The sequence below is a fragment of the Achroia grisella genome, unplaced genomic scaffold (genome assembly GCF_030625045.1).
Source record: "Achroia grisella isolate CSIRO2021 unplaced genomic scaffold, CSIRO_AGI_Agris_v1 utg1248, whole genome shotgun sequence".
NCBI lineage: Eukaryota > Metazoa > Arthropoda > Insecta > Lepidoptera > Pyralidae > Achroia > Achroia grisella.
In genome coordinates, this window is record NW_026712607.1 from 452,992 (window position 1) to 597,170 (window position 144,179).

At 34.3% G+C, this 144,179-nt stretch overlaps 9 protein-coding genes across 12 annotated transcripts; 4 read left to right on the top strand and 5 right to left on the bottom strand.

Moving 5' to 3' along the window:
• Positions 1-8,098: 8,098 nt before the first annotated feature.
• LOC131854928 (inner centromere protein-like) lies at positions 8,099-12,096 on the bottom strand. The gene is made up of 4 exons (XM_059206111.1): positions 11,506-12,096; positions 10,309-10,495; positions 9,476-9,695; positions 8,099-8,546 (listed from the first exon to the last, which is right to left on the bottom strand). Exons 1-4 carry the CDS (start codon positions 12,094-12,096, stop codon positions 8,465-8,467), a joined length of 1,080 nt encoding a protein of 359 aa, XP_059062094.1. The 3' UTR covers positions 8,099-8,464.
• Positions 12,097-12,150: 54 nt separating this feature from the next.
• LOC131854931 (tubulin-specific chaperone A) lies at positions 12,151-13,371 on the bottom strand. The gene is made up of 2 exons (XM_059206115.1): positions 13,076-13,371; positions 12,151-12,283 (listed from the first exon to the last, which is right to left on the bottom strand). The coding sequence occupies exons 1-2, from the start codon at positions 13,282-13,284 to the stop codon at positions 12,151-12,153; spliced, it is 342 nt and encodes a 113-aa protein (XP_059062098.1). The 5' UTR covers positions 13,285-13,371.
• Positions 13,372-19,993: 6,622 nt separating this feature from the next.
• LOC131854927 (myogenesis-regulating glycosidase-like) lies at positions 19,994-28,150 on the top strand (the record flags this gene model as incomplete). Its single annotated transcript, XM_059206110.1, has 7 exons — positions 19,994-20,075; positions 20,975-21,635; positions 22,516-22,708; positions 24,372-24,481; positions 25,355-25,628; positions 26,539-26,695; positions 27,885-28,150. Coding segments are annotated over exons 2-7 (1,635 nt in total), but the record flags the coding sequence as incomplete, so codon positions are not given.
• A 4,918-nt stretch (positions 28,151-33,068) lies between these two features.
• LOC131854925 (myogenesis-regulating glycosidase-like) lies at positions 33,069-47,302 on the top strand. Its single transcript, XM_059206107.1, has 9 exons — positions 33,069-33,091; positions 37,206-37,325; positions 38,211-38,420; positions 39,919-40,579; positions 41,114-41,306; positions 41,635-41,744; positions 42,161-42,416; positions 43,202-43,358; positions 46,998-47,302. The coding sequence occupies exons 1-9, from the start codon at positions 33,073-33,075 to the stop codon at positions 47,189-47,191; spliced, it is 1,920 nt and encodes a 639-aa protein (XP_059062090.1). The 5' UTR covers positions 33,069-33,072; the 3' UTR covers positions 47,192-47,302.
• A 923-nt stretch (positions 47,303-48,225) lies between these two features.
• LOC131854906 (nucleolar protein 6) lies at positions 48,226-62,888 on the bottom strand. Its single transcript, XM_059206090.1, has 13 exons — positions 62,848-62,888; positions 61,655-62,726; positions 60,309-60,579; positions 59,500-59,715; positions 59,042-59,146; positions 57,466-57,608; positions 55,073-55,234; positions 54,321-54,621; positions 51,966-52,216; positions 51,208-51,422; positions 50,332-50,517; positions 49,394-49,495; positions 48,226-48,433 (listed from the first exon to the last, which is right to left on the bottom strand). The coding sequence occupies exons 1-13, from the start codon at positions 62,857-62,859 to the stop codon at positions 48,299-48,301; spliced, it is 3,171 nt and encodes a 1,056-aa protein (XP_059062073.1). The 5' UTR covers positions 62,860-62,888; the 3' UTR covers positions 48,226-48,298.
• Positions 62,889-63,566: 678 nt separating this feature from the next.
• LOC131854929 (probable isocitrate dehydrogenase [NAD] subunit alpha, mitochondrial) lies at positions 63,567-96,806 on the bottom strand. 3 transcript variants are annotated; one of them, XM_059206112.1, is made up of 7 exons: positions 96,692-96,801; positions 96,193-96,360; positions 94,993-95,171; positions 77,714-77,929; positions 76,263-76,398; positions 74,626-74,739; positions 63,567-64,342 (listed from the first exon to the last, which is right to left on the bottom strand). In XM_059206112.1, exons 1-7 carry the CDS (start codon positions 96,716-96,718, stop codon positions 64,115-64,117), a joined length of 1,068 nt encoding a protein of 355 aa, XP_059062095.1. In that variant the 5' UTR covers positions 96,719-96,801; the 3' UTR covers positions 63,567-64,114. The 3 variants fall into 3 exon arrangements, with proteins under 3 accessions (XP_059062095.1, XP_059062097.1, XP_059062096.1); XM_059206114.1 differs by lacking the exon at positions 96,692-96,801 and adding an exon at positions 96,436-96,628; XM_059206113.1 differs by lacking the exon at positions 63,567-64,342 and adding an exon at positions 67,912-68,586 and having other exon boundaries at positions 96,692-96,806.
• Positions 96,807-97,341: 535 nt separating this feature from the next.
• On the top strand, positions 97,342-100,442 carry LOC131854899 (vacuolar protein sorting-associated protein 33B). Its single transcript, XM_059206082.1, has 2 exons — positions 97,342-97,676; positions 98,544-100,442. Exons 1-2 carry the CDS (start codon positions 97,519-97,521, stop codon positions 100,327-100,329), a joined length of 1,944 nt encoding a protein of 647 aa, XP_059062065.1. The 5' UTR covers positions 97,342-97,518; the 3' UTR covers positions 100,330-100,442.
• A 2,311-nt stretch (positions 100,443-102,753) lies between these two features.
• On the bottom strand, positions 102,754-118,454 carry LOC131854894 (phosphatidylinositol 3-kinase catalytic subunit type 3). 2 transcript variants are annotated; one of them, XM_059206075.1, is made up of 17 exons: positions 118,210-118,454; positions 117,372-117,560; positions 116,578-116,734; positions 114,074-114,211; positions 113,276-113,398; positions 112,590-112,685; positions 111,353-111,525; positions 111,057-111,124; positions 110,855-110,960; positions 110,067-110,173; positions 108,417-108,524; positions 107,359-107,503; positions 106,785-106,999; positions 104,912-105,544; positions 104,407-104,620; positions 103,931-104,038; positions 102,754-103,163 (listed from the first exon to the last, which is right to left on the bottom strand). In XM_059206075.1, the coding sequence occupies exons 1-17, from the start codon at positions 118,278-118,280 to the stop codon at positions 103,040-103,042; spliced, it is 2,775 nt and encodes a 924-aa protein (XP_059062058.1). In that variant the 5' UTR covers positions 118,281-118,454; the 3' UTR covers positions 102,754-103,039. The 2 variants fall into 2 exon arrangements, with proteins under 2 accessions (XP_059062058.1, XP_059062059.1); XM_059206076.1 differs by lacking the exons at positions 116,578-116,734; positions 117,372-117,560; positions 118,210-118,454 and adding an exon at positions 114,525-114,818.
• Positions 118,455-118,971: 517 nt separating this feature from the next.
• LOC131854895 (uncharacterized) lies at positions 118,972-138,773 on the top strand. Its single transcript, XM_059206077.1, has 3 exons — positions 118,972-119,112; positions 122,432-122,561; positions 138,635-138,773. Exons 1-3 carry the CDS (start codon positions 119,033-119,035, stop codon positions 138,734-138,736), a joined length of 312 nt encoding a protein of 103 aa, XP_059062060.1. The 5' UTR covers positions 118,972-119,032; the 3' UTR covers positions 138,737-138,773.
• Positions 138,774-144,179: the final 5,406 nt, after the last annotated feature.

The following is a 144,179-nucleotide window of genomic DNA, read 5'->3' on the forward strand; positions in this document are numbered from 1 at the left end:
TAAGATTTTATATGAACAATTTGAAAGTTGCTGATGCAAACGTAGGAATAGCATTTTGAAATGATCCATACATAATAATCTCAGGACAATTCACACAGCGCAATCTAGACCCAAGTTAAGCTAGCTAAAGCTTGTGTTATGGGTACTAGACAACTGATACAAATGTGTATACTTTTCGTAACATACATATTATACATAGAAACACACAAACCGATACAAAAAATCATTCTCATGAATACAAATGTTTGTGCCGTGCGAGGAATCGAACCCGCGACCATTGGAAGTAAAGCGGTGTGCTAAACAACTAGACCACCGAGGGCGTCGAATACTAAATACACCGTTTAAGTAACTAAATAATTTTTCTTCTAGAAAAATCGATTTATTTATGACAAGCCCTGAATAAAATTATATGTAATGAAGATTTTAGTCAACAGTGAATCCTTGAAAAGAATATCATAACGAGTGTAATAGCTTTGCGACGGGCGGGCGTGTAAATAATAGCCAGTAATTACACGGCACAAAAGCTAAGTAGATCCGGATTATATTACATCTATCATAGCCCTAAGAGGCCACGCCTTCAAGGCCAGCCCTCGAATTAAGTACAGTTTATCAACAGGTCATTATAAATACGTTTTAAATCAGAATTATTACTAACAGCATTGCTTATTGCAACTTAAGCCCCCGATAGAAGCGCCTTTGTCCCAATAAATACTAATTTACATAGTAATACGTGAGTTTATTTATTAAATAGTTTTATATAGTAGAATCATTAATCTTCATTTACACTATCATATCTGGAAGGTTTGAGCTGAATCGCAAAGTATGAACTATGGGTATGTTGCTATTACTTGCCATTAAGGGCCATCCACAAATCTCGTTACGCAATTTCATCCTTTTTAACCTCTCCCCCGTAGTTGTCACGTTTGCAAGACTACCCACCCCCTATTGTGACGTCACATTTTAAAATTATACACTAGCAAACTGAAAATTAACCTTATGTGTATACAGATAGAATTGGAAATACCTTTGAAGTTTTTTTGGTCTTCAAATTTCGTGTTTGAATACTTTGATATATTGGATTTTGATTTAAACCTTATATTTATACACATTAAGTTGGAAATACTTTTTAAATTTCTCGTTCTTAATTTAAATTTTGTTTTAATAAATGTGACGTCACGAAATTTAGGGCCCGTTTACACTCAACTTGTACGTAATTGTCGACGGGTACGTTCCTATGCCACGTGTGAACGCATCCTTACGGAGCGTGTGTGTATATGTTATATGAAATTGTAAATATTTATTGAAATATATATATGAACACTATTTATTAGCCGATTGGTTAGGCCGCAAAGATTGATGATAATTCTATTATGATTAATTAAAAGAAAACTTTCTCTCCCCCCTCACCCCCTCACACCGCGTAGAGCTTTACCTGACATGGTAGAGACTAGTCACCCTCTTTAAAAGTTTAGTCGTTCTTTGATTATTCGACCAGTCATTCGGAAAGCAGTCTCATCACAAGAAGAACCACCAAAAAAACTAGTGTGTTGTTCTTTTTTTTATATAGCAAGTGCACATTATTGATTGCTTTATTGTATAAAGTCTCCCATGCTAACAGTCCCCTTTAGGGGAATAGTAATTGTTAGTAATGTACCATGTCAGGTTGACTTCCACGCGGTTTGTCCTGGAAACCATCATGAAAAATTCCTGGAGAATTTGTCAGGATGGGCTAACTGACCTGATCTCATGTTCATCTTATCATCCTCCACTGGTGCCCCGCCAGCGTAAACCGTTAGCGCAGGCGGGTGCACCATTACATTATCATTAATTAAAAAACAATATATAATAATATATATATTGTTTTTGTGCAAAGAATTCATGATGTCGACCCAATATACCTAACCGATCGGGCCATAAATCGTGTTCAGCATAGAATTTTTTTTTTTACATTATCTTGTACATTTTTCTTTAAGAATCCAATTCACGTTGAGTATGCGTTAGCTAAAACATTGTCCATAGACAAACTATTGACTAAGTAAGCTATTGAGTTACTTTTCGATATAGAAAGATATTTTAAAATATTTCTAGCGTTTTTAATTTTAGTGTACGGGAGAGAATATTTTCTTGCAAAATATACCTCAATAGTGTATTTAATCAATAAGTTTTAATAGCATAGTTAACCCGTTATAAAAGACAAATTAATAATTTATTTACTTGTATTATTACACTTTATGTTGATCTCAGGGGTAGTATGGTATGAGTTAAATGTCCTAAAGCTGTTTTATTCTGTAAAATACACAAAACTTTATGCCGACCAAATTGCATGTGACTTAACTAACTGCAAGGAATATACTACCTTTTTTTTTGTTTCGTCGTCATGGGAGACCCGCACGACTCCTACCGGCTAAAACCCCTTGGTATCCTCCGAGCGCTTTGTTGCCGGGGTTACGGGATCAAAGTGATATTCAACCGTGAACCCCAGCAGCGCGGGCTCTTCAGCCCAATCCTGAGTCAGCCCCTACTCCTGGCCTCATCCCTTAGGTGACAGCTGACGCCCCCGCGTCAGCTGCCGCGAAACCAAGGAATATACTACCTATCCTATTGGTACAGTTGACATATTCAAAAAATAACGAGCGGGCGAGCGGCAGCTAGTGCCCCGGATTGGTCCGCTGTTCCTACCCTGGTGGCATTGTTTGTAGTTCTTGACACATCTTATTTTTTTAATTTTGTAGTTATGGGATGGCGAAAATGCCTCACGAGTATGGGGCTAAAAGAAAGGCCCGAGTGATAACGGGTTAATTATAATATATATACGCTAATGTTGTCCCAACGTGTATATATTTACCAATATTGTAGTCTTCACAAAATTATATTTAATTAAAAAAAAATTTATGTATTTTTTGTTTATATTTTTTTTAATTCATATTTAACAAGTTGTTATATTTACATGAAGGAAGGTTTAGTCTTGAATAGATAGTTATTTCATTATCAAATATATTGCATCATATGAATACAGAACAAATGTAATAATTGGTCATATTACATTATTGCTGAAATATGCAAGTTATTATAAGTTAAAAAGACTTATACTTGTGAAACCATTTAGCCCTGTCAGACTATCCACGCAGTCTACAATTATTACTGAAATCAATTTTACTATAGGCACTTTTGAATAGTCACATTTAATTCACTCATTCATTGATCCAATTTATTTGATAATGTAACAGCTTCCTTAGTCTGGTTTTTCACTCAACAGCACAACTCAAGTATTTTAGAAACAAATCTTTAAAATTTATATCAGTTATTTGATCCAGTTTATTTGATAATGTAATATCTCCCTTAGTTTTTCAAATAACACAACTTAAGTATTGTATAAACAAGTAAATAAGTCAAGTAAATTCTTGGTATATTTTATTGTTAATGTACTTAGCAGTGTATAGCCTGATTTGTAATGTTTTATTACATAATTTTCACAATTATCTTATTTAGTGGTGGATGCAATTGTAAAATGTATGATTTATGTAAGTTTTTCCATTTGTGAAACAGCAAAGCGTCGCTCAATAACTTATAACTAACGTCCCTGAAGCTTAAATATAACAATTATATAGCCATGATACTAACTCTTGGAACTTCTAGTCGAGACGGTAGAAACTTAGTGTCCAGCCGTGTAAAGACCGCAACCGTTCAACTCTTATTTTTTACTTACATAATATACAGAGTTAGTCACGTACTAGCTACGCGCCCCGGCTTCGCCCGGGTGTACATGTATTATACGTATAAACTTTCCTCTTGAAACCACTTTATCTCTTGCGAAAAATTGCAATAAAATCTGCTGCCTAGTTTAAAAGAGTTAAGCGAATAGACTACGGAAGCATGGGTGTATCTAACCATGGGCTCAGGGTGGGGCAACAGTCAAAAATATTATGCAACTAGCAAACTATACGCACCGTCTTATCCCAATTATTTTCAATTGTCTATTTTGTTTCTAGAGGAAAGTGTTTCATAAGTGACTACTCATAAAACACTTTGCTCTGATATGGGGCCGTTCAAGTATTACGTAAGTACTATGGGGGGGGGGGGGGGGGGGGGGGGGAAGGAGTTTTTAATTTTCTTATTTTGGATGACATGGGGGGTAGGTGAGTCTAGATGACGACTACGTCATCGGTAGTTATTTACTATTTTACACGAATAGTAACCCTCATATTTTCTTTGCAAAAAAACAATACATTAATTGAAAAATGTATATAGCATGACCCTATACATTTTAGTACCATGTAATAGATAAGGTGTATACTCCGGCTGGACACAGAAGGAAAGAGCCTGAAAATAGGTTTGTTCCTATACGAAACTGTTACAAAACTCGACTCTGTTCAAAATACTAAAATCTTAGGAAAGAACCTTTTGTATGATATTTAAATGAAACGCGATAGGTTTTATTAGTGAATTTCCCGTTTTAATAGTGTTTAGGATATTTTCAAATGATAGTAAAAGGTCGACGTGCTTGAGAACTGTTAGTATGACCATTTCTACTAAACTTTCTGTAAAATAAAACCTTAAGAAATATATTACGAGCATATTCTACAATTTCACATATAAATAAAGAGAGTATATTTTAAAAGATGCTGGTTACTGGGTGTCCTCTAAATATAAAATTAGCGACTTTAGGGCTGGTTTTAAAAATATCTTCTTTTTTTTTAATATATTTATCCATGGACCCCTCTATTAACAGAATCAAATTCACATCCATGGCTTAATGGATTCCATTCCATTTATCCATTTTTTTGTTTGCAATCCGAAAATCATAGAGACTTTACTAATATTGAAACCTACAAATGTATTTATTTAATAAATCACCGACATTTGGTGAAAGCCATTTAAACTAAAAGAAGAAGAAGAATAACAAGTAACTTGTTACTTTGTTTTACTACTTTACTCAAATGATGATATAAATTAATAAATAGAAATGAACAAACTAATATAATTAGTAAGTACTGATGATTAGTAGAAAAGTATTCGAATTTTAGACATTTCTTTAATAGAAACACATAATCTGCTCACAGTTCTCAGCTGCCGTCTAAATTGTCGATTGCTTAGCCAACATGCTATTGAAGTCTGCGTGTAATGCCGTAATACCTCAAACAACGCGAGTGAACAGTATAGCTACACTCGTCTTGTCTCGCTTTATCGGCTGCGTGTAGTGGCACGTCTCTGACTGTATCACATTAGAAGGACGTGATTCATAAAAACAGCGTATTACCGTCCAACTCTCCACTTGTACAGCAATTTGTAAATTTTTAACATGTTGGAGATTGTGTTGTATTTACATCTGTATAGCAATGAAATTAACTGTTTGTCCGCGTATATTATGTATATACTTTATTGCATTTGTAACAATATCAAATAAGATGTTATAAAAAAATGTGAGCACGGGTGGACTTATCTCTGAAGATCTCTTCCAGCCAACCTAACGCTGTGATAGAGGTGGTAGTTAGAGGGCAATGATAGTGCTCGAGTTTAAAAAATAAAGCATATGTAATACCCGTTGTGTTTATATATACAAGCAAAGATTCCATAAGGTCGGTTTGTTTGCAACTCCAATATCAGTGCCGTAACCACACAGAGTATAACAATATATTAGTTTTATAATATTAATTCATATGTATGTTAGTCTATAAGATATTTATAATATGGGTTATAGTTGCCTGAAATATGTATATAAATAAAATAAAGTGTACAACTACCGGTGAAGCTGTAAAATCCTACATTAGAAGAGTTCCTAAAAAACAACTGTTATGGAACAATAGTAAAGCAGGAATGTGCTCTTACTGATGTGTATAGTCTGTATTGATTTTAATTATCTATTTTTTTAGAAGCTGGAGTGTTGGACGATAGTATTGTGCGTATATAAGTAAGAGTTTATGTTCATTTGGGACGTGCAAACGTGTAACGTTTCGTGACAAAATTATCAATGTTTACAATGATGAAGTACAGATGATGAGTAGTGATGAATATAGAATGCTCTCACCGAAATTGATCTCCCTAAATCGCTTACAACTATTTCTATATCGCCACTGATTTTGTAGTTGTGTGTAGACGATTTTATTTCTCGCATTTGTGACATGTTTGCACTCTATGGAGAATGTAGGGCCTCTACTATGGAGTGTTGGACCTCAAGATCCCTGCACTCTTTGGAAAGTGTAGGGACCTTAAGGTCCCGTTCGACTTTAGAAGCAAACTACCTTTGGTGGGTTTGGAGTTGATATTCAATTTATTCCTACGATGTTTTTTTCACACATGTACATATAAGTACAGTAGCTGACGCGAGTGTTGTACCAGAAAATGTATTAGAAATAACATCTGTGTAATTCTAGTAATTTTAATAAACAATTAGGTATCGGTTTTGATAATTTTATCACGAAACTCGTAAGTTTAAAAAAAACAATATTATAATTATAATAGAGTAATTGGAGTATCCTTATAATTAATTGTATAAAGGCTAATTAGGATATCAAGTGAGAAGTGTTGGTGTGTTTTTACATAATTCATATAATTTCTACCGAATATCTAAAAAAAATGGAGATTGTGACAAATAAAAGACTTGAATATGCCGATATAGTTATTGTCTTTTATTCCACTATCCCTAGTCCTGTCCTGGAGTCCTAGCTGTGTTTATGCTATATATATACATACAGGGCCGGCGCTAGGGTCCTCAGCGCCCGCATGCAATTTTTAGCGCGGTTTATGTATTATCGTATAAAATATAGAATCTATAGAATACTTAATAAATTATAAATAATGTAACTTAACTATGAATACGGAGTCATAGTTAAGTTACATTATTTATAATTTATTAAGTATTCTATAGATTATATATTTTAATAAAATTATAGTATACATCTGAATCTCGTGATGGCGCCCCCTTTGACGAGGCGCCTGCATGCGTTGCATGCCACGGGCACTATTAAGACTGGTCCCAAGATGGGAGTATACAGGTATTGTTTTTGGATGATATTGGAATGGTAAAGTTATATCAGTCAGCACATCCTGACTAAGTACTTAAATTACCATTTAGTTATTTATGGATGACTAGCTGTTCCGCGACTTCGTCCGCATGGATTTTAACTTTATTTTTCTAAAGTGAAAGATGTTTAAAAATAAAAGTAGCTTAAGTTACTCCTTATTACATCAGCTACCTGCCAAAAAGTCCCGTCAAAATCGGTCCAGCCTTTTCAGAGATTAGCCGGAACAAACAGACAAAAATTGTTATTTTAGTGTATGTACCGTATTTATATTTACCATATATGAATAGAAAACGGTTATTTCAATATTACAAACAGACACTCCAATTTTATTTTTAGATATATAGATAATGGAATGGCACAGTTACTCAGCTAACTCACTGGCTTGCATTGTAAGATGTGTTGCAGTGTAGGATGGGGCAGAGAAATTACAGGATCAGAGGTGTGTCTTCTTAGTCTTCTTCATGGGTGTCATGAAACGCAAGTCTTCGTTACGAACCCCCTCTAATTATTGTCAACTTTGTGATGAAAGCAGGACTTGATGTAACATTTCTTTGAGAATATTTGATTTTTTTCTCGTTTATCGATTAATATTGGGTCTGTTATTGATGTTATAGTATTATTTGATGATTTTTTGAGGCATATTTGTCAAAATCGTAGATCACTAGGCTATGATGACTTGTGTACCTCATAGACGGCCCGCCTGATGGTAAGCGATACGTTTACCCTATATACAACAGCACCACAGCTACGACATGTGGTATATGCGTTAAAATTTGACAAAATAAAAACAATGAAATAGAAAAAGCATCATAAATGCATTTATTTTGTATAAATCACATCATAGTGCAACTAAGGTCCGTACAAATTTATAGCGATACAAAAAGGTCAATATTTAATAGTCTGCTGATACATAAACATATTTTTAAGACAAACATAAAACCATATGCAGATTGCACTGTAAGTACTTTTTATAACACAAACGAGCTTGCGGCTCACCTGATGGTAAATGATTACCGGCGACCATGAACATCCGCAACACCAGGGGAATTACGTTGCCTCCCTTTTAAGAAGGAATTAGCTCTTTTCTTACCTATAGAATATTAAAACCGAAATTTCAATATCGAATCGGTTGGATATACCATTACTGGAAGGTAAGAGCAATGACACCATAGACATCAATCATTCAACATCTATGGTTTACAATGTAAGGGAGATGGAAAACATCATTGTAACAATATAAACTTCTCTAAATTTAAGATATGGTTATTTTGCATATATATATGCTCCTACAATTGTGTAAGCGAGATGAAAGACAATGCAAAAACCAGAAAATTATTTCAATAACATTATGTTGCAATCTTCATATAGTTTTTAGATTATTAGCATAGATAATTCAATCTGTAACCCATTTGTTAGTATAAAAATTTTGCGTCCCACATTCTCTATGGGTTTTTTATTTGTGGTATTATCCACCCAACAGGAAGAGGAGATCCTTCGTCGCTTGCAAACTGGTCCCATTGAGATCTGAAATTTTTTTTTTTTTTAGTTAGTTATTCCTATTTCTATTTCTATTTTTCACGATGGTTTCCAGGGAGAACCACCTGGTGGATGCCAGCAGTAATGTCATTCAGAATCACAGGTTGATGCCTTGGGGTCATTTACAACCCCTAAAGATGAACTGTTTGGGGTGGCAATGTACCATGTCAGTTAGCCCATATCATGATAAATTCTTGGTGAATTTTTCACGATGGGTTGACCTGACCTCATGGTATCTTATGGAGCCAGGAAACCGTTGGGGTCATATTATCATCCATAAAAAAAAAAAAAACTGTTTGGGGTGACCACCGCACTAAATGCTTCTCCTGAAGCAACAACCCCCGGGTGTCTGGAGCTAATGACTTCTTACATTAGAGCTCTAAATATTGGTCGTAAAAATGAGCCATATTTGTTTCTTTTTTTATAGTCAGGATAGTTTTTATTTATAAGCTAAAATTACTGTTACAATTGCATGTGTACACATGTCTGACGGTTTCAGTGGTCTAGTGGTTTAGCTCACCGCTTTACTTCCGATGTTCGCGGGTTCGATTCCACGGACGAAGCAAACAATTGTATTCATGAGTATGATTGTATCCGTCTAGGTATTTTCTATGTATATTATGTATGTATTTAAAAAAAACTAATATTTGCATCATATCTCTAGTACCCATAACACAAGCTCTGCTTACGTGGGACTAGATGGCACTGTGTTAATTGTCCAGGGTTATATATTAACATAAATTTAAAAGTGTCTTTCTATTCACAATTAAACTGCTGAGAAGATCTCAATAACAACTAACGTGAAGATTATTTCTAAAACAAAAGCAGACAATGTTGCCGTTAATAGTAGATAGTTTAATTAATTGATACTACAACAAATGTACAAAGTTTCCGTCTGTTAAAATACACACACTTACCTAACACCAACAAATTTGGTGAGGTCGCCACAGAAATCAACCTGAGGCAGTGACCCACCAAACAGACACTCCCGCCACATGCTCAAGTTCTCCACAATGTGCTCTGCCCTCACATTGCTGAGTTCATTCTGTTGACTGTCCTGCTGCAACTTATCACGTAACTCCATCTCTTCTTTATCATACGCGGCCAGTTTTTCTACCCATAAGGACTTTAATTTTTCTGCAATTTTTTTTAACATCATGTTAATTCAATCAAGTTTAGTGGATACCTTTATGTAGTCAGTTTAATTTATACTAATATTATAAAGAGGTTAAGTTTGTTCGGGATAATCTCTGGTACAGATCCAATTTTTAAATTCGTAGAAAGGTATATTGTACCCAAGTGTTATGGCTACGTAACATTACGGCCAATAGAAGTGGAGCAGTAATGAAAAATGTGGCAAAAATGCTTCCGTTGCATGCGCTGCGTAAACGGTTAGTTACGCAAAAAATATGTAAAACGTAATCATTCTCCATTAAAAGTTCATAAAAAAAGTATACCGTCGAAATATTCTAATCAGTGTCCGTAACCCAAACAGATCAGTCCCTACAAGCAGCCTCATCATCCATGATGATGAGGTCACTAACCTTTGCACTCAGTCATATTAGTCACTAACCTTTGCACTCAGTCATATTAGTCACTAACCTTCGCACTCAGTCATTAGAGGGAGTTCATTGACCCGGGCCACCACGGCGCTACAATTTTGAACTTTATAGCGCGCATGACTGCTTCAACTTCCTCTATCATACTCGACCATATTTTAAGGAACCCAATGTTCCGTTAAGAAACTTACCAATACTATTAATAAATTCTTCAGCTTCCTTTTCAGACACGTGAGCACCCCGTCCTTTAGCTGTATTCTGTCGAGCTTTACGAAGCTTCACCAGAGCATCCAGTTTTGCGAGACATTTCTTAGCATCACTCTTTTTCCTGATAACTTCCTTCAGTACCATATCTGCTTGCAATTTGGCTTCCACTTCCTAAATATAAAAAAAAAATCATAGCTCACAAAATTACGAAAGAAGTTAGTTAAGAAAAGTTACAATAAGTATATAACTGACCAATTCACACAGTGCCATGCCAAAAAAAATAATTATAAAATCATAACAATATAGAAATAGAAATGTTAATCTTACTAATATTATAATTGCGGAAATTTGTGAGTGTGGATGGATGTTTGTTACTCTGTCAGGCAAAAACTACTTAATGGATTCTAATTAAACTTTACAATAATATAGCTTATACATCACAATAACATATAGACTATAATTTCACGCGGGTACAGCTAGTTCTTTATATTTATGACAATATTAAAATTTCTCATCAATATAATCGGTGATGAAATATTAGACTTCAGTAATTAACAGACTTTAATGCATTCTTAAATTTACTTGTGGACCTGCACAAGATTTTTAGTAAATTAGACTAGCTTTTGCCCACAACTTCGCTCGTGTTAATTTATCCCCCTGGGGGTGGAATTTATCAAAATCCTTTCTTAGGGATGCCTACGTCATACGTGTCACTTTCATCGTCATATGTATGCAAAATCACAGCCCGATCGGTTTAAAATTGACAAAGATTCATATAAACTTTTGTCCCCTATTTTATCAGTTTGGGGGTAGAATTAATCAAAATCCTTTCTTAGTGGATGCCTACGTCATAACATCTACCTGCATGCCAAATTTCAGCCCGATCCGTCCAGTGGTTTGGGCTGAGCGTTGATAGATCACTATGTCAGTCACCTTTGAGATATGATGCTCTATATCTCAAAGATACTCCATATCGAAGGGCTGATCGCAGAAAGAGAAAAAAAAAAAAAAAACCTTTGAGATATATTTATTTAGATAGTAAACGATGGAGCTTGATATATAACCTTGAAACCATTATATATATGCTTTTTCCAAGCAAAGTGGTTTAATGGCCAGTAGCTAACTTGAACTGACAAGTATTCAAGGAAATTTTTCAATAAGTCATCAACAAAGAAACATACCTGTTTAACTTTAAGAATATCATCCTTAATTTTCTGAAGATTCTCATCAATCTTTCGCGACTTCTCTTCCAATCTTCGGATGGTGTCTCCTTTCTCTTTCTTCCTTTCTAAGCGTAACCTCTTCAATCTCAACCTTTTCGCTATCCTCTTTGTTATAACCTTTTTCAATGTATCCATGTGCAAATTGTTAATATTAGAGAGTGAATTATTAATACTCGCTTTACATTGCTCAATTTCTTCAACCCTGGACTGCCATTCATCATCAGACAGTGTTTTTAGATTGTCAGCCAAATATTTCTCTTTGCTTTTAATAATATCCACAGATAAAACTATATTGTTTATGTCATCTCTGACTTTGGATATAGATGTTGATTTTTGTTTTGATTCGGAATTGTTAGTTGTAGTTTTTAGTTCGAATTTTGTTATGAATTCCTGATCTGTTTCAGGTGTATCAGCATTTGGATGTGCAATAGGCGGAATATAATACAACGGAGGAGGTGGTGGTCCTGGTATATAGTTAGGTGGTGGATAATTATGTCGGAATGTAAAACTGTTCCCTCGAAAATTATAATAATTTTGGTTATACGACATGATTTCTAAATGTTATATAAAATATAAAACTAGCAAATAATATTAATACAGTAATTATGATATCGTTTCAGGCAGTTGCTTTTCAGCTTCTTTTAATACGTTTTGAGCTGCTACGTAATCCTCGTGCTCCTTGAGATCCTCTTCAGTTTCTAATGTGTTTTTGAGGTCTGCAAATGCTTTTATCAATCTAAAACAGAATAAATAATAACTTTCTACTAACCATTGAGAATTTTTTTGTGCATTATAGAGTAATTTTAGTGATACCATAATTTTAAAAAGTAGTGTTTACAATTACTTTAGTTTCATACTAATTCTGAAGAAATGTACTTCCACAAAATAATATGGAACTCAATAAATATTTTAACTTTTTTAATTCAAAAGTGCTTCATTTCCAATTTGTTATGTACTAAATTTGTCACCATTATACTGAAAATGTTATAAGAAATTATATATGTGTATTCACTAAGAAAATTATTTAATCATTTAGATGCACCAAGAGCACATACAATATGATAGTCACAAAATCAACTTAATTAACATTAAATTCAATTATGTTAATTTTATTATTAAATTAATTAACATATAGATACTGTAGCAATAATATACAGAAAACAAAAGGCGAAATAATAATGTAAATAAAAAAAACATTCAATGATAAAAAATAAGAAGCATAAACCTAACAAAGCTTTTGCAAGGAACAAAGAGTACCTATGACTCATGATTTCATAATATTTAGAAAATGTATTTCAAATTTAGAAATATTTTAGAAACTGGCCAGTAATAAAAATATATTCCCCCATTAATTAATAATTATTATTTATGTACTTTCAGTATATTTAATACATTTCTCATTTTAGTAGAGAAGCCTTAATAACCTAAAACCATCTGGTATTTTAAGTATTTTTATCTCTATTCTGGTTTCCTTTAAAATCATAATTTAACATAGATATGATGTTAAATATAGTAAAGAATTGCTTACCGCCGCTGACAGTCAGGAACCATCATCAGGGACTCCTGCAAGACTTCCTCCTGCTTTCGTATATTATGTTCGTCCTGCCCTTCGTCTTTTATCTTCTGTATTCTATTCTTCTGCAATTCAGCCTCCTTCTCGTACACTACTTTTTCCTTGGCTATGCGTTTTACAACGCCAGTCTTTATTTTAATTTGTCGAAGTCTAGGATCTGCCATAGCGATGGAAAGTTCAAAAAAATTTAGTTCAATCACCTTATATTTTTTACGTTACATTGACACAAACAATTTGACATGAGGATATTGACAATGAACTTTTAGTTTTGATTGACTATTTTTTAAAACTATTTTTACGGCTTTGGATACTCAAACTCGAAATTATGTATTCACGTAGGAATTTTGGGCCTCTTGTAAATCTCGTATTGTCATCCTTGTTACATGCTTAGACTCCTTAAAGTCTAATAGCAAAACAAAATTGATCTGAAGAACATGGAATAGGCATTTGAATTCTTAATTATCCATTTTTTTACACTATGTAGTTACAAATGATGTTTTTAACTTTCGACTATGGTTAAATTATGCGACTCTCAAGGGCGGAATCCATAATTTACTTGCTGAAGGTTTTCCATTTAGAGAAAACATGTGATTTTTGTTCATTGCCTATATTGATATTCTTATAGAGAGAGAGAGAGAGAGCAAAGCAGATTTTTTTTATTTGTACTTTTTTTATTACTACTGATAATCAGCACTGTAGTATAATTATACTACAGTATAAATGCTGAGTGGGTGTCACATTCAGCGTTACTAGTATGTTTTAGCTTTTAAGTCGTATAGTAAATAAGAATACTGTAATGTTGAATAAATGTCTTTATTATTATTACGTTTGAAAAATTATTTTCCTGAAATTATTCTTATGATCTGAAAGGTATATTTAGTACCGAGTGACATAGGCTGCATACCTATTTTGTAATTGAGGTAAGTAACTTTTTTCATCAACGGACCAATTAACTTTTTAAAATATTTTGGCGGGCCGCACATAAAGTAAAACTTATTATTAATTTACCAAAGTTTATTTATGTTAAACATTAGAATATAAAATTGTAGAATAAAAATTTTAACAATTAAAGATAGCGTATTCTATTTTTAATTTAAAATAAAATACCGCGCCGCGGGAATAAGAAATTTCAAAATAAAAGACGCGGCGCGGTTTTATTGCATGTGTGAGTAACTCCAGCGTAAGTAACTCATCAGAAAAAAATGTTTCATGTTTAGTATGTACTTATTACCATTTTATTATAATTAATTTTATACTAATATATGGATGGGAGACAATCAAAAAATCAATTCAATTTTAGAAATGCTTGGCGGGCCGCACAAATATGTTTTACGGGCCGCGTGTTTCTAATCCCTATGTTTTATATTCAAAACCCAAATTTATTATTATTAATAGAGCATTTTAAAAATAATAAATTTAAAAATCATGTTATTCATAAAATTACTACACATAAAGTTAACAATAAAGAATACATTGTACCTAAGGTCTGTAATTATTACGGATCAAGAACTAGAAAATATCTAGTTCCAAAATATTATAATATGTTACCAAAAAAATATAAGATCATTAGATAATGTATCCAAAAAATTATTCAAAAAGAAATTATTAAACTTTTTTGTAAACAAATATTGTATGGCATAAGATACCTGGTTCTACAGGAATGTGTTTATGTGAATGTATGTGTGTGTAATCTATATAGATTAGAAATAAGTATTAAGTTAAGGGGGTCTTCCTATGTGATGGGTTGAAAAAATCGATTTTTTTTTTTTTTATAAATTATGTCTAGAATATATAAAGCGATGTGTGAAAATTCGATAAAAAAAGATACAGCAGGTAAAAGAAAGGCGGTTCGGAGCGGTGAGTCGGCAGTTAGAGACCGGGCCTATTGTGTACCGTCGGCTTTAAAATGGCCTTTTTTTATTAATATATTTGTTTATACAAGTTTAGAAACGTTTCTACAGACTTAAACAGAAATTTCTATTGTTATAATATTTTACCGACTTTTTTTTAGTCTTGTTTGAACTTCGAAGAGAGCAAAACAAATAATTTTTTTTCATAATGAGTGGACGGAAAGGCAGACGCTGGAAATGTTCATCCTGGTCGTGTAAAAAAAGAAACAGTTGGTGTAAATGGCGTAAGGCTGAAGCTAATAATGAACTGGACCAATTTCATCACGATAAACCACCTCTAATTCCGCAAGTCCAAGAAGCTATCAAACCGGTTTTCGAAGATTTATCGAAAGACGAATTATTAATTCGTCTAAACAACGAATTAATAATAAGCAGAGACACAAAACAATAACGAATCTTTGAATTCTTTGATTTGGACTTTCGCTCCTAAACATCTTCATTCTGGTCCCAAAGTTGTTGAAATTGCTAGCTACTTAGCAGTTATTATCTTTAATGAAGGTTTTCAAGGTAAAAAGTCATGTCGATTATGGGATGCCCTGTTGGTCGTGAAGCCCAAGCGTATGTTGAGAAAGATGAAAAGCGAATCTTACGCTCTGAGCGGCGCGTAAGTGATGTCGTTAAACAAGCCACGATTGACTCAAAAGCTGAACAATCTGCTTTAAAGAGTTTCACGAGGAAGAGGAAGGAATACTCTATGGACCAGGCATCGCCGATTGAGAGTAAGTTGATATTTTAATAGTTTTTAACGGACTTGAAACTTTAAACGCGTTTTTCTCAAAACTGTGTTTTTCAAACTTTCCTCCATTGTATCTCAGAAACGGCTGGACCGAATTACTTGAAATTTACAGGGCACACTCAATATATGTAAACGCATGGAATGAACTATTATCAATCGAAAATTTTCAAAACTTCGATTTTTTTATAGCAAAAAACAAAAAAAAAACGCCTAATTTGCAAATTTTATTTAAAATTTATATCAAAAATCAATTTTTTTTTATATTCATTTGATTATAGGTCATTCCGTGCTTTTAAGCCTACAAATTAAAACGCCGTTTTTTTTTTTTTAAGATAAGCCGATCAGCCGGAATCGTGGAGGAAGTGGGAGCTCTTTTTTTCGAGGCGGGGGTGTTCAGAGCGCTGTAACTCTAGTTTGACTGAATATTTTTAGCTGAAATTTTATATTTATACTGTCCATATATGTGTTAATAAATGATAAAAAACTTGAAGCTCTATATATTTACTGGTCGTAGAAAAAAAATCCTAAAATATCCCTAAAAAACAGGCCGTCATTAGGAAGACCCCTTAAGCGCTTTTGCTGCAGACAAACTGCTGAGCAGTTTTGCGGCTTATTGTTTTTATATTATATTGTATATATTTGTGTGTAATTAATAAAAAAAAAAATCAGCAACCAGGCTTCCGGAGCTGATCAGCAATAAGTATTTAGCCAAATTTACCCAAAATCTTTTTTTTTAATTCTTTCACTTATGAAAAGTATGTTATCAGAAAGTATGTAGCATAGAGTATATATTAAAAAACAAAAAAAAAACAAGGTTGCCGAAGATCAGGCAGACGCTGTAGTTCATGGTTGAAAAACCTCAGGTAGTGGTTTAGAATGACCACCAAGTCTCTTTTCAGGACCGCCGTGGACAAAATAAAGTTCGCCGTAACCTGCAGAGAAGAATTAAAAAATTAATAGGGATGCACCCATACGATATCGAGTCGGTTCGTTAGTTTCGAACAATGATAAAATAGTTTAAATTTATACAGCTATCATTCGCAATTCAAAACCAATCAATAATCTTGATAACGTATCTGTAGAACTACCGAGATAAAGTCACGAGATTCTCCAGTCGTCCCTTGATGCTGTAAAGTGCACGATGGCACCCATTGGACCTTTTTTAGGTAAGATTTTTTTTGCTCACGACGTGGGTATATCACCCACATAGGATTTTGTTTGATAGAAATGTAATTTTAAACCATTTAGAAATTAATTTATGACTTTTTAGATGTATAATTTAAAAAACTTATTGTTTTATTATTTATTGGTTGTTAATGTTTGATACAAAATAGAACTCTTTTCAATAATTTCTCAAACTTTATTTAATATTCATTAAAATTTATAACTTTTTATATTATTACTATTTATAATTATTTTAATATATAATGTCTATTTCTCGAAAGTCTATTTAAATTTCGTCAACATAAATTATTACATAATAGTTACTGCGGCCAGTGTGTCCGAACCCGAACTAGTACTTATTAGGTACTACGAGTAGGTACCTAATAAGTCAGACTTTAGTAAAGACTGGATGATTATAATTATTTAAATATATTTTGTTATATACAATATGTATGTATCTATATATACACCTGCAATTTGAAGTTTGTAATGGCGCTAACTTAATATCTTATTCCATTTTAAATTTCATTATATACCCACGCTTGTATTTTAATATTTGTGATGTTATATTATAACTCGGCGTTACCCGCAATTTCGTCCGGAATTTAACTTATTATTCTTATTAAAATATATAACATTACTAAAATAGCCTAAGTTATTCCTTATTATAGTAGCTATCTGTTAGTGAAAGTCCCACCAAAATCGATCCAGTCGTTTCGGAGATTAGCAGGAACGAACAGACGGCAGTTTGTGCTTTCATATCAATTACAAACATTATTAATATTAAAAAAATATTATATACGCAAATGTGATGAAGGGAAGACCTGTTTTTTTTACGGTTTTACAGCAGTAGAAAATAAAAACAGCTGCGGGCGTCGCAGCTTTTTCACATACATCCGTAGCTGTGGTAGCTGTTTTTATTTAACCGAATAGCATTTTACAAAGCAATTTGCTTGGCAGCAGAATATGAGTATGTCGGCGCTACCCACGTTGTCTTGTATAATATCTGCATTAGGGAGGGAAGCGGTTGTTTCATTTTTATGAATGATAATGGAATGTTGCACCCGCCTGCGCTAACAGTTTACGCTGGCGGGGCACCAGTGGAGGATGACAAGATGTGCATGAGGTCAGGTCAGTTAACCCGTCGTAACAAATTCACCAGGAATTTATCACGATGGTTTCCAGGGGGAACCGCGTGGATCTCAACCTGACATGGTACATTGCTAGCAATGGAATTTTTAGTCCACATTACTAACAACCCCATTCCGGGGGATGAGGTCGTTAGTAATGTGGACCATGTCAGGTTGAGATCCACGCGGTTCCGCTGGAAACCATCCTGCTAAATTCCTAGTGAATTTACCACGGGCTAACTGACCTGACCTCATGCTCACCTTATCATTCTCCACTGGTGCCCCGCCAGCGTAAACCGTTAGCGCAGGCGGGTGCACCATTCCATTATCATGCACTAAAAAAGTCTACAGAAGTCAAAAATGTCTACATAAGTCAATTATTACTATTATCATTTTTTATATACACTTTACAGCATTTCTGGCGCTAACGGGGCGGGTGTTTACGGCGGAATTACCGACCCGGGTCACTCATGTGCTGCGAGTCGATGATATCGAGCTGACCTTAGTACCGCAGTTGACAGGGGGCTTCCACATTAACCTCGTTGAAGGTACGTCTAGAAATTAACCTGATCACCCAAATTTCCCGCCTCCAATCGATCCGTGGTAATCTATCTAATCTATGATCCTAATCAAACGGGGAAGGTAATTACGACGGCCGGAATCGAAGTTCGAACACCTCTGGTAGGTGGTCGAACTTCAATTTTGGCAGTTGTAGATAGATAGAAGATGAATCTTAAAACAGGGGTTGGTCGGGGTAAGGGATTTTTAGTAATGTGGACTCATAGCCCCAGTGTATGGTACACTGGGGCTATGAGTCAGGTTGACCTTCATGTGGTTCCCTCTGGAAACCATCGTTATAAATTCATGGTGAATTTACCACGACGGACTAACTGACCTAACCTCATGCTCATCTTATCATCCTCCACTGGTGCCCCGCCAGCATAAACCGTTAGTGCACCACTCCATTGTCATCTATAATAACAAAAAAAGAAGTTGGCCTTCAACCGCTCTATAATGTTTTGTAATAAAAAACATTTCATCGTTAATCCCAGATCATCTCAACAAGATATGAGTAACCGCGTATCTATTGTCACCTATATAGTTAACTGCATTACTGTCTTTTTATCAGATATACGTATTTCATCATGTGAAGTTATAGTAGATAATAATTTGTTCAGTTATTTACTTCAACAAATTATTTAACGATTGTTACAATAATAAAACTACTAACTGTGCCGACCTTTTCATCCGCATGAAATGTAGATATAGTCTATTTATTATGACGACCTCAGTTTAGTGGTTAAGCACACCGCCTTACTTCCGATGGTCGCGGGTTCGATTCCTCGCACGGTACAAACATTTGTATTCCTGAGTATGATTGTTTGTATCGGTCTGGGTATTTTCTATGTATCATATGTGTGTATTTACGGAAACAATGTATCTATGTATTTGTATCAGTTATCTAGTACCCATAACACAAGCTTTAGCTAGCTTAACTTGGATCTAGATGGCGTAAATTGTCCTGAGATTAATAATAATATTATTATTATTATTCTGATGCACGGATTTTAATGAAACATACAGTAATATACTGTAAAGTATATGTGTGATGAGACAGCTTTCCGAATGAGCGGTAGATTATAAAAAGTATAACTATATTCAAAAGTGTTTAAATTATGTTTGTTTTAATAAAGGATTTTCTATTCTATTATCTATATGTATATTTAATGGCTGTTCCTGCTTAATTGATTTTGCTTGTCTTTTTTGGTCTAATAAGTTTGTATTTCTTTCTCATAATTCTTCAGGAAAAGATGAAACCACGATAGGACATATTGGAAGGTCGCTCGTCTCCAGCACTTTTACGACAGAGGAAGTGGATGGAGGAGTGGAAGTCCAGGTCGGAGGAGCAAACCTGACTATAAATACAGTTTCTGATTCATCTGCCAATGCTAAGGGAATCAAGATTAAATGGGATGCCCCCACATTTTTAAGACTTGAAGACTGCTTTGATTTTGGTGAGTGGAATATGTTATATACAAATATCAACGAAAAAGTGTTTCATTCTGTCTGATCGTTTATTACAAGATTACACGGCTGATCGACTCTTTAACACTAAATGCAAATTCAAATTCAAAATATCTTTATTCATGTAGGTCTATTACAGACTCTTATCATATGTCAAATCAACCGTCAATTCGGAATGATATCGAGATGAGAAGAACTGACAAGAAACTCAGCTCGTATTTTTTTTGCAGTACTTTACCAACGATTGAACAGAGACAAAATATTAATAAAGCAATAACTCTACGAAGATTTTCCTTATGTAAGAAAAGGATTATCATAATTTCTTAGACTTTTCCAAACTCTGTTAGAGTGATGATCATGGCTACGCTAATAGTAGACGTTAGCAGGGCACATAGTAAGAATGCATAAGGTTAAGTATAGTCAAGCTACTTAGTGCTCTCCAGGGGGATATCCTTGGAGGACGTCGTTGTCAGGTTCGATTCACAATACAAACATTTGTAATCATGAATCGTGGTTTAGCCGTTGTATATAACTCATAATAGAGGCGCTGCTTACTTTGGGCCTTCATGGCATTATGCGGATTATCCAGGGCTAATATTATTAACAAATTAACTGTTCGAGCGCTATCGAAGATGAGCTATTGACAGCCGCTAGGCCGGGACACCTTTCACTTTGCCTTGCGCCTACGACGTCACCGCACGCGTACCTTATTAATTAGACAATGTTCCTTGTAATATTATAACTCCTCGTATTAAATATAATAACTTACAGTCCACTACTTATTTTATTTACGAGTCAGCAACAGTAACAATCGCCTCACCAAACTGCAATGAATGAATAAATTACAGCGTTTGGTTTAGAATAATATCGAGTGTAACATTATTTACAGGTAACAACCACTGGTACGGTGGTCCCATGCAACTCGACCAACTGTATCCAATTGAAATATCCCAACAAATATATTCACCTTATGTTTCCAAAGAGTCTGACAATTCTGCTATTGTCGAGAGATATTGGCTAAATTCAGCAGGACAGTACATCTATGTCCATCCGCAGGTGCCATTGTTTGTAGACTATTCGAACATACAAGGTCACCATATCTGCTTCGGCGCTCAAATAGCGGAGCCTTATTCTTCTAGAAGAACTCACATAGAACTTTCCTATGATATATGGCTTCTGAAAGATGTTAAAGAAGCGCATAAACACGCTGTCGCCAATTATCTTGGCAAACCATCAAATACACCAGACTACAGGATGGTCCAAAATCCAATCTGGTCCACTTGGGCGCAATTTGGCGTGGACATAAATGAAACTAATATCCTGGAGTTTGCTGATGAGATTAGAGCGCATGGTTTCAATGATTCGCAATTAGAAATCGATGACCAATGGGAGAGTTGCTATGGTTCTTTGACAGTTGATGAAAATAAGTTCCCCAATTTCACGAATTTCATCGAAGAACTTAAGAGTCTTGAATACCGCGTTACAATTTGGGTGCATCCGTTCATCAACAGGGATTGTGAGCCGTGGTTTACGGAAGCTTTAAGTAATGGGTATGTATTTGAATTTATATATTTAATTACCTATTTCGTGTGTTCTTTTTCTTATCGTCTCTCTTATTATATAATGTTATACGTTTTTGCCTCTTAATGTTATTTCTTGACGGCCTCGGTGGTCGCGGGTTTGATATTCGCACGGTACAAACATTCGTATCGATTATTGATATAAAAGTATGATTGTTTGTATTCTGGGTGTTTTCTATGTATAATATGTATCTATTTATAAATAAAACTTATCTAAGTATTCTATCAGTATTCTAATAGCTATAACATAAGCTCTGCAATTTTATTTATATGTATAGATGGCGTTGTGTGAATTGTCCATCTAGGGTTATTATTATTATTGTTGTATTTAAAACCAAATAGACACGGTCGTTTTTTATAAATATGTCTATAAGAGGTTTCCTCTCTAATAATTTAATTTTTTTTTGGTACAATACACTGAGTGAGCTTGCGTACAAGTTTTTAATATTATTTGTCTTTTATTATATAACTGTAACTAGCTACTCGCTTATAATATACCAGAGCATATATCTGTGTCCCGGGTGTACATGTATTATACATGTAAACATTCCTCTAGAATCACTCCATGTATTAAGAAAATCGTCAATGCTAAATAAATAACTAGATTAAATAATCTTCAAAATCCGTTGCGTAGTTTTAATGATTTATAGGAAACATAGGGACGACAAACAGACAGCGATAGCGACTTTGTTTTATACTATGTAATGATGATAATAAAATTAACATTTATCTGTTATAAATATTATAATCTATTCTTGTAAAAGGTCTAACTAACTAATTTGTTCAACCACATATACTTTATGTACTGTGTTAACAATTAATGTATTTATATCTTATAATATATTTTTAGCTACCTCGTTTTGGATGAATCCGGAAGCTCAAATACTACATGGTGGAATAGCAATACCGCAGACTCTGGATACGTGGACTTCACCAACCCTAATGCCGCGGAGTGGTGGTACCGGAGGGTGCTGGAACTAAGAGACAGATATGGCATAGATAGCTTCAAATGTGACGCTGGGGAAAGCAGTTACGCTCCACAGGTAAATTTCTATAACGTAGTCAACCTCGGTTAGGGTTGCCAACTTTTTTTTGACAATAAAAACGTATAAACTGGTTTGGATACGAAAAAAATAAAGTATTAGTAAAAAAATAGATAGCTTCAAATGTGACGCTGGGGAAAGCAGTTACGCTCCACAGATAAATTTCTATAACGTAATCAACCTCGGTTAGGGTTGCCAACTTTTTTTTGACAATAAAAACGTATAAACTGGTTTGGATATGAAAAACATAAAGTATTAGTAAAAAAATAAGTATTTTTCAAATTTCATGTTATTATTGCTTTAAAAATATATTTTTGTGTGCTTTTAACACTAGAGCTGTAAACAAATGTCACAACTCACAATTGACATCTAACATTTCGTTCAGTAATTTTAAATCGATGAGTATTTTGTTTTACGCGTCACAGTAAAGGTTGAAAACAAATTATTTTTGCATACTTTATTTGTATGTTAAAGTTTAATTACCAAAAATAAAGTAGGATATGTTATTATAAAGTATGGTTGGCAATCCTAGCCTTGGTAGTCTAGCGGTTTAGCGCACCGCTTTACTTCCGATGGTCGCTTTTCTCGCACTGTAAAATATTTGTATTTATAAGTATGATTGTATTAGTTTATATTATTATTACCAATTTATACTCAGCCCGAATGGGCAGAGAAGTGACCAGCGCGAGAGTGTAAACCCGAGTGGACACACGTCCCATGCCATTGGCGCTGCCACTCGCGCTGCCCGGCGCTCCCTCGATTATAGATTTCGTGCTCGAGTCAAAAGACAGCGCGAGTGGCAGCATATGTTTACATTCAGCCGTCTCGCTCAGTTGTCGCTCGGCAATATTTCTGGCAGCGCGAGTGGCAGGGGAAGCGGCTGAATGTAAACGTAGCATAAATGTTTTTTATGTGTATTATGTATATATTTACAAAACAAAATGTGTAAATATTTATATCAGTTGTCTAGTATCGATAACACAAGCTTTGCTTGCGACTAGATTAATATGCCATGCGTATTATTTTTTAATTTTACCATCTAATCTGCAACCTACAACTGAAACATACCTTACAAATCAAGCTGATTGGCATCTAAAGTGAGTGAGAAAGCATAGCATAAATTCACCATAAATCAGTTCCTTTCCCAGTTCCTCTCAATTGAATCTGTATACCAAACTATATAACGTAGAGAAAAATAATACAAAGAACCAAAAATATAAATAAAATTGGAGTGTCTGTTTGTAATATTGAAATAATCGTTTTTTACTACATGCACATAAATATAAATACGGTACATCCACCAAAATAACATCTTTTACAATTTTTGTTTGTTTGTCTGTCTGTCTGTCTGTTTGTTCCGGCAAATCTCTGAAATGTCTGGACCGATTTTGACGAGACTTTTTTAGCAGGTAGCTGATGTAATAAGGAGTAACTTAGGCTACATTTATTTTAGAAAAATAAAGTTAATTTCCACGCGGACGAAGTCGCGGGTACAGCTAGTAATACATAATATTTGACGTTAAACGACTAAAATGTCCTACAGGAAACAATGTTTTTTTATTTAATTTTATTTAATTTGAATCTAGTGTTTGTGCTATAGGTCCAGTTTGTGGTATAGCACTTAAACACAATCTCATCTCTGCATATTCTTATTCATTTTCAGATATCTGTACAAAACGGCGAGATTGATTTACAACCCCATCATATTGTGGATGCGTATGTAAGAACGTGCGCTAGATTTGGAAACATGGTCGAAGTACGGACGGGCTTTAGGTAAGTTGAATATATAATTTGTTTGGCTAAAAGGAAATCTTTGAAATTTAAAAGTAAACCTACTAGAATAAGAATAGAAGAATAAGAAGAATTTTACCTATGTATATTTTGTACAAAATATACATAGGTAAAATTCAAAGGAGAGTTATGTTATCTTGTTTAATGCCGTTACCATTAGTATATGTGATACCACAAATAGTCAGTGCGGTAATCTGACCAATGCTACTGGACTATCATCATGTGTGAGACCACAAACGTTTAGTCCGGAAACCTGATCAATGCTACATTTTGCATATACCATTAGCATATGTGATACCACAAATAGTCAGTGCGGTAATCTGACCAATGCTACTGGACTATCATCATGTGTGAGACCACAACAATTCAGTGCAGAAACCTGAGCAATGCTACTGGAAGCGTTACGATCTTCTCTATTGGTGATCAAATTCTGACCGTTATTGAGACTACATCCATATTGCGACACGTGCTTCGCCTCTGAACGAGAAATCATCAGGGATTGATTGTTCGACGACCAAACTGCAACCTGCAAGCGAACGGCCAACTCTAGGCTTCTAAGCTAAATTCACTAGACATCCAGTAACGGTAGTCAGGTTTCCGCACTGAATGTTTGTGGTCTCACACATGTTAATAACAGAGGAATTAAACAAAATAATATAAACCCATCAAGTAGTGAAATAGACACTTAATTCGATAAAATATATGAAACGAGATGTCCTAGTCAAGTAAAAGAAAGTCGTAAGTAAAAACCAGTAGAAAAAGAATCTAAGTATCATAAGGAAACTTGCGTCGATCAGAAGCAATTTCGCAAGTTTAAGTTGAGAGGTGGCAGTGAATGATGTGGTATTTGTTCAGGACTCAGGATCTCCCAATCTTCGTGCGCATGGTAGACCGCGACTCGGTCTGGGGTCTGAACAATGGTCTAGCGTCCGTCATCACGACAACTATCCAGATGAACCTGAACGGGTATACCCTAGTCTTACCCGACATGATCGGTGGGAATGGATACAACTTGAATCACGAGCAGGCGGCCCTGCCAACGAAGGAGTTGTTCATAAGATGGGTGCAGGCGACCACATTCTTACCGGTACTGCAGTACTCGTTTGCGCCTTGGAATTTCGACAACGAGGTAATTTGATTTTTATGTAATTCATTTTAGAGTAATTTTGGTTTGTAACTTGGATACCAGATCAGTTCTTTTGACTCTGGTCAGAGACATGCACCCTAGACTTTTGACAGCCTGGTAATTTGATTTTTATGCAATACATTTTAGAGTCATTTTTGTTTGTAACTTGGATACCAAATAGGTTTTTTTTGACTCCGTTCAGAAACATGCTATAAGAATTGTCGTTTGCACCCTGGAATTTTCACAATGAGGTAATTTGACTTTTATGTAATTCATTTTAGAGTGATTTCTTGTTTGGCATATGGATACCAGCCCGGTCCTTTTGACTCAGTTCAGAGACATGCTATGAACTACATGGTCGATGATCTTGATCTTTGAGCTGGTATTGATCCACTTTGCTTGATTCGGAACTTCACAACATAAATTTTATTCATTTTTATATTATAAATTACATTAGTTTCTTGCACATTTTCTGTTAAGTGCCTTATAAATGTGCCAGTGAATTCAAATAAAAACTTTTCTAAAGTATTTAAACATTAGTTTATTCGTATAACTAACGACCCGTCCCGGCTTCGCACGGTTGTATTACAGATCTTTGAATATTTGTGCTTGTTCTATACTATAATACGCATAAATTATATATATATATAATAAACCTTCCTCTTTAATCAATCTATTACTGAAAACTGCATTAAAATCCATTATGTAATTTAAAAGATATTATCTATTTATTCATCCAAAACAATACAAATTAACAATAGGATAACATAATAGTATCTAAAATTACAGTAAATTTTCGTCAACAATATAATAGTAACTTAAGTAGTAAATTTCTACATGCGAACAGATAGCGGTTGCGACATTGTTCTATATTATGAAGATAATTATTTCTATATCTATTATTTCATTTCAGACGATAGAAATAAGCAAGAAATACACAGATCTTCATGCGGAATATGCCGATGTAATATATGAGGCTATAGAGGCTTCGGTTGCGAATGGCACACCAGTGAACGGCCCAGTATGGTGGCTTGATCCCACTGATGAGGAAGCCCTACTTATATGGGATCGTAAGTATACCCATTGAAGAATGTTTAAAACGTTCTGAATTGCTACCTTTATATGTACGCTCTTTCACGCGTGAATCGGCTTTCCTGCCTTTATACGTACGCTCTTTCACGCGTGAATCGGCCTTCCTGCCTTTATACGTACGCTCTTTCACGCGTGAATCGGCTTTCCTGCCTTTATACTTACGCTCTTTCACGCGCTAATCGGCCTTCCTGCTTTTATAAGTACGCTCTTTCACGCGCGAAACGGCCTTCCTACCTTTATACGTACGCTCTTTCACGTGCGAATCCGCCTTCCTGCCTTTATACGTACGCTCTTTTAAGCGCGAAACGGCCTTCCTGCCTTTATACGTTTGCTTTTTCACGCGTTAATCGACCTTCCTGCTTTTATACGTACGCTCTTTCATGCCCGAATCGGCCTTCCTGCCTTTATACGTGCACTCTTTCACGCGTGAATCGGCTTTCCTGCCTTTATACGTACGCTCTTTCACGCGCTAATCGGCCTTCCTGCCTTTATACGTGCACTCTTTCATTCGCGAATCAGCGTTCACGCAAGAAAAACTGTGCATGTAAAATTAGTAAAAGTATTATATTTTGATGCTGTCTAATATCAGGTATGATTAATTAACACTTTATTTATGTAAGTATTAATTAAATTGTACAGGGTGAATAGTAGATGGAACAGTAGACTAATGTCAAAGAGGTGTGGATATTATTGCCATAATCTAATATAGAATTAGTATTGCCAGTGGACATACAACATTATAATAGAACGAGAAAAACCATGCGCGTCGCCAGTGAGCACGTTCCCGCGTTTTTCAATCGTGCGTGCTTTAGCACCTTATTAAAATAATCATCATTGCAAAATGGCGGACCTTTGACTATGGAGTAAAATTATAATTAAAGAGTTATTAATAAAAATGTATTATTAGAAAATAATATGTGTGGTATCAAAAATAAAATTTTAAAACTAAATGTAACGATATTTTCAAGACAATTAATGACTTACGTAATACGCGCGAAAGAGTGAACCTAAAAAATAGATACAAACAATCAATAAATTACTAAGGATTGCGCGCACTAGCCTTCTCGCGATAGTGCGAGGAATCGAACCCGTGACCATTGAAAGTAAAGCTGTGTGCTACACCGCTAGACCACCAATAATTTCTATAAAAATATGCATCTTTTACAGAGTACCTTCTTGGAGAAACGATCCTAGTCGCTCCAATTCTAGAGGAAGGCAAAACAACCCGTGACATCTACCTGCCCCAAGGTATCTGGTTAGAAGGTGGCGACTCATCCAAGGTCCACGCGGGGCCAGCCTGGATTCATAACTACCCAGCTGCTATAGACGTGCTTCCATACTTCGTTCGCGATTTCTCTTCTGAACCAGATTCAGCAACGATGCCAACTGCGGCCACTGTCCTGTTATTTACAATAATCGTAAATTTTATAAATAATATCAATTTATAAATAATAATAAATAACCTGGGACAATTAACACAGCGCTGTCTAGTCCCACGGTAAGCATTACTTGTGTTATGGGTACTAGATAACTGATATAAATACTTAGATATTTTTTGTAAATCCATACATAATAAACCTACATAATAAACCGCTCTCCATCGACGGGAATTCATCCCCACACGCTGGAACGTGTGGGGATGAATTCCCTGTCGATGGAGAGCGGTTCTATGTTAAAAACTAGATATTAAATTTTGAAATGTGAGCTCACCAAATTTGTGACCCACCCCTTATGACCACTATCCCCTCAACTTGTGACGTATTTATATAGCCTTTAAAATTATTTAACAATTACTATGTAGAGATAACTAGAGATCGAATTTAAATTGTACATATTACGTGTATATATGTATATATATAGGTAATAATTTATTAATAAAGTTACAATTTATATATAATAAATTTATGTTCCGGATTTTTTTTAATCAATAACCCTATTAAACATTAGACACAAGTGAGTTTATAAACTATAATTTTCTTTCTTTTGTATACAATATATTATTTATTTTGAATCACCTAATAATAATCTACATAATTAATTATTTTTTTTAATAATTAAATTAAATTTAAATTTTAAAATTATAATTTTATTAGTAGTAATGAGTGTACCGGTGAAAAAAATGTTCTGTTTATTAAACAATCTTAGTATTGTTAATTTGATAGTGTACTACATGGCTTATTAGTAACGCGTACATTCGACGCGGAGTAGTAATGTGGACTGACCTTCCACTGAACTTAAATCTATGTTAACTGGAGAGGTATTAATGGAAGATTCTCGAGTGTTGACAGAAATATTACAAGCACAAGCTAATGGTAAATAATAAATATACCACAAATCTACTAATTGAACATTTTAATTACATTGATGTTATTATAATGTGAGAACAACAGGATGCTGTAAGTTAGTACTCAGGAGATGAAAGATAAGATCTAGCTGGGATGCATAGCGTTCGTCAAATAAAAAAATTATAAATACACCACAAATACCATATACGACAGTATCTCTTGTGTACTTATCTCTGAAGACTATATACGACCTAGTCTTCAGGATTAAGTACAATGGAGGGAGTACAGGGAGGAGCAAGTTCAGTATGAAACCGGAACATAGCTTGCAATACCAGCTGAGGTGAGTATGACATAGAGAAGACGTAGCCACGAAGTCGACGTTGCACAAAGTTATTTTTATTTATTTCAGGCAACTTAATATTATTGCTAAGTTAGTGTATGACGTAGAGCACGAAGTCGACGTTGGACAAAGTTATTTTTACTTATTTCAGGTAACTTAATATTATTGCTAAGTTAGTGTATGACGTAGAGCACGAAGTCGACGTTGCATAAAGTTATTTTTACTTATTTCAGGCAACTTAATATTGTTGCTAAGTTAGTGTATGACGTAGAGCACGAAGTCACCGTTGCATAAAGTTATTTTTACTTATTTCAGGCAACTTAATATTGTTGCTAAGTTAGTGTATTACGTAGAGCACGAAGTCGACGTTGCATAAAGTTATTTTTACTTATTTCAGGCAACTTAATATTATTGCTAAGTTAGTGTATTACGTAGAGCACGAAGTCGACGTTGCATAAAGTTATTTTTATTTATTTCAGGCAACTTAATGTTATTGCTAAGTTAGTGTATGACGTAGAGCACGAAGTCGACGTTGGACAAAGTTATTTTTATTTATTTCAGGTAACTTAATATTATTGCTAAGTTAGTGTATGACGTAGAGCACGAAGTCGACGTTGCATAAAGTTATTTTTATTTATTTTAGGCGACCTAATATTATTATTTTTAGAAATGGTTCAATGTCATAAAGTGTTTACTGTTGCACTTCATTAGTGGCTAAAAACAAATTGACCCACTGATTGAAAATTTAAATTACGTTGATCTTATCATAATGTGAGAACAACAGGATGCTGTAAGTTATTACTCGGGAGATGAAATACTATATCTTATCAAGATGAGATGCATGTCGCTCGTCAAATTAAATTATACACCGACAGAATGCGAACCAACTTACATTTATAACTTGAAATAGTAAACATTATAATTGTAGTATTATCAAATAGGATAATAATAAAAAAAATAAACACAAATTAATAAATAAACAGACTTCAAAAAATACTAATGAAATTCAAAAGAACGCTACTTCTGGCCTAATCGTTTACAGCTCCGATTTACACTATAAAAGGTCGTGGGTTGAAATCTCCTCACCAGTGGAGAATGATAAGATGAGTAAGCTAGTGTAATTCATTAGCGTAGATGGGTGTACCATAACATTATCATAGATAAGAAACAATATATCTAAAGATATATAAAAGATAGATACATAAAGATATATAGATTAATAATGCAATGGAAAATAACCAAAAACATCATAAACCCCGCGGCAGATGTCCGCGATTCATTTAAATTGTAAATTGCATCAGTACAACATAAAGTCAAACAAACAATGCGTCTGCATAATTAAACAGCGCCATCAACGCCGACCAACTACTTGTCTATGATTAGGATCAGTTTTCCTTTAATTGTAATTGCCACGTGCATTGATAACGCTGGTTATGAAGATGTCAAGATGTTGGTTGTTTAATTAAGCGATGAAAATTAAGTCATTGGAGTTCTGTGAAAAAAGTAATTTTTTTTTAAGTAACTGGAAGTGTGGAGATTGTCGTAGAAATTTTATGTTTTTTTTTAATAGATGATAATGGTATGGTTGGGATTCCGTGTAAATAATTTTTTTACATAGCTGGAAGGGCTGGGGAAAACGTTGAAAATTCAAGTTTTTTTTATAGTTGATAATGATACATTTTTCCCGCTTGCGCTAACGATTTACGCTGGCGGGGCACCAGTAGAAGATGATAGGTGAGCCATGAAGTCAGGAGAGTTAGGCCGTCGTGGTTCACCAGGAATTTATCACGATGGTTTCCAGGAAGGTCGTGGAGGTCAAACTGACATGGTACATTCCTCCCGACCCTACTCCCCGGAAGTTAATATTACCTTCTCACTATTTTCCAGTTCTCTAATTAATATTTTCCTTTTTTATAATTCTTTACAACCATAGACTAATGTCACTTTTTAGAACAACTGACTATTGTTTCCAGATTTATAAAGATATATTTTTATCAGTATTTGTGGAGAAACTCTGGACAGTTTCGTGGACTTTTGGACTTCCGGGAACTCGGGTGTAACGGCCACTTGCTGACTTACTTCAACACTCGTGTTGGCTCTCTTCCTGCCCAACCAAATTTGATAGGAACCTGCTAGCGCAGCTATAGATATGCGTTCTAATATAGAACTTAATGGAGTTCTAGAAACGCCGAGAACTTTTAAAAGATTGTACAGACATTTCGCTGGTATTCCTCTCGCTCCCACTTCAACCGCATACAAACTAACCACATATTTGATTAATTTAAATTACGGAGACGGCCTTGGTGGTCTAGCGGTTTAGCGCACCGCTTTACTTCCGGTAGTTGCAGGTTCGATTCTTTAAACGGTAAAAACATTTGTATTATGTGTTGTTTGTATCGATCTGGGTGTTTTCTATGTAAGTATATTGTGTGTGTATTTAAAAAAATATCTAAATATGTATATCATCTGTCTAGTACCCATAACACGTTGTGTTTGCCTTGGGACTAGATGACGAGTGCAGCTAGTGTGAACTGTCCAGGGTTATTGTTATTATTACGTATTTACGAATTCTTTATATCGATTATGCATAAAAAAATATCGATATGACGATCGATTCTACTCAAAGATCGATTACGCAACAATACTTACAATATAAACGAATATGATATGTCTCGTAAAGAAACATGTACTCTGAACATGAGAAAACTGTTAAAATTGTCATATGTTCCTCAGGTGAGTCTGAAATTTTTACAGTTTCTCAGCCAAACTGCTTGCTTTGTAAAGATTAATTATGGTTGTAAAAAGATAACAAAAAGAAAATAGACGTACATTTGTAGATACATAATATTATATTGTTTATTGTAATGTTTTGACTTGTCTGCACTAACGATATATACTAGTGCGATACCATAGTCCTGGAAATAGAGGCTTTTTAAGTCAATTTCTTTCCGGTCGATCAAAGACTAAAGCCTTCGATATAATAGAATATATATAGAATAATAATATACGGCATAATAGAATATAAATAATCTTTATTCAAATAAACTTTATATAAGCACTTTTGAATAGTCACATTTTTTTTATTCTATTACTCATTCAGAACGCAGACTCATCACAAGAAGAATGAACAAGAAACTTGTGTGTTGTTATTTTAAATAAATGTTGTTTTAAGTAGATTTACATTAACAAAGTTTTTGGATTGAACAAAACAATCAATTTTAAGTTAGATATTTTCTACATAAACCTTATTATCATTTATAAATTCTTCAATTTTATATATTTTAAATATTTTATAAGAGATTTGAGTCTTTTTTCTGGCAAATTGAGTACAGACTCTGGCAGTTTGTTAATATTTCTTAACCAGCTTAGAAGTTTTGGATTTAACGAAAATCAGTTTGCATTAATTCTAGCTTGTTGCTTGATGCTCCATCAATGGAGGATATGGAGTCAAGCAGTCAAGTAAACGCCAAAAAAAATGACTGACTATTTCAAAATATACAGTTTTAAATTAGACTCTAAAACTCAATAAAAATAAATAAAACAATGATGATTATGATTGAATGATGAAGCCAATGATTTAAAAAAATAAAAAATATTATACAGCCATATCGAGTGTACAGTCACCTTAAAGTAAGATTGTAACAGAGTATACTATTATGTTGTTTGTAAATACATATATTAGCGACGATGCAGCAGAATTGGAGCAGTGTAACGGTGGATGGGAGACAGGATGGCTGTTCTACTCTTCCGTAAGTAGACGAATAGACTAATACTAGCTACTAGCTAGCGGCTTCGCATGAGTATACATTTGCTATATATATAAAATTTATATATATTATTTTTATTTATAATTATATAAACGTTCCTTTAGAATCACTCTATTTATTAAAAAAATCGCTACAAAATCTGTTGCGTAGTTTTAAAGATTTAAGCATACATAGAGACGGACAGACAGCGACAGCGACTTTGCTTTATACTGTATAGTGATGATGATGATAAGATAATATATAATATAATATAACGTAATATAATTTAGACAATTCTGAAATATTTTAATGTCTGTATATACACACACACAGAAACAAAGAATGCAAGAACGTTTGGTAGGGAGAGATTAGTTATATTTTATGAAATAAATGTTATTCTTATTCTTCTTAATATAACTATAATGTTCGAATGTCTGTATATAGAAAAAAAAATGCAAGGACTTGGTCAGGGAGAGATTAGAAGTAAAATTCAGTACAGGCTAATTTTAATGAGATTTTGTACACCAGACCTTACATCCCCGGTCTACATTTTAGATTCTCTTAATCAGGGAAAGATAAAGAGATAAAGATATATTGGTGTATACTGTTTATATATGTAATATGTTATGTTATTCATTATTATTATTAATCTTTTTTTTCACTTCTATTCTAGTGCCACCTCCCACCTTTTGTTTTTCTCCTCTACCCAAAGGTTACCTGGAAGAGATTGCATAAGCAATAAGGCCGCCTTTTGTACCCTTTAATTTTAATTACTCTATTAATGTAATTTTCCTGGTGCAATAAAGAGTATATAAATAAATAAATAAAGACTTCCCGTAGGATACTTAAAAATCTATAGTAACTCATTTTGAGCTAAGGCAAAGAGTGAGAACAACACGTCATTTGTTATTTTTAGTCCAGTATTCCCAGAAATCATAACTAGATAGGTACACACTTCGATACATACTAAACTTGTAAACCTGTGAAAATTTCAACCCGACATTCTGACTTTCACAAGTCGAGTAAAAAGAAAAGAGATATTATTAGAAAGAAAGAAAGAAAATTGTTTATTTGGTATACTGAAAATAATTTTTAAAATTTAATTTACATTTTATATTAATAATTAGAGTACCAACTAGGTCTCCGCTCAGCATATGTCGTGACGGGGTGCCACCACACTGGTTTTCAGCGGACTCCTTCATATACAATAAACATAATAAAATAATAATAATAATACACATACATACATAAATCCAGGCGGACAACACAAAGCAAACATTTACGACATACTACCATATATAAATAAACTACACACTGAAAACATAAAATAAACATAAATTCTGGTGACACTAGTATTACCCTGCATTACCCCGCTTTTGGAGTGCAGACACATCACGGCACAGTTTTCTGACTGAAGAGGAGTATTTTTTTAAATTTATTTTTAAAAATCTGCACAGTTAATTAGTTAAGGTATCTAATATCTATATATCTATATGTATCTATAGTAATCATCATATTAGTATATCTACATTCAGTATTATCGCAGATAATATTAGTAAGTGATATTATTCGATTATTTATAGACTGTGTTTTCAGTTGCTACCCTCTGCACCGTTTAATTAAAAAACCCATACCGTAGTAGGTGTTACTTCATTTTAGCTTAAATTTCATTATTTTTACTCATAATTTTCGTCTAGAATGTAGCTGTTAAATCAAAGGTTTCGTAAATCCAAATGACAGTTTCAAATACTAGCATGTTTAAAGAAACAAACTCGCTTTATAATATTTTAGTAGTAACTTGCGATATACTATGTACAATGATCATGTTTTAATCTGGGATATGATCTGTCGGTGTACGAAATTTCATTTGAAACCGTCCAGTAGTTTGCGTGAAAGAGTAATATTATACATCAACTTAACAAACTTTCACGTTTATATTAGATAGATAGATACATAGATAATTGATTTATTGCCAACATAACACAAATAGTACAATTTACAATAAGACAAAAAACAAGAAATAAATAATAACATGGAAGTTGGCAATAGGAGCTGCCTCAGCTATTGCTGATATAAGCACAACCTTAGTGAGGTGCACCTATACAGCGCTGGTTTTCAGGCAGCCCCCATTACTCATAAAAAAAACCTAAGATGCGGGTTTTTTACTACATACAGATACATATAATTTAAACACAAAAAAAATATATTAAATAAGATCTAGGATACACATATTAGTGACTAGCAGTTCGCCTTGGCTTCACACTTCACTCTTGAATCAGTCTATCTATTGCTAAAAACGGCATTAAAATCCGTTGCGTAATTTAAAAGATATAAGCGAACAGACAATGGAAGGGACTTCTTTTTATATTATTTAAAGAAATGAATATAGTGATGATAGTCATATAAGATTTTTTATATTACAATGGTGGCTAACAAGCATACGGCCCATCTGATGGTAAACGCCTGAAACACCAGGGGTGTCACGTGCGTGTTGCCGACCCTTAAGAAACCGTAATATAAGCCGTAGTTTCAAGTTTGACTTGAAATTCAAATTCAAAATATCTTTATTCATGTAGGTCTATTACACTCTTATAATATGTGAAATATACCGTTAGTTCGGAATGTTTTCGAGATGAAAAAAATTAACAAGAAACTCGTATTCTTCATTACATAGTATAAAACAAAGTCGCTGTCGCTGTCTCTCCGTCACTATGTATGCTTGAATATTTAAAACTACGCAACGGATTTTGAATCGTTTTTTTTTATACATAGAGTGATTCAAGAGGAAAGTTTATATATATAATACATGTACACCCGTGCGAAGGAGGAGCGAGTAGCAAAATAATTAGTTTCAAATATATATATTTATATATATATTTTTGGTTGAAAACCAGCTATATGTTCACCTAGGACATACATTTGGACATTTCAGTGCGATTGTTGGATGTAAAAAATGTTTATTTTATGTTTATTTTTTAATTATGGTAAATTAAGTTTAATTATATGTACATTTTATTTGCTCTTTTTTTTCCGTTTGTTGTTTATATTGTATTTTTTACATTACTGAATAAAATACAAACACATATTTACAAAAACTTCCAAAGATTATGTAAAATACAAACAAAGTTACTCGTTACACATCCATAATTATCATGTGAGAAGACAATGACGGATTTTCATTATTAAGTGTTTGATATCTTGAACTTGCCGATTAGAATACAATTACGCGTGGGACAATGGGACAAAAACGGTAATAATATCGTTGGAACTGCATTTAATAATTACAAAGTGGTAGTACATTTTACTAGTGGTAATACATTAGAGGAAGTATGAAAGTGGCACCGGTGTCAGAGAGGTTGAAGAGTAATCGTCTATCATGGTATGGACATGTAATGCGTAGGAACGAGGATAATATTTTAAGAAAGATGTTACAAATGAATGTGGATGGTTATAAGGGCAGAGGAAGGCCAAAAAAGAGATGGATGGACTGTGTGAAAGATGATATGGTAAGAAAGGAAGTAAATAACGCGATGACTGCGAACAGGGATGAATGGAAGCGAAAAACATATTACGCCGACCCCAAATAAATGGCATAAGGAAGAAGCAGATGATGATGCAGATGATGAAAGTGGTAGTACATTTTACGAGTAACTAATGAATCGATTCTGATAATTCTAGATTAGTGTTTACCCGCGGTTATATCCGCATATTCAGCATGATGCCTACAGCTGCCTTTTATTGCATTCTTTCCTACACGCTGGAACCTAAGTAGTCTCGTACAGTGCGGTTTCCGAGGACCTTCCTACTGCGTACACTTAGATTGTGGAATGAACTACCTGCCAACGTTTTCTCTAGAGATTACAGCATTGGCTTTTTCTAGAAGGGTATATTAAGGTTTCAAGCGTCCAAAGTCTACGGTAACCGTTTACCATCAGATGGGTCGTATGTTTGTTTGCCACCATCGTTATATAAAAAAACAATCGGAATTAACCTATACTATCGACTTTGAATAAAGTGGGCAGTATAGGTGATAATACCCAATTTCTCCAATTTTTTTTTACGTTTATATTAAATTCTAATATACGATACTAACACTTTTTCATCATAATTATTTTAGTTCTAGCAGCGCTCTCAGTATGTGTCGAAGCGACTGATATAAACATAATCAATACGCCAGAACTGAAGGCAAAACTGGAAGACAATCTGAACGGAGGTCTCAACATCGTCTTACAACGCAGTAAGTACAACCAATATCAGTAACCAATATAATTTCCAGCCTCCGCCGCCTTATGGAGAGTACCATGTTTACAGGTTCGATTCCATGCACGATACCTATATTTATTGTTGTATGTATAGTCTTTGGCAGTTTCCTGATCATATGAATGCGGATTGTTATAAGTGCAGAGGAAGTCTGAAAAGAAATGGACGGACTTTGTAAAATATGATATGATAAGAAAGGGAGTAAATAACGAGATGTAAGCGAACAGGGATAAATGGAAGAGAAAAACATATTACGTTGACCACAAATAAATGGGATAAGGAAGAAGCAAATGATGATGATAATGATTTAGATGTATTATAATGTAATATTATTAACCTAAAACTAAAATCCGTACAAAATATAATGTAATAACTAAAATATGTTATTAAAAGAAGTCCCTTTAGGCAAGGTTCCGAACATACTGGCAGCGTTCCCCCATTGAATAGCTATGCTAATTCTTTGTCCGAGGTAGCTGCCAGCTCTACGGTCTTCTGTGATTTCGACTACCCTTTTTGCTATTTCCATTTACATATATAGTTGTATACTAGCTGTACGCGCGACTTCTTTTGCGTGGAATTTTGCAACATTATTATATTTTTCTAAAATATAAGTAGCCTAAGTTACTCTTTATTACATCAGCTACCTGTCAATAAAAGTCCCGTCGGAATCGGTCCAACCATTTCAGAGATTAGCTGGAACAAACAGACAGACAGACAGACTGACAAAAATTGTAAAAAAATATATTTTGGTGTATGTACCGTATTCATTCATGTAGTAAAAAACGGTTATTTCAATATTACAAGCAGACACTCCAATTTTATATATACGTATAGTTGTATAGAAAAGTATAAATGTTCACAGATAACTTACAAGAAGTGATAACAGTGATTGGACGCCGCACTGGTCCAGCGAGGGATGTGGTGCAAAATGGTGACGTTGTGATCCAATTCTCAAATGATACAACCCTGAGGATGAGTGTGGAGAAAATCGAGGGGAATAGAAAGGGATATGTGCTCTCGTTAGCATGGGAGGCGCCGAAGAACACACGGCTAGAAGACTGCATCAACCTTGGTAAGATTACTAGATCATCCGTCATACTCGTGAACGAGTGCTGCTTGTAGAGACTGGTCTGCTCTTATCACTACGACTGATTTAATCTTACTGTGTCTTCATATTTGAACCTAAATAAATTAGTGCTGGTTGGTAGTTTGTATTCACACGTTTCGACTTGTAAAATGTGAACTTACAAGGATTGTTTAAAAGAGCAACACATAAGTTTCTTGCTTATTCTTCTTGTGATGAGCGCAGTGATGGCTGGCTCATCCGTCGTACTCGTGAACGAGTGCTGCTTGTAGGGACTGGTCTGCTCTTATCACTACGACTGATTTAATCTTATTGTGTTTTATATTCGAGCCTAAATAAATTAGTGCTGGTTGGTAGTTTGTATTCACACGTTTCGACTTGTAAAAAGTGAGAAAAGTTTAAAAGAGCAACACACAAGTTTCATGCTTATTCTTCTTGTGATGAGACAGCTTTCCGAATAAGCGGTAGATTTAAAAAAAATTGTGGACTATTCAAAAGTGTTTAAATTAAGTTTATTTGAATAAATGATTTTCTATTCTATTCTATTCTAGAAACCAATATTATAATGAGAAACAACCTGATTTTTTTATTTATGTATTATTTACCGTCACGGGTTCTTCGGAATGCATTACAAACCTTAGAATTTCCCAGCTTTTCTGTACTATACTATACTATATTCTGTGTATGAATGGATGGATATACATATAAATCTTCCTCTTCAATCACTCTATCTATTGCTGAAAACTGCATTAAAATCTGTTCCGTCTTTTGAAAGATCTAAACTCACAGTAAGCGAGAGCGACTTTGTTTTATACTATGTGAAGATTGCACAATAAAACTTGTACTAAAATCGAGCTCACACGGTATTCTGCACTCGCTAACCTTTATGTATAAACAGAAAGCGTTGTGGCGAAGTCATTGGGTAAAAATGTCACAAAGTTACAATTTTATTTATAAATTTTAATTTATTTTATTCATTAATTCTGGTTGATATGAATAGATAAAATAATATATTATATTTGAATACAAATAAAATAAATATTAATATTATGTTTATAGTGGTTTACATGTCTTATTTAGTCGTGCTCACTGTGGCCTTACCTTCATGATGGTCTCTCTTCGTTGTCCCTAAGAAGGACCTACCTTGGTTTACTACTATCCAACTTCGATTCCAAAGGTCGTAAGTTCAAATCTGACTTACGGTTCGTTGATAGATACATCGATAACAAACCCAATTTTGTTTGTTATTGCTGTTTCCATTGCCGGAGTAAACAATATAAGTGACAGTGGTATGCTTGATTGTCAAGTTAGATGCCATAATTACTCCATGAATTGTGGGTATATCAAGTTTTGTCTTCAGAGAAACGTCGAAGCATTCACAATAATGATAAAGTTATCAAGACCTCTGACTACCCTATGTGGTATAACAGCCGTGAAGATATTCTATGTATTATTACTATTAGAACATTATAAATCTTATTTTCAGGCTCGAAACACTGGTACGGTGGTCCGCAACAGAAGCGTCAGTACTGGCCTATTGAGAGATTAATTCTCCCAAACTATTCTTACATAACAAAAGAAGCAGATAATTGCGGAGTGGCCGAACCTTACTGGCTCGGCTCTGATGGTATTTTCTACCATTTCGACAGGAAGGTACCACTGTTCGTCGACCAAAATGACTTGGAGAAGAATGCCGCCTGCTTTTTCGCACAAATAAAACCCCCTTATTCGACTAAGAGAGAGCGAAATGAACTGACATATGCTATAGGTATATTTGAAAATGTTAGAAAAGCTCATGAGTATGCTGTTGAGAAATACCTGAAGAAACCATCAGGGGTGCCTGATGAGAGGATGATCAAGTACCCCATTTGGTCTACTTGGGCGAGGTACAAGAGGAATATTAACCACGATGTTGTGTTGAAGTTTGCTGATGAAATCAAGAGCAATGGCTTCCCCAATAGTCAACTCGAGATAGATGACCTTTGGGAGATCTGTTACGGCTCTCAGACGGTAGATCTGCAACGGTTCCCCAATATGAAGAATACGGTGGATTTACTGAAAGAGAAAGGATTTAGAGTGACTATATGGACGCATCCATTTGTAAATAAACACTGTGATCCTTGGTATACAGAAGCTAAGGAGAAAGGGTAAGTCTTATGAAACGAATAGCCGTGACTTCGTTCACTCTTTTAGAGAAAAAGTGTAAATCAAAATGTCTTTATTCATGTAGGCCTATTATAGACTCTTATGATATGTGAATTCTACTGTCAGTTTGGAATGCTTTCGAGCCAAGAAAAACTGGCAAGAACTCTGCTCTAATACGCTATTATTTTTTAATGATCTTAAATATAATCTTTTTTAATTATTTTTGATAATACATCATTACAGAATAACAGATTCATTTTTAAATTAAAATATACTTTACTAGTAGTTAGTTAGTTAGTTAATACATCGTGTGGTACAATAATATATTTTTATTGTGATCCATTTAGCTACTCAATCCTTTATCTACCTTTATTTTTTTAATTACGAGCTCGGTGGTCTAGCATTTTCTTAGCGTGGCACTAGATGGCGCTGCCTGAATTGTCCAGGGTTATTATTATTATATCTGTGTTGGTTGTTAGGTGGTATCTGTAGGATTGTGTATACATTGATAATTATTAATGTAATTATATCCATAGGTACCTAATAATGTCTGAATACGGATCAGTTGAGACAAGCTGGTGGAATGACAACGATACTACCACGGCATATATAGATTTCACAAAGCCAGACGCTCGCAAGTGGTACACTGATAGACTGGACCTGCTGAGGAGTTCGTACGGTATCGACAGCTTCAAATTTGACGCCGGTGAATCCAGTTGGACTCCACAGGTGAGATATTTAGTTTGCGAGCCAGAGGCCTTTTTTGTCAATTATTTCCTCTCGGTCAAAAATTTCTAAGCTGACTCAGGAGAAAATGAAGTTTTTATACATGGTTTTTAGGGTCTTTGGCTCAACGCACCCTCAAATCCACAGCTGACTTGCTTCATAACACTACTAACTTAACTATCTTAGGCGTTTTTTATAATGGATGGATAGTGCACCCGCCTGCGCTAACAGTTTGTAGACACAACTTATATTTCTAAAATAGATAAATAAATATATAACTACTAGATCAGTTTAGCAATATTGAACTCTAATTTCAACGTCTACATTTCAGATTCCAGTACTACAAGGCGATAAGAGAGATCAGCCAGGCATCATAACGGCCGAGTACATTAGGGCTGTCTCGAAGTACGGGCCTATGGTAGAAGTCAGATCAGGTCATGGGTAAGTACGACATCCATCACGTCACGTCTTTCAATGTATTATTTGAAGCTCTGATGGTCGTGGGTTCGATCCTCGCACGGTACAAACATTTGTATTCATGAGTATGATTGTTTATATAGGTCTGTTTGTTTTCTTTGTATATTAAGTATTTATAAAAAAACTAAGTATTTTATCAGTTGTCACAAGCTTTGCTTAGCTTGAAACTAGATGGCGCTGTGTGAATTGTTCAAGAATATTCCTAAAAATATGAAAAATATTATTCTACTGAAAAACCATATGTATAAGGATAGTGACTTTATTTACATTAACAGATACCTATTCTATATTGCCGTCTCTCTCTCTCTCTCTCTCTCTCTCTCTCTCTCTGTAAAATCCTCTAATACCATGTTTAGTAAATATACCAATATTACTTCCAGAACCCAAGACCTCCCGATCTTCGTCCGGATGACTGACAAAGATACCTACTGGACCTTCGAGAACGGTCTACCAACGCTGATCACGACGTTACTGCAGATGAACATAAACGGCTATCCCTTCGTGTTACCAGACATGATAGGGGGGAACGGGTACGATGAACCTCCCACTAAGGAGTTGTTCATCCGTTGGCTCCAAGCAAACACGTTCATGTTGAGTATGCAGTTCTCATACGTGCCGTGGGATTTTGACAACGAAGTAAGTTCTAAAAATATACTTCATATTTCCACAAAAAAACATAATTTCAAATTAATCATTATAACTATTCAAATTTGGAACATAGTTTAAAATTATTCTTTATATCTATTCAAATGTGGAATATAATTTCAAATTATTCTTTGTAACTATTCAAATGTGGAATATAATTTCAAATTATTCTTTATAACTAATCAAATGTGGAATATGATTTCAAATTATTCTTTATAACTATTCAAATGTGGAATATAATTTCAAATTATTATTTACAACTATTCAAATGTGGAACATAGTTTAAAATTATTCTTTATATCTATTCAAATGTGGAATATGATTTCAAATTATTCTTTACAACTATTCAAATGTGGAACATAGTTTAAAATTATTCTTTATATCTATTCAAATGTGGAATATGATTTCAAATTATTCTTTACAACTATTCAAATCTGGAATATAATTTCAAATTATTCTTTGTAACTATTCAAATGTGGAATATAATTTCAAATTATTATTTACAACTATTCAAATGTGGAACATAGTTTAAAATTATTCTTTATATCTATTCAAATGTGGAATATGATTTCAAATTATTCTTTATAGCTATTCAAATATGGAACATAATTTCCAATTATTGTTTATAACTATTCAAATGTGGAATATAATCTCAAATTATTCTTTATGTTTATTCAAATATGGAATGATTGATGATTTCAAGTTATTCTTTAAATGAGATATAAAGTTGGATTACACAAACAATTTAAAATTACATTACTATTATGATATTGCAGACTATTGAGATAAGCAAGAAGTTCATACAACTGCATGAGCAGTATGCGGATGAGATAATGCGTGCTTGCGAGAAGGCAGTGAGTTCTGGCGCGCCAGTCAACGCGCCGCTCTGGTGGATAGCGCCCGATGACGTCACCGCACATGACATATGGGATGGTAACTACTCTATATCACTTCTATAATTAAATTAAAATTCAATGTTTACTCTTACTCAGTATTTCGAACAATTTTATTAGAGGTTCCTTAGGACATGCGATGATTAATTTTGAGCTCACAATAAAAAAGTGTAAAATGCCAACTAAATATTTTATACTTCGACCCATCAAGGATATCAACCTGAATATTTTAATCTACATTTAAATTCTATACATTGGGAATATATTAACATAAAAAACCTGCCTTGTGTCGACTTGATGGTCGACACTTTTAACTCGATGTTGCTATTCCTTTTTGATGGACATGCTCCTGAAAAAAGGATTAAAATTAATGGCAAACATTCACTACCATGGGTAACCGATACCATCAGACGTATGATTGACTTGCGTAATAAAGCACTGTTAATGTATAGGAGGACAGGATTGGAGGTACATAATAGATATTATAAAGACCTTAAAAATCTCGTTCACAGTAGTATTGATCGGCAAAAAAGCGAGCTTACTATAATTATCATATAAACTCTCAACAAAGTAATGGTAAAATTTTCTGGAAAAAGTTAAAGGAAAATATTTCCGTGGACTCCACTAAAAGTGACATACTACCGTTCTTCTTCAATAACCCCGATAACATTAATGCACATTTTTTAAATGTACCTGGACCAAATAATGTGTCTTTATCAAAACTCACTTACTTTGAGTTTCATAGGTATGGTACAGCTACTTTTCAATTGCAGCCGGTGTCAGAGAGTGATGTCGCTAGGTATATCTCGGCAATAAAATCTAATGCATTGGGTAGTGATCGGGTGAGTAGAGACATGATACTACTGACTCTTCCTCGTACACTAGCAATTATAACCAACATAATTAATAAATCTATTGTTACGTCAAAAGTTCCTAGTCAATGGAAACATGCATTCTTTAGGGCCTTTATCCAAAATTAATAATCCTGCCGAGTTTAATGATCTCAGACCTATAAGTATACTATCCTTTCTGTCCAAAGTCTTGGAGAAAGCCGTTCATACTCAGTTGCTGAAATACGTTGAAACAAACAACATCCTGCCAAAGTATCAGTCAGGGATTCCGTAAAGGTAAAAGCACTACCACTGCTTTACTGGATGTTGTAGATAATATTCTTGCTTCACAAGATGTTGGTAATGGTACTATTTTGACTTTACCGACTACTCTCGCGCTTTTGATTGTTTAAATGTAAATCTCTTTTTGCTTTCAAAGCTGACATATTATGGTTTGGATCGGCACTCTGTGGGATGGTTTCATAGTTACCTTAGCAACCGATACCAATCGGTAAAAATACAAAGCTGGATGGTTCCTACTCAGTGTCGGAGAAAATGGCTGGTAGACCGTGGAAAAGTACCTCAGGGTTCGATACTTGGGCCACTTCTTTTCATTATTTATTGTGCTGACATTGAAAATGCAATAAACTATTGTAATTTTCATTGTTACGCTGATGACATACAAATTTATATCTCTGGAACACCCGCTGCGATTACTGACGCTGCTCATAAACTTAATAGAGACTTGGAGAAAATTGCTGCCTGGTCACAAGAAAATGCATTGGTTATTAATCCTAACAAAACAAAGTATATGATTCTTGGATCAAAAAAACAAATTACTGACATAATAAATAAAAATATTACAGTAAATATCCTGGACCAGAGTATAGAACGAGTTGAAGAAGCGCGAAACTTGGGGATTATTTTTGACAGTCGGCTGCGATTTGAAAAGCATATTTTAAATGTAGTACAACAATGTTTTTATCGCCTTAAGGTCCTATATAAAATTCGTAATTTATTATCGGAAAGAGTTCGTATTACACTATGCGAATCATTAATCCTATCCAAACTTAATTATGGAGACATTGTGTATGGACCACGACTATTGGCTAGAACTCAACGCCTGACTCAAAGAGTGCAAAATGCATGTTGTCGTTTTTGCTTTAATATTCCCCCTCGAAGCCATATTAGTCCCTATTTAAACAATGCTTCAATTTTAAATATGGAATCGCGAAGACAGTTACACCTGGTTTGTCTATTGTTCGATGTAATAAAAAGTGAACAGCCAGTTTATCTCTTTAAAAAACTAAATTTCTCTTCTCGTATGTATGGATGCAGATTCATTTGTTCGAAATTATCATTTCAAGTACACAGAACTGTGGCATTTACTGGCAGCTTCCGCTACCTAGCAACAAAATGTTGGAACAACATCCCGCCACCATTTAGGCATCTGACTACCGTACACAGTTTTAAAAAACATCACAAAGAATATTTATTAAAAAAACAAATTTTAGGCATTCCACGGAAATTTCTTGGCGGACGCGGTTGTAATCTCCGGGAAAGGTTCGCACCCCCACAAAAAAAAATTGTTTTTTATTTCTCTATGTTACTCTTATTAATATTTTCTTTTTTTTTTTTCTTTTTGTTGATCCCAAATATCTTACCACTCAGTTAAAATTATATCAAATTATACTCTGAACTATTTACATTATTTTTATTATAAACACACCACACAGACAATCACTAATAATATTGCTCCTTTTTATTTTATATTTATTTTAATTATTATTTTCACGTACCCTCAAATGGGTTGAAGCTGAAAATCAGTGTTTTGGGCCATGAACAATGTTCCACGCTGCCAAAGCTTCGACCTTTTTGTATTGCTACAGATCACACATAAAACACAATTTTATAAATCTTATGTTGTATTATGTATTTTTATATTCTTATGAACATGTTATGTGTGTGACTAGTAACAAACAAATAAACGATATATCTATCTATATATCTATCTTACAGTAAATATAGGGACACTTTTTCCGTTATTCTAAAAATTCATAATAATTCCAATATTTAGTACATTTTTACAATTTTTTATACTCTCTTGGATTGTTCATACGAATCAGCTAAACCTATACTAATATTATAAAGCTGAAGAGTTTGTTTGTCTGAATGACCTAATCTCAGGAACTACTGGTTCGAATTGAAAAATTATTTTTGTGTTGGATAATCCATTTGACAAGGCTTTAAGCTAAATAACATTACGCTACGACCAATAGACGCGAAGCATCAGTGAAAAATATTGCAAAAACGGGGAACATTATTGTATTTGTACATATAAGTGCTTCCGTTGCGTGCGCTGCGTAGTGTGTAGGTTTGATAACCACGCGAACGAAATCGCGGGCACAGCTAGTGTAAGTGCAGAATGAACGGTTCATATTTTTTTAATGAAAATCGAATTATTCACTTACGTGTAATTCTAAAAAACACGTTTTATTCTATTCTATTCTAGAGGACTGTCGATCTTATTTGCTAGCAATATACCATTTCAGGTTGACCTTCATGCGGTTCCCCCTGGAAACCATCGTAATAATATATAATAATATAAATAAAAAAATAAAATATTTGGTGTATTTGTCACGATGGACTAATTGGCCAGCTGGTTTCTCATCTTATCTGCCTCGGTGTCACTGTTGGCCATTGTAAATCCGTGGAGTTGTATAAAAATGGAAATTAAATAAATATAATAATATTCATAAATTAAAAAACCTGGACGAATATGTCTGTGGAAAAATGTATTTAAATATAAAAAAAAAAAACAATCCCCTTCCCCCCTCGTATGTGCGTAGAATTCATGGTGGGGGAGCGTATCTTGGTGGCTCCTGTGCTGGAGCGCGGGGCTCGCACGCGGGACGTGTACCTGCCGGCGGGCGCGTGGCGGCCGCAGGGCTCCGCCGCCGCCATCCACGGGCCGCAGTGGCTGCGCGACCTGCCCGCGCCCCTGCACACGCTGCCCTACTTCGTGCGCGACGAGGCTCCATAGTAACCAGACATTGAGGGTGACGCTGCTGGGAGTCACAACGCGAGCTTCAAAGCATTCGTGGCCCGGGTCCCCACCAACATGCTGTCTACCTTCATGAAGGACGACTACTGGCCGAAGAGGGTGGTGTATCGCTGCTACCGTGGCATTTTGCTGTCGTCAGTGCCGTGACCATAGAGACAATTAGAATTGATATTTTATTATTCCCTATGTATGTTAGTCTATAAGGTATTTATAATAGAGGTCAAGTAGCCTTAATTAAATAAAGGCCTCTGTAGTTGACTTTTAAGTATTATTACAAATCGTTCGTATGGGAGTATAGAAAAGTGTTGTTGTTAATTAGAGATTAAGAGCTACTAGCGTACTTCAAGGTATATATTCTAAAAAAAAATTTGCGCAATCGTCTCTGCTCTTTGCGCTTAGCAACACATTCAGTGATTCATTTCTATATTCCAGAAGATTAATAGTAATTGACTGACACCTAACGAAAATAAGTGTTACGTACCTAATTTTGACATACAATGTGTTATAATTTTTGTGTATCAATTTATTTTTTATTAATTCTATTTAGATTAGTATAATTTTACAAATATGTAGACTATTTTATGAATAATTAGCTGATCCCGCGACTTCGTCCGCGTGGAGGTTAACTTTATTTTTCTAAAATAAAAGTAGTCTAAGTTACTCCTTAATGTCCCGTCAAAATCGGTCCAGCCATTTCAGAGATTACCCGGAACAAACAGACAGACAGACAAAAATTGTAAAAAATGTTATTTTGATGTATGTACCGTATTTATATTCATATGCATGTAGTAAAAAACGGCTATTTCAATATTACAAACAGACATTCCAATTTTATTTATATGTATAGATGATATTCTTTTGATATTTATACTATATTTGAAGTATAGAAATACATTTAATAATATAGTTACATACTGTAATGTAAAAATATTTCTACCTAGTGTAAATGTAAATTAATACATATATGATACATAGAATTTAAAATTTATTTTAAAGATACATAGAAGGCCTTTCATTTAATTATCCGAGATAAATGGAGATTAATAATTAAATCAAACATATTTAACATATATTATACATATTTATTTATGTATTAACAGTAACATGTGTGACGAGACCCTGCCCTATATGTTTAAAGTCTTCTATTATTGCCTGTGTGTTTATCTTGTACTTTGTCTCTCCATCCACCACCACTGGTCTTAAAGCATTTGCGTTCAGTATCTGAAAACATTTAAGAGATATATGTTACTAATATTATAAACGCAAAAGTTTGTATCGATGACTGTTTGTTACTCATTCACGGAAAAATTACTGAACTGATTTTGATTAAACTTTACAGTAATACAACTTATACATCGGAATAATATGATATAAAAGAAATAGTGACAGTCATGGTCATAAAGATCATGGAAGAGAAAAGCATTATACCGAGCCCAAATAAATGGGATAAGGAAGAAGCAGATGATGATGATGATGATGAAACCGAGATAGTATATGTATACACTAGCAAAGCGGTAAACGTTGTTATAAATTAATATCGCTATTAAATAATTGGCCCTTGAAACTAAAGGGTAAAGTTTATAAATCTATCATAAGACCTGTCATTTTGTATGGATCTGAATGTTGGGCATGTGGCAGAAATGCGAATGTTAAGATGGATCTGTGTGGTCACCAGGAATGACAGAATAAGGAATGTGTATATACGAGGAAGTTTGAAAGTTGCGCCGGTTATAGAAAAGTTGCGAGGTAACAGATTGAGCTGGTATGGACATGTTATGCGGAGGAACGAGGACCATGTCTTATGGAAAGTGTATAATATGAATGTGGATGGATGTAAAGGGAGGGGACGCCCTAAGAAAAGATGGATGGATTGTGTGAAAGATGATATGAATAAAAGAAGAGTATGTTTAGATATGACGACTGATAGAGAGCAGTGGAAGAGAATGACACACTGCGCCGACCCCAAATAATGGGATAAAGGCAAGGCAATGATGATTAAAAAATTGGGGATAGTAAAAGGGTGAAAACATACGATATATTTTTAATACAGATTTATAATAAAAAACTTCAAAACAAAAACACAGTACTAGTTGAAAAGAAAAGGATATCTTTTTACTTATACAATAATATATACATATTCTTTATAAAATTGACTATTTTCAAATATTAGAGATTGTTTACCTGTAAATCCCTGGTTTCGGCGACGTCTGGTTTCCACAATACAGCGATTACATCGCCACCGTACGCATCGTGGAAAAACATGGCGTACTCATTATATGCACTCTGAAAAAAATATATACTGCGTTACCCAGTGGCGAATTAGGGCTAAAGAGGGGGAGCCCTAACTTGTTGGCCGAGAAAGTTTATAAACCTTTTTTAAAAAAAACAAGGCGTACTCATTGTATGCATTTTGAAAAATACAGTTAATGTATTACCCAGTGGCGAATTAGGGCTAAAGAGGGGCCTAACCTGTGAAACCGGGGAATTTTAAAAACTTTTAAAAAAAAAACAAGGCATACTCATTGTATGCACTCTGAAAAATATATATACTGTGTTACCCAGTGGCGAATTAGGGCTATAGAGGGCCCTAACCTGTTAACCGGGGATTTGTTTAAACCTTTATAAAAAAAAAAACAAGGTGTACTCATTGTATGCACTCTGAAAAATATATATACTGTGTTACCCAGTGGCGAATTAGGGCTATAGAATAGAATAGAAAATCATTTATTCAAATAACCGGGGATTACATTTAAACCTTTTTGAATTAGTCATTACATTTTTTGATCTACCACTCGTTCGGAAACTGTCTCATCACAAGAAGAACGAGTCAGTACGCTCTTTTAACATAATTTAATATATTTTTAGTTTAGTGTGTGAATACAAAACGTTGTTTTGCATTAAAATCAAAAAAAAATAATAGTGAATATATAACCCTGGTTAACATTTAGGGGGATGAAAAATAGATGTTGGCCGATTCTCAGACCTACTCAATTCGCTCACAAAATTTCCTGAGAATCGGTCAAGCCGTTTCGGAGGAGTATGGGAACGAAAACTGTGACACGAGAATTTTATATATAAGATTATTAGTAAAAAAATTTTATAAATAATATGAAGCTCACTCGCAATTCCTCCAAGTATCTCATGACCGGATGGAACTCCACCACGGGTATGACGTCATCGATTACCGATGCGGGTGGCGCCCTCTGCCGGGGAGTCTGGTCGAGCCGCTCGCCGTAATACGGGACCAATGCGGCTTCGAGGTGAATTATGACGTCATATCCGGAAAGCGATGGCACAAATACAGGCTGAAACATAAAGAAATGTATATCTTTATGACCGAAATTCCAGATTGGATAAGCAAAGGGGGTCAAGAGTCGATGTTGTGATACAAAAGAATACTAAACGAATACATTATATCAATAATTAAAACTTATCATCTCGTGATTGACAGATTCTGTTTGCCATTCTAGAATGGCAAACTATCGGTCAAAAATAGGACAACGATATTTTTTTAATCTGTCTGGACAAAATGACACAATGGGACATTCATCATAATTCACCTAGTTATGTTAAAAATGCTTTACCCTACAACAAATTAATAATCATTGTCTTGCCTTCACTTCATTAAATGGAATCGAAAAGATTTGTCTGGACAAATTAAAAAATAATCTTTCTCCAACAATGAGACATTTATCATAATTCACCTAGTTAAATTAAAAAAAATGCTTTACCCTACAACAAATTAATAATCATTGTCTTGCCTTTCGGCCATTGGTGTCCCATTAAGTAATATAACTAGCTACTCCCCCCGGCTTCGCACGGGTGTACAAAGTGTACATGTATTATATATACAAAACTTCCTCTTGAATCACTCATCTATTAAAAAAATCGCTTCAAATTCCGTTGCGTAGTTTTATAGATGTAAGCATACATAGGAACGGACAGACAGCGACAGCGACTTTATTTTATACTATGTAATGGTAAATGTCAATTACCAGTATATTTTCCTTCATGTCCTCAAGCAGGGAACTGCTGAGGTACTGGAGTGCGCTCTTCGCCAAGGTTTGGACCCTGACCAGCACCTGCGGGGTCGGAGAGTGTCGACTCCACGCTGACGGCAGCTCACCGTCGTACGGCGTCACGATGTACATCCGCGGGGTTTTATCCTCGCGGGATGAGAACTGCCGCTCCAAGGTGGAGATTTCTTCCGCTGCATATCATCACAATCCAGGTTAGACAGTTAAAGCTTTTATTTGCGTTAAAGGCCACACACACACACAAGGTACACTGATCAGTTAACAACCTTACTCCTTACTAATATTATAAATGGCAAAGTAAGGATGTTTGCTACGATTTCACACAAAAACTACTGAACTGATCCTCAGGAAATTTTGTACACATATTCTTAGAGGTATTAGAATGAACATAGGATACTTTTTATATAAAAAAAATATTTTTGATTCAATGGGAGCGAAGCCGCGAGTAGAAGCTAGTAATATTATAAACGCGAAAGTTTGTGAGTATGGATGGACGTTTGACGACTCTTTCACGCAAAAACTACTGAACGGATTGTGATGAAACTTTACAGTAATATAGCTTATACATCAGAATAATACATAGGCTATAATTTAAACGGATATTTAGTAAATTGGGAGAAATATAATGATAAATGTCATGTGAGTGTGATGCAGACGAAGTGGCACGGGTCAGCTAGTATGAATACAAATTCATTTCTGCAAATCTTGCAGCTTACCCGTGAAATCATCATTAAAGTCTAGAGTCACGACCTCTTGCGACCAGTCGGTTTCTACGAGCAGAGTCAGGGCGCGAGCGAATAGTGCCACAGGACTGATGGTAGGTGGTAACGGTGAAGGCCGCATGCTAGCCGCCGCTACCACCAGCTCGGCCGTCACTTCCGGCATAGCGGAGCCTAGCAGCTGGGAACAGAACCAGCGCCTGAGTAGGCACGCTGCTGGACCGAACGACGGTTGCTTTTGGTGCAATCTGCAAAGAATCACACATATTTAAGGGTGTTTTTTTTTCTAATGGATGATAATGGAATGGTGCACCCGTCTGCGCTAACGGTTTACGCTGGCAAGGTACCAGTGAAGGTTAAAACATAAATATGATGCCATGTCAGTAAGCCCATCCTGACAAATTCACCTGGAATTTATCATGATGGTTTCCAGAGGAAAGGTGGAAGTCAATCTGACATGGTATGTTGCTAGCAACGGATTCATTAATGCACATTACCAGCAATCCAATTCCCCCTGAATGGGGATTGTTAGTAATGTGGGCTTATGATGCTAACGAAGGTTGCGTCTGGTGCAATCTGCTAGGAATTACTAATTTTTAGGGGGGAAAGGGGATTGCTAGTAATGTGGACTAATGAGTACCAATGCTAACGAAGTTTGCGTCTGGTGCAATCTGCTAGGAATTACTAACTATTTGGGGGAAATGGGATTGTTAGTAATGTGGACTAATGAGTCCACTGCTAACGAAGGTTGCGTCTGGTACAATCTGCTAGGAATCACTAACTTTTAGGGGGAAATGGGATTGTTAGTAATGTGGACTGATGACTCCATTGCTAACGAAGGTTGTGTCTGGTACAATCTGCTAGGAATCACTAACTTTTAGGGGGAAATGTGATTGTTAGTAATGTGGACTAATGAGTCCAATGCTAACGAAGGTTGCGTCTGGTGCAATCTGCTAGGAATTACTAACTTTTAGGAGGAAATGGGATTGTTAGTAATGTGGACTAATGAGTCCAATGCTAACGAAGTTTGCGTCTGGTGCAATCTGCTAGGAATCACTAACTTTTAGGGGGAAATGGGATTGTTAGTAATGTGGACTAATGAGTCCAATGCTAACGAAGTTTGCGTCTGGTGCAATCTGCTAGGAATCACTAACTTTTAGGGGGAAATGGGATTGTTAGTAATGTGGACTGATGAGTCCAATGCTAACGAAGATTATGTCTGGTACAATCTGCTAGGAATTACTAACTTTTAGGAGGAAATGGGATTGTTAGTAATGTGGACTAATGCGTCTGGTGCAATCTGCGAGGATTTACTAACTTTTAGGGGAAATGGGATTGTTAGAATGTGGACTAATCATGCCTAACGAAGTTTGCGTCTGGTGCAATCTGCGAGGAATCATTTTGGGAGATTGTTTATTTATGTGGACTAATGAGTGCAATGCTAACGAGTTTGCGTCTGCAATCTTAGGAATCACTAAAAAAATTGTTAGTAATGTGGACTAATGAGTCCAATGCTAACGAAGTTTGCGTCTGGTGCAATCTGCTAGAATCACTAACTTTTAGGGGGAAATGGGATTGTTAGTAATGTGGCTAATGAGTCCAATGCTTTGCGTCTGGTGCAATCTCTAGGAATCACTAACTTTTAGGGGGAAATGGGATTGTTAGTAATGTGGACTAATGAGTCAATGCTAACGAAGTTTGCGTCTATGCAATCTGCTGAATCACTCTTTATGGGATTGTTAGTAATGTGGACTAATGAGTCCAATGCTAACGAAGGTTGCGTCTGGTGCAATCTGCTAGGAATTACTAACTTTTAGGAGGTGGGATTGTTGTAATGTGGACACGTAACGAAGTTTGCGTGTGTCGGACTTTTATGGGATTGTTAGTAATGTGGACTAATGAGTGCAATGCTAACGAAGTTTGTTGGTGCAATCTGCTAGGAATCACTAACTTTTAGGGGGAAATGGGATTGTTATAATGTGGACAGATGCTAAAAGTTTGCGTCTGGTGCAATCTTCAGGAATCACTAACTTTTAGCGGAATGGGATTGTTAGTAATGTGGACTAATGGTCCAATGCTAACAGTTTGCGTCTGGTGCAATCTGCTGTGAATCACTAACTTTTGAAATGGGATTGTTAGTAAATAGAGTCCAATGCTAACGAAGGTTGCGTCTGGTGCAATCTGCTAGGAATTACTCATTTTTAGGAGGAAGGCGGATTGTTAGTAATCTGGACTATTGAAAATACTCTTTATTGTTATGCTTCATGCCTAACGAAGGCCTTCTGGTGCAATCTGCGAGGAATCATTTTGAGGAGTTTATTTACGATTCTGTTACACAAAAAAAATACTTACCCGTGTAAAGCGCCCCTCAGCCTCGGCAGTACCACAGTATCATAATGCAACTCAATGCTTTCCTCGCTCTCTACAAACTTCACCACACCATTGTCTGTCTGTCTGCGTATCAACGTGATCTCTTTAGGGTGAGCGATTGCGAGCCGGAATACTAGACCGTCTTTGAGCACGTCGAAGTGTGTCGGATAGGCTTGCGTGGGGATTTCGAATTGTTTGTTGAGACGCTCGGCTATTTGCAGATGAAATGCTGCTTTCAGGCAGCGGAATGCTTCTATATCGCCTGGCCATTTTCCGCTGTGCCCTGATATTAATAGAAAGAAAATTTAGAAAGGATATTATTTATAACAAAAATAATATTTAATAATATAATAATAGAAAACCCATCATAATGTAAAGATTTTATGTATATAACATAAAATCTTTACATTAAGATGGGTTTTCTATAGGTATATAGAAGTACACATCTTTATTATATGTTTATAACTTTTTTTTAAATTAATCGAAATATAGACTTTACTTCCGATCGTCGCGGGTTCGATTCCTCGCACGGTCAAACATTTGTATTCATGAGTTGTTTGTATCGATCTGGATATTTTATATGTATATTATGCATTTAAAAAATGTAACATAAGCTCTGCTTACCTTGGCAGGTAAGGAAAAACATTAATAAAGAAAAATTACGTTCATAAGAGTCTTATAATGTCCTATATGAATAAATTATTTTTGATTTTTATTATATATAGTAAACTTACCTAGTTCAATAATAACTTTAGACACAGGCGTGTATTGAGGCATAGAGGTGGCTCTTTCTGAATTCTTGATAAGGCAACAGTTGCCCTTCTGCCAGGGCTTGTTCTGCGGACGTAGGGCCAGAGGTGGCATAGGTTCCGAGTAGCTGAATACTGATGATATGCCTGCAAACATAACAGATAATAATAATAATAAATAAATAACTCAGGACTATTAACACAGTGCTATTTAGTCCCGCGGTAAACAGATCCTGTGTCCTTGCACGGTGCAAATCTTTGTATTCAAGAGTGTGATTGTTTGTATTGGTCTGGGTATCTTCTATGTATATTATACATGTATTCATAAAAAATAAATATAAGTATTTCTATCAATGGTCAAGTACCTATAACACAAGCTGTTTACCGTGGGACTAGATGGCGCTGTATTAATTGTCCAGGGTGATTTATTTATTCATTACTAATGTCCACGCGCAACTCCATCTGCATCTCACTTACATTTATCATTATATTTTATATAATAGCTTTTAAAATTATATGTATATATGTTATTCTGATGTATAAGGTATATTATCGACAAATTTCATCACAATCCGTTCAGTAGTTTTTGCGTGAAAGAGTAACAAACATCCATCCATACTGACAAACTTTCGTGTTTATAGTATTATTTAGATTTATTTATTCATAAAAAAAATATATAAGTATTTATTTATTCATAAAAAAAATATATAAGTATTTATATCAGTAATCTAAAACAAGCGTTGGTTACCTCGGGAATAGATAACGTCCAGCAAGCTGTAGTTGTGAATTATCAGTCATAAAGAATTAAAGGCAATAACATGTAAAAATAGTAAAAATTAATAATTTGTAATTGTATATATTTAATTACTAAAATTGTATAATAACATTTTTTAATCAACAAAGACCATGATCCGGCCTGCTGTCTTCTCTTCCGCTTGCTGTGCCCAACAGGGTCCATAATTAACCTACTTTGAAATGTGTCTGTCTGTCTATCTATCTACTGTAACATATGAGCAAAACTTAAATAAATAAAAAAAAAAAAAAAAATTAACACATTAAAGGCATGACCACGGGTGTGTTCACACGTTGTCGATCATACTTTAATTGAAATAAATATATGTCAACCTAAAATTATTGTACACTAAAAACATATTTTAAAAATAATATACATAACTAGCTGTCCCGGCAAACGTTGTTTTGCCATATAAATTAATAAAGCTATAAAAAATAGGGGTTGATGATAGAAGGGTGAAAATTTAGGATTGTATGTATTTTTGTATGTTGTATCATAAAAAATTTTGTCTGCTACATTTAGGGGGATAAAAAATAGAGATTCTCAGACCTACTCAATACGCTCACAAAATGTCATGAGAATCGGTCAAGCCGTTTCGGAGGAGTATGGGACCGAAAACTGTGACACGAGAATTTTATATATAAGATTAACAATGTAATAATGCCGGTGGGAAATAAGATTTTTTAATGCGGACTTCGTAAACAACTACATTAGTTTATAAAAAAAACTGTTTTGCAGTTGCCATATTGTCGACTACATACCAGGGATGTTATGGATATAAAATTTCGGACACGGATAGGTTTCGGATATAGGAATGATTATTATACCGGATCGGATATGAAATTATCGGATTATCCGTTGCGGATAAGTCATATTATTTTTTTAGAATTTTAAAATACAAATGGTTACATAACGAGTCTCGTTATGTAACCAATACAAAATTATGTTATCCGACACATTTAATTTCATTGTTAAAAATAGTAAAAATTATAAATATAATATAATATAAATTATGCTGCCCACCTTCATGAGGGAGGACTACTGGCCGGTGTATCGGCACTACTGTGAAAGATTGCCACATCGCCTTACTTCCGACGGTCATAGGTTCGATTCCTCGCACGATGCAAATATTTATATTGTTTACATTACGTTACATATTCGTTTGTTATCGATGCTGCCATCGCCAGAGTCAGGTCTGAGAATCTAGTCCCACTAGATGACGCTATAGGGCGATGGTTATCACCTCACCACTGTAGCGTTGTATGTAATGAGGTGTCGGTACATAATACATAGTATATTGTAGTATGTAGGTAATGAGTATACCGGTAAAATAATTGTACTATTTATTGTACATTAATACGTTTATTATATAGTGTACTACATGGCATATTAGTAACGTGTACACTCGACGCGGAGTAGGAACGTAGACTGACTTTACTTGTAGACTTAAATCTACGTCATCTTAAGAGGTACTAATGGAAGGGTTTCGAGTGATGACAGAAATATTACAAGTGTAGACACAGCACCGTGTGAATCGTCCAGGGTTATTATTACACAATGAAGATGGTAATCTACAAATACTCACGGTATTTAAGTTTCAATAGGTAATCAATGATTTGGCGCGTGATGCCGCGCTGTTCGATGTTGCTGTCCGCCTCCCACACGCACGTCTCCGTGATGGACCCGTCTTGAAACCGACGCAGCTCAGATTTGTCACCCCAGAACGCTCTAAGGACGAATAAATTGGAATTAACTGTAGGATCTAAGTAGACGCTACAGCAGACTTGAACATAAATGTTCGTATCATAGGAGGAGTCAAACCCTTGGTAAATTATACGACAAATCCTTAAAAATCCAAATCGATCGATCGATTCGATCAAACCCTTACTAATATTATACGACAAATCCTTAAAAATTCAAATCGATCGATCGATTCGATCAAACCCTTACTAATATTATACGACAAATCCTTAAAAATTCAAATCGATCGATCGATTCGATCAAACCCTTACTAATATTATACGACAAATCCTTAAAAATTCAAATCGATCGATCGATTCGATCAAACCCTTACTAATATTATACGACAAATCCTTAAAAATTCAAATCGATCGATCGATTCCATCAAACCCTTACTAATATTATACGACAAATCCTTAAAAATTCAAATCGATCGATCGATTCGATCAAACCCTTACTAATATTATACGACAAATCCTTAAAAATTCAAATCGATCGATCGATTCGATCAAACCCTTACTAATATTATACGACAAATCCTTAAAAATTCAAATCCATCGATCGATTCGATCAAATCCTTACTAATATTATAAATGTGAAAGTAGGGATGTTTGTTACTCTTTCACGCAAAAACTACTAAACCGATCATCATGAAATTTTGGACACATGTTCTTGGAGGTATTAGAATGAACATAGGATACTTTTTATCAAAAAATAGTTTTATAGCGAGCGAAGCCGCGAGTAAAAGCTAGTCTTTAATAATTGAAATTAGTTAGTTTTTAATAACCCACGAACATACCTGATGTATGTGAGAGAAGTTATAAATGAAACTAAGGCAGGAAATTGTTATTAAATAAAAGAAATGTTTTGAAAATTTTATTTAGTCGTAACAAACTGTTAAACTGACAGATGTATGGAGGCTTTTGGCCTTATGAAACTAGTATGGAATGAGTCATCTGCGAAATTACTACACTCATCAACATCCATATTGTTAATTTATTATATTGTAAATTTATTGTACATGCATATGCAATTAAAAATAAATAAATTACGCATAGCAATCAAACCGTATTATAAGGCAATTATAATACCAAATAAACTCAACACAACCACTTTTAATAATCATATTTTTTACTCTCCCGCTCATTCTGAACACAGACTCATCACAAGAAAAACGAGCAAGAAAATTGTGTTTTGTTCTTTTGAATAAATTATTTTAAATGAATAAATACACAGTAACAAGTAAGTGGCATGCGATAATCAACAGAAACCGCTACGCATTCTTAGTGCAATCAGATAACATAGTCAGCGCTATGAATTTAAAGTTTTTTCTACAAAAACACTACTATAATTTACCAACTCTTCAATTTGCTTTACAGCTTTGTTTACAAAGAAAGTTGAAAATTATTTTCTGTTATTACCTAAATTCTTCTGCTTCTGGTAAATTGGCTGGTGGCCCTTTCTCTACTGCATTGAAACAGGTGTCAGGGTTCAGGATAATACCAAAAGATATGCTCTCTGCATTACTAAAAACAAAATAAATAATTAGACATTTGCAATAGTCCACATTAATAATCATAAAAGAATGAGAATATAAATAAATTATAATATAAGTGTTAATTAAAATAGAATAAATAAAATCAAAATATCTTTTAAATAATATTTACTGAGCAAAGTCTATTACACTACCTAACACACTAAACTAAATTACTAACTAAATTGAAATTAAAAAATCATTTGTTCATGCAGGACATTTTAGTCACTTATGAATGTCAAATTTTTAGTATGTATTATAATTTATTTAGTAAAATAAAACTATTAACTACTAAAAAATATTTTTCATAAAAATAAAACTGCAACTAAAAAAATTTAAGCTTACTCTTTCTTTGCCTTCTCGGGTTTAATTTTAACGGGCCATGACAAGTCAGCATCTACCAACTGCAGTATCACATTCACCCTGTTCCCTAACCCTTTGGTTAAAAGAGCGTGAAGGGTGTCTATGACGAGAGTGCGTTCGTCTAAACCATAGTTAACACGAGACTGTGTGGGCACTGTAGCTATCACCGATTGCTTAATATTACTGAAATTTTTGAACCTGTAAAACAGTTATTTATATTACTATCTTAATCTTAATAACACCCATAATGATTATGGATGTTTGTTACTCTTTCAAGCAAAAACTACTGAAGGGATTTTGATGAAGTATACATAAAATATAATTTACAGCAATATAGCTTATATATCAGAATAACATATAGGCTATAAATATTAGGCAGGTGAAACCGCGGGTATATCTAGTATATGATATAGCTTTGAATAAGAATAGCCTGTTTAAAAAAATACTTAAAGGAATTACTATTTAAAAACAATATTATAATGTAAGTGAATATTTTATTACATTTTAGTTTTTATGTAATATTTAATTAATTTAATTAATGTCATATTATAATAGATAAATGTATGAATAATATTAAATTATATGTTATAGTTAGTTATAATAATAATAATGTTATGTTTACATGCCCCAACAGATTTTATAATGATCTAAAATCAATTATGAACATCTTTCATTGTAATATCATGGAATGCAATAAATATTGAGTATTGAATATTGAGTACCTGTAAAACAATTAAGAGACACATTGATATAATAGTAGTAGCATATGGATTGAATTAAAAAATATATACCTCAGTATATGATCAAATTGTAGCAGAGGCCGGATGGGAGTCATGAAAATAGGTATGAAACTATTAATCTTCCCGTTATCCAGCATTTCAACAGATATAGCACACTCCCTCTTCAACGCATCATAAGTGCCCTTACACATCTGCCAACAGACATTGTAGCAGCCAGTCTTGTCCAGAAATACCACAGGAAAATGTTGTAGGAATTCTTCCAGTTGCGGTGTGTTGTCTCCTTTGTGGAGAGATATCCCTTTTGTGTCCCATTCTGATGTTCCTAGAAAAAAAATTACATCAGTATAATCTAGTATATCTAAAATAATTACTAATATTATAAATGTGAAAGTTTGTGAGTATGTTACTCTTTCACACAAAAACTATTGGATGGATCTTGATGAAACTTTACAATAATTTAGCTTTTACGTCAGAATAACACATATGCTATAATTTAAAAAGATATAATGTATGTGAGAGGAAAAAAAAAAAACCCCGTCCCGCGCGCGGCCCATTAAACATCATTTTTGAGCAGCTCCACGGTCAAAAACATCTCGGCTGGAGTTGTAAAAAAATGGAAATTAAATAAATATTATAATATTAAAGTAAATTAAAAAAGGCACGGACGAATATGTCTGTGGAAAAATGTATTTAAATATAAAAAAAAAAAATGTATGTGGGAGAAACATAATGATAAATGTGAAGTAAGTGTGATGCATACGTAATTGCATGGGTCAGCTAGTGATTTATATTAAATGAAATTATTTTGAGTCTTGATTGATTTGATATAATTTAATTTAGTTAATTTTGAATAATACATACTTATTAATTATATTTAAAAGAGAAAGAGAAGATATCCAGAATTTATTACACTAGTAAATATGTTTTATAATGAATGAATTTAATAATAATCATTTATTCAGCATAAAAAGAGTACAGAGTAAAAAAGAAAACTTAAAAACTAATAATCGTCCATGCTGAAAAGGCTTCCACTCAGCTGGTGCCGCTATTAATATACATTAAGTAATTTGAACTGTAGTTTGAAAGAAAAATAAATTTATTTTGACTACAGTTCAAACTATTTTATCTTTATTTATTTATAGATTTATACATTATACTGATAGTGAAGTTAATGCCGATTTTGTTTATTGCTATTTCGCTGCCTCATTCTTCAGGTTATCCAGAGACAGTCATATATTTATCGAAGATACAACAAATATTTCATAGTTAAAAATACAATACATCATCCAATGATATCAATAAATGAAATTAGAACTTGTTTTGTATTTGATTTATGCACAAATTAAGCCTGTGTGAATTGAAAATGAAGCAACAAGTTACATTAAATATATACTTACTTAGAGCAATCCATACATTCCTTATAATCTGATAGCTACTCATAATATTGTTAATTCTCTTTGTTTGCACCAAATATGCAACAATCATACTAACAATATGGCCTGACACTTGCAATTTCCTTTGCCTTAACCAAATCTTTAATAAAACAACTGCCTGCTTCAGGTTTTCACTCTTCAATAATACTTCTCTTAAATAGTTCTCATTTTCTGATGCCGTCAGATCTGTTAACACACTGCTGTTGTAATAGGGACTTGGAGGTCCCACCTCTACATTACTCTCTGCATTATCTGCTTCTAATAACCACGTTTCCCTCAAATTATTACGAGATGGACTAAATCGATGTAATTTATATGCTTCTGGTTCACAAATTAAGTCGATACGTACAGCTACAAAGTTTCCAAGCTTCCCTGCCGGTTTAAAATCCAATACAGGTTTAGTTTCGCAACCGTTCGGCCAGGAATACTTCAATTCCTCAATGATATTAGCATTTTTCAAATGTGAAGCAATAACAGCTAGATATGCAGCTCTTTTCTTATGATATCTGTAGTTTATAGAGTCATTTTTAGTATATGTAACAGCTGGCACTGTGATCTGTATGTCGACTCTGAGTTTTGAGTTTATTGGACACTTTAAACCATATGAACCTACAATTTCAATGTCGGTGAACTTGTGGAACTTAAACATGCATTTAGTCTTCTTCAATTTATTACTTATCGGCAATTTTACCTTAAGATGCTTCTCTAGAATTTGTTCACTAAGATCATACTCTTTGTTATCTTCTCCTATAGACTGCAAATGAGTTTTCAAGTCGACTAACCATAGCTGCAGCTTCTTTTCGACCTTTTCTTTAACTTTCACCTCTTCTAGTATCTCTTCGACTTGTAAACGGAACAGATTAGAGTTAAATAAGTTCTCGGTTTCTTGTAACCTGTTTAATTCGTTCACGGTCGGTTGTCGATACAAATTTTTTATGCGTTTCTTGCCGTCTTTGTTAGGTTCATTTGCTTGTTTATCTCCATTTTCAGCAAGATTTTTAGTGTCGTTGTCTTCAGATATAATACTATCTATTTTCTACAGAAATTATAAAAATATTAGCATACTGTACCACAACAACGTATGTAAATTGTTCGACAGAACTTTCATGAGTGGTTATTCATAAAAGTTCTATCCTAATTAACAACATAATACTTACTCTTTTCACCATTTTCACTAATGTATTGTTTTCATGACTTATTTTTATTACATTGATATTTAATGATAAAGGTTATAACTTAAAAATGTAAACAACACGCGCAATACAGCATGGGTATGACTGTGGGAAACTGACTGACTGACTGACGGTTTGGTTGACAAATTGACAGTGACAACAATAATTTGCATCTAAACTTAAGACCAAAGCATATAATCTATGCAGCTATATTTTATTCCTTTGATTTATCAATAGAGCAGTGTCGATAATGCTATAGAACCAACAATTCCGATCGAGAGATTTTCTACCGTGTTCAAGGTGAATTAAAATTATTTGTCATGATTCAAGAATTCGCCACTTTTATGTGATCTTTTTGATCGTTCATTTAACCATTGCTTATAACAAACAAAAGGGTTTGTATAAAAACTCCATAGGTAGATTTGATATTTTCTTACTGTGAACGTTCGACTACAAATAATCTTTATTTAAAGTTTCAAACAAACTTTAACATAAAGCACTTTTTAAGTTATATTTTTAAATTCTACCAGTCATTAGGCAATAGGCTCTGCTTATAAATGTATTAGTTTTAAGATTTTGTGTCAATGCAAACTGCGAAATAGCAAAGTTGACATAAGAAATAAATACTTTTATCAGAAAGTAAGACCACACCTAGAAGCAGGAGTCGTTCACGAATATATATAGTATAAATAAAATAACAGATAGGTGTAAAAAAATCCATTTATTTAATTACCTGTATCATATTGTTTCATAATTTCCATTATGGCAATTGTTATTCAATAAATTAGGTGCATACAACGTTTGTACAATCTATTTCTACTTATTTATATTTTCTAGTATCTATTTCAAACAAAACTTGGTGAATTGCTATTTACATTACCATGTTTCTATGGCATGTAGGTACCTCTAATACTTAGAATAATACTATAACTTCATGACGCTATAATCTCGTGTGAGTCAAACCAATTTATTGTTAAGTATTATAATAGTCTACTTTGGTACCTAGGCATAGGTAGGTATACATTTTATTTACCAGCTACTCACACCAGCAGTGGTTACAACCAACTCGCTCCAGTGGGGTAACTCATTGAAAGGCACTTAATACCTACATACGCATGCTTAATAATACTGTATACAAACATCGATTTTAAAGTTAACACTTTAAAGTCAATTTTTGTACTGTATTATTTGGCATGCAGTATGCCTACATAATATTCGATTTTTTTAAATAATAGAGATTTGGGGCAATTCCTTAGTTCAGTTTTGAGATGACAGCGTTAGTGTAGTCGCTACATTTGCCGGTGCCTCCCAGATCGCCAGTAAGGGCTTTTCCTTCCCTCAGTACTTCGTAGCACGCATTTTGCACACGGTCTGCGTGCTCGTTTAACTGCAAGTGCCGTAACATCATAATAGCTGAGAGGAGGAGGGCAGTGGGATTGGCCATGTCTTTACCAGCGATGTCAGGAGCTGTGCCGTGCACCTGAAAACAAATAAAATTCACATAACTAGATGAATAAATAGATGTTTATACGTCTTTTAATCACGCGCTAATGCTTGAAAGCCTAGTATTGAGGGTTATTGGTATCATTGCCAACTAATGTAACGGTGTTAAATTGTCTTCCACACTTGCTTCATTATGGTACATTACCCAGTAAAGTCACAATGGTATTCCAAACGTTAGCATCATTCTTCCACTTCCTCTTATATGTATCCCTTAGATATATACTATATACAAGAGGTGATAACAAATGAATCCACTGCTGCCGCATACATGAGACTGGAGACAGCTGTTGTTTTCGTCTCATTATACCTTACGCGTACTGTATCACTGTAACAGTTTGCCATTTGCTAGAAGGGCTACATTTCTGCTTTTAGTAAAGCAATAAAGTTAAGTTTTACCAATCATTCAAATATGGAATTATATCCTTTGGAATGGGACGACACATTTTTTTAACATGGGTAAAACGCCCATGTCAAAAAAATGTGTCGTTAGGGATTTTTGTACCTGATCCATCCACTGATATCGATGACTATATAATACGTTTTTTTTTCGTTTTATACATACCTGATAAATAAAACTGCTCTGTATCAACTTAACTTTTTATTTACATAAAACTAACCTAAATGTCTACAAAAATCATATTTCTTAAAGAAATCCATGTACTTCGACAAAATTATATTTAGATTTAAATGTTTTAAATACTAGGTATTTATTGTCAGATCATATCTGAATAAATCTAAATTTAAAAGTGGAATTTACACGGGCCATTTTGATTAAAACAGCTGATATAAAATGGCGCCAAAATATTAAGAAAATCCAGTTGTGCTGTTACACAGAGTAATAAACTATTCAGTGAAATTGAAAACTGATTTCTTACACAAAATAACTTAAGTTTATTAAATCATTCAAGCATTGCGTTCAACACATATACATTAATTTTATTGATAATAAATAAAATATCACATAAACATATAAAGCAAATGCATTTACACTTAAAAATACATGGTGACAATTTATAAGCAATTAAAACTACAATAGTACATTAATGAATAAAATCACAAAATACTAAGGAACTACTCAATAAATAATCACGCAAAACATTATACTAACGGACAAAAATACTGCTTATTGAAAATTATACTGGCGTATACTGGTAACATTACTATTTATAACCGTATAGAGAAGTTTCGATGCCGTAAAAAAATACGGAGAAATATTTAAAAAGCCTGATATACAATATGAATTCAATCATTTACAAAATAAACCTACGTTTTTAAACTATAAAGTCCTAAACGAATAAAATAATCATAATCAATACGAATTAACCTTACAATTTCCATTCAATTTGGTGCTCAAATTTAACTATCATGAATTTTTATATCACAATGTTGCCTTACTTCATTAATAATCTCGTTACGTGTAACATAACAGTTACTAGGTACATATTTATATACATATCTACTAGAGGGAGACCACAATATAGTCTGTTCCTTTTTTCTCGTAGCTATGTTCCTGTTTAAAGATTAAGGTAATGTAATATGGCAGTATAATGAATACTTATGAGTACTTTATTTTTAAAAGCAGTTGCTAATTTTCCTCTCTCCTTTGATTCAAATGAACATTCTCAGTTTTGCCTTTAGAGATGGGGTTATTTAACAATTGCAAATATTGTTCTATACTGTTCTTTCCTTTTAAATGCAACTCTCAAACAGATCATACACAATCTTATTCAAAATTATTTACCCCAACAGTTTTCTTTACCTTTATCATTTAAAATCATTCGTTGTAAGTACTAATAGAACGGGACAAATATAAATTTATTATTATAGTCGAAACATCAGATGTTAGTCTTTAAAACTGAGAGTTATTATTAACTTCATTATATTAAGGCCATTAAAATGGGTCAAAATATATCAGGCTTTATAGAACAGTTACTGCCATCCCATGATGGCTATTTACGAGCAATTTCAAAGATTGTGCATGCAGCGAGTGCGTAGCGAGTTTATATCCAATAAGGAAATATTGTACACTCTAATATAATAAAAATCCTACCCCGCTCCACTATACACTTCTGTATTTCTATACAAAACTGTGTATGGGCACGCAAAAAGTTCTGTGCGTGCCCGTTGAACCCTGCAACTGCGTACTCGTTTTTCTTTGAGTTCGCTATCATACCACCAGTGTGATATCAACTTTAGAATTACCCCTTTCAATTAGTTTTTCGTTTGCAGATGCAAAATTACAATCCCCAGTCAATAATTCCAGAGATTCTACATACAAACCGGCTTTTGTATCTCTCTACAAAGTTAGTACAAATAATGAAATAATAAATGCAGATCTATTTACTAAATAATACATATGGAATGTACACTCGTCTAAATAAATACATGCTACATTCGCCTTCTTTGGCAGTACGTGTCGCGCGCGATTGTTTTATAAATAAATAATAATATAATACTAGCACTATAATTAGGTTAGTTTATTTGATCTATCAATTTTACTAACGTTTTGATAAGTTTTGATCACTGTAGTGTTTTTAATCAACAAAAAACAAATATTTGTATAAAATACACTTTTTTACATGTGGAAACTGTATTAGCACTGTACTAACCATTTTGATTATTTAACATTTTATTTTCCTTTATATAGAGGTAATAAATTACGATTTTGCGAATAATGTAGTATACAAAATAAAGAACACATTTTTTTATTTTTCATACAAAATGCAGCAGTCAATTTATATATTTCATAATAAGCACTGATTGTGTCTGTGACTTTCCGCGTAATTGAATATTCAAGCTTGAAAAGAAAAAAAGGGAAGTATACCATACTTCTCAATTCATCTACCACGAACACCCTACACTGCGATTACTAAATGATGGAAGCGCATTTTTAAAAAAAATATGTATTAAAAAGACGTTGAAGGACTAAAATATTTCTCTTTTCGTCACGTTAAAAATTAAAAAAAAAATCATAATGACAACTGTCATCTGTATATAAAAGAATACAACGTAATAATACAACAGGAGTAGTAAAATTCGACTAAATATCTCAACTAGAGTTTCTAAATGAAACTGATACCGTTACAAATATAGACTGACAGAAATAGCCTTCCAGATGTATTCGCTGTTTACTGGTGTAGGTTTGGTATCGATAAACAGCTTGTGTGACGTCACAGCGAGATGAAAAAAATATGACGCGTTTTGTTTTCATATTCAAATGCCGGATGATCTTAAATTTGGCAAATGTACTGTTTACCTTCTGAACTGTGTGTTTGAACGTTATATAAATAAATAAACTAGCTGACGCCGATTTCTCAACAGTATTTTTTTATGGATGGTAATGGAATGGTGCACCCGCCTGCGCTAACGGTTTACGCTGGCTGGGCACCAGTGGAGGATGATAAGATGAGCGTGAGGTCAGGTCAGTTAGCCCATCTTAGCAAATTCACCAGGAAATTACCACGATGGTTTGAGGTCAATTGCTAATAATGGGTTTTTAAATTAGAAGTATATATTAATGTGTCTTAAGAGTCAGTAACGCGCACGTGGACCGTGTTTCGTATCTATACTCTATAATAACCGTTTACTAACAAATGGGATGTAATCCTTGACTTAAAACGATATTATTTCATTTAATATTACATTCTATAGACGACCTGATGTTTAATGGATTAGGATATCATCTTATTTTGAATAACTATATTCTTAAGAATTTACTTTAAGTTTTTATGACATATGTATGTATTTAATTACTTATAATTTTTACATTAAGGTAACAATAGAAAGAAGGAGGGGGAAGGCAGAGTTACATCAAGCAAATTAAGGTCAAAATTTCTTCACTTTCAGTTTCACCGATATGAGATAAATTACGAATGAATGAATGAACAGCATATAATGTATAATCGCTCAAGGAGAATAATATTGTTGTGCTTCTAACAGTACTTAGTTCCTTTCTAAACATTAGCTACAGCGATCAAAACCTTACCAATAATTTTAATCTAAATTATTTATTATTTCATTAGTGTACGCTGAACAGCTGCTATTTCCACCTAAGTCTTCAGTCAGCACTTTCCCTTCACTCAGCACTTTGAAGCATGCACCTTCGATCTTGTCAGCAAAATCATATAACTGCAAATGTCGCAGCATCATCACAGACGAGAGGAGCAACGCCGTGGGATTAGCCTTGTCGTGGCCGGCTATAGAGGGTGCGGTGCCGTGTACCTGCAAAATGTAATTGGATGAATAGATTTCATACATTTGTGTGTATTTAAGTGATTTTCCATACATAACATGAGTTATATGTGTTGATTCTCCATGCAAATCAATACAATTAGTTACGAGCATAGTGACGTGATATATTAATACTGGCTGTTAGGGAAATATTTGCAATTGATAAATGTAGATCGTGGAATATAAAGTGACCGCTTATATGAAAGAGACAAAAGACATCTCGAGTATTAGATAAATATAGGACGTAGATATAAAGTTATCGCTTAAACGAAAGGGACAGAAGATATCGAGAATCTTAGTGTGTATATCAGGTACTACATCAGATGTAGCTTTAAGGTTTTCGATATCTAACCACATTTGTAGAGTTTCGAGAATTATCGATACTCATTCCTCATGATTGTTCGCGAAAAATCTAAATACAAAAAAGTAGAATTTATAAATTAACATATTTTTTTTTACTGATTGATTAGATTAGATGATTGATAGATTGAATTGATTAGATGTTACGATTTTTTATATGTGATCTTTGATTATATTTGTTAATTATTTTTCAGGATATAGTTATATTAGCTATCCATGCATTAGCGACAATTTATTGAATTTAGGCCGCATGCGAAGCGGTAAGGAGTCATTTCCTATCTGAGCGGTGTGGTTTTCTTTCTATTTTCTTAAAAAAAAAAAAAGATTAAATTGTCTATGGCGACCACAATAACGCAAAGATTCCCCTTAAAGCCTGTATAAATACACAAATGAGTAATAATAATAGGTTTATACACGATTTATGAGTAAATAATATTTTGTTAAGTATCAATCCTGTAGTATACATGCCAAAGAGATTAAGACAGTATATATATTGATTTATGAGTGGAATTTAATCGACAAATACGCAAAATAATTTATATTACATTTATGATTAAGATTTATACTAAATTTATGATCATATGATAATAGAGAATAAATATGTCAAGATTGTTTATTCCCCAGAAGCACAGCTAACTAGGGGAACATGGTATAAAAGAGAAGGAAAATTCGACGTAAAAGCCTATATCAAGCCGCTCGGCGGGCATGGTAATAAAACTCTCCTCTTATGGAGAAAGACCATGATTTGCCAGCCAGTGCACTCTGCACAGTTCTATTATGGGGTTTTATTATAATTGTATGCTCAAATATATACATATATATGTCATCAAATTTTACAAATATATTAAATTAAATTATTATATAACTATCGTGTATATATTAACACTATTATATTAATGTATAAAATATGGATTATATCTATATTTATAGACCTATCTCCGTCTGAAATTTCTGAAATCAACAAATTAATTTTCATATTTATTCATTCATACTAACCATCTTTAATTTTTATAGTGTCATTATACTTTACATTTACAAGTAAAATAATAAAATAAAAATATGCCTAAACTAAATAAATATTACTTTACTAATATTATAAATAAATGAGTAACTTTGTGACTATAGATGGATAGATGAATGAATGGATGTTTGTCAGTTCTTCATGCAATACTACTGAACGGATTTGGATGAAACTTTACAATAATATAGCTTATACATCAGAATAACAGATAGGCTATAAATTTCACAACTAGTAGAAAAACAAATAAATAATAAGTTTACATTTTTACCTACAACTCATTTATCTTTTGTTGCATATTGTTTTTATAAATTAGTATTTAAACATATAGTTTTTTATTGTACAGTTTTGTTTTATACTTAAATGTTTTGTCAATTGTTCCAAATATACATGTATAAGGTATTTTTCTGATTTTTTTTACCTATACATATATAGAACAAAACTACAACAAAACTACATCTTTACGCTTTTAAAATACAATCGGACGGTTTCTGTTAAGTGAAAATTTATATAAATGCTCGATATCTAAGACCACTTTAATCTTTACTATCTTTTATGATATTTGAATTTAGGCAAATGACTCACAATTACCGAGTCATAATATTTGTATGTACTAGGGATTTATAACTGTCAAAAGTCATTCATATCTAGATGGATCGATATGTTGCTCATATAAAAAGACATGACTCAATAATTTCATTGATAGATTGATCAATGTATGAAATGAACGAATGAATGAAATCTTTAACCTTATTGTCTGTAGGTAAGAGTTTAGGTAACGATACTTATCAACAATATTATATTTATATTTTGAGTATAGAATAACAAATATAGTGTATTTAAATTTTGTCCTCATTCGTTCGAGTGTAATTTGCAATTGAAGATATTTTAATAAAATATACACTAGATAATATAGCATCATAGGTGGGAAGGGGATTGTTAGTAATGGGAACTAGTAACTCTCATTGCTAGCAATGTACCATGTCAACATGACCTCCACGTGGTACCATCTAGAAATCATCGTGATAAATTCTTGGTGAATATGTCACGATGGGTTACCTGACCTAACCTCATGTTCATCTTATTACGGTTACGGTTCACGCTGGCGGGGCACTAGTGTACACTTAGATTGTGGAATGAACTTCCTGCCGAGGTTTTCCCACGAGACTACAGCATGGGGTTTTTCAAGAAGGGTATATTAAGGTTTCTTAAGGGTCGGCAACGCGCAAGTGATACCCCTGATGTTTCAGGCGTTCATAGGCTACGGTAACCATTTACCATCAGATGGGCCGTATGCTTAATTGCCACCATCGTAGTATAAAAAAAAGTGTAGCATCCTACACTGGTGCCCCGCCAGCGTAAACTGGTAGTGCAGGTATGAGCACCATTCTATTATCATACAAAAAAAAAATACAGCATTACACAAGGCAAGGTTTTTTTTTTTAATATTACTTTGATAATATTGTATTGAAAAGCGATGTAATAATGTGTATATTATATATGTATATTGTGATTGATATATACTATAGTGTAATAAACCAATACAAATATCATATAATGATAATGTGATAATCGCATAATGGACAACACCCATGATAATATCCCCATAACATTCACAACGAATAATTAGAATTATGACATGTGTATTTGTTAATACAAATAATGCGTTAATTTGAACTGTAACACGACTCCACACTTGGTTAGTGACAGAAAAAATAATTTCATTAAATACACTTACATACATATTTGATTTTCTTTTTATTACACTGCACTGCACACATTTTTGTGTTGAAACTATGCGATTCATGATACTGAACAATGATGCAAGAAGTAATTATACAGGGTGATTCGATAAAAGTATACCAATCCAAAAACGACAGCTCATGTAGAAAGTTAAAAATTTTCTCATCATGTATATACGTATTTATTATTCTGAACCCTTATTAAAAAAAACTAGAAAGAATATTTCTATTTAATATTTGGACTATATTTCATAATTAATATAGGAAGAGATGTTGAATTTATAAATAGTTTTGGATTGGTGTATATTTTTAAATTAACCCTGTATAATAACGATATTTAAAGATATTAATTTAATAGCACTTATTCTCTCAAGGTTTCGCCAATTCGAAATGAAGAAATATAATTGCAGACATCGTTTTTACTAACGTGAGATATTTCACATAACTCTATTACCTCTAGGTTCTAAACAACGTTTGCGACAGGTCGAGATGGTAATATTTTCATATTATCTGTACGATTATTGTCTCTTTCTTTGTATGGTCTCTGTCACATAGAAACATTTCATTATACGCAATACATTTCTTATTTACAGCACTTCTATACGAGATGCGCGCGGGATTATTCTTAGACGAGTCCGCTAATGATCCTCAAGTACATTGCAGGCGGTCTATTTTATCTTATCATAATAAATTTTCAATATATTAATCAATACGACGAATATGTTTTATTCAATAACTAACATTTTGATCCTTCAAGCCAATCCGGTTTACTACCAGCGAACTAAGTATTAAAAAATGTCTCGTAAGAAAAAGACAACAGGTAAAATAGAATTAGATTACTCTTTCTTGGAATTAGATTCTTAAACATATTAATTTCATATACAGCTTACAAAATAAGTTACTAGAAATAAAGTAATCTCACAATAGATCTAGCTGTTATGTATGTATAAATTATATACCTGACTTAGTCAAGTGTAAAATTGATTTTTTATATTAATCATCTCAATGAATTTCTAGTTCTAATCAATAGCACATTCTTTTGGTCCTTTGAGCCGGATAAAAATGAGCGTAATATGGATTTAAAAAATGTCTCGTAAAAAAAGAACAACAGGTAAAATAGATTTAGACATTCTTATAAAATATTAATTTAGCACACAACTTACAAATGAAGCCACTAGAATGAACTAATCTCAAAATAGATATAGCTGTTTATAAATTATATACCTAACTTAGTCAAGTATACAATTGATTGATAGACGTGATAAATTCAAGTTATTGATTACCTTACAGACAGACTTAAATAGACGTCGCAAAATCTAATCAGTATGATAATAGAGCTTGACGTTATAGATTATATAGCAAGCCCCCTTCTGTGCGAAAACGATAACAGAATACCACCTGCGACGTTGTTTTATCGACTATAAAATATTTTTCATTATAAATTATATATGGTAATAAATTATTTAAGTAGGTCCAACATGAAATCACTTTCAAAACATAATTTAAATATACACTCTATTATCACAATAGTAAGGTTGCATATAAAAAGTAAGCTCCAAAACGACCTGTCGCGTACCGTAACAAAATATACAAATTAAATTTATTTCTAAAAGCGACTAAAACTAGTATACAAGTTTTATTTGCGTTTGACACATTTTTAAGCACACGATAGCGTGTAAAAAGCATATAACAGTGCTGAGTGTTACTAGAGTCACATACTAGTAACGTGTTGGTCGATGATGATGGTAAACAATTTACAATCTGATTTGATCAAATCACACAATTTTTGTCAAAATTAGAACCTATTTAGTTGCACTGAAGGTTCTAAATCAGCGGACACAGTGAACTCTATTAATGTAAGTGTCTTATTACACTATCATACATATACGTTCTCTTATTACTTTAACAATTTATTAAACTAGATATAATAACTGAATTACAACATCAGTCAAAAGTTCTATAATATAAAGTGAATTGAAGTTGAAGTAGAGTTGAACAATTAAGTTAAAATATAATGTATGTCCATGTCAAATAAAGTATTTATTAATTTGTGAAAGTTTTTCGAACAGATTAATCCTGTTTGTAGGTTTAATTCATTGAAAATAATAAAGGAGGCTTTGATATTCATTCACAAACACATATTTCTCGAATTTTCTTTATAATAGTAGAAAATATTATTACAAATTATCGTATATATTCGATAGTGTAATAAAGACCTTAATATTATGAAGTTAGTAATTATTATTGCACTCAACTAGGACCATGACTTAACTCAGTTCCTAATCGACGCTAGAACTTAAACCAAAAGATTTGTAATCGATAAAAATCTTTATAATCGGTAATCATTCCGACTCTTCTTGAATCTTCGGCTTAATTATGTAACATCACCTCACTAACACTTGTCATGTGTGATAAATCTACTGTTTTGCGATTATGTCTGACTATTTTAACTGTTTTTAAACTTTTATGTTTCATACACATTATTTATATTGTTAACCGTGTCTTGACATGAATAATTTTAACGTTATTAAAGGTACTTATTTATTTATTTAACTTCAATGCACAAAATTAATGTACATATATGGCGGACTTTACTATCCGTCAACCATGAGTGGTGCAGCGAAAGATTGTTATGTATTTATCTCTCGCGACATTTCCACTAGGTTCCACTAGCCTTAGCCTCACCTTTAATCATCATATAATTATTCATGTTGAGACCTATATAACAATATAAATAATTTTAACAGAATTTTATAAAATCGCAAAACTATCCATTTAATCTATTACCATAGACAACTGTTACATAACTTAGCTGGTCTTAATAAAAGTACGTTTGAAAAGATGTGAATATTTTAAATCGATGAATCGATAAATTAAATCGATGTCGACTAATATGTGCGGTGTACTTACAGATTCGAATAGAGCACCATTCTTTCCGATGTTCCCTGATGGGGTGAGGCCGAGACCTCCGACCAGACCGGAGCACATGTCTGACATGATGTCTCCGTATAAATTGGGCATCACCTGAAATTATAAATACATAACAATTCTATTTTAATTCGTCATAGCTCAATACATCATCGTTACCCGGATTTCAAAGGAGAGTTCCGAACTGATCAATGATAAAAATCCACGTCAATTTATAGTTCCGTCAGAAACTCAGTAGTTTCTGTTAGTTTTAGTAGTTTCAGTTACTGAAAAACTACTACTACTAGTTAGACCTTGATCATTTTTTAAGGAACCATATGTAGTTCCATTTCCACATATCATTTCATATAAAACTTAAATTAAAATTCGTTCACGAGAGAAGAATTTCTTCGCATTCCATGGATTCACCGTGCGGGAGCCGGTTTGCTAAAAATTGCATTGCGTCCATTGCATAGTTTAAAAGATCTAAGGTCAGACGGCGGAAGTTGATTCTTTTTATACTATGTAACTACGACTCGTCCAGGTTTCGCCCGAATACTTCACAAATCTTTGAATTTCTCGGCTTGTTCTATAACATAACACACATGTATTGATACATATAAACCTTCCCACTGAATCACTCTATCTACTACTAGAGACTGCATTAAAATCCGTTGCATAACCTAAAAGATCTAAGTGAAAGATGTCGGAAGCGACTTCATTTTATACTATATAAAGAAGATATAATAAAATTTCCACAATATAACGAAAGGTTAAAAATATGTACTTTGATTCTAAAAAAAAGATTACATAAAAATATGATTAATAAGTAGCAACGACACGATAACATCCGACCCAGAAAAAAACCAATTTACTTAAAAGGTAATATAATTGTAAAAGGTTAATACAATTTGCTAACGTTAATTTGACCCACTTAAAAAAAGCAGGAATTTCTTAATTCTGCTGTATTTTTTTTATGTGCGTTACGCCAAAATTTTTCTATCTATCATTCCCATAAACCAATTTTGAGCAATCTCATGGAAGATTCTAGAAAAACACTAATGTAGACTTCGTCGTTCGTTTCCGTTGGCACCTCTGTCTACTTCAGCTGCCAATCAGCTAACTTTGTAAGAAGCATCTAATTTTTGATTGTAGGTTGCAATTAGGCAACAAAATTATAAGATATCTTAGTCTATGCGTGGTGACCCATGACAATATGATGTACGGATACCCGTAGTACATAAACAGGATATGGACAATGGTTACCGCCTAACATCAGGCAGGCCGTAAGCTTATTTGCCATTCGAATAATAATGTATGCCGTCAAGCTGTTGGCGACAGGCCTCTTTTATAATATATACTTATTTTGGTAAGAATTTTTTGTTTAATTTTTAATTTTTATATTTTTGATTTTCCATTAAGCTTGTGACAGTTTACTCTAAAAAGAGTCTGTAAAAGAGTTGGCGACAGAAATCTTTTTAAAGTATCTTTTGACACCTGATTTTTTATACAATTTATTATTTATATATTTTTGTTTTTCTATAAAGCTATGATGATGATGAAGCTTGTTACATATATATATATATACACTTCACTCCTAGAAAAGATTGGGAGTTATTTATTTTAGTGGTAATACTGACCAGTACGTCGAACTTGGACGGATCCTGGACCATGTTCAGGCAGACTGTGTCGAGGTACCTCTCCTCAAACTTGATGTCTGGATACTTGGTGGCCAGGTCGCGACAACACCGTAGGAACAGACCGTCGGACATACGCCTATGGAATACAAACAATATATATACATAGACTAACATGTTAGCATTTTTGTTGCTAATGGAATGGTGCCCCGCCTGCGCTAACGGTTTTCGTTGGCGGGGCACCAGTTGAGAATGATAAGATAAACACGAGGTCAGGTCAGTTAGACCATAAAATCTGGAGGGAGGAAACTAATTTCTGAGCATTTTTTACTAATGGAATGGTGCCCCGCCAGCGCAACCCGTTAGCGCGTTAGTGGAGGATAAGATAAACACGAGGTCAGGTCAGTTAGACCATAAAATCTGGAGGGAATAGACTAATTTCTGAGCATTTTTTACTAATGGAATGGCGCCCCGCCTGCGCTAACGGGTTGCGCTGGCGGGGCACCAGTGCAGGATAAGATAAACACGAGGTCAGGTCAGTTCGACCATAAAATCTCGAGGGAGGAGACTAATTTCTGAGCATTTTTTACTAATGGAATGGCGCCTCGCCTGCGCTAACGGGTTGCGCTGGCGGGGCACCAGTGGAGGATAAGATAAACACGAGGTCAGGTCAGTTCGACCATAAAATCTCGAGGGAGGAGACTAATTTCTGAGCATTTTTTTACTAATGGAATGGTGCCCCGCCTGCGCTAACGGGTTACGCTGGCGGGGCACCAGTGGTGGATAAGATAAATACGAGGTCAGGTCAGTTAGACCATAAATAACGACTAATTAAATTTGGGGGCAGGGCATTGTTAGTACTGTGGACTAATAACCCCATAGCTAGCAATATCAGGTTAATCTCCACGCGGTTCCTCCTGGAAACCATTATGATAAATTCCTGGTGAAGTTACCGGTTTGGGTTAACCGACTTGACCTTATAATCATTTTATCATCCTCCACTGGTGCCCCGCCAGCGTATACCCTTAGCGAAGGCGAGTGCACCAATCCATTATCACCCTTAAAAAAGGTAATTAAATCTATCTACTACAGTTTCTTAGATCTTGAAATTTTTCATTTTAGACTACCATGACCATTTAATGTAAGATACTCAAGATATTTATATTCATTTATGATTATAGGTAGTTCGTACAAACACGTATCAAGATAACACGATGTAAGAAACAGTAATTCACAAACAATTTAGCAGCAATAAACGCTTGTCATGTGACAACGGAGCTCGCACTCAACCGTTAAGTGTCACCTGCCATACATCAATTTAATAGGTTTCATAAAACTACTGTATAAATATGTATATATATTCACTGGTCGACAAGAATTTTTAGTTTCTGTCGGTCCGTCCACGCTATTTGGTATAGGCGATGTTACGCCCTATATGAGGAATAGATACTCACATAATGTTAGCCTTGTGGACAGCGGTGACCTTCTTCCTCTTGTTGTCTCTGGCGAACTGGAAGGCGAACTCGGCGACCCGCTTGCTGGCTTCCTCTGTGATCAGTTTAATTGACTGCACTACTCCATCTACGATCTCGTGCTCTATACCAGAGTACTCTCCCTCTGTGTTCTCGCGGATCGTTACCACATCTACGTTATCGTATAGTGTTTTAATACTGAAAATTAAAATACCAGATTAGAATAGAAAATTCTTGTATATATATTTTTTATTGCACAGATAATACATTATTTTTTTATTATATCACTTTTTAAAATCACTAGTATCCTGACGACTTAGGCGTAATGCCGGTTAGTCAGGGAGAGAAACACCTCAATGCCTACAATATTCACAATTATCTATCTCTTATTTGTTTTTATAATAATATAAACACTTTCGCTCCAAAACTCCCGCTGCCTACGTTCAATTATCCGTCATCCACTTGTCAATGTCACATAGATTACTTTGGCTCTGGCCTCTGACGTTCCGTTTCAGGTTACATGATTATTGACTTTACCATTTTTAATTAATGGTGCGTCACACGATAGTTAACATACGATGGTGACAAACAAGCATACGGCCCATCTGATGGTAAATGGTTACCGTAGCCTATGGACGCCTGAAACACTAGGGGTGTCACGTGCGCGTTGCAGAGAGGATCCGTTAATTTAGAGACAATGTGAGGTGGACTTATCCCTAGAAGAGATTTCTTCCAGTCAACCCAAAATTGTGGCATAGGTGGTACTGAGAGGATAACAATAATTGGTGCTATAAAAAGTATGTCAAAAAATGCGAATTACAAATTGTACAATTTACACATTTACAAAGTAACTAGCTGTCCCTGTTTAAAATAAAAAAAAAAAATAGGGGTGGACTACCCCTAACATTTAGGGGGATGAAAAATAGATGTTGGCCGATTCTCAGACCTACTCAATACGCTCACAAAATTTCATGAGAATCGGTCAAGCCGTTTCGGAGGAGTATGGGAATGAAAACTGTGACAAGAGAATTTTATATATAAGATATAAATAAATACTAACATAAATAGTTATAAATACAAATAATGTAAATAATAGTTATATAAATAAGAATATGTTATACAATTCATTATTTTAATAAAATAAAATCCATGTATTTATATGAGTTGTCTAGTACCCATAACACAAGCTTTAGCTAGCTTAATTTGGGTCTAGATAGATGGCTCTGTGTGAATTGTCCTGAGATTTAAGATTTAGTTTAATAACAACAACTATTCTAATGCTTTAGGTAAATAGTGTGAGTCAAGACGGAACCGCAAGTAGATAGTTAATATTACATTTTTTTGTTATTTTTCCACAAATTGACCTTGTTATAAAGTTATCTGACCACGTAGAGATAACAGCAATTACAATTAACCTATCGACCGACACCAGGAAAATTGTTGGCAAGTACACGTGTTTTATTACTACCGGGAATAATAAGGACCACTGTCTTTATACCACTATAGTAGATGTTAATAATAAGATTTTTATTAATATTATAAATGCGAAAGTATGTGAGAATAGATGAAGTCTGTTATTCCTTCACGCAAAAATTACTAAACGGATTTTGATGAAACTTTACAGAAATATAGCTTATATATCAGAATAACATATAGGCTACTAGCTGTGCCCGCGACTTCGGCCGCGTGTTATAGTGACCTTGACCAGATATAAAAAAAATATTTCATAATCTAACCCAAAAATGGAAAAGAGAAAAGATTCCTCGTTATAGTTCCAAAAATGACGATTTTCTATACAAACTTTCATCCCCTATTTTTTACCCCCTTAAGGGTAACTATTTTACAAACTTAGTCATATTTATTTATATTTAATGAACAACCTAAAAAATAAGTTGATAATGACGATACTTCCATAGAACCCTTCATCTCCCCTTTCAACCCCTTACAACCCTTTATTCGCATTAAAAAGTATGTCCTTTCTCAGAGTCTAGACTATCTGTGTACCAAATTTCACTTAAATCGATTTGGTAGTTTTGGCGTGAAATCGAGACAGACAGACAGAGTTACTTTCGCATTTATAATATCAAAGTAAGGAATAGTAAGGATCAATTTATTGCGGATGAAACCTCGGGCACAGCTAGCGTATAATACATGCGTGTTATAGTATAACAAGCCGAGAAATTCAAACATTTTTAATGCATCCGTGTGAAGCCGGGACGAGAAACATTGTATAAGACAATGACCATGTAACGTTACCATTTCTTCATCAGACATGGCTGTCATAAAACTAAATGGAATTTAAATTGTATACCTATATGAATATGTCATACCTGAGTTATCAGAACTAGACAGACATACCCACGTCGACGCGACACCTACTTCAATGTCTCCGTATTACATTATTAAACAGATAAGATAACCGTTACATGTACCATATAGTATGACATTGATAATGTAATACTACAGATACAAAATATACCTATAGAAACAGCCGACGCGTAACGAGAAGACGTCAATGAATTGTCTGCAGATAAATGTGTAAAAACAAATGTATATTGAATAAAAATAATAATATCAATCAACCCAACCCATTTTTATACAATATATGTAACACAAACAGATACCCGCGACTTTGTTTGCTTTTTTTGATATGAAAACCCACGTCCGTATTAGAGTTACAGTCTTTTTTTTTGTTTTATAACTTAGGGGACAAACGAGCATGCGGCTCACCTGATGGTAAGTGATTACCGCCGCCCATGAGCACCCGCAACACCAGGGTAACTGCAAGTACGTTGTCGGCCTTTTAAGGGGGTCTTCCTATGTGATGGGTTGAAAAAATCGATTTTTTTTTTTCATAAATTGCTCCCTTAACATGTCTAGAATACGGTAGTAAAGCGATTTTAGAAAATTCGAAGTCGTTTTAAAGATACAGCAGGTAAAAGAAAGAGCGGTTCGGAGCGGTGAGTTGGCAGTTAGAGACCGGGCCTATTGTGTACCGTCGGCTTTATACCTGGCCTCCCTTTTATTAATATATTTGTTTATACAAGTTTAGACACGTTTCTACAGACTTAAACAGAAATTTCTATTGTTATAATATTTTACCGAAGTTATTTTAGTCTTGGTTGAACTTCGAAGAGAGCAACAGCTACAAATTATTTTTTTTCATAATGAGTGGACGGAAAGGAAGTACGAGTGGAAATGTTCATCCTGGTCGTAGTAAAAAAAGAAAGTTTAGTGGAAACCGTTTTACCCACCAAAAATGGCGTAAGGCTGAAGCTAATAATGAACTGGACCAATTTCATCACGATAAACCACCTCTAATTCCGCAAGTCCAAGAAGCTATCAAACCGGTTTTCGAAGATTTATCGAAAGACGAATTATTAATTCGTTGTTTAGGAGCAGAGACACAAAACAATAACGAATCTTTGAATTCTTTGATTTGGACTTTCGCTCCTAAACATCTTCATTCTGGTCCCAAAGTTGTTGAAATTGCTAGCTACTTAGCAGTTATTATCTTTAATGAAGGTTTTCAAGGTATTTTAAAAGTTATGTCGATTATGGGATGCCCTGTTGGTCGTGAAGCCCAAGCGTATGTTGAGAAACGGGATGAAAAGCGAATCTTACGCTCTGAGCGGCGCGTAAGTGATGTCGTTAAACAAGCCAGGATTGACTCAAGAGCTGAACAATCTGCTTTAAAAGAGTTTCACGAGGAAGAGGAAGGAATACTCTATGGACCAGGCATCGCCGATTGAGAGTAAGTTGATATTTTAATAGTTTTTAACGGACTTGAAACTTTAAACGCGTTTTTCTCAAAACTGTGTTTTTCAAACTTTCCTCCATTGTATCTCAGAAACGGCTGGACCGAATTACTTGAAATTTACAGGGCACACTCAATATATGTAAACGCATGGAATGAACTATTATCAATCGAAAATTTTCAAAACTTCGATTTTTTTATAAAAAAAAAAAAAAAAAAAACGCCTAATTTGCAACTTTTATTTCAAATGTCTATCAAAAATACAATTTTTTTTATATTCATTTGATTATAGGTCATTCCGTGCTTTTAAAAGCCTACAATTTAATTTGTAGGCTTTTAAAAGCACGGAATGACGCGTTTTTCACGCCGTTTTTTTTTCAGATAAGCCGATCAGCCGGAATCGTGGAGGAAGTGGGAGCTCTTTTTTTCGAGGCGGGGGTGTTCTGTGAGCGCTGTAACTCTAGTTTGACTGAATATTTTTAGCTGAAATTTTATATTTATACTGTCCAAATATGTGTTAATAAATGATAAAAAACTTGAAGCTCTAAATATTTACTGGTCGTAGAAAAAAAATCCTAAAATATCCCTAAAAAACAGACCGTCACATAGGAAGACCCCCTTAAAAAGGAATAAGCTCTTTTCTTGAAGGTTTCAATATCGTATCGGTTCGGAAATACCATTGCTGGAAGGTGATTCCAAAACGTGGTTGTGCGAGGCAAAAAGTTTCTAGAAAACCGTACTGTGGAAGACCGCCATTCATCCAGATGATCAGGATGGTATTTCAGTTTCTGGCGGGTGGTACGGTGGTGAAACTCAGCAGCTGGTATTAATCCGAACAATTCCTCAGAACACTCCCCGTGATATATGCGGTAGAAAATGCACAGAGATGCAATATCACGCCGCAAAGCCAATGGGTCGAGTCTGTCACATAGACGTTGATTACCAATGATTGACATGACTATTGACATGAGAAGTATCATTAGTTGTTAACGCTACGCTAACGCTAACAAACAATCAGAACTAATAGATTTGATGTGAAGACAGATAGTATGAAAGGGAAGGGGGTTGTCTAATAAAACTAAGGAAATCGCGAGTAATAGTTGAATAATAAAACGAATTAAAGAATCTGTTCAGTAACTCTTTATATTCCTGTAAATCTGTTTCAGTGTTTCGGAATACGTAATCCCTTCGTAAAAGAAAAAAAGTTTCTACACCATAACGGGGTTCATGCACTGAGCTTTATTATTATACTAGCTAAGCCCGCGGTTAAACTCGCATGAGGGAGGAAGGGAATTGTTTGTAATGTGGACTCATGACCCCATTACTAGCAATGCACCATATCAGGTTGACCCCCACGCGGTTCCCTGGAAATCATCGTGATAAATTCCTAGTGAATTTGTCACGATGAGCTAACTGACCTGACCTCATGCTCATCTTATCATCCTCCACTGGTGCCCCGCCAGCGTAAACCGTTAGCGCAGGCACCCGCCTGAGGCACACCATTCCGTTATCGTCCATAAAAAAAAACCCGCATGAAATTTTTAGTCTATATTATATTCTGATGTGTTGATTCTGATTTTATCAAAATCCGTTTTTGCGTAAGAGTAACAAAAATACATCCATCCAGATGGATGATTGGATGGTTGATAACCATCCGTACTTACAAACTTTCCCATTTATAATATTGGTAAGAAGGCAAGATTATTAACATATAAAATGTACACGAAGGCTTAAATAAAATTACAAAAATTAAAAAAATATCTATAAACAACAAAATATTAACAAGTTCAAGGGCTTCACAGCTACAAAATGATTTGATAATTGAAATTCCTAACACAAAATCAAGTTTCAGTTTTTTTTTAATATACAGGCCCAGAACCTACTTACTATACATGTTTAGAGGCGACGGTAACCACTTTTCGTCATGTGAATGGACAGTGTTGAATATTGCAATTACATAATAATATAAGTACATTAATATATCGAATATCCAAGAATGTTCTAGACCAGTTATCGTTTTGTATTACCTAGAAATTATTATCAAAACAAAACATTGTAATCAATGCAACATAGATTTAGATTGAATCCTAATAAATCAATAGATAAACTGTGACAGCGAGAGATAAAACAATACTGAGAATTAATATTATTAAGGATATTTCCATATGAGAATATTTGTTTTTGAAATTCATCTAATAATTGAGACAAAGGATTGACGCGTACGATTTACTAAGACTAGTAGTCGCAAATTAGTCGGAATTCGACAATAATTAATATAAAATTCAGGAAGGGCATATCCTATACCAGCCTCCAAGCATCTTGCTTAGTAATATTTCGTTTGAAGGGAGAAAATCATCTCATGTCATCATCAAGACGCATGACATCTTAGTCTTCCAGATAGACAAATCGGTTCAGTAGTTTCGAAGCCTATTGTTCGTAAAACAAAACAGTAAAAATCATTCCTCCTAATATTTGCATAGATTTTAATAAATAAATTTTATATCATTGGTTTAATTTGATTCAAATGACGTAATCCCAAGTTTACAATCAATCAGTAGCTTTTGTTTCAAACCAAATAGTAACGTATGGTTTTCATTTTCATATAATTGTGCTTACGTCATACATACATATATCTGTATCATGTGATTCATGAATTACATGCTGTGACGTTGAAAAAGCTATTTACAGAAGCATTATTCGTAATTCTAGATATATACATTCTTTTTATTATTATTTTATTTTCAATCATTTCTACCGAGGTAGATTTTTCGTGTCTCTTCTCATGAACCTCTTACCTATTTCTGCCGCTTAATATCGAAGCTGTATTTACGTTTAAAGGTGGCATATGGTAGAGAAATTATAAGGGATATACTTATGTTACATCATTATGTTAAGTCTTGAATAATAATATCAATCAACCCAACCCATTTTTATACAATATATGTAACACAAACAGTTACTCGCGTCTTTATTTGTTTTTTGAGATGAAATACCACGTCCGTATTAGAGTTACAGTCTTTTTTTTTTATATAACACAGGGGACAAACGAGCATGCGGCTGGTGATTCCATAATGTGGTTGCGCGAGGCAAAAAGTTTCTAGAAAACCGCACTGTGGAAGACCGCCATTCATCCAGATGATCAGGATGGTATTTCAGTTTCTGGCGGGTGGTACGGTGGTGAAACTCAGCAGCTGGTATTAATCCGAACAATTCCTCAGAACACTCCCCGTGATATATGCGGTAGACAATGCATGTCTCTTCTCATGAACCTCTTACCTATTTCTGCCGCTTAATATCGAAGCTGTATTTACGTTTAAAGATGGCATATGGTAGTGAAATTATAACGGATATACTTATGTTACATCATTATGTTAAGTCCGTACGATCCGGTACGATTAGCGCATTTTTAAAGACGGGGCGTAACAACAACTATCCAACAGTCTTTTATACATAAAATGATTCTCTTCTTTTATTTTTACTTTCTCTACCTACCCGAAGGTAGTCTGGAAGAGATTAGAGAGAAGAGCTGAGTCTTTGAACGTAAGTAAGGTGTGTAAGTATACACCACATCCTGAGGAGATAAAACCCATTGCTCCTAAAAATATCCTTCAATTATTATATATATTCTTTATTGCACAGATAATAAAAAGATATTATAATTTAGAGACAATGTGAGCAAAGGTGGACTTATCCCTAGAAGAGATCTCTTCCAGTCAACCTAAAACAGTGGGATATGTGGTACTGAGTGGGTAATAATTGGTGCAAACAAAAAAAAAATGTCAAAGGATAGATACTAAATAAATTTCAAAGAACAAATTGTATAATCTAAAACAAAAGTAAAATACATAAATACGAATATACATAAATATATATAGTAATACAAAAATATAGGAATAAACATACATATCATATAATACATAAATATATTCATCATAATAAACAAATAAATAATGATAAAAGTAATCATTCAATGGCAGATAGGTAGTATGATTTTAATCTTTTCTTGAAGGAACTAACAGACGGGCTCTGCTGAATACGTAACGGAAGTCCATTCCACAATTGAGCAGCACGAAAGGAAAAGGAGTTACCCATGAATTGCGACTTACAACTTGGAAGCTTAAGTGCCCTTGAGTGACGACAAAGGCGTTTGGGTCTCGAGGGAGGTGGTAACAATTGGAATCGGGAACGAAGGTAGCAAGGGGAATTGGGATCATTAAGAATATTAAATAACATGGTCAGGATATGCATATTAAGTCGTTGACGGATTGGGAGCCACTTTAACCGAGCGCGGAATTCGGAAACATGATCATATTTGCGCAAATTGAAAATGAATCTTATTGCTAAATTTTGTAAGCGCTCTAGTTTATTAAGGAGCTCCTCAGTCACGTCTAAGAAGCAGACGTCGGCATAGTCTAAAATGGGAAGTAAAATAGATTGTGCGAGCATAATTTTGGTACCGAAAGGAAGAAAAAATTGGAGACGTTTAAGAGAGTGATATGAAAAGTGTGTCCGTCTACTAATATCATTTATATGAGAAGTCCATGACATTGTGCTGTCCAAAATTATACCCAAGTTTTTTACCCTATCCGCATATTCTATCTGAACACCCTCATAAACAAGTGGAGGTACTACAGACCAATTCACCTTACACCTTAGTCTGCTACTACCAATTATCATAGCTTGAGATTTAGACGGATTAACAATGAGGCCAAACGAACTGGCCCACGATTGAATAGCCAAGAGATCACAATTTAAAGCAGCAATTGTTTGTGTCACCTCTAACAATGAGCAGTGACGATACAATTGCAAGTCATCCGCATACAGATGGAAGGGAGAAGTAATGGCTCGAGAAATATTGTTGATAAACACAGAAAAAAGTAATGGAGAGAGTACACCGCCTTGAGGTACACCAGCAGTTAAAGTAATCCAGTCAGAGGAACCCTCATTAATCTTAATACATTGCTGGCGACCGAAAAGAAAAGAGGAGAACCATTCTATAACAGAACTAGAGATATTAACGGCACGGAGGGTACCAAGGAGAATGTCATAATCGACAGAATTGAACGCACTGCTAAAATCTAATAAAATAATAGCAGTCAATTTAGTGTCATCCATAGCCTGTCGTATATCCTCGGTAATATTGAGGAGTGCCCCGGTAGTGCTGTGGGAGGGACGGAAGCCTGACTGGAACGGACATAACAGATTATGGGTGGAAAGGAATTTGTATAGCTGATTGTGGACAATTGATTCGAGAACTTTGGATAGTAATGGAAGAATGGATATGGGGCGAAATTGGGAGAAGCATTTTGGATTGGTGGATTTAGGAAGCGGAATGACAAAAGCCTTTTTCCACTGTGATGGAAAGACACTGTGCACAAGTGAAAAATTAATAATGTGAGTGAGCACAGGCAAAATGTCCTCCAACACAGGAATGATCATATTGAGACTAATGTTGTCACTACCAATGGCTTTAGTGGAAAGGGAATGAATGCACTTCCTAACAGCATTTGCGGTGACGGCACTGAAAATAAATGGAGGGCAATCGGGTGGGGCAAGATTCGAAAGAAATGAGAGTGAATTAGCTTTGGTCAGACTACTGAGAGTAATAGGAGAAGAAGAAAAGTGCTTATTTAACGCATTGAGATCCAAATCACTCTGACAAGATTCAGAGGACTTGCCAACACCCAGCGATTGGAGAAATTTCCATACTTGAACCTGATTAAGGTTTAATATAGTAGAATGAATATATCGGCGTTTAGCATCCCTACACATTCTGTTGCAGATGTTGCGGAGCTTTTTGTAAATATCGAAGTTAACTTGTGATCTCTCGTGCTTGTATCGACTTTTAGCCCTGTCACGTTTGGCCATACATCTCCTAATAATGGGAGTAAGCCAAGGCGCAGGAGCATGTTTAACACGGACAGGACGAATCGGTGCGTGTTTATCATAAATTCTCAGCAGTTCTCTGTTTAGTATCTCAATCATTGTGTCAATATTATTAGCAAGATATACAGCAGACCAGTCTACACTCTTCATATCCTCTCCCAAACGCTCAAGATCCATATGCCGAAAATCGCGAAGAAAGTGAACCTTACCCTTATTCTTTGGTGGACGTACCTCATACGATAGATAAATTAGATCGTGTTGAGAAAAAGGAGAACTCATTTGTCCATGAGATACCGTCAAGTTAGGGTGTGATACCATTATCAAGTCAATAAGGGAAGGCTTACTATTATGAAAATAATGGGTAGGATTAAGCATGGGTAAAATCTGGAGGTTGAGGGCGGATGTTAAACCAATAAGTTTTCCCGACCTATAGTCACTTTTCAATAGACAAGTATTTAGATCCCCCATAACAATCACATGATCAAAACGGGGGACCAAGGCTTCAAGAGCATTTTCCAAGGTATTGAAATAATCAATTTTGTTATTTGGACTGTATAGAACACCCAGTAACAATTTTTTGTGATGGACATTAATGGAAATAAATAAATATTCGAGAGAAGTAGAAGGTTGAGGTTGCGATACACAGACCAATTCAGCTGAAATATGGCTTCTAAGATAAATCGCCACTCCCCCGCCGCCAGAAGTGGTACGATCATTTCGATATAGTTTGTAACCCGGGATAGAGCAACAGGTAGAAGGAAGAGATGGTTTAAGCCAGGTCTCTGAGACTAAAATACCGTCGACTATGCCGGCGCTAAATGACATGAGAAGGTCGGTATGATGTGCTAATAAGCTCTGTGCATTTATATGCACAAGGGAAAGTAATTTGGAATGATCAGCAAAAACAGTCCGTAGTTTAATATCAAGAGGGTCACAATCGGTAAGAGAGGAATTAAGACTCGATGCAGACTCAAAATCATCAGAAGAGGAACAAGATAAATAATCATCGTATACAGCCATAAATGAAATACTAAATAAATAATAATAAAATATTGAATATATAAATATATATAATATATAGATGTATCTATATACCAAAATTAAATCTAAGATAAAATAAAATCCACAGGCACTACACTGACTGCTTAGGTTGACTAACGAGCTCATTACACTTACTTAAAAATACAAGAAAACAGTATTGATATAATAGAGAAATGAACCTATTAGCACTAAAGTTATACACAAAAAAAAAATATATATATTTAACCTATAATTAATCCAATTATAATAAAGTAAATGCAGACAACTAAAAAAAAACAGTAACAATATACATAGTAATTAGTGGCTACTTGAAAAAACGAAACGCAAAACTGCTGTTAATGTGACAATGACAAGATGACATTTCTGTCATTCTGTAGTCGGTAATTAAAAAAATGACACTAAAGTTAAAGTGACATATGACAGTGTTTAATTGTGTAGTGTAATACAAATATCCACTTAAATTAAGATGGCAAATTAAAAACTAATAAAAAAAAAAAAAACAAGAACACATTCGTGTACCCTGAATAAATGACCGAAGTGAAAATAAACCGACAAAATTAAAGTGGTCACATACTTAAGTGTTCTTAGGATGCTGTGAAATGAGTGATTTTAACTCAGCCATGGATGTAATTTTCTTGCGTTCTTTGTTAGGGAGAAGAATGACTATGTTACCATCTGCAGACCAGCATTTCTTCATCCCGAAATAATTTCGTGCCGCAACAAAAACGCACTGCCTAGGTTTTGTGAGGAACTCAGAAATAGATATTTTGGAGCCCTTTAAAGTAGTTTTAGCCTTCCATATCTCGGAACGGAATGGCACAGAAGTAAACCGCACAAGAATTGGCCTAGTAGATTCCTTCTTGGCCCCCAGTCTGTGGCATGATTCAATAGCAACAGAGCTTACAACATTCAACTTCATTTTATTCGTAACCACCTCCATTAACTTCTTAGTGGTATCTTCTCCAGAAATTTCTTCAATACCGTGAAACAGTAAAACCTTTCTTCGGGAGTGAGTGTCTATACGATCTAACCCAAGTTGTAACATCTCCACCTGGGACTTGAGTAAACCGAAACATTTCCATATAAATGCCTTAAATGAAGAATAATCGGCGGATAACCCTTTCACGGTGGTACCTGAAGATGTTGAGGCCTGTTGCTGCACGCCTTTTTCAAATTCCTCCATTCGGCTGCTAAATAAAGATGATAGTTCGTCCATGTTTTTCAGAAGTTGCTCAGCTGTGATGTCCATTATAAAGTAAGTGATAAAAACTTGTTAGAGAGAGAGTATCAGGAGTCAACCAGGTGCAGGTTAGATTAAATTTATTTCATAGAATGAATTATAAATATAAATAAAATAAAAAAGAGGAGCACAAAAATTTATGACTATTCGTTTTAATGTCTACCCACTTATTCTTGTCCCTTACGGGTCTAGGCAGCGAACTTTGAAAAAGGGCGAGCACAATAGATCTATACAGGTCGCAGTATTACAGGTTATAGCACCTGACAATAGCCCAAACTAGATGGGAAAGGTGATTTTTAGTAATGTGGACTGATCATCTCATTGCTAGCAATGTACCATGGCAGGTTGACCTCCACGCGGTTCCCCCTGGAAACCATCGTGATAAATTCTTGGTGAATTTGTCACGATGGGCTAACTGACCTGACGTCATGCTCACCTTATCATCCTCCACTGGTGCCCCGCCAGCGTTAACCGTTAGCACAAGAGGGTGCACATTTCATTATCATCCATAACAAATAGCCCAAACTCCCAAATAAAAAATAAAATATGGAGACCATCACCAGCGAGGCCTTCACGTAGGTACATATTCGCACTAGCTTCGCACGAGTGTACATGTATTAGGTACATAAACCTTCGTCTTGAATCACTCTATCTATTAAAAAATCGTTTCAAAATCCATTGCGTAGTTTTAAAGATTTAAGCATACAAAGGGACGGACAGACAGCGACTGTGTTTTATACTATGTACTGATAATATTAAAAAGGAGGATAATGTTGTAAAATATTTTTTCTGTTCGGATTACGAACACTGATTATACTATTTGCTTTTGACAAAATTGCAATAGCATAGGCCGGTGGTCACTGTATGCTCATAAATTTGATCTATATTATTGTAAAAATGAATCTATATTATTGTAAACATGTACAACTATATTTGAGAAGAATACGAGCCGAGTTTCTTGTTTGTTCTTCTCATCTCGAAAGCATTCCGAACTGACGGTACATTTTACACGTCATACATCTGTAATAGACGTTCATGAATAAAGATATTTTAGTTCAATTTGACTGATTAAAATACTCCGTACTTCCGTTGAGAACGGGGTTATATTATATTTACACAAATGTAATAAGTGTTTACTCGATTCTTAGACAAAATGCCTACAATGGTACGTGTAACAGTTATATAATTAAGTACTTTAGAAGTTAGTGATACGTCGCTAATTTATTATAATAATATAAATTGTGTAAATACATTGAAATTGTTATATTTTAACCGACTGTCAAAGAAAGGAGAATAACGTTGTAAAATCTATACATATAAATAAAATTGGAGTGTCTGTTTGTAATATTGAAATAACCGTTTTTTACTACATGCATATGAATATAAATAAACATACACGAAAATAACATTTTTGCAATTTTTGTCCGTCTGTCGGTCTGTTTGTTCCAGCTAATCTCTGAAATGGCTGGACCGATTTTGACGGGACTTTTTTTGGCAGTAGAAAATAAAGTTAAATTCCACGCGGACGAACTTGCGGGAACAGCTAGTATTTTAATAAATCAGTCAAATTGAACTAAAATATCTTTATTCTTGAACGTCTATTACAGATTTATGACGTGTAAAATGTACCGTCAGTTCGGAATGCTTTCGAGATGAGAACTAACAAGAAACTCGGCTCGTATTTTTCTCAAATATAGTTGTACATGTTTACAATAATACAGATTCATTATTAAATTCAAATTTATGAGAATACAGTGACCACCGGCCTATGCTATTGCAATTTTGTCAAAAGCAAATACATAGTATAATCAGTGTTCGTAATCCGAACAGAGCAAATATTTTACAACATTATCCTCCTTTTTATTATTAACATTACATAGTATAACAGACAGTATAGTAGACAGTCGCTGTCGCTGTCTGTCCGTCCCTATGTATGCTTAAATCTTTAAAACTACGCAACGGATTTTGAAACGGTTTTTTTAATAGATACAATGATTCAAGACGAAGGTTTATATACATATATACATAATACATGTACACCCGTGCGAAGCCAGGGCGAATAGCTAGTATTTTATATAAGGAAAACTGCACCCAAATCAGCTACGCCGTTTATGAGATTAGCAAGCACAAACGGACAAACAAACAGTAAAATATCCTAAAAATAATTGTTTTTGGTTTTATTACGTTGCTTGTAATAAATAAAATAAAATTGAGGTGTCCGTTTGTATTTTCAGATTAACAGTTATTCACTAAATTTATATGAAAGTATATACTGTACTTACATCAAATTAATAATTTAAAAATTGATCTCCGTCTGTCTATTCATGCTAATCTCTGAGGCGGCTGGACCGATTTCGATGGAACTTTCACTCGCTGATAGCCAATGTTATAAGGAGTAACTTGGGCTACTATTTTAGAAATTTTATTGATTTTAAATAGAAAATAGTTAAATTTCAAACGAACGGGTAACAGCTAGTAATAAATCAAATTCTTGCTCTATCTAACAGTAGTAGAAGCATATTATGTAGGCTTCGGAGGTCTAGCGATATAGGACCGATTATCTTCCAATGGTCGCGAGTTCTATTCCTCGCACGGTACAAACATTTGTCAGTTTAAGTCTGGGTATTTATATTATATTACGTATGTATTTATAAAAAATATATAACTAAGCATTTATATCAGTTGTCTAGTAGTACCCACAATACAAGCTCTGTTTACCGTGGAACTAGATGGCGCTGTATTAATTGTTCAGTTATTTATTTTTAACATATAGTTCATTGTACTATAAGGTCAGGGACATATTTGTATCCGGCGATCCGTCTGTACAATCATGTATACGTTTGCTATCTATAAATAGGTATACAGTATCGAATCCATCACTCGGCTTATATTCGTTGTATTGTATGACGCAGATTTACTATCTACCTGATAAAGTCGTAAGGAAACTGACGTGAAGTGTAGAGAGATAACACATACAGACAAACCCACTTATTAATATATCTATACTAATATTACACAGCTCGACGATTAAATAGAAAAATGATTTTCTTCAAAATTAGAATTGCCTTATATTATAGAAGTCAAGCCATCTTAATCATTATTTAAATACTTTTAAAATGTTATATAATACTTCTGTGTAAATTTAATACTTTAAAGGTAAAAATAATTTAAATAAATTTAAAAAAAACTTTAATTGCTTGTCTTGTAAAAAAATTTACATTTTGAATACTGCCATTTTTCTATTTAACCGACAAGAGAGTTTAGTTAGAGAGAGAGCTAGAGTTTGTTTGTTTCAACGCGCTAACCTCAGGAACAACTGCTGCAATCGTTCCCCAGTCCAATTCAAACGGAGATCGAAATTACGACGGCCTGAGCCGAGACTTGCCCTCAGACTAAAGAGTTCTTCTCATCTCGAAATCATTCCTAATTGACGGTAGATTTGACATATCATAAGAGTATGTAATATACCTACATGAATAAAGATATTTTGAATTGAATACAAGCGAAATAAATTCGCAATGCGTATTTCGAAAGTAATCGTAGTAAATAGGTAACAGGTAAAGTAATATGCACTAACATAATGTACTCTACTGGCCTATGGCCTTATGTACCAGACTGCATTATTGTGCAAGGACGATGGCATTATGCATAATAGTTAGGGTTGAAACCGCTACGAATATCATTTGTATTTTTATAATATACTAGCTGTGCTCGTGGTTTTACCCGCGTGAAATTTATAGCCTATGTTATCCTGATGTATAAGTGATATTACAGTAAAGTTTCATCAAAATCAGTTTAATAGTTTTTGCGTGAAAGAGTAACAAATATCCATCCGTACACTAAACTTTCGCGTTTATAATATTAAATAAGATGATAAAAATAATAAAATTATTATTATCCTATAGTACACATATATCTGTATAAATAAATAATCCTGGATAATTAACACAGCGCCATCTAGTCCCACGGTGTATATCTTATATATAAAATTCTCGTGTCATAGTTTTCGTTCCCATACTCCTCCGAAACGGCTTGACCGATTCTCATGAAATTTTGTGAGCGTATTGAGTAGGTCTGAGAATGGGCCAACATCTATTTTTCATCCCCCTAAATGTTAGGGGTAGTCGTCCCCTAATTTTTTTTATTTTAAGGCAAAACAACGTTTGCCGGGACAGCTAGTATACATATATATATCTTTCAGTAGCAGAATCGAACACAAACTTATTGGTTATTTAACGAACTGTACGTTGAACTGAATCAAGTTATTAAACTGAAATTTACTAAAGATTTCTATTCCAATACAAAAAAGCAGACGAAGTCGCAAGAAATGGTGTTAATCTATAAATAATACAAACCAAGTACTTTTAGTCACATTAAAAAAAAAATTAAAACAATAGCTATAGAGTGGCAACCCTATCATTGCTAATTAATACTCTTATAGTCTTGCTCAGTATACATAATATGACACATATATACTTGTGTAATAAGATAGCGTTAAACTAATTATGTAACTTACTTTTTTTCCTCATTCATCCACAATTATATCAGTTAGGGTTCTTTCATTTATTTTTAACTTTTCTCTTTTCTGTATAATGCAAATAAATCTTTATTCTATGTATCTATCTTTTTTAAATAATGAAACAGGCAAAGATCCTTAGACTGTACAGCCTAGTTTAGTTTTTATTATGTAACTTACTTTGGCTGTCATAATGAGCTTCTCTTAGTACAATTCATTCTAATATTATAAATTAAAATAGTGTCTGTCTATCCATCTGTTTGTTACCTTTTCATAAATAAAGGGCTCTAGTGATATTAATAAAATATGATATGAAAGTAAATAGTATTATGTGGAGAAACAAAAGTCTATCCGTTAACACAAAAAAAAGAATCAAGATATCTTCATGTACAATTCATCTGAATTGTATTTTATTTTGAGCTCCTTTTTCCACATTCTGGCTCTTATTTGGGCCGCATTCTTATTGGGGTGAAACAGGTTGTAAATGTTAGTACAAACAAAGTCATGGGTAACAAACAGTATAAAATATTTCTAAAGTAATTTAAATACATATATATATATAGCAACAATTACTATTCTAACAACAAAATGACACACAAAAGACATGTAGTATGACAGAAAAAAGATGGGCTGATGATATTAGTCCACCTGTGCCCACATCATATATAATTAAGTTGTCTACTCTGTTTAAAAGTCCAATAAAGAATTATATATATTTTTGTATTTGGCTGCAAAAATTGTTATGTGGAATAAAGCTATAATAATAATAAAAATAAAGTAACAGTTACAACATTACATAACAGATAGATAAAAAAACTTACCCATCTAAACTCTTGCAGGGCCTCACATTAGCGTATAGGTCAAATTCTTTCCTAAGTGCCAAGTTTAATGACCTGTACCCTTTGCCAACTGGTGTCATTAATGGACCCTTAAGTCCAATCTTGTTAGTGTTCACTGAGTCTATAGCCTTCTGCGGTATACCGAATTTGCCATCTGGTCCCTAAAATGACAATTTCATTTAAAGTAAATACAATAAAATAAAACAGAACAGAACATAATTTATTCAAATAGAAATAATCTTTATTCAAATAAACTTAATATAAACACTTTTGAATAGTCAAGTTTTTTTATTCTACCACTTATTCGGAATGTAGATTCATCACAAGAAGAATAAGCAAGAAACTTAAACCTTAAATTAAGTATAATCTACCACTCATTCTGAAAGCTGTTCCATCACAAGAGTAAGGAGCAAGTAATTTGCATGTTGCTCTTTTAAATAATCATTGTAACTTTACAAATGACTTCTCTGAATCTGGCCTTTACAGCTTTACCTAATGATAGAAGACGAGTGCAGATGGCACCCCAAACTCATAATAATAATAACTTAACTTTATTGGCCAATACAAAACTTTTACATTTAATACACATTATGGCGCACACTAGACATGCAAGTCTGTTTCGAGTGGTTCAGAGGATATCATTAGACAGAATTGATATGTTAGGTGCTCGGCTGACTTAATGGAGTGACCGATGAAATGGTTGAAGGCCTACTCCTGTCTGAAGAGAATGAGTGTTCTCATGGGCATTATGAGATAGTGTGAAGTTCATATATATAAGTGCTGTTCATATAATGGCAGTTCAGATGGGCTGTTTGTTTGTTTGTCATTCTAATAACATAAAAAAAAGTGCTGTGTGAGTTATCCAGAGTAGTTTATTGTTGCAATATTTAATTAGATAAATTATTGGACAATAAAATTAAAATTTATAAATGAAGATTTTATTGCAGAAAGTCTTTAAGTACTTTAAGTGCCAGCAAAATGCTGGCTAAAAGTCTAGTCTAGATGTTAAATGTTTAAAAAACATGGGGTTATAATAAATTGATGATTTTCCTTTTTTTTTAATGAATTCATAATTTACATATATTATGTAAATTATTTGTAATTTACTTTCATGATCATGGAAAAGTGGAATAAAAAAATATAGAGTATATCATGAAATTAACATAAAACTAGGCTACTCACTCTAACAGCTGTGACGTCCACCTCATCCCATTCAATAGGCACTTTGGCTGCTTCAAATATTTTTTGCACGGCCACCGTGATCTCTGGTCCAATACCGTGACCAGGGATCAACGTCACCCTCCGTACACCTGTGCTGTAGGCCGCGGAGCCCGCCCGACCGGCCGGAACCTGCCCGAAACACCAAAAAACTCAATCTTCTCCAAGATGATGTGGACGAAGAACTTACAAAAAATGTTTCCTAACCTCATTTTTCCCGCCCCTAACTACTTCAGCGCCAACCCCTGATGACGGCGCTAGCCACCTCGACAGTCCTTCAAACAGTTTACTCTCACGAAAAGGCTTCAAAAGCTCTTTTATGTAATTCTTCGACATAACTATAGTAAGTCTATTTTTGGATGGCAGGAATAATGAAGTGAGTACTTTTAACACTACAATAATGTAAATCACATGCAACAAGGGCAAAATCTAGTTAATACATAACACTAGATCACGAACTTACAATTTTTCTGATTATTCTTGAAGCCATTCTTTTAATTTTTGTAATAAGATGAACGACCGATTATCTATCTCCGCGGGCGGTGAACAGCGGAGGGGGAGGAAGCTACTGGCGCCACAACCACGCATGACCGGATATAGTCATCAAGGACATTTAAAATTTTATGTAAATAGTCCATTAACAGAATTGCAAGAAATTAATAAGTACTGATTATATTATTTATATATTATTTGTGTTTCGTAGCAATATTTTCATTTTATAATTGTTTTTGAAAAATATAAAAGAGAACATTATAAAATATATTTTTTTCTACTTGGCAATAATATGTCTTAATGTCATAAAGAAAAGATTTTTATTGGCTGTATTAATTGACAGAACTTCTTATTGGTTTACAATTTTGCGCTTTTATTTTTTAGTAAGTTTAGCTTGCCATTGCTAATAATATTGTAAATTCATGAAAAATTTTCCAATACAAGTTTTCAGAATAAATCAATAAACTTAAAATCATGCAATAATTTGTAGTCATATTAGCATTCGCATTACTTTATCCATATGTTTTTCGTACTTTCGTTTTAATAAACTTGCAGTTGTCAACTTGATAATAAATGACATTGACGGCTAAATTGGACATTTCATAAGAATACCTACTAAAATTTATCATCATAAATAAAACAAATTAATTATATTATAATAAATAAAAGCCCAATATTTCTTTAAATCAAACAAAAAAAGACATGAAAATAGTATCCTAAAAGAATGAACTAATGTTTGTCATTATGTTGTATCTGTTCAAAATTTAGTGTTTTGTCTCAATATCGATATCTTGTACCATGGATCAACCACTTTCATTGAAGTTAGCTTCTATGAGCCTTATATCACAACGTAAATTAGAGAGTATCCTGGCTTTGTGCGGTGACAAGAAGGATCTCATAATAGATCCCATTCTCATTAAACCATTGGAGAGGATATGTGGCGTTGGTTGGCTAAGGTAAATTTTAACACATTAATGGGGAGGAGATTTTTAAATATAACAGGGATTAGTGATCTATCGCATATTCCACCTTAGGTTAACTTCCAGGGGATCTGGAAACCATCACGTTTAAATACTGATAAATTCCTCAGGATGACCTAGGTACAAGTAATCAATTTAATTCCTAATTAAATACTCTTATTGAGCTAACTGATCTGATTTCGTGATCCTTCATTGGTGCCCTGGTGCGCCATCATCCATACAAGAAAAACTCATTAAAAGAATGAGGGTGTATTGGTCTAGTGGTTTATTATTCGAAATTAGGTGAATGCATGTTTAAATTTGGCTCCATAAAAAAATTTTGTTAGTTTGTATTTCTGACACTCTCATATGATAAAAGTAGTTATAGTAAATCAAATTTAATATGAGAAATAGTAGTAGGCTTCTATATATATTAGGTACTAGCTGTGCCCATGGTGTCACCCTAACTTACAAACTTTTGCATGTGTAATAAGAGTGTTATTAAGATTAGGATTTAATGATCATTCGATAGTGCTTATTAAATCATCATTACATAGTATAAAACAAAGTCGCTGTGACTGTCTGTCCGTCCTTATGTATGTCCTTAAATGTTTAAAATTACGGAAATGATTATGAAGCAGTTTCTTTTAATAGATAGTGTGATTCAAGAGGAAAGTTTATATGTACAATATATTTACACCCGGGCAAAGCCGGGGCGAGTAGCTAGTAATCAACAATATATACATTTTTTATTTAATCAATTATATTATTTTTGTCTTATAGCTGCTAAGAATATTCATTAAAGTAGACTTTAATAATGTTTATACAATTGTAATTATTGTTTTGCTCTTTGTTTCATTGCAGGCAACATGGAATTGACAAGATTTACAAAATGGACCCTCAGTTGGGGCCAACGGCTAACATAAACAAAGTCTATTTCATACCAGCCAGCGTCCAGAAATACAAATGTGTTTTAGACCATATCTCATCGCTAATAAGTCAGAATGCCTCGTTAGCAGATTTGGGATGTTTCCACATAATAATTGTACCAAAATTTATTTGTTCTTATGACTCCATACTTGAGAGCCGTGGCTTATATGGCATTGTCAAGTTACATTCTTTTTCATGGGAGCTAATGGCACTAGATGAGCAACTTATGAGTCTGGAGTTGCCATTTTTGTATAAGCAATTGTTTGTTGAACAAAACCACTCATTATTATCTAGTGTTGCCATGTCAATATGGAGTTTATTTCATGTTATTGGTAAACCAAAGATATTATTCTCTGTGGGTAAGCTTTCAGCCAGTGTATTAGATATATTAGAAGTTTATAATGAGACATATGCAAGAGATTTTTTAAACAATAATAGTTCTCAAGAAATAGGGGCATTAATATTGATTGATAGGAATCAGGATTATCAATCAAGTTTACTCACACCAGCCACATATAGTGGCTTACTGAGTGAGCTCTTCAATATTAACTGTGGACATTTAGATCTCAATGTTAAGGAAACAATACAGAAAAAAGGTAAAATGGATTTTGGTTTTAAGGATGAAGATGTTGCCTCTAAGAATGCAGTAATGACATTAGATAGTTCTATAGACAACCTCTATGGAGAGATAAAACATAGACATTTCTCTGAAGTTCTAAGTGTGCTGAGTTCGAAAGCAAAGCTATTGAAGAATGAAGATATTAAAGCGTTAGGTATTCAAGAAATGAAGCATTATGTCACAACAAAGTTACAACAAGTTGCATTATTCAAACAAAATCTAGTCAACCATGTATTAGCTTGTGAAACTATAATATCAGATATGAGTCAAAAATTTGAAAATCTAAAATTTACAGAAACTGATATGTTGAATAATAGAAATAAAAAAGCTAACTTCACATTTGTTGATGAGAATTTTGGCACTGATATTCATATATACAATAGCCTGAGACTAATGTGTCTTCTCAGTTTGACTCAGGGCTTATCTTACGATGAATACAACTCTCTTGTTAGCAAATATTTGATGGCTTTTGGATATAAGTATCTCTATGTGTTCAACAATTTAGTTAACGCTGGCTTGTTGGTTCAACCTTCTAGTCCAAAACTGTCACTAAGTATTTCAAATTTAAGTGATAGATTACCGAAATGGCAAAGTGGCTTTCAAGTGGCTGCTAATAAATTGAAACAACTACCATCTCAACCAGATAAAGTTAACAAGTCATCACCGAGCTATGTCTTTAATGGTGGTTATGTTCCACTCACAGCAGTTCTATGTAATACAATTTTAACATCGGAGTCTCTAGCTGAGGTGTTCACTAAATTATCAGCTTTATCAGATCTGAGAGTAGGGGGAGATATTCTTGAGAAATTCAGTAATGGAATGGAGACATTGAATCAGAAACTATCGGACTTAAAGTTGCAAAGTGACTTAGAGTTTGGGTGTAAAGATGCTAAAGGCTTGTCGAAGTTGATGAAGAATGACCCAAATATTGGTAATGTTTTTCCATTGAAGCCTAAAAGTGTATTTATTTATGTTATTGGGGGTGTGAATTATGCTGAAATAGCAGCCTGTGATCTGGTACAGATTTCAACAGGCAGTAAAATATATATTGCAAGTGACTGTGTCGCGAGTGGCAGAGATTTGTTAGTAGCAAGTACTTGAATGTGATATAGTATTAAGATTTTTGTAACATAATTTCAGACTTTTATTGGTAGATTTTTTAAAGAGTTGTCCGCATACATATTTCTGCTGAGGATTAACCTCCGGAATGGCAATACATAATTCGTTACGGGCGTCAGATTGTCATGTAATTTTTATGCATATAGGCTATGGTTATGGCCATATATTTTGATTCAGGTGGGTTGCCTGCTTATATGCCATTGCAGTTAAATGCTATATCATTAAAGTGATCTTAAATATTATTTAAAGATGAAACATAATATTAACAAAACAAAATTACCTGTTGAGTGTTCATTTCAACTGAAGTAGCAGCCGAACTGTAGGGATAATGATAAAAAATATGACGTACGCAATAGGCCAAAAGGTCCTAAATGAAAGAAAAATAGTGTAAAATACATTTTGCCTGGATTGTTCTAAAATTTTTAAACAAACATAGTAATTTGATTGAAAAACATTACAAATAAAGGGTTTTAATTTAAAAAAGTCTAGAAAGATATTGCATTATATTTTAATAAGATATTATATTATATACTCTGATCATATTATAGAAAAAATATTTATTAATTTGGAAATAAGATTTTATATATTTTTCTCAGATGTTTTATTTACTTATATTATTCATCCATGTAATTTATATTGTTTTAAGCAACTTTTTTTCTACTTTTTATTTTAAACGTTGAATATGATCAATGTAGAATAAATATATTTTAATATATCATTTAATAATCATGACAATTTAGTATATGGAAATGTACAATCGAACGAGATATTTATTTTTTAGTTTTACAACTGTACCACTAGATGGCGTTATAAAGTTTTATTCGTTTTCTACATCTCAATGTTACTATTTCCGCGAGAGTCGGTATAAGCATTTTGTGAATTTTTAATACAAAAAAGAAACTTTGGAAACTTTCTGTAGCTTAATTTGCTAACTACCTTAATTTTAACATATCCTTGGGCATTCGTGGATGAGCTTATTCGAGAAATGTGTGTCTTCATTCATACATAATTGAGGAATTGTGCTCTTACGGAAAGGAAAAATATTTCTGTAGTTCAATTTACTAACTACACCCTAATTTTACACCATTGGGCATCTTATCCACAGGGATAAGATTATTCAAGCAGTGTATGTATTGACTCTCCGTAATTTAAGAACTATGCACATTTGCAATTCATCTCGCCATTTTCCTCAATATAATTTAAAATCATACCCATGTGTTAACATATAAAACATTTGTTACCCCAATTTCATACGGCCAGAAACCATAGGCAAAAAAAAAATTATATATAAAAATAATTTATTATTACAAAACTTACAATCTATCGTATCACAGTACATTAACAATATATTCTACATCCATAAGGCCCAATGTAGTTTATATTATAATACACAAAATAACATTTAGCATTGGAACCCATACCAAGCTTATCTACCCTCAGGTATTTAGAAAATTATGTAACAAAAAGCAAGTTGAGATCTATAATAAACAAATTGTCGTGGGTCGTATGGGGGGAAGGTGATTATTAGCTATGTGGACTGATGACACATATTAATACATAATAATATACTATTATTATGTAATTATACATACATACATAAAGATAAGATATACCTAAAGTACTTTTAATAATAGCATAGCTTTCTAGTGCATTGCATTGCGCTGGAGTTCTGCCGGCCGAGGCAGATTAATGTAAATAGTTCAAATTTCAAATGTAAATTATATGACCGCAGCGACAAGCAAGTTAGTAGTCGGTTACTGAGGTTACGCGAAGCTCACATCTCTATGTACCATGTCAGATTGACCTCCATGGAAACCATCACGATAAAATCTGGCTTGGCCTGACCGACCTCATGCTCATCATATCATCCTCCACTGGTGTCCCGCCAGCGTATACCATTAGCGCAGGCGGGTGCATCATTCCATATATATATATATATTACAAGAAAACTATGCCAGAAGATATTTTAGTTTATATTGTTTATGAGGCGTTCTGTTAGATATAAAATAGCTTGGGCCTTACGAGGTAGTTACACTTACATTAATTTCAAGGATGGTAATATGAATTTAAATTACTATAGCGAAAGCAAATGATAACATATCCACATAACACTATATAATTGTAAGCGTGTATGTTTGTTATGCTTTAATAAACTAATTATCTAGTAATTTGATATTAGCATAATAGGTATAGGCTAAATAATATTTCGATTAAATGACATCGTGGGCGGCAACTAGTCTATCAAATCTAGTTTAAATATCAAGGAATAAATTGGGACAATAACAATACCACGTTCAGGCAAAAAACAATTCAATTGCAGTATTTTAAGTTTCAGTTAACTCAAAAACTACTTGTCACATCTTGATCAAATTTAATGCCAGTCATGTGGTCCCACCACACGACTGGCATCAACTTTCAAATAAGTACAGAATCGTCGAAATCTATTTACTTACAAGAAAGTTCTGATATAACAAAAAGAAATACAGTTAATATCAGAATGTTCCATTTTTGAAAGCCAAATGAAAAATCTAGATTAACTGCTAAGTGTAGAAAAATATTTAGACACATATAAATAGCAGATTTGAAAATTATCCACTTTTTTAAGTTGGATAAAAATATAGATATGCTGCAGGGTGGATATAAAAAAATGGAGACTAAAAATTTAGAAACGTACAAAATAGTGATGAATGTATTATTTACGCCAGTATTGAGCAAATTTATGGAAATGTTCAACGAGAACAGCCATCACAGCTGTGACCGACATATCCAGCAGGTTCTGGAGGTAGTGGACGGCTTCCTCATCACCCAGGTCCAGTCTGTGAAGGAATTAATTACAAGAAATAAGTATGACCGAAGTAGATTTTGACTTATCTATGAATTTACTACATTGTAATGACTTGGGTTAGATTTATAAATCTTGTGGCACACATATATATATTTATTGTATTTATATATTCTATATATCTATTATCTGACGGTGTTACATATGAATGTGGATGGTTATAAGGGTAGAGGAAGACCGAAAAAGAGATGAATGAACTGTGTGAAAGATGATATGGTGAGAAAGTTAGTAAATAACGAGATGACTGCGAACACAGATGAATGGAAGAGAAAAACATATTACGGCGACCACTAATAAATGGGATAAGGAAGAAGCAGGTGATGATATATTCTATATATAAACATCCACATTATATACTTACACACAACATTATAATTAATTGTATTAATTTTATATACACATATATTCCATACTCAAACACGGGTGTTTTTATGTTATTATTATATACTAGCTGTACACGCGACTTTGTCCGCGTGTAATTTAACTTTATTTTTCTAAAATAAAGGTAGCCTAAGTTACAGTTTATTACATCAGCTACCTGCCAATAAATGTCTCGTCAAAATCGGTCCAGCCATTTCAGAGATTAGCCGGAACAAACAGACAGACAGACCTAATAGATTAGGTAGAGCACACCGCTTTACTTTATATGGTCGCAGATGCGGCCAGCAACATTAGAGTAGTTTAAAAAAAAAACAAATAAATAATCACGTTACAACAATTTGGTACCAATGCACTACATACCTCAATTTATCTTGAACTTTCTTCACAGCCTTGTCCGGTTCTAGTGCAATATCCGGTACTGATGCGTCCACCATCAGAGAGAATAGGTTAAGCATCAGGTTGGCATGTCTGCAAATAATATTGTCATCAATCAATCAAAATATTTTTTATATATTAAGTATTATTATTATACTTATTCTTTTTTTTTAACGTCTTGACATTAAAAAAAAAATATCAAAAAAATCTAAAATATTAAGACATGGCTGTATGGGTGCAGTTCCCTTTGCCTTTCCGGTAGAGGATAAAAAGAACAAAAATAAAATCCTTAATTTTTTCCTAAATACATACATATTATACATAGAAAACACCCAGACCGATACAAATAATCATAAATACAAACGTTTGTGCTGTGCAAGGAATCGAACCCGCGACCATCGGACGTAAAGCGGTGTGCTAGACCGCTAGACCACCGAGGTCGTCATACCATATAGACATACCTCCTTAAGTGCAAGAAGGCTGTATAGCACTGCTTCCTGAACTCGTGGTAATGCTCCGAATGTATACCACCCATTGCTTCCACCATCTCCTTGCTGAGTTTCATCGGAGGTGGCAGCGGCTTCGGATCCCGTCCCAGGATGTACCCGAAGTCGATGTGGAACAGCGCGCCAGACTTCGTCAGCAGCAAGTTGTCGAGGTGACGGTCGCCGACACCTGTAATAGGGAGGTGGATGTGAACTGAATAGAATAATCATCACTTTTTTTTAATCTACCGCTCATTCGTAAAGCTATCTCATCACAACAAGAACGAGCACGGAACTTTCGTCTTGTTCTATTGAACAATTTAGTTCAAACTTTACATTTTTAATTTTAAATGTGGGAATACAAACTACCAATTACATACCAGTTACATAACATTAAAATTATATTTTAAATTTATTGTAATTAAGGTTTAATTTTCATTAAAAACTTAATAATACATGTAGTGTTTATAAAATAACTTACCAAGTAAGTATGTGATCACACAATAACCGGCACAGCTGCGTATATACGTGTCCATGGTCTCAGGTTTGATTCCATACGGCGCACTTTCACACGGATTGTGTTTCCTGAAGAAGTTCTGTATACTGCCTTCAGTCGTCAGCGCATCTGCTACAGTCACAGACTCTATGAACTGCAGGAAACCATGCTTGGAACTGGTCGCTAGTACTTTATATGGAGTTAACTTCAAGTCTAAATTCTCTCGTCTCAACAGCTTATCCATTAACGTAATCATTTGAAGAATCAACTGATCTTGACGGAGATCATCGCCATGTTTAAATATAGCCTCGTACTCCATCCCTTCTGTGGTCAGGAAGGTGAGCTTCGACGGCATTAGAGCTGATTTGAACAGGCTCGCCTTTTTAGCGACTATACCTTTGATGGTCACATTTGGGTCTAGAGGGAACGGCATCGGTTCGAAGTTTGTGAAGTTGAATTTGAAGGCATCAGGGTCTGCCAGGAGTTGCTGGAGACGTTCGGCTTTCTTGTTGCGGTTGCCACTCTCCCTGGCGACCGTTTTGACTAGTTTCACTAGTTTGTCTATAAATACTTGTTGCCGAGCGAGGAACAAGCGTGTTCTTTGGTGGTCTGCATTGCCTATGTACAATTATTATATTAATACTTGAAGTAAAAAATGTAGTAATTTTCACTATAGGGAACATATATAAAATACTAGCTACTCGCTCCGACTTGACCCGGGTGTACATGTATTATATATATAAACCTTCCTCTTGAATCACTCTATCTATTGAAAAAAAAAACCGCTTCAAAATCCGTCGCGTAGTTTTAAAGATTTAAGCATTCATAGGGACGAACAGACAGGGACAGCGTCTTTGTTTTATACTGTATAATGATGATACAAATAATTTGACGTTCATAAGCGGCTAAAATGTCCTACATGAATAAATTATTTTTGAATTGATTTGACACTATTATTATAAGGAGGGATTAGTAAAACAAATTGGTATAGGTATGTAATATTATGTTATCTGTGGTATAGGTAAAGTTTAGGTTAAGTTAAGTTGAAAAATATTCAAATATTCAAATAACATTTTTTATAATGATAACTATAAAAGATTAAATAAATAAACTATCATATATAGAGTACGTGCGTTTGTTATTACAAAGTATACCTTAGGTATACATGCAAGCATATATCATATGAAATGGTTCATACCATTCACGGATCGACACAAACAATCATGATCACAAATATTTGCACTGTTCGAGGAATCGAACCTACACCCATTGGAAGAAAGGTGGTGCCTGAACCGCTAGATAACTGTCGATATAATGTTTATAATGTGTACATAAGCATTATATCGACAATCGTACAATGGAATGTAAAAAATTTAAAACTATGTTAGATTTAGGAAAACGAAGATTTTTTCGGGCTACTCTAATGCTGTTGGCCGTAGCTGGCCTTTACAGCTTCACCGGACGATAGGCGAATACAGATGGCACTCCAAACCCGCGGAAGGACTTATGGAGCAGCTGAAGGCCAACTCCTGCTTGACGGATACGACTTTAGTCTGAGGGGGTTCGAACTAGGGGTTCGAACCTCGGCTCAGGCTGTCGTAATTTCGAACCCCGTTTGAATTGGACGAGAAATCGATCAGAGGGGGAAATACGAATATTAATATACTTTATTGCACTTGTTACATTTATAAATAAAGATAATACATAAATGTGAGCAATGTGTGTAATGTGGCTTATCTCTCAAGATATGTCTTCCAGCCAACCTAAGGTTGTGAGAAGTTAGTAATGACAATATTCTGACGGTTACTTTAAAAAAATAAAGATATCAGATTGTAGAGTACATAGTGAGGGTGCTTACCCCTGGCGAGTCGCTGCGAGAAGATCCTCATGACTGTGAGGTACATGGGGCGGGCGGCGGACTGCGCCCCGTCCTGGTCCTCGCACTCGACCAGCAGGTACCAGTAGAGGTAGTTGGCGACCACGCTGTTGCTGCTGGCGCGCGCCGCCAGGAACCGCGCCAGGGACCCCTCCTCGCCCTCCGCGCCCTCACACCCCTCCGAGCCCTCGCACGCCCTGCACAATTTATATATCATAACTAGCTTCATCCGCGACTTCGTCCGCGTGGATTATAATTTTGTTTTTCTAAAATAAGTTACTCCTTATGACATCAGTTACCTGCCAATAAAAATCGGTCCAACCATTTCAGGGATTATCCGGAACAAACAGACAGACAGACAAACGGTTCAAGTTACCCAAAAATATGAACGTAAAAAATGCGACAGTACATGTCTATCTTTTAAGATTGACTCACCATAACCTTTTTTATGGTAGTCAAATTTGGTCTTCACCACGCGAACGAAGTCGTGGGCATAGCTAGTTTAATATAAGATCACATAGGCTATAAATGTCACGTAGGTGAAACCGCGACTCACCCGTAGTGGTGCGAGGCCAGTGCGGAGTCTCCGTCCTCCTCCGCGGCGGCGGCCGCCTCCGCCCCCGCGCCCCCCGCAGCCCCCGCCGCCCCCGCACTCCGAGGGCTGCTCGTCGACGTCGAAGTCTCGCTGGACGTCAGCACCCCTGTGTGTGATGAATATGTAGCGCTGTGTTTATACTCAACACTTAACAATAAATTAAATTGGTGTCGCTACTTAATTTACTGTTTATCTATACTTACTAACATTATAAAGCTGAAGAGTTTATTTGTTTGAACGCGCTAATCTCAGGAACTACTGGTTCTATTATTTTTGTTGTTGGATTGTCCATTTGTCGAGGAAGACTTTAAGCTGTATAACATTACGCTATGACCAATAGGAGCGAAGCATCGGTGAAAAATGTTGCAAAAACGGGTAAAATTATTGAGGGCTTCCGTTGCGTGCGCTGCGTAAACTATTCAAATTACCAAAATATATGTATGAAAGAATTTTTCCTCTTTAAATGATCTAAAAAAATGTCACCATTCCATTAATATTCATTAAAACGAACCAATTATTAAATAAATATGACTAACTATAACTCAAAACTGCTTAAATTTAAGCTTAATTGAACATAAAATTTTCTGTTCGTTTCTTTCAATATATAAGTATGACTAACTATAACTCAAAAGTGCTTAAATTTAAGTTTATTTGAATATAGAATGTTCTATTCTATTCTTCCAATAAATAAGTATGACTAACTATAACTCACAAGTTCTTAAATGTAAGTTTATTTGAATGTAGAATGTTCTATTCTATTCTTCCAATAAATAAGTATGACTAACTATAACTCACAAGTGCTTAAATTTAAGTTTATTTGAATATAGAATGTTCTATTCCATTCTTCCAATAAATAAGTATGACTAACTATAACTCAAAAGTGCTTAAATTTAAGTTTATTTGAATGTAGAATGTTCTATTCTATTCTTCCAATAAGTATTACTAAATATAACTCAACAGTGCTTAAACTTAAGTTTATTAACAAAATATATTATACTATTCTATTCCACGGCTTGTACCTGAGACAGAGAGCAGGCTGGCTTGGCTGCCTCGCTGTCCGCTCTGCACAAGCTTTCCATCCACCTCTGAATATGCTATCGCCTCCTTCCCACAGATCCTCACGCACTCTACGGCACAGTCACCAAGTGAATAGTTTTTTTTGACAATTAATTGAGCGCCAAATAGCCCAAGTAAAGCAGTACTAAACAACTAAATAACAATGATAGAAATACCTAAATACATTATGTTAATACATACATATTCTACGCAGTAAGCTCTGCCTAACTTGGGACTAGTAGACATACTAAAATATTTTCTTTTGTATATATACAGGTACATCCTTTCTAATATTATAAATACGAAAGTAACTCTGTCTGTGTGTCTGTCTCGCTTTCACGCCGAAACCACTGAACCGATTTAAATGAAATTTGGTACACAGATAGTTTAGACCCTGACAAAGGACATAGGCTACTTTATAATGCAAAACAAGGGTTGCAAGAGATTGAAAAGTTGTATGGAAGTGTCGTCATTTTACGCAGACGAAGTCGCGGGCTCAGCTATTATTATATATAGCAAGTCCTGTTTAGCTTGGCACTAGATGGCGCTTTTAGATGGTGTGAATTGTCCAAGAATAATATTATAATACTATTTTCTGTTTAATACCTCATTGTACTAGGAATATCAGATCATGACAATTTACTGTCACAGTATATTAGGGATGTTAAGGATATGAAATTTCGGATACGGATAGGTTTCGGATATGGGAACGATTATTATACCGGATACGCATATGGATGCGGATATGAAATTATTTCGGATTATCCGTTAGTTTTGGATATAATTTTTTTAAGGAATTTCAAAAGTAAATTACAAATAGCTAATAAAATGGCGTCTTTATATATCCGAATATATCTTTATTATTCGGATAATATCGAATAGGGGAGCTATTAGGCTCCGCCCCTATTATCCGATATTATCCGAAACTTTTATTTCGGATTCCGTTACGGTTACGAATATTTTTTTATATCGGATATCCAACAGTTTCGGTTACGGTTACGGAGCTCCCTAACATCCCTGCAGTATATGCCGACTGTGGACCATGTTGTCAACAAATTTTAAATTTTTTTTTTTACTTTTAATCTTACAGACTACATACATATGAACTATATTAAAATTAATAGAAAAAAAATATTGTCTATGTGGTCACTAATAATGGTATAGTAGTGTTGGGGCATGGGGATCGTTAGTAATGTGGAGTAGTAACCCCATTTCTAGCAATGTACCATATCCGTCCTTCACGCAGTTCCCCTGGAAACCATCGTGGTAAATCGCCCTTTACCGCGATGTATTAGGTATCAGTATTAAACAAAATAATATAAATGAATCATTACATAGTATAAAACAAAGTCGCTGTCTCTGTCTGTCCGTCCCTATGTATGGTTAAATCTTTAAAACTACGCAACGGATTTTGAAGCGGTCTTTTTAATAGATAGAGTGATTCAAGAGGCAGATTTATATATATAATACATGTACACGAGTGCGAAGCCGGGGCGAATAGCTAGTTAAATATAAAGTAATTCTATAAAATATGTTTTTCTCTTATCAACTACAAATATAATGATAAATAACTGTTAGATTAAAACAATTAATTGAAAATAATATTAACACACCTTCCTGTATTTCCAAATAGTCTTCATACTTCAAGGCCTGCACCAATTGTAGCAAGTAGAGAAGCAAATCCTCGTCGGGTGCTTGTTTCAAGCGAGATATTGCATACCTTAATAAATAAACACATATCTATATAATTACTTACATATATATTAATCTTTACATAGTATAAAACAAAATCGCCGCCGCTATTTGTTCGCTTCATCATCATCATCACCTCAGCCCGGAAGACGTCCATCTGTTCGCTTATATCTTTTTAACTACGCAACGGATCTTATAGCAGTTGTCAGCAATAGATAGAGTGATTCGAAAGGTTTATATGTATAATACATGCGTGTTATAGTATAGAAGAAGCCAAGAAATTCAAAGATTTGTAATGAATCCGTGCGAACCCAGGACGGGTCACTAGTTAATATATAATTAAGTCTTTTTTAACTATTCCGATGCTATTGTCCGTTGGTAGTCTTTACAGCTTTACCGAAGCTAGGGGAAGGATAGGGGGCGAGTGCAGATGGCACTGCAAACACGCGAAAGGACTTATGGAGCGGCTGAAAGCCAACTAGCGCTTGACGGATACGACTTTAGTCTGAGGGCACCGTTAGGGGTTCCTAGGAGTTCGAACCTCTACTCAGGCCGCCGTAATTTTGATCTCAGTTTGAATTGAACGAGGGATCGTTCGGAGTGGCGACTGGGGGCGCGGGTATTGAGTATCGCCGGTTGGCGTTTTTGAGGTTATTGTCTTCCTTGATGAGGACGGTGTCGTGTGGGATCGATTGAAGGGGAAACTTACTTCCTAACAGCCGGATGTGTGAACTTAGGCGTGAGTAGTTCTAAAGCGTCTTCGACGTCCATCGGCGCCCACTGTTTCATCATAGACAAGGCTTGGCGTACCTCGCCTGCAATCAAAACAAAAAGATAAAGAAATGAAGAAGTAATAAAATCATATAATAACAATCTTTTATTGAAATAACTTATAAGAAAAAGATACGTACCTGGGCGGTTCCAATTGACACACTCCAGAAACTTCGTAAGAGCTCGTTTGTGGGACGAAAGGTAGAATCTGAAAAATATAATGTTTTAAATTAATATACGTAATCTAGACAAATAATAAACATTGTTTTTAATTTTTTTCATAGTCGTTTACAATTGTGTACATTATATGTTATTTACGGCTTTTTTAAGACTGCCACTGTGTTCTAGTGGATTAGCACACCGTATCGCTTCCAATGGTCCCGGGTTCGAACTGGTGTCCAGCGCTGCGAGCTGGTTCAGGCTGCGGGGGAGTTACCTGAACTTCCACACGAGGTCCTGGTCTGCGGCAGGCGGGGCGGCGGCGGGCGGGGCAGCCACCAGCGCGGCGAGCTGGTCGCGCTCTGCGGCGGTGGGCTTGGCGTCTCGGCCAGACACTCCTGACCGCAGCGATCTCGCCAGCCGATGCTGCTTGCTCTCCACCAGGTTCTCCTGCGCATCACCACCCAACATAGTACCCGAGGTACTTAAGCCTCTGTACCTCTTTCAACCGCCAAATATAAGATAATTGTGTTTTGATAAAATGATGTGAAGAGGTAAGGAGATGAAAAATTTTACACCAAATCGAATAGAAAGAACAAATGAAATGAAATGAAATGAAATTTTATCGCATAAATCCCTAATAAATGGAGCACGAATGAAATGGATAAAGAATCCACCGACATAATAAATTATGAATGAATGAATGAAAATGTGGTACATTGGATGTGGTATTTTGAATATTATTATATTGTTCGCACATTTAGTTATTTCTGACATGCAACAGACAATTGTCAATTGAAATATTGTTATTATACATTGCTCATTATTACATACATATACATATATTATTATAATTTATTTATTTATTAGTATTAGTCACTTTTTCACCATTTGTGAAAGGTATTCATCTATATTATAAAAACAGTTAGATAACAACCAATTATACAATTCTTTTTTTTTTATAAAGAATAACTAAGATATATTCTGGTGTAAAGTATTTTTTTTTCAAACTATTCTAATGCCGCAGGTAACCTTTACAGATTCACCAAACGATAGACGACGGCTGAAGATGGCACTTCTAACCCGTATAAGGTTTTATTAAGAGGTTGAAGGCCAACTACGGAAACGAATATTCTGAGGGCACCACTATGAGTTAGAACCTCGGCTAAGGCCGTCGTCATTTAAACCCACGTTTGAAGAGAACGAGGGATCGATTGGAGAAGCGATCGGGGGCGCCGCGCCGGTGTGGAGCACTTTGACGCGCGCAGTCGCCCGGTTGATAGCGCTGAATGGTGTTGTTGAGGTCGACGTCTTCGCCGGCGAGGACCATGTCGTGTGTTAGTGTTGTGACGTTGTAGGGACGGATGGATGAACCTGTTTTTCTGTGAGGTTTGCTGCTATTATATAGTAGTCGTGATCAATAAGAACGTGCCTCGGGCAGCGTTGTTGCGTAAAGATGTGTCTCCTTGGTGCGTAGTCCAAAAAGTTAAGAAGAAGCAAAGCATTTATCTTACCTGTAATATCTCGTAGTCTGGAACGGTAACGATCTCAGCTTGTGCGCGGAACTGATACATTTCATCACCGTCCTGTTCGTAGTACACCACGGCGTGCTAATAGAAGTGGAAAGATAAAAAAATCAAGGATTTATATTGTCTTAAATTTTTTATTTTTCCTACCACTCATTCACACAAAAATAACCGACTTCAAAAACTCAATTAAAAATGGGACCAATCAGAAAGACTATTTGAAGGACCTAAATTAATTTTGGTCCTAAACGTCCGGAGTTGTATGATAATTGGGAACCGCAGTAAAAAGTGTTGTATGGTTTATTAAAAGTGTTTAATAAAAATAATAAACTGGAAGGTTATTAAGAAAGTAAACTATTTTGAGATGCTTTTAAAATGAATCTGTATTTTTGTAATCATGTACATGATTTTCATTCATTCATTCATTATAAAAGATGAGTATCTTGTCAGTTCTTTTTAGCTCGAAAACACTCCGAACTTACGATCCCTTCCAGCGTCCTAGCTGTATAGTTTACGGTAACTGTTTACCATCAGATGCTATGGCATACGGCAGTGATTGCCACCATCTTGTTACAAAAAATCTCGCGTGTATAACCGCGGGTTACATCTAATTTACATTTCTTAGCGGTTGGTTCAAAGTTTTGTACATTGGCAGTAATTTCAATAATACTTACATTGATACCGTCTATTTGGACTGTAGGAAACTCAATCATAAGATACATGTAGTCAGAACTTCTTTTCTCTTTCTCGTTTATCATTTCAATTTCTCTAAATGTCAATCTGTCCAGCCAGTCAACCTGAAACAATAATATGTTAATAAAAAAATAATCTAAAACAATTCACACTGCGCCATTCAGATCTTTTGTAAATAAAAATCTTAATAAAAAACAACCTTAAATAATTGACACAGCGTCATCTAATTAAATATTTTCAGATTTTTGTAAATAAAAATTACCCGGCAAACGTTGATTTGTCATATAAATTAATATCGCTAATAAAAAATAGGGGTTGTTAGTAGAAGGGTGAAAATTTAGAGTTGTATGTATTTTTTAAAGACGAATTATAAAATTAATCTAAAAATAAAAATAAAATTTGGTGTGATTTAGGATTATAAAAATAGATAACAACCTACCAAATATACATATAAAAATGTAGCCGTTTCGGGTACTTACTTATACCGTAGGGGAAAAAAATATAATAAAAAAAAAATACTTTTATAAGCGGCCAAAATGTTTTTTTTAAATTTGATAAGTATGGCAACTGCGACACGAGAATTTTATATATATAACAATAAATATTTTATTTCTCCTTACAAACATGGATGGCAACAAACACATGTAGTATGTTTGATAATACAATGCACAAACTTACTATTATAATCAATATGCTGTGAATAGCTGATGTCTGAAATAGGTTATACCTGTAATACAGATCACCAGGCACTATATAGTTAAATATAGACAGATAGATACCTTAGGCATATGTCCATTGCGATGTTTCTTCGCCAACTTGGCAAGTCGTTGCATCTGCTCTTTGCCGCGGTCAGGTGCTTTACCCGGCGTCTTCTCGCTACCTTCAACTCCCGGCCACACTCGCAGATCGAACATGCCCTTTTTTAACAATAAAAAATATGACAGTATTTCTATTATTAAATTGTTTTAACAATATTTCTCTAGATGTCTCTTATTCGGAATTAATTTATTTATTCATTCATTAGTAACAATATAATTTGTGTATAACATTACATAATAATTATTATATATATACGTGAAACAAAAACTTAGTAGGTACCCCTCTTTACGAAAACTTATATTCTGCACTCATCTGTATAGAGAAATATATGTATATTTTTTATATTATACATAAGAATGCATTAAATCAATAAAAAAATATTACATGCACTACCATATATTTGACACGCACTTTTTTTATTGAGGATTTTGGGCTATTTTCAGATGTTAAGCACTGTGACCTGCATAAATCTATTGTGCTCCCCGTTTTCAAAGTTCGCTACCAAGATACATCAGGGTCAAGAACTGAAGGATATTTTTAGGAGCGATGGTTTGTATCTCTTTCGACACACACCCATATATTTCAAATTGAAAATAGATTAATATTATTTAAATTAGTTATGGTTGGATTTCGACAATTGGGCGACCACTGAACTACTTGTATATTACTTTAAGGATGAACGCAAACTGACCGGGAAACGGCTTTTTCCAGAATTCACATTAGCGATAAGATATTCCTTTAAGAGAAGGCTATTGGCATAAACAATTTATATTATTAAGTATATTACTGATCATAGACTACGCAAAAAGACGGATGTTTTACTTATTTTTTTCTATTACATCATGCAATCAGTATTCCTGACTATAAACAGATTGTTGATCGTGTAAAACCTTGTAAGAGGTGATTCTCCATTGAGAATCCAGCCTTAGATATTCCAGCTTATGCCAGGTTGTTGAAGACTGGTAAATGTCTGGGTCTGGGTGTTACACGTCTAACCATTATATGTGACTGTCTGTAACATCGTATCTCCAAAACGAATGTCTCTACGATGCGGTTTTTGTATGAAAGTTGAACTGATCAAGATCTTAGCTAGAAATTGCGAATTCGCATTTTTTTTTCTTTATGGCAACTGCTAATTGGCAATCTGCTTTTTTATATACAATAGTCCAAATATTGTTTTTACATTTTTATGATTCTGCATTAAAAATACCTTCAACCCAAAATTATCAATTAACTATTAAAACTTTTTTAAATATTTATACCGTAAAACGATGTTTGTCGGGTCATTTACTTTAAATAGTGATGTTTCTGTAATTTTACTTTCTGTGACCAGTTAATAAAGATAATTGATAACCTTTGTTTAATAAATTAATAATTATAGTATAACATTGAATGGATGTTTTGTTTCCATTCTAGAATTAGATTATTAAATCATATGTTGTTTTTATTGAAGTCCAGAGACCTCTGATGCTTTATTATTTATAGATTGCAATAGCGATATAAGTAAGATTTTAACATGATTAATTCATTTTATATTTGACACTATATGGACAAGGAACACTTCATACGAAATAGTTTGCGTGGTCACCCTTGTCTTGCCTATTTGTACATAAGTATATATACATATATATGTATATATACATTAACCACGAAATAATTATTTAAATGACAAATGTGCATGGCAATAGTTTTTTATGCACGGGACTTTCATTTAATGTTAGACATACACCTATGGTACAATTCAATAAAGTTTAAATAATTATAAGTGTACAATGTAAATAAACAGTTCTTCTCAATTGAATCTGTATACTGAACTCGACAGTAGGAAAAAAAATTAATACAATACAATAAAATTAATATAAAAATATCCAACATAGTTTTTTATTCGATTTATACAGATTCATATGAATATAATAATAATATTAACCATGGACAATTAACACAGTGCCGTCTTGTCTCACGGTCTTGTGTAGTGGTTACTACACAACTGACAAATACATATACACATTTTCTTGCAAATACATAATATATATGGAAAACACCCAGATTGCGGGGGAAAGGGATTGTTAGCAATGGGAACTAGTAACTCCCATTGCTAGCAATGTACCATGTTAGGTCGACCTCCACGTGGTTCTCCCTGGAAACCATCGTGATGAATTCTTGGTGAATTTGTCACGATGGGCTAACTGACCTGACCTCATGCTCATCTTATCATCCTCCACTGGTGCCCCGCCAGCGTAAACCGTTAGCGCAGGTGGGTGCACCATTCCATTATCATACAAAAAAAAAAAAAAACACCCAGATTGCTACAAACAGCTATACCCATGAAGACAAATGTTTGTGCCGTGCGAGGAATCGAACCCGCGACCATCGGGACCACTATACCACTGAGGCCGTCAAATATATATATAGACAGTGTATTTTATAGGTATAATAACTATTATCTACAATTGATCAAACATACCTGTCTCAGCATACCATGTTTTCCAAACAAGGATATAGTGGTGCCTCCCACAATCATAACTTTTCCTGGCCCTGCACAGTCATATATGGTCATAGCCAGGGTTGCATTCCGAGGCAAATCACTGAAGTATACTGGCAAGGTCACCCATTCATTCCAGCTAAAAAAAATGACAAAATATTGTAAATGCAAAAATAAGTATATCTGTTAGTTACATTGCCACACCTACTCCTACATTAATTTAGAATATTTCTGGCAAGAACTTTTTTTTGAGAGGGAAAATTGGACAATTAGACAAAACAATAATTATTCAATATTGTAAACCTGTAAAATATTAATTTGAAAAGAATATGAGCTGAGTTTCTTGTCAGTTCTTCTTATCTCGAAATCATTCCGAACTGACCGTAGATTATAACGGTAATAGGCCTACAATAATAAAAATATTTTGAATTAGAATTGAACCTATTTTTCTTAAAGATATACTAACAATAGTACAGACATAAAATACACTTTCGTGTAGATCACTTGCAGTTTTCTCAAACAATATAATCTCATATATATATACATATCAATTGATATGTAAGATAATGTATAAGAAATATCTGAGATACTAGATTGATATAATGGTGTACAAATACTGCTATGGCTGTTATAACTTTCCTAATAAATATAAATATAACATATTTATTTATATATTAAAAGTTATTTATTCCTAAAAATATATTAAACATAGAACAGTGTGAGTCAACCACCAACCCTCTAAATTATTTATTTTTATAATGAAATCTTCAACTCACTTCCATCTATTAGTAAAGGCTTTATATGATGTAGTGACAGGCAGTGCTAGCGGCACTCCATCACTGAGGACTTGGCATGTCACATACAGATCTGAGCATCCTTCCTGATAGAGTCCTGAGAACTTGAGCATGGGGTCCGAGAGCAACTTATCATATTCAGGTTTAGTGCGTTTGCCTTCCAATGTCCCACTGAAATTAAAAAAATAATAATACACAATTGTCACAAAGAGAAGAAGTCCTTTGTGAGAATAACTCTATGTCATTAATTTGTGTTACAAGTACAGCTGTAAAGTAAAACAAATAGAAAATAGAATATTCTATTCTGGTACCAGTAGTCAAAAGTCATTTCTTCTCATATCGAAATAATTCCTAAATGACAGCAGTTTTGACATATCGATATATATCGAATAGCAGATCATAAGATATAGATGTAATCAGGTCAGTCAGCCATTGTGGCAAAATCACAAACAATTCACAAAAATGACTTCCAGGGAGATAACATGGTATACATCTTGGTATGGTACATTGTTAGGAATTGAGCTACTAGTCTCTGTCAACTAAAATCCATTGAAAGAAAGGTAGGGAACCTTTCTTTCAAGTTACCTTCTTAATTTATACGAACGGGATAAAATAGTTTAATAATTAGTGTGTATACGAAGTTGCAAAAATAAAGTGGTCAATCTCTAATTACGTTTAATGTTTTGTTTATTATTGTAATCGTCAGGCCATTGTTTTTGGTAATACAAAACGCGTAATAAGATATCTAAGATATATCTTAAAGTTACATGAACAGGTATAGGACTTTACCTTGACCGAGGTATTGTATTCATTTACTTACATCTTTATTTCAACCTTGTGGTCGAGAGACGAGCTGTACACATAATAAAATTTGTCGTCAATTTCGTTCATTGTGATGGTTACTTTTTATAATTTACAGCACTAAACTAAGATTATATATCCATTATATATGTCCACAAAAATGTAACACACAAATATTAAATTAATCTGTATTCTCAATTTGAGTTTAGAATTCATGAAATTAAGGATTTATGATTATATATTGTTATGATATATTTCTTGAGAATAACTAAAATGATAGTACGGTGACAGCTAACCAGCTGTCTCACAGTTGACAGTACAGACTGATATGTCAATGTCATTTGAAATGTAAGCTACAGAATAATCAGTCACTCGTTGCAAATACTACTAAGCAAGTAATCATTACGTTTTAGTTAAAAATGTTTAAATCAGCAATTAATAGTGGTTAGGCAAACGCCTCCACCTTAAAAACGAGATCTCTATGATTTTTAGGGCTATACATAAAAAGTCACTTAATTTTTAAAATCCGTTCAGGCGTTTTATTGTAAAATATAACAAATAAATAGAGAAAACGGTTTCGCATTAGTACGAAACATTCTAATATGGAACTTTGGCTTGCGCGAAAAATTAGTACTTGCCCATTTTGATTGTGCAGAAAAAGTCACAATGTTCAGTAATACTGGCTATAATTTTAAATATTTAAATAGAAAAAAAGTCTCTATTGCATATGTGTACTCAGAAAGAAAGAGTCTGTTATTATATTAAAAAATAAACATTTACAAAATCACTAGAATCGTGTGATTTTGTTTGCTTAGTTAAAATACAAAAATATTAAAATACAAATGTCTGCGGAGAATAGCGAAATTGTGCCGGACGCATTGGAAGAGGCTGGAGCCTTAGAGGCAGATGTAGGAGCGAGATTGTGAGTACCATCGATCCATATAGTCATTATATTACATTTTTTAAGAAACTGCTTTGTAAAATACTAGCGACCCGGTTTCTCACGAATGCATTACAAATCTCTGAATTTCTCGACTTTTGTGTACTATATATAATATGCATTTATATACATACATATAAATCGTCCTCTTTAATCACTCTATTGCTGAAATCTGCATTAAATCTGATGCGTCTTTTAAAAGATCTAAACACACAGACAGCGAGACAGACTAAAGATGTAGCATCAACTAATCCATACTAAAATTATATAAGCGAAAGTATGTTGGTCTGCCTGTTTACCTTTTGATTGATTGATTGATGATTAAACGGATTTTAATACAATTTAGCATAAAGGTAGATTGCATCATACCGGGGTAATAGCTGGCATTAGAAATATAAAAGTATGGTAAATTTATACGCCTAAACCTCTGAATTGGTTATGATGAATTTTAGTTTAAAAATAGTTACGGCTTTGGATATAGGTAACTTTATCTGGCGGAAAAATTACAGTGGTTGTGATGAGTATAGTTGTTTTATGTTACTTTTACTACGCACAACTATTGTATAATTGTATTTTAGAATTACCTTCCAGCAATGATAAATCCGAATCGATACGATATTGAAACCTTTAAGAAAAGAGCTTATTTCTTCTTGAAAAGCCGGAAACGCACTTGCAATTCCTCTAGTGTTGCGGGTGCTCATGGGCGGCGGTAATCACCTACCATCAGATTAGCCGCTAGCTCGTTCTCCCCTATGCTATAAAAAAAACTGTCTCGTACGAGTCGCTCCAGAATTATTGTTGACTACAATAATTCTGGACTACATTTTTTTTTGTTCAAAATCTATATTTATTTAGTTTGAGAATTAATCTTCAGTGACCTAACCATCCGTCCCTTTAGTATAAAAGAGAGCAACATTCTCTCTAATTGAATTAAAAATGAAGGAGTATTTTTGTAATCATGTACATTAGAAAAAAATAAGAACTGTGTAAGAAACTCAGGTCTTATTTTATCAATTCTTCTTAGTTCGAAAGTACTCCGAACTGACGGCAGATTTAGGTAATTAATTTAATTTCTCTATCATAAGAGTCTGTAATAGACGTAAATAAATATTTTTTTATTTATGTTGCTTTGCTCAATTAAAGTATAATATATTAATTAATCCACACACATAATATGTTTGTGGATTAATTAATATATTATATTTTACTTACTGATTCATAACAACGGGGTATTTCACTTTTTGATTCGATTTTAATATACTTGTATTTATATATATACCTACCTTATATGAAAGTATTCCTCTGATTTTTCATATCTTTACTTATTTTATCTCTCAAACCCCTCATTTGTAATACACCAACGGACTAAAATATGTCGTCAATCTAATTAGGAAGGCTTAGCGAGATATTAAATGAATTAAGTCTCGTTAACAAGCACCCTGGAAAATTAAGCATGCCACCTACTTAAATACAAGTAGATTATAATAATAATAATAATCTCAGGACAATTCACACAGCGCCATCTAGACCTAAGTTAAGCTAGTTGAAGTTTGTGTTATGGGTACTAGATAACTGATACAAATATATATAATAGATAATTTTTTTTCGTAAATACATACATATTGTACATAGAAAACACCCACACCGATACAAACAATCATATTCATGAATTCAAATGTTAGTACCGTGCGAGGAATCGAACCCGCGACCATCGGATGTAAAACGATATTCTAGACCGCTATACCACCGAGGTCGTCACCGTCGTCAGTCGTCAGATAGAGTCGTCGAGATACTTTTATTCATTACTCCAAGCGTAAATAACAATTTAATATTAATCCAAGAGGCTTTTTAGGCTCATCCTCTCCAAGATTGCATTGAAGTATACCCAAAAATGGGCATGTCAGGATATGATGAGGGGAAGAGGATTGTTAGTAATGGACTGTTGACCCATTGCTGGCAATGTACCATGTCAGGTTGACCTCCACATGGTTTCTCATGGCCTGGCCTAACTATAGTGGTAATTTCCTCGTGAATTTATCACGATGAGCTATCAGACCTGACCTCATGTTCATCCTCCATGGGTTTTCCGCCAGTGAAAACTTTAGCGCAGACAGGTGCACCATTCCATTATAAAAAATATAATATATATAGGCTGTAGTACAGGGTAGGTGAACCTTTATGCATCAACGTGTCATTTTTTACAAAAAATGTTTAATAGGGTCATTGACGTGCATCAAATAATTTTGGCTTTCTGATTATTTAGAAAATAATAATAATAAATACTATCAAAACTCTATATGAAATAAAGTAAACAAAAGAAGTACATTTTGGATAGTTTTTATTACACGCATAAATTAAATTACTGTAAAATTAGTGTGACTTCTATTGCTGCAGGTTAGATGACAAATAATTTATGTCAGGCTTGTACGATGTTACTTTTAGCAAAACGCATGTTGAACTGGATTATCTGTTAAAATAGTTTCTAACAGAGTTTTTAATGTTATTCATCTCTGAAAATAATGATTCACAGGAGTAGGTAGGTGCAAATATTGTTAAAATAGCATGAGCCAGTTTCTTCAAACAGTTTTATGATCGACGACGTGCCCAAAATATTGTGTCGCGTGCCGTCAATGGCAGGCGTGCCATTGGTTCGTCTACCCTGCTATAGTATAATAAGATTGTATTGTATGGATATTGGACGAAATAGTATGATAAATGTCAAGTAAGCGTGATGCAGACGAAATTCAGCTAGTAATATATAATAAAATAATGTAAGCCGTTAGAAGTAAAATAATATCTCTGATCAACGAGATAATCTACAGGAAGCCTGAAGAATATTTATAGACTTTATAAGACCATTCACCCCGACTAGTACACGATCTGTACGCCCAGTTTTTATTCAGCCTAATTGCTTTTTAATTGTCGTTTACCAGAGTTTATGCACACTTCAACATACATAATGGAGATCTTTCATCTTTTCATCTTTGTATAATAGAGTAATTATAGAATTTTTGTGTCAATTGACAATATCGATGGTTTAGCGGTTTAGCACACACGCCATTCTTCTTCTTTCTCATGGTCGTGAGTTCGTTTCCTCGCACGGCATAAACGATTGTATCGGATCTTGGTCTGGATGTTTTCTATATATATTATGAGGGTGACGCAGCTGGAATCGAGTCACAATGCGAGCTTCAAAGCGTTTGTGACCCGGGTCCCAACCAACATGCTGTACACCTTCATGAAGGAAGACTACTGGCCGAAGAGAGTATAGCTACATGCTGTTACAGAACATTTTTTTCAGCGATCAACAACTAGCCGGGATAGATCCGAGATTGAAGATCGACATGGATCCGTTCGCTCATCGTGATCTTCGTCCAGAAATGATGTTCATCCGAGAAGAGCTTCGCCAAGCCAAGTGGCAGACACTAGCTGTAAGTTAGAATAGATTTTTTTATATAATTGCCTTGGATAAAGCTAACAAGTCCACCTTTTTTATATAATAATGTCATAGTAATAATTTCAGGGCAATTCACCCAGCACCATCTAGAACCAAGTTGAGCTATATAAAGCTTGTGTTATGGGTACTACATAACTGATACAAATACATTTTTTTTTCGTAAATACATACATAATATACATAGAAAACACCGAGACCGATACAAACAATCATTCTCATGAATAAAAATGTTTGTGTCATGCGAGGAATCGAACTTGCGACTTACCTAAGGCGGCGTGCTATTTAGGGACTTTTTTAACCAATTAAAAGCATGCCAGTCCGGTTGTACCCTAAAACTAATAGAGAGCATAGACAGATGTCTATGACATCATGTTATCATGACTGACGTTAGTCATCCTTACCCCCCCTAGAGAGGTGAAGGTTGGGGCCTCCGGGTATTCCGGGGCTATAACCCCTGGGTAGCTGGATTGTAAGCTTGTTAGGGTTACTTAAAAAAATCAGTTACAATAAAACTAAAACTTAACCTAACTTAAGAATTAATGCCACACTTGGGGATAATTTACAATTTAGAGTGGTAAAAATAAACAAAAATGACTATTCAAAAGTGCTTGTATTGAGTTTATTTGAATTAAGATTACTTCTTTTTTTTTTGGTTCTCTTTATCCTTTATCGGAAAGGCAAAGGGAACTGCCCATACAGCCATGTCTTCATATTTTTTATTTTCTTGATAAGATTACTTCTATTCTATATCTGACAACTGACGTCATTCCAGTTATATAAAAAGAAATCTCATCTGCTAAATGCAGTTCTTGTAAACGTTGCATAATATTTATGTGATCGAAGGGTAATTATGGATTTATTGACGCATTGAATGATTGTGAAGCCCAACAAACTCCTTAATATGCAACTTGTACTGCACTTTATTTAAAATAGGAAATTTATTCTTAGAAAACACGGTGAAAATAGTTTAATATGTCGTTTCTATATATGCCATTTGCAATATAATCAAGACATATCGACTAGAGCTGTTGCAAATGGTAGTGATTGTAGTTGCTTACGTATTGTAAGTACTAGTTGTACCCGCGATTTAACCCGCGTGAAATGGATAGCTTAGTTGTTATTTTGATTAAGTTTTATCAAAATCAGTTTAATAGTTTTTGCGTGAAATAGTAACATCCATACTCGCCAACTTTCACGTTTATAATATTCTCACTTTCGCTCTCAAAATGTTTTGTTTTGTTATACATGTATTTATTTATATACCTTTCTTTATTTTATTTTATAAGTTTAGTATTAATATAATATCTAATTCTATTTTTTATACTGCGCCACCTACTTTTTCCTTGCTCAAAACTTTTATCTTCTACGTTGTCTGTAAGAAATTGTTCATAGCAATAAGACCGCCTTGTTATTAATTTTTTACTTACCAATTTTCTTCTCTGTGCTACAAGAGTTTATTATTATAATTACAATTTGAAAATATTTATCCCAGATGCAAAGCCCTTTTTCAGATTTGATTAATATTATTGATTACGCGTGCGTAATACGATAACGGACTCGGCTCCTTAATATATACGGCTGATTAAGAAAATTGTTTGTTTAGGACAGTTATGCTAAAAATTATGATTTCACAGCACAAGTCGGGGTATTAGCCTTAATGAAGAGTGAATTAATGAACTATAAAATAAGGCACTGATTAACATAAGCCTGCCATTAACGTATCCGAGCCTTCGTTGTCTGAGTGGATAAACTCGCATAAACTTTACAACCATTCGATTTTGATGATGCTTTTTTAATTTTATCATTGCGATGTAAACAAATGTAGACTGGCTTTGATGTGTAGGTAGTGTGTAGGTCTCTTTCTGCTCGTCTTTTACTAATTGGCTACTTGACAATTTTCTGAAATATATTTTATAATTTTTGTAGACTTATTTAAAATCCTCTACAATTATTTAATTTTCAAAAAAAGCTTTATTTGATAGAGAAAACATGAATTTTATTTCTCTTGGTTTGAAATTCGCATTAAACACTATGTCACGTGACATTTCCGAGCTATAACGTCATATTTCAATAAACAAAACGAAGCTAATACGGCGCTCTAACTGTTTTGAGTGATAAGTATACAGATTGCCAAGATATTCTAACCTTGTTGATTTCACTCTCATCGAATCATGCTCCATTATTATCGTTAGCGAAGGCAGATTCCACCATTCCATTTTGATCCAACAGGAAATACTCATCTACGACCAAATCAGGATTTAACAGATTTTTTGTAGTGTGTATTATGTCAAAAAGGTTTGATGTCGCTATTAGACCAAAAGGGCTTTCAAAAATTATATTACAGTAATTTAGTCTCCCCACCCCCGGGGAAAAAATCCCCCTCCCCGGGGAGAGAGAAACCCGCCACAGATAGTCATATTTTCATAATGAAAATTGAAGATAGATTTCAAAATTTTAATACATGGTTTGTGATTTCACCAATCATTTTTTATACAATTTCGCCCTCCCCAATTCGTTAACTTGTGACGTGACGGTTAGGTTATATAACCGTTTTTTTATTTAAGCTTTATTGACCCATAAATTATGGTACAAAAGGTGGACTTAAAGCTATAGGTACTACCAGCCAACCTTCAGGAAGTGCAGAAATACTTGATGGTGGCTTAACATTAATTATATAAATTACATATATACAAATATTAGACTAAACTAAAATGAAACTGTGCAAATACGAATTCTCAAGTATTCTGGTCACATTAGCCGGAACGAACACTGTATGGAGCGGGTAATTATCCAAGGTTCGGTTGAAGGCAGACGTTCTCGGGGTCGATCACCAACGAGATGGACTGACAGTATAAGAACGGCCACACAGCAGTCCATGGTAGAATGTTCTCGTGCAGCCAAAAACCGTACCAGGTGGAGACAAATTGTAAGGAGCTCTATCGCCAAGGACCACAACGATACCATATCACAAAATATACCATCATGAAAGCCACGACCACTCTGCCAAGAGTGAACGACTGAAGAAGAAAAATAAGAAAATTAAACTAGGATAAAATACACATTATTAATACAACATGTACATACACAATATACATAAAATATAAGATATACCTAATACTCTGAAATACATAAAATCTTAATAATATTACAAACGCGAAAGTTTGTGAGTATGGATGTTTGTTACTCTTTCACGCAAAAACTACTGAACGGATTTTGATGAAATTTTACAGTAACATAGCTTAAACATCAGAGTAACATATAAGCTATAAATTTCACGCGGGTAAAACCGCAGGTTCAGCTAGTAAGTAAATAAATACAGGACTTGTTTTGTGACAGGAAACCTTACAGACTGGTATGATCATAAACTGCTCTATTTAAACTTAGGCCAAGATCAAGTAGAGCAGTTTATGTTCCTACAACACTGCGTAGTGTTTAAATAATATAAAATATTATCCAAAAAGTTTTTATCATTTTAATCTTCCAGTTTTCGGTAAAACTTTACAGCGACATTTGACGAAAATTCGAGTCTTGCGGACATTATAAAGCAAGTTTTGTGAATACTTACCTAATTTCGTTTGGGGTTTATCCGCAATGATTGCGCCCGGTTTACACACTGGCAAGTAGAATTTTATATTTTCACTACCACCCCATCCCGGCTTCGGACTGATGCTTTGTAAATCTTTGAATTTCTCGATTTATTCTGTATTATAACACGCATTTATTATACATATAAACCTTCCTCTTGAATCACTCTATCTATTGCTGAAAACTGCATTAAATCTGTTTCGTAATTTAAAAGATATAAGCGAACAGACAGTGATGGCAACTTCATTTTATACAATGTAAAGATTCGACTACTGACCGCACAATATCAAGTAAAATATGTTATTTTGGATATATCTAATAATAATATCTCGAAGACATTCACACAGCGCCATCTACACCCAAGATAATCACAGCTGGTGTTATGAGTACTCGACTACTGATATAAATACATAGATAATTTTTTCGTCAATATAGTACGTAATTTTATACATAAGAATGTATAAAATTCTCGTGTCACAATGTTAGTTACCATACTCTTCCGTAACGCCTTGATCGACTTTTTTATGACATTTTATATGCATATTCAGTCGGTCTGAGAATCAGTTATTAGCTATTTTTCATACCCCTAAGTGATAACGGTTGTCCACCCCTAACATTTAATTTTTATTTTTTGGACAACTTATATTTATTTCCATTTGGTATTAAAATACAAACAACCCTAAATTTTCACCCTTCTATCACCAACCCCTAATTTTAATAGCGAAATACTAACATAATACTTAAATTTATATGGCAAAATAACGTTTGCTGTGTCAGCTGGTATAATATATAGAACACCCAGACCGATACAAGCAATCATACTCATGAATACAAATGTTTGTACCGTGCGAATAAGTCGGAGTGCTAAACCGCTGCACAGCAGGGGCTGTAGATATAACTTTAGTACGTAATTTTATTTATAACTTGGCCAACAAGAAGTTAATTACCTATAAGTAGACATAATTTATCTTGAAGATTGCGTAGGCGTCACGAGTTATACTTATAACAAATGAAATTCTATGAAATGGCAATACCAAGATAGAATTATTTACAAGCACTTTTCTAGGAAGATATATTTGTTGTAACATTGTTAAAATATTTCTAATATATATAGTTTCTAGTCACACTCGTATGTTTTACTAGCGGCCCAGGATTTCCCACGAGTTTTTTATACTAGCTGTACCCGAGACTTCGTCTGTGTGGAATTTAACTTCATTTTTTTTAAATAACAGTAGCCTAAGTTACTCCTTATTACATCAGCTACCTGCCAATAAAATACCGTCAAAATAGGTACAGCCATTTCAGAGATTAGCCGAAACAAACAGAAAGTCAGACAGACAAAAATTGTAAAAAAATGTTATTTTGGTGTATGTACCGTATTTATATTCATATGCATGTAGTAAAAAACGATTATTTCAATATTACAAACAGACACACCAATTTTATTTATATGTATAGATAATGGATGGTAATGGAATGGTGCACCCGCCTGCGCTAACGGTTTACGCTGGCGTGATACCAATGGAGAATGATAAGAGGAGATGTGTATGAGGTCAGGTCACATTGTGGAAAATTCACCACGAATTTGCATTGTATTTTTGCTTCTAATATAACTAAAGGGGCGAAAGACATTGTTAGTAATGTGTACTAATGTTTCCACAATAAAATCAATAAATTAAATATTTTTTTAAGAATATTTTAGATAACCCGGCGTTGCTGCACGCAATTTTTTTTTAAATCCTTATTCTATGTATTAATATAGGTTTGATCTTTCTTCGTCACATATTTCATTCGATTCCGTCCAGTGGTTTTTTCTTTTGTATTAAATTACCTTCTACCCGGAGGAAATCGCAGGTAACAGCTAGTTTCTAGGATCCGACGTAAGTTTTAGCATATTATATTATCTGTGGTTTTAGTGAACTATAACTTACGACTTCACAATAAACAGTATAAACTGTTTTATTTTTAATAAAACATACGGCGAGTTATAAAACGGAAGATTAAAATAATTTAATAATAAACTTGGTGGTTTATAATTATTATATTTGCTTGTAATCATTACGTAGCAATTTAAGAATGATATAAAACTTTTTTTATTGGTTATGTCGTAACATTTATAGAATTTATAATTTAAAAAGAAATGATACATTGCTTGCTTAGTTGTGGCAGGTTAGTTCGTGATTGACTATTATTATTATTAAATCAATATAATAAGGATCTGATACAGTTTTTTTTAAGGATTACCAACATAAGATATAACAATAAAAATTTGTTGTGATTCTATGCAATTCTAATTGTATTATACTAACTGTTCTCATAGTTATAGGTAACTACAGCATGCTTTGACTTTTAGTGAATTATAACTTGCGACTTCGCTATATATAGTGTAAACTGTTTTATTTTTAATAAAACATGCAGCGAGTTATAAAACGGAAGATTAAAAACAGCAGCCCGTTGCCGAGGGGTACTGTTCAAACTTTATACAGGAACAAAATAAATATTTTTACCGTCGCCTCGTGTAGAAAAAGGTTGTATGACTGCTTTTAATAAACTTAGGGGGTTATAATTATACAATTTGCTTGTAATCTTTACATGTCAATTTAAGCCGAGGTTCGAAGTTCGAACCTCTAGCTGTATCTTAAGACTAAAGTAATGTCCGTCAGGCAGGACTTAGCCTTTAGCCGCTCCATATGTCATTCCGCAGGTTTGGATTATTATCATTCTATTTTTAAATACTGACATATTTTATATTCATAGAATTAATTATTTAAACATATGTAAAAATATATTTTTGTTGTTTTGGTTGCTTAGGTGGCGGGTAACTTTTTACTTGACTATTGTTATTATTAATAGTAGTGGTCGCCCAGTGTTCTAAGTTCGAATAAGTTCGAACATTATTACTACTATTGTCAAAGACTATATTTTTATTGAGCGAGAGGCTAAGTATGCTAAGGTACTAAGTTATGCTAGTACTGCGTTTAGCGTCAAATCGTCTACTAAATCTAGCGTCAATGCCCTTGAAAACCTCCTTGAGCTGCAAGCTCGACCACCTGCAGCTATCAGCTATAGTTAAGTGAATGGTGTGCTCTCATGCCCGCAATGTGTGAGGAATTTTACAAACAAAATTGGCTACATAAGCCACATGCGAGCACATCAACGGCAAAATCGGAATTGAAGACAGTCGCCGTGGCTGAAATCGGCCGGGATTACATCACATTACAATTTACATCACATCATCACTGTTATGGATTTTGGGCTAATATTCGTTATTTTATACCTATAGAGATTTATTATGCTCACCCTCGAGTTCTCTACCTAGGTCCGTCAGAGATCAGAGAATTGACGGATATTCTTAGAAGCTATAGTTTTTATCTCCTCAGGACAGTGTGTAATTTCCAAAGGAGATATTTCGTTGACGTATGAGTAGGGCTACAACCACACACGATGTGTGTTTCTCGCCGTATCATCTTTCTCACAGTATAAATTACTATAATAAATTTGACGTTCATAAGTGGCTAAAATGTTCTACATGAAATCATTAAATTTTTTAATTTGATAACGGTCCATCCATATCTTTTTCGGCCTTCCTCTGCCCTTATAACCATTTACAAAGTCTATTTAAGTAAATCATGATAGATTATATTACCAGTTTAGACATGGGTTTTCTTTTATCTTAAAAAGTAATTAGACTAGACGTAGTTGCGTATTATACTCGTAGTTGTTATTCATATAGGTAAAATAAAGACAATATAATGATGTAAAATCTCAAATTAGCTACCCACTAGTTTAGAAATAATATTTTCAAAGGAATAGAAATTCGAATGTAATGTGATATTACAGTATTTTTTTTATAAACGTCTGTTTCTTTGTAATGGATATTTATTTGTATTTATATTATACATATAATTATATGCATGTTTATTACTTTCTAAATAGTTATCTGTCTAGGATACAGACGGGTGCAAATGCCACAAGATACTCTAATTAAATAAAATTACCCATGTTTATTTATTTGGGCGACCAACAAGACTATGTACTTACAATTATTATTACTTACAAGAAGTTCAGGTATATAGTGTTGACTTAATTACTCTGTATATTATATTTAACTTAAATTTTAACTGTTAATAAACGGGTTTTACTTTTATTTATGTTCTTGAGTGGTTTATTTCAATTTCTTAAAAACCTATGTTACTCTATAATATGGAGTGATATACACTCCATATTATAGAGTAACATAGGTTAATTTTGTTATATTATTATGTATATATTTTTTTATTGTACATTATAGACAAATGTAGAATAAAAAAATACTTGTGACTATCACCAGCTAGACGTCCTCGGTGCTAGCTAGACGTCATCAAAAAATATTCAATCAAAGTTTGTGACAGACGAAGTTTGGCAGACGTAGCAGTGGGCGATAGTTATCATACAAAGACAAGTTCCATATGGTAGGCCTTTATTTCTTTTACGTTTATAAGGATTTAGATTAGAATAGAATAGAATAGAAAATCATTTATTCAAATAAACTTACATTGAAGCACTTTTGAATAGTCATTACATTTTTTTAATCTACCGCTCGTTCGGAAAACTGTCTCATCAAAAGAAGAATGAGCAACAAACTTGCGTGTTGCTCTTTTAAATAATTATATTATTTAAAATTTTATTATTTAATTTTATTATTTAGAGAATATAATGCAATATCTTAAAAAAATCGGGACGTGATAAATGGCCACCCTCATTCTCTATCGGTATATAACATGCTTGCTTGACAGCCGGATTAATCTATCACACCCTAAACGACTAGGGGTAACTTGAAATTCTGGTCACAGATTTCAACAGACTTATAGGCATCCATTAATAAATGTTTTTTGGTAACCGTATTATAGAACTAGAATATGCTAGTACCTAAGTGGTCTCGGACAGTGCGGTTTCAGAGGAGCTTCCTCCCGCGTACACTTAGATTGTGGGATGAAAACCTCGGCAGGTAGCTGCCGAGGTTTTCTCACGAGACTACAGCATGAGGTTTTTCAAGAAGGGTATATTAAGGTTTCTTAAGGGTCGGCAACGCGCACTGACAACCCTGGTGTTTCAGGCGTCTATAAGCTACGGTAACCATTTACCATCAGATGAGCCGTATGTTTGTTTGCCACCATAGTAGTAGAAACAAATATAAGGGCGCAATCATAAGTGATTGCATTTAATTATTTCTATGTTCACTCTATCACGCGTGATTACGCGTATGTTTCGGAACATATCACTTTCTTTTAAAACTTTATATTTCACTAGCTACTCACCCCGGCTTGTACCCTGGGTGTACATGTATTATATATATAAACCTTCCTCTTGAATCACTCTATCTATTAAAAAAACTGCTTTCGTTGTGTAGTTTTGAAGATTTAAGCATACATAAGACAGACAGCGACAGCGATTTTATTTTATACTATGTATTGATTATACATTTAATGAATAAAAAAAACATTACACACAGTACCATGTCTTTGATACACACACGCATATATGTTCTTTTTTTCTATTGTTAGTCTGTGGTCAAATTGAGAATATATATATAATATTGTTTGTCTTTATTATTACTTTATTATTATTATGGTCCAATTTCGACACTAGGCGACAACTAGTTAAATTTTATTATACGTTTATAGATACGTTTTATTCGTGAAAAGGTAACAAACAAACACACTTCTACACACTTTTATAACATTAGTAAGAATCTTTACAAAGATTTTTCACGCAAAGTCGGGTCGTGTCGACTAGTTCAATATAAGTACAATTCTGTTTTATTAACCGTAAAAGTAATTCACAGTGAGAGCGGAAGGATAAAGGAAAGTTTGGAAAGTGGTGTAATGAAAGAATGCCGGCAGGAAGGAAGGGGGCTACGCTGTTTTAATAATATCCGAGACATACTATGCGCCGCGGTTTCACATGCCGATTGATTTAAAAGAAATGCCATCCATGACCATTATCGCGAATCACCGAATTCACAATATTATTCTTCTCTAAGAATAATATTGTGAAGAATAATAATATTAATATCGTAAAAAAAAATAGAGATTTTTTTTAATGGATGATAATGTGAACCATGAGGTTAGGTGAGTTAGCCCACCTTCTATTCACCAGGAATTTATCATGATGGTTTCCACGAGGAACCGCGTGGAGGTCAACCTGACATAGGTACATTATTAGATAGGATCAACTAACCACATTATTTGCTTTACTTCTACAATAGACTATAAAAAAGAAGAGAAGACTTAAGGGGTAAAATCCTCTCTGCTCTTCTGCTCTCTATTATAGTATCTGTAGACCCAAAAATCCAGAAGCTTTTTTATCAATACACATCCAATAATGGAATGGTGCACCCGTCTACTATAACAATATACACTGGCGTGGCACCTGTAGAGGATGATAGGATGATCATGAGGTCAGGCCAGTTAGCACATCCTGGCGAAATCTTCAGGACTTAACCTTGATGGTTTCTAAGGAATTACTCATGAAGTCATTGCCATGACCTGATATGGTAATGTACCATATTATCACTTACTCCTTACGGTCACTCCTTAGTTTCAGAGACTGGAACGTTCAAACAGACAAACCCACCAACTAACTGTAGATGTTGTTCTGTGAAATACTTGTATCGCATCGCGTTCATAACCTCGGAAAGAGTTAATCGTGTAAACACGTTGTTTATGGTATAATATGATTTCAAGAGCCTTATTATTCTATGGTATATATTATAGGATTTTGTTTAGAAAGAAATGTAACAGTAAAAAAATACCATTTTATGTGTCATTGTCGACGTATCAGTAAACACTATTCAAATTCAAATTCAGAATATTCATATAGGTCTAATATAGACTCTTATGATATATCAAATCTACCGTCAGTTCGGAGTGATTTCGAGGTGAGAAGAATTGACAAGAAATTCAGGTCGTATCAATACATAATAGAGCTACACTACCTCGAATTGATTTGATTTTTTTTGCGTTAACGGTGTTTCCATCGCCGGAGAGTCTATCTTACGCGGCTCCGACGATGAAGACCCATAACTACATCCGGACCACTAATGGATGCATGACATCTTAGTCCAACACATAAGAGGTACAACAGGCGTTACATGATAACGTGATGACCGTGAGTCTGTTCATGAATGTAGGTGATGGTGGTTTAGCGGTTTAGTAAGCCTTATTTCGGATGGTCGCGGGTTCGATTTTTAGTACGGTACCTGCAAACACTAGTATTCATGAGTATTATTGTTTATATCGGTTTGCGTATTTACTATGTATATTATACAAAAATGATTATATAAAAAAAGATAAAATATTAATACATAACCTAAAAAAATTACTTGTAAAAAATGTTATTATAATGTTAACGAATTTGTGACAGATAAATTATAAAGTCAGTATATGTATATACATAGATCGATCAGAAAAATAATATATAAATAATTAGAATCTGTTAACCCCACTGTATCTCTTTGTCCCATCAGGGATGGGCGCAGCAAGCTACTGCTCTGCTACTGCTCCCTAGTGCTCTTATAATAATATTATGTCAACCATTATTGTAACACTATGGAATGCAAATGAATAAATTAATATTGTGTATGTATTTACAAAAAATTCTAAGTATTTATATCCGCTTATATCCCGCTTACCGTGGGACTGGATGGCGCAGTATTTGTCCAGAGATATCTCTATTTTATCAACATTCCAAATACAAAAAATAAATAAAATTATTCAGTTTATTAAAAGATTAAACAAATTAATCAGATTAATTGCTTAAATCTGTTCAAACGGTGTGTATATTACGTCAATGACAGATTGTATGTATGTATGTATACACATACAAACAAGATCGTTTGCAATCAAAAGCTTGCGACACATGAAAGCAAAAATGTGAAATGTACCGTACGTAATCACATCTACATTCGTGATCAATGTTACGGAATTTTTAAATCCCACGCGATCACTAACTAATATCGTTGTGTATTTTATCTATACATATAAATAGATTTGTCTGTTTGTAACTTCAAATTAACTTATCACTAAATGCACGGTACTGTTATCATACGGTTTTTCGAGAGTAGTGGGACTCAAGATGGCGGTAAATGAATAGGGAATCGGTTAAAAAGGCATTATAGGAGCAGCTGGCGAACGGAACGGACGTGCGTGCGTCTCTACTAGCACTTCATTAAAAAATTAATTTCAAACATTTTGTCTACCTGTCCGTTTGTTCTCGCTAATCTCTGAAATGTTTGAACCGATTTTAACCGGACTTTATCTTGCAGATAGCTAAGTTAGTTTTTCTTCAGTACAATTCACACAGCGCCATCTAGTCAAAAGCTAAGTAGAGCTTCCGTAATGGCTACTAGACAACTTATACTTAAGTTATAAAGAATATATATTTTTTTCGGACTACTCTAATGCTGTTGGCCGCAGCTGGTCTTTACGGCTTCATAGGACGATAGGAGGCGAGTGCAGATGGCACTCCAAACCCGCGGAAGGACTTATGGAGTGGCTGAAGACCAACTCCCGCCTGACGGATACGACTTTAGGGTAGTAGTCTGAGGGCACCGCTAGGGGTTCGAACTTCGGCTCAGGCTGTCGTAACATCGATTCCCTGTTTGAATTGGACGGGGGATCGATGGGAGGGGCGCCGTTGTGGAGCGCATAAAGAATAACTAACTTAGGCTGCTTTTATATTAGAGATTTTATTTCATTCCATGCGGACGAGTCGCGGATTACAGCTACTAGCTAAATAAATAAAACAAACAGAAATTGAACGATAAATAAAGTAATCTGAGAAAACAAACACCAATTACGTACCATTTTTTTAAATAAAATATTTAATAGGCGAGGAGAAATATCTGTTATGGATATTTTTGTGTGATAAATTATTTTTCAGAGGTTCTTTTTCATGTAATTGGATTGGCAAATATTTTAACGGATGAAAGAAAGAACAGAATGATGTTTATTGTCTACTTATAACAAACAATTATGAAATTATAATAATCTTAATAGGAATATTATAAATGTGAAAGTTGTGAGTATGGATGTTTGTTACTCTTTCACGCAAAAACTACTGAACGGTTTTTAATGAAACTTTGCAATAATATAGCTTATACATCAGAATGTAAATTGGGCGAAATGTAATGATACATGTCGTGTAAGTTTGATGCAGATGAAGTAGCGCGGGCTAGCTAGTATAATAATAATTCCATTGTCTGTATTTATGACGAGACACTTTGTAAGAAGTCGTTGTTGCCGTCCTCTGTGGTCATGTGGTTTAGCACGCCGGTTTGTTTCCGACTGTCCCTGGTTCGATTCGTTGCATAGTACAAATATTTGTATTCATGAGTATGATTGTTTCTAATGTTATGTGTATATTGTGTGTTTATTTACAAAAAAAATCTAAATATTTATATCAGTGGTCCAGTATCCGTAACTACAAGCTTTGCATAATTTGGAAATTGTTCGGACTACTCTAATACGGTTGGCCGCAGCTGGCCTATTTTTTTTTAACTTTTGTATAATAACGCTCCACTCTGAGACGGCTAATGGTCACAAGGAATTTCTTACTGCAAGTTTACAAATGTCTGCATAAATTAAACTTCATATGATGTGTTTCCAAATTAATAACGAAATAGCATGATTACCATGTCCTTCCATTAAATTTGTCATTAGCTAATTAATGATTACATTTTGACGCTGGAAGGAACGACTCAATAACAAATTTAATGATAGTTAATTAAGCATTAACTAGCGGTTATGTAAGGAATAATTCTGAGTATGGTCGTTAATATATTGGGTACATTTTAAAATATGTAACGTATAGTGTGCGCGAGAGAATTTCTTAGCATTCTATGTGTTCATGGTGCAGGTGCAGGGTCCATCGTGTGGCAGAGAAGGAAAATCGGGTCCCGGGACTTGTGACCCGTGTAGGTTTAAAGAGCTTCTTGCCGACTAACGTTAACACTTAGTATAGAGAGATTTCGCTGGTATACCTCTCGTTCCCACTTCGATCACATTAAATTAAACATATAGACATTTTTAGTTGATTTATTAGTTCGTAACATTTATTGATACTTTTTTTAATCGTACCCTCACTGCTAGGGATTGTGACTCTACACTATCTTGTCGATCAGCTGTCGCCATCGGTTGCGCTCAGACGCCTGATGTAGTGTGGCGCTGACAGTAATATTTACATTATATATTAATATTAATATTATACTAGCAGGACACGTGACTTAGTCCGCATGTAATTTAAAAGATTTTTTCTAAAATACAGGTAGCCTAAGTTACTCCTTATTCTATCAGGTACCTGCCAATAAAGGTCCCGTCAAAATCGCTCAGAGATAAGCGGAACAAACAGACACCTGTCTGTAAAAAATTGCTGTACAAAAATTGTAAAACTATGATATATTGGTCTATGTACCGTATTTATATTCATATGCATGTAGAAAAAACTGTTATTTCAATATTACAAACAGACACTCACAATTTTATTTATATGTATAGATAAACTTTTATTGATATAGTTTGATATGATAAATATTTTAATTTTCATCGAACGCAGCCAACTCGGATGTAATCCTTCCTAATAGTATGTAATATTATGTTATCTGTGCTAATTGTAAAATCAAAAGGATGCGTTAAAGCCAACACAGCAACAGTAGTTTTTGCTAATTGCAATGAACAGGCGTTTTGATTTTTATTATTATTTTGTATACTTTCGGATTAATCGATATGATTATGTTATCATTGCTTTCTTATCACTGCTTCTAATTGTTACATGGCTAGTTACTATTCCAAATTTAATCTTTGTAAAAACTAAGAGGAGAAATTAAATGTGTTGTTAAACTGTTCATCAGAGTTTGTTATTGACAAATTATATTGTGTCCACTACGAGACAATGTGTGTTTGTTACCATTTGCACTGAACGGCTGAACAGATCGTAATGAAATTTTGCTTAAAGTGACATTTTAATACAAGGGCGGGCTACAATCGTATCTTGAAAAGTCGCATTTATATTTTAATATTTCATACGAAAAGCTTTCAAATACGTAATCATTATAAAACCATTGTGAAATTATGTAATGGAATGAAAATGATTTGCTGTGAATGGAGTAATTACGAGGATGAAAATTATTTGTTAGACCTCGCATTCAGTCATCATTACAAAAAGGCTGAATGAATCTTAATGTTTGACGCGATAATCGATTTTATTACGAAGATGCACATAATATCTTTAATCTTATAAAAAGCAGACGAAGTTGTAGGTAGTATATAGTATAATAATAATGACGATCCTGGACAATTAACACAGCGCCATCTAGTCCCAAGCTAAGCTTGTTTTATGGGTACTAAACAACTGATACAAATACATATACATTTTTTATAAACACAATATACAGCGCCATCTATTCCTACGGTAAGCTGAGGTTTTTTTATGTGTACTAGGAAACTGACATAAATACTTAGATTTTTTTATTGTAAATACATACATACAATTGGTTAGCTATTAGAGAATGCCATATAGAATTAAGTTCGCCAATTGTACATTTATTTTGAACTAGCTGTGCCCGCGGTTTTATCCGCATGAAGTTTATAGCCTATGTGTTATTCAGATGTATACCTAAACTAGATTAATTTAAAGTTTCGTCAAAATCCGTTCAGTAGTTTTTGCGTGAAAGAGTAACAAACATCCATACTCACAAACTTTCACGTTTATAATATTACTAGCTGTGCCCACATATTCACCCGTGTTAAATTTCAGTATGTCAATTTCAATAAATATCGCTTATGTGTTATTCTAATCCATAAACTATATTACTGTAAAGTTTCATCAAACTCCGTTCAGTAGTTTTTGCGTGAAAGAGTAACAAACATCCATACTCACAAACTTTTGCGTTTATAATATTATATTAAGATTAAGATAAGATAGTGCAATTAACCTTTGTGATTAACACTCATGAATGTTTATACCGTACAAAGACTCTTAACCCACGACCATCGGATCTAAAGCGCTGAACTACAACCACTAGACCACCGAGACCCTAAACATATATTGTGGCAGTATACCAATTACTAGATACCAAAGAATTATTTAAAATATAATTTTCATTAAAGCAGTCAAAGCAGCAAGGTCTCGGCCTTTAACATATACCAATAGAAAAAAAAAGTATTACAAAATAAACATTACCATAAAACGTTCTTCATATTTTCAATCAGACTCTAGATTAATATTTGCAAAAATGTTCATTTCATTTCTATATTTAGTACATTTCCAGAAAATCACGAATTCCTTCATCATAGGAAAATAGCGGATTACGCGCAGAGTAGACGTTTTCTCCAGAGAGCTGTATAAGACTTGTAGATGAGATTGGTTCCACCCTTTGAAACTGGATGTGTTGATACGAATAATAAACTGCGCTATAAATTCCAGGTTCGACGCACCGCCCTAAAAAAGTTGCTCCTGAAAGATTTCCTTCAGGAGGACTGCGAACTGAAGAATATTGGCCTGTCCTACGCACCGCTTGACCCTTGAATATAGCCATTGTATATACATATATATCAATAAATAATATTAGTAGCTGATTCGTATCGTATTTTTTACAATAGCAGCAGCACTAGGAAGAGGGAGGTCAACAGAGGAAACAGGTTGTGGCTATGTACATATTTATATTATAGAGGTATTTACAGATATTATATCTATGTATACTATATTATCATTATTACATAGTATAAAATAAATTCACTACCGTTGTCTCTCCGTCCATATGTATGCTTAAATCTTTAAAACTACGCAACGGATTTTGAAGCGGTTTTTTTAGTGATTCAAGAGGAAGGTTTATATATGTATTAGCTTTTGCCCGCGGCTTCACTCGCGTTAATTTATCCCCTTAGGGGTGGAATTAATCAAAATCCTTTCTTAGCGGATGCCTACGTCATACGTCATTTTAGTAGATAGAGTGATTCAAGAGGAAGGTTTATATATATAATACATGTACACCCGGGCAAAGCCGGGGCGAGTAGCTAGTAATATTATAAAGCTGAAGAGTTTGTTTGTTTAAACGCACTTATCTCAGGAGCTACTGGTTCGAATTCAAAAATTCTTTTTGTGTTGGATAGTCCAATTGTCTAGGAAGGCTTTAAGCTATATAACATTATGCTACGACCAATAGACTCGAAGCATCGGGAAAATTATTCATAGTTGAGGGCTTACGTTGCGTGCGCTTCGTAAACGGGTCAAATTACCCAAAAAATACGTATGAAAGAATTATTCCTCTTTAAATGTCTGCAGTATATGTCAATCTTTTAAGATTGACTCACTATAACCTTTTTATGATAAACTTTGGTCGAAATTAAAAAGATAATCGCGATAGTGTTTTTGATAATCATGCGAACAAAGTCGCCTGTCGCGGGCACAGCTAGTATATACATGAAAGGCATACTAACTAGAGGATTCGGTACCGAATGACAAGGCTGTTATTCTTCTTGTTACGTCGTAACTACGACAATGGAGTTATCGCGCGATCTTAGTAATTGAGCCATGTAGTAAACTCGTTTGTGCACACTGCTTATTTTTTCTAATACACGCATAGTAATAAGACCTCCGTAACATATGTGCGAAGACAATGTAGATCTCTAATTTTTTTAATGGATGATAATGGAGTGATCCACCCGTCTGCGCTAACGGTTTACGCTGGCGGGACACCAGTGAAGGATGATAAGATGAGCTTGAAGTTAGGTCAGTTAGCCCATCGTGGTAAATTCACCAGGAATTGTGATAACAATGGTTTCCAGGGGGAAGCAGATAGTCAAGACATGGTACATTGCTAGCTATGGGGTTATTAGTCCACATTACTAACAATTCCCTTCCTCCAAATATAGATCGCTAGTATTGTAATTTTTTTTTTCGGACTACTCTAATGCTGTTGACTGTAGCAGGCCTTTACAGCTTCACCGGACGTTAGGGGCGAGTGCAGATGGCACTCCAAACCCGCGGAAGGACTTATGGAGCGGCTGAAGGCCAACTCCTGCCTGACGGATACGACTTTAGTCTGAGGGCATCACTAGGGGTTCGAACTTCGGCTCAGGCCGTCGTAATTTCGAACCCCGTTTGTATTGGACGGGGGATCGATCGGAGGAGGGGGGGGGGGGAAGTAGTATTGTATTGTATATTTATGGAATTTGAATAAGCGAACTATTTGGAAACAGAGTATTTTTGGAAATTGAGAGGTCATGTCCTTAGGTTTAAAATAGAATAATTAGTTGCTCACCACACCTACAAACTTTCATCTCAAAGCGTGTAGTGAGCCAATAATAGAACAAATAACAAACGTAATTACATAAAAAAACAGCAAACAATACTCTATAAACTTATTAATGTTGTTGTGGAAAATATAGTCCTCTTGCCAGTCCGACACCAAACCATTGAGCAGCGACTTACTCGACCCATTGTTCAACATTTTAGTTATAGTAAAAATAATGCATTACAATAGGTACTAGAGATTATTTTTTCGAACTATACTAATGCTGTTGGCCGCAGTTGGCATTTACACCTTCACCGAGTGATAAGGGACTAGTGCAGATAGCACTCCAAACCGGAATGACTTATGTAGCTTGAGGCAAACTCCTGTCTGACTGTGCTGGCTTTAGTCTGAGCACCGCTAGTAGGTTCGAACTTCGATAACCGTTTGAATTGAAGGATCGATCGGAGGGAATACTAGATATTGGGACAGAGAGATCTTAAGCATATTCTTACCTGTGCTCTTCAGACGTGTGTATTCTTTCCAGGCGTTTAATATTTCAAAGTCCCAACTTTGTAACATCGTTTTACCTAACCGAGCAAAGAGTAATGTTATTATAACTTGAGCCACTTGCCCTTTGAAGAAATATTGAAGGCTATAATAATATATCATGAGTTCCAAACTGGTTTTATAAATTCATATGCCTTTCGACTCTCAAAACTGAAAACTTATTTGTCTTCTGATTTATCTAAGCATATATTTAGTAACAAATCGATTTTTCTATTAAAATATAGATTTTTGTGTCGTCAAACAAAAATTCGATATATTTTTACTCATTAATTTTTTTTTGGTAACAATCGCCTATATATTTGAACACAACTACGCCATCACGTTATCATGTGATACGTGATACCACTCATGCATAGCCATTGTAGTGGCCTAAATGTCATGCCTCTAAAATATAGATTTTTTATGTCGTCAAACAAAAATTCGACATATTTTTAGTCATTAATTTTTTTTTGGTAACAATCGCCTATATATGTGAACACAACTACGCCATCACGTTATCATGTGATACGTGATACCACTCATGCATAGCCATTGCAGTGGACTAAATGTCATGCCTCTTATTCTGTAACTTCACTGCTGTTGCACTCTACAACCGAAATACAGATTAAAAAAGATCCTTGGCGTCTGAAATAGGTAGGACTGATATACCCATGCAAACTTCTTTTTATGGCCCAGAAGTCACTTTACATTTTGAAAATTAAATAACTTTTTTTCTATTAATATATTTCTTTTTTTCTTTTCAGAATTAAAAAATATAATCCCTGGAAATTTTTATCATGGATAAGTTTACAACAGAACAACGAGTGAAGATAATTGAATTTTACTTTGAAAATGGATGGTCAATTGTTGCAACGCAAATATCGTATATGCGCCATTTTAATGTTCGACATCCCCCTAGTAGGGCTGCAATAGTGAAGCGTTTTCAACAGCATGGCTCTGTAAGTGATAGGACTAGAAGTGGACGAGGTCTTTCAGTACGTACACGTGAAAGAGTATTCTGAAAAGAGTAAAAGAAATATATTAATAGAAAGAAAGTTATTTAATATTCAAAATGTAAAGCGACTTCTTCTGGGCCACCCTGTAGTATAAAACAAAGTCGCTGTTGCTGTTTGTCCGTCCCTATGTTTCGAAAGAGGACCTCCACCACACTCCCAGTGTTTGCTGTATTCCGACCTTAGGGGGAAGCTGCTGGAGGGGATACGTCACGGTGAAGGCGAAGCAGAGGGTCCGGTGTACTACCCGGACTTGGTGTCTTCGGAGGAGAATTTTAGGAGGATGCGGGAGTTCGCGCATCAGTGGCACCGGAGGCCGAGCGAGTACGAGAGGACTGACGGTGGTACGCGTTCAAGAGGGAAGGATGCTGCTGAAGACGAAGTGCTGCCCGGCACCGAAGCCGTCATAGTTTCGTCCGCTGCCCCAGAAGGGGAAGAGTGCGATAGAAGGGACAAGAGTAGAAATAATTTGTAGGGGTCAAGAGAATGCGTGTATGAATGAAAACGCCAGTATAACCGAGAGGTTGGAATGGCCATGGGTTGGTGGAAAGTTGTCCGTTCCTATGTATGCTTAAATCTTTAAAACTACGCAACGGATTTTGAAGCGGTTTTTTTAATAGATAGAGTGATTCAAGAGGAAGGTTTATTTGTATAATGTACACCCGTGCGAAGCCACGGTAGCTAGTGTGCTATATATTAAGGTTATTAATATAGTTAAACAAATTTTAACACGAATACTTTTATGGTAAATAAAGGTATGCCTACACTTGTAATATTTCTATTAACACCTGAGACCCATCCATTAGTTTGTCTTCACAAAAAATAAATTTGAGTGTAAAATCAGTCTACGTCTCAACCGCATCGAATGAACGAGTTACTAATAAGTCGCACTATCTAATAAATTTACTAATGTACAATAAACAGTACAGTTATTTCACCAGTATTCTCACTACCTACAAACTACAATAAATAATCAATTATGAAGCGACACCTCATCACATCATATATAACGCTGCGTGAGGTACTAACCACCGTGCTACAAAGGTATCTACCTCTCTTGACGTTTCGACTAGGTTGTTCGGGTCACGATTTTTCGTCAAACCTATCGACATTGACTTTCGCTCTTAATCCAGCCAAGTCATGACCTAGTCAGACCTGACTAGTTGAACCTAGTTGAAACGTAGAGAGAAATTACCTTTATGATATTAAAATTATTCGTGTTAAAACCCGTTACTATATTAAAAATTTATACTCAATGTGAAAGTTTAAAATAAGTATATAAAGGTTTTTCCTTGGGGAGACTATTGTTTCACTAACAGCTCATCGTTTATTGTTATGATCCCGATATTTTTAGATATTTGTGGAAGTCTAGCGTTGTTTCCATAACGAATGCTTTTCATCGAACACGTAGCTACGTGGGTGTAAAAGCTTTCTGGATAGAATTTAAGTTTTATCAGGTAATAAACTAAGTGCCTGACATATCTTTTTGTTGGACCGCTGTGGCTCAGTGATTCTAAACCTAGAAAGTCGTGAGTTTGAATGTGATCAACACTAAAAGAATTTGTGTTTCAATTTATTTATAACTTATTCTCCGGTGATGAACGTACCGATAACAAATCATATTTAGCAATTGACGACGGTATTGAATAAATATATATGAATATATATTATGTGTATACCTATATATATGGGTGACATACGTTTTGCTCCCAATTTTAGTACAACATAGCAGTGGCCGACTCTACCGCCGCCGTATGTCAGATTAATTGAGTTTCCTGTGTTACCATCACCAGGGAATCAATGTGATATAAATGAAACAATTTTTTTGTTATCGAGATGCGAAATGATAAGCTCTGGCATTTATAAGTGGGGGCAATAAGCAACTAAACCACAACGCTATAATAGAACACAATAATAGATCGAAGTATGTACAAATAAATAAATTAATAACATCAACAATCCAAACAACACAAACATTAATAACAAACGTGTACATAAGAAAATAGCAATAAACAGAATAGCGTATAGACAATCTTATTACATAGTATTATTGAACAATTATATTCGTAGCTACCTAATAATCCATGACAACAGGCTGAAGTATCTTCTTAATATCAGGGTTGCCAACTTTAGAGTAGAATAGAATAGAAAATCATTTATTCAAATAGCAAAAAGT

Excerpts from the sequence above, each read along its gene's own strand:
- LOC131854928 (XM_059206111.1), bottom strand. The coding sequence starts at position 12,096 with ATGTCGTATAACCAAAATTATTATAATTTTCGAGGGAACAGTTTTACA. Across the intron at positions 10,496-11,505 it reads ATATTCTTAAAGTTAAACAG|GAAGTGGAAGCCAAATTGCA; the intron begins GTATGTTTCTTT and ends TTTTATATTTAG. Across the intron at positions 9,696-10,308 it reads AGAATTTATTAATAGTATTG|AAAAATTAAAGTCCTTATGG; the intron begins GTAAGTTTCTTA and ends AAAAAATTGCAG.
- LOC131854931 (XM_059206115.1), bottom strand. The coding sequence starts at position 13,284 with ATGGCAGATCCTAGACTTCGACAAATTAAAATAAAGACTGGCGTTGTA. Across the intron at positions 12,284-13,075 it reads GTTCCTGACTGTCAGCGGCG|ATTGATAAAAGCATTTGCAG; the intron begins GTAAGCAATTCT and ends ATTCTGTTTTAG.
- LOC131854925 (XM_059206107.1), top strand. Across the intron at positions 41,307-41,634 it reads AATCCAGTTGGACTCCACAG|ATTCCAGTACTACAAGGCGA; the intron begins GTGAGATATTTA and ends TCTACATTTCAG. Across the intron at positions 43,359-46,997 it reads CGCACATGACATATGGGATG|AATTCATGGTGGGGGAGCGT; the intron begins GTAACTACTCTA and ends GTATGTGCGTAG.
- LOC131854906 (XM_059206090.1), bottom strand. Across the intron at positions 54,622-55,072 it reads TAAAGTTATTATTGAACTAG|GGCACAGCGGAAAATGGCCA; the intron begins GTAAGTTTACTA and ends TATTAATATCAG. Across the intron at positions 48,434-49,393 it reads CCGAAACCAGGGATTTACAG|ATACTGAACGCAAATGCTTT; the intron begins GTAAACAATCTC and ends AAATGTTTTCAG.
- LOC131854929 (XM_059206114.1), bottom strand. The coding sequence starts at position 96,564 with ATGTCGAAGAATTACATAAAAGAGCTTTTGAAGCCTTTTCGTGAGAGT. Across the intron at positions 95,172-96,192 it reads TGGACGTCACAGCTGTTAGA|GGACCAGATGGCAAATTCGG; the intron begins GTGAGTAGCCTA and ends TTGTCATTTTAG. Across the intron at positions 76,399-77,713 it reads GTCCACAAGGCTAACATTAT|GCGTATGTCCGACGGTCTGT; the intron begins GTGAGTATCTAT and ends TGTATTCCATAG.
- LOC131854899 (XM_059206082.1), top strand. The coding sequence starts at position 97,519 with ATGGATCAACCACTTTCATTGAAGTTAGCTTCTATGAGCCTTATATCA. Across the intron at positions 97,677-98,543 it reads TGTGGCGTTGGTTGGCTAAG|GCAACATGGAATTGACAAGA; the intron begins GTAAATTTTAAC and ends GTTTCATTGCAG.
- LOC131854894 (XM_059206075.1), bottom strand. The coding sequence starts at position 118,280 with ATGAACGAAATTGACGACAAATTTTATTATGTGTACAGCTCGTCTCTC. Across the intron at positions 111,125-111,352 it reads GACCTCGTGTGGAAGTTCAG|ATTCTACCTTTCGTCCCACA; the intron begins GTAACTCCCCCG and ends TATATTTTTCAG. Across the intron at positions 104,039-104,406 it reads GCCTTCTTGCACTTAAGGAG|ACATGCCAACCTGATGCTTA; the intron begins GTATGTCTATAT and ends TATTATTTGCAG.
- LOC131854895 (XM_059206077.1), top strand. The coding sequence starts at position 119,033 with ATGTCTGCGGAGAATAGCGAAATTGTGCCGGACGCATTGGAAGAGGCT. Across the intron at positions 119,113-122,431 it reads GCAGATGTAGGAGCGAGATT|CGATCAACAACTAGCCGGGA; the intron begins GTGAGTACCATC and ends CATTTTTTTCAG. Across the intron at positions 122,562-138,634 it reads CCAAGTGGCAGACACTAGCT|GTTCGACGCACCGCCCTAAA; the intron begins GTAAGTTAGAAT and ends TATAAATTCCAG.